This window comes from Ranitomeya variabilis, chromosome 4 (genome assembly GCF_051348905.1).
Source record: "Ranitomeya variabilis isolate aRanVar5 chromosome 4, aRanVar5.hap1, whole genome shotgun sequence".
Lineage (NCBI taxonomy): Eukaryota > Metazoa > Chordata > Amphibia > Anura > Dendrobatidae > Ranitomeya > Ranitomeya variabilis.
The window spans coordinates 24,040,750-24,170,150 of record NC_135235.1 but is presented as its reverse complement, the minus strand read 5'-3'; the positions used below and the strand labels follow the sequence as shown (position 1 = coordinate 24,170,150).

General features: G+C 42.5%; 2 protein-coding genes across 2 annotated transcripts; both read right to left on the bottom strand.

Moving 5' to 3' along the window:
- Nucleotides 1-17,362: 17,362 nt before the first annotated feature.
- On the bottom strand, nucleotides 17,363-45,732 carry LOC143769517 (transient receptor potential cation channel subfamily V member 6-like). Its single transcript, XM_077258143.1, has 15 exons — nucleotides 45,479-45,732; nucleotides 44,069-44,166; nucleotides 38,706-38,828; nucleotides 37,962-38,102; nucleotides 35,761-35,859; nucleotides 27,602-27,765; nucleotides 27,347-27,493; nucleotides 26,042-26,257; nucleotides 24,786-24,872; nucleotides 24,254-24,330; nucleotides 22,784-22,949; nucleotides 20,173-20,239; nucleotides 18,844-19,112; nucleotides 18,052-18,152; nucleotides 17,363-17,612 (listed from the first exon to the last, which is right to left on the bottom strand). The coding sequence occupies exons 1-15, from the start codon at nucleotides 45,568-45,570 to the stop codon at nucleotides 17,513-17,515; spliced, it is 1,947 nt and encodes a 648-aa protein (XP_077114258.1). The 5' UTR covers nucleotides 45,571-45,732; the 3' UTR covers nucleotides 17,363-17,512.
- Nucleotides 45,733-71,552: 25,820 nt separating this feature from the next.
- On the bottom strand, nucleotides 71,553-100,389 carry LOC143768341 (transient receptor potential cation channel subfamily V member 6-like). The gene is made up of 15 exons (XM_077257023.1): nucleotides 99,848-100,389; nucleotides 81,924-82,021; nucleotides 81,646-81,768; nucleotides 80,945-81,085; nucleotides 80,700-80,798; nucleotides 80,279-80,454; nucleotides 78,909-79,055; nucleotides 78,619-78,831; nucleotides 78,433-78,519; nucleotides 77,234-77,310; nucleotides 76,980-77,145; nucleotides 76,404-76,470; nucleotides 75,177-75,445; nucleotides 74,831-74,937; nucleotides 71,553-73,211 (listed from the first exon to the last, which is right to left on the bottom strand). Exons 1-15 carry the CDS (start codon nucleotides 99,976-99,978, stop codon nucleotides 72,917-72,919), a joined length of 2,196 nt encoding a protein of 731 aa, XP_077113138.1. The 5' UTR covers nucleotides 99,979-100,389; the 3' UTR covers nucleotides 71,553-72,916.
- Nucleotides 100,390-129,401: the final 29,012 nt, after the last annotated feature.

Genomic DNA, 129,401 nt, shown 5'->3' with positions numbered 1-129,401 from the left:
ATAAACAATCAAAAATTTATCCAGATACTTCCGGAAAATGTCATGCATGAAGGACTGAAAAACTGAAGGTGCATTAGAGAGCCCAAATGGCATCACCAAGTACTCAAAATGACCTTCGGGCGTATTGAATGCGGTTTTCCATTCATCGCCCTGCCTAATGCGCATAAGGTTGTACGCACCACGAAGGTCTATCTTGGTGAACCACTTGGCACCTTTAATCCGGGCAAACAAATCTGACAACAACGGCAAAGGATACTGAAATTTGACAGTGATCTTATTTAAAAGCCGATAGTCAATACAAGGCCTCAAAGATCCGTCCTTTTTGGCCACAAAAAAGAATCCCGCACCAAGAGGGGAAGAAGAAGGACGGATATGCCCCTTCTCAAGAGACTCCTTGATATATGATCGCATCGCGGTATGTTCAGGTACCGACAGATTAAACAGTCTCCCCTTAGGAAACTTACTGCCAGGGATCAAATCTATTGCACAGTCACATTCCCTATGAGGAGGCAGTGCACTGGACTTAGACTCGCTGAAGACATCCTGATAATCAGACAAATACGCCGGAACTTCCGAAGGCGTAGAAGAAGCAATAGACAAGGGCAGGAAATCTCCATGAATTCCATGGCAGCCCCAACTTGACACTGATATAGTCTTCCAGTCCAAGACTGGATTATGGGTCTGTAACCATGGCAAACCCAAAACAACCAAATCATGCATTTTATGCAGAACAAGAAAACGTATTACCTCCCGATGTTCGGGAGTCATGCACATGGTAACCTGTGTCCAAAACTGCGGTTTATTTTTTGCCAATGGCGTAGAATCAATACCCCTAAGAGGAATAGGATTTTCCAATGGCTCAAGAACAAATCCGCAGCGCTTGGCAAATGACAGATCCATAAGGCTCAGGGCCGCACCTGAGTCCACAAACGCCATGACAGGATACGATGACAGTGAGCAAATCAAAGTTACAGATAGAATAAATTTAGGTTGCAAATTACCAATGACGACCGGACTAACGACCTTAGTAAGACGTTTAGAGCATGCTGAGATAACATGTGTAGAATCACCACAGTAGTAACACAAGCCATTCTGGCGTCTATGAATTTTCCGCTCATTTCTAGTCAGGATTCTATCACATTGCATTAATTCAGGTGCCTGTTCAGACAACACCATGAGGGAATTTGCGGTTTTGCGCTCCCGCAACCGCCGGTCGATTTGAATAGCCAGGGCCATAGAATCATTCAGACCTGTGGGAATGGGAAAACCCACCATCACATTCTTAATGGCTTCAGAAAGACCATTTCTAAAATTTGCAGCCAATGCACACTCGTTCCACTGGGTCAGCACGGACCATTTCCGAAATTTTTGGCAATACACTTCAGCCTCGTCCTGGCCCTGAGACATAGCCAGCAAGGCTTTTTCTGCCTGAATCTCAAGATTGGGTTCCTCATAAAGCAAACCGAGCGCCAGAAAAAACGCATCAATATCAGCCAATGCCGGATCTCCTGGCGCCAGCGAGAAAGCCCAATCCTGAGGGTCGCCCCGTAAAAAAGAAATAACAATTTTCACTTGCTGAGCGGAGTCTCCAGAGGAACAGGGTCTCAGGGACAAAAACAATTTACAATTATTCCTGAAATTTCTAAACTTAAATCGGTCTCCGGAAAACAGTTCAGGAATCGGTATCTTAGGTTCTGACATAGGATTTCTGGTAACATAATCTTGTATGCCCTGCACACGAGCAGCAAGCTGGTCCACACCTGTAATCAAGGTCTGGACATTCATGTCTGCAGCAATCACAAGCCACTCAGAGGTAAAGGGGAAAAGAAAAAAAAAAAATGAGAGAGAGAAAAAAAAAAACTCAGAACTTTCTTTCTTATAATCCCGCTTCTGCAATGCATTTAACATTTAATACTGGCCTGGCAAACTGTTATGACCCCAATGGCGAGGGTCTCAGAGATATCAGCAAGTCTGCGAAGTACAAAAATCCAGCTCATAGGGCAGTGGTAACTGGGTTGACCATATATCTACTCCTAACGCCAACACTAGAAGTAGCCGGGGAACATGCCTACGTTGGTCGCTAGATGTCTCGCGCCAGCCGGAGGACTAACTACCCCTAGAAGAGGAAAACAAAGACCTCTCTTGCCTCCAGAGAATAGACCCCAAAAGTTGGATACAAGCCCCCCACAAATAATAACGGTGAGGTAAGAGGAAATGACAAACACAGAGATGAACTAGGTTTAGCAAAGAGAGGCCCACTCACTAATAGCAGAATGTAGTAAGATAACTTATATGGTCAATAAAAACCCTAACAAAAATCCACACTGGAGATTCAAGAACCCCCGAACCGTCTAACGGCCCGGGGGGAGAACTCCAGCCTCCCTAGAGCTTCCAGCAAGGATAGGATACAGATTATGTACAAGCTGGACAAAAATGCAAAACCAAAACAATAGCAAAAAGCAAGAAAGCAGACTTAGCTTAATCAAGCAGGAACCAGGATCAGTAGACAAGAGCACTACAGATTAGCTCTGATATCAACGTTGCCAGGCATTGAACTGAAGGTCCAGGGAGCTAATATAGCAACACCCCTGACCTAACGACCCAGGTGAGCATACAAGGGATGATAGACATACCCAGAGTAAAAACACTAGTAGCCACCAGAGGGAGCCAAAAGGTAAATTCACAACACTAGCCACCGTGACAACCCCAGAGCAGAGACTCAGAGGCCCGGTACCGGGTACCCCTCGGCCCTGCGGCGGTGGGGGCTCTGCAATAGCTTCAATGCCTTCATCTTGCAGGAACTGCTGACACACTCCAGCCACATGAGGTCTGGCATTGTCCTGCCTTAGGAGGAACCCAGGGCCAACCGCACCATCATATGGTCTCACAAGAGGTCTGAGGATCTCATCTCGGTACCTAATGGCAGTCAGGCTACCTCTGGCGAGCACATGGAGGGCTGTGCAGCCCTCCAAAGAAATGCCACCCCATACAATTACTGACCCACTGCCAAATCAGTCATGCTGAAGGATGTTGCAGGCAGCAGATCGCTCTCCATGGCATCTCCAGACTCTGTCACATCTCTCACATGTGCTCAGTTTGAACCTGCTTTCATCTGTGAAGAGCACAGGGCGCCAGTGGCAAATTTGCAAATCCTGTTGTTCTGTGGCAAATGCCAGGCATCCTGCATGGTGTTGGGCTGTGAGCACAACCCCCATCTGTGGACTTTGGGCATTCAGACCATCCTCATGGAGTCGGTTTCTCACCATTTGTGCAGACACATACACATTTGTGGCCTGCTGGTGGTCATTTTGCAGGGCTCTGGCAGTGCTCCTCCTGTTCCTCTTTCCACAAAGGCGGAGGTAGAGGTCCTGCTGCTGGGTTGTTGCCCTCCTACGTCCCCCTCCACATCTCCTGGTATACTGGCCTGTCTCCTGGTAGCGCTTCCAGCCTCTGGACACTACGCTGAGATCATCTCCCATCAGCAGAGATCATCTCCCATCAGCAGAGATCATCTCCCATCAGCAGTAATCATCTCCCATCAGCAGAGATCTTCTCTCATCAGCAGTAATCATCTCCACCAACCCTTCCCTGTAGCCGCAGAAAATAGTTGCACAACACTTTTTTTGTTTTCTTACTTGTGCTCTTTAAATAATGTGTCCCTCAAAGATCACAAGGAGTCCATGGCCTGATAAAGGAACACATAATGTTCTCTCCATACCTCCTTCATGATGAGCCCTACATCTATCTGCCATCTAGCTGCCCCTTCCTACATGATGATGATCATCTCAGATGATCTCTGCTAATGGGAGATGATTACTGCTGATGGGAGATGATTACTGCTGATGGGAGATGATCTCCGCTGATGGGAGATGATCTCCGCTGATGGGAGATGATTTCTGCTAATGGGAGATGATTACTGCTGATGGGAGATTATCTCTGCTGATGGGAAATGATCTCTGCTGATGGGAGATGATCTCTGCTGATTGGGGATTTACAGGTTATTGAATTTCACACTTTTCCCTCTTTCTTCCTTTCTACACCTTGGATGTTTAGACACTAATAGACTTGAACTCAGCCCCGGTGAAGACCAGAAATGCTGGTTTAACCATTTGATGTTGAGAAATCACTAATCATCGGCAGATTTACTTTTATTGCCTCCAATTGGTAAACAGTATAATTTTGTAGGATTTTGTATTGAGTTTGGTTGGGTTTCTACATAACACACAGTAACAGCCCTTCAGCAAGAATCAGCCAGCAGAACATTCTCCAGCAGATCGGAGGGGTTCAGTCAGGACAGTGTATTAATCTTGTTGTCGGTCTGGTCTGACAGCTGGTTATCCCTCCATCTTCATCTATGTGCTGAGAAGAAGCTTCAGATTCCTGCACAGGTATTTAACCTCACAAGCACGGCTTGGTTGCATGCCATGATTCAACCAATTTAGTATATGTAGAGTTATTTTTACTCACAGGGTCACTTGGGACTTATTAAACTGCATAACCCCGGCTGTCTGCACCACTTTGTGGTTCCATCATATTTTAAAGAGGTTTGATGAGGGCAAACATTTACCTGATTGGACTATATGCCATCTATAGTTAGCAGCCGATGCTTATCTGACAAATCACCTCTGGCTCCAATGATGATTTTGGAGGTCCTGGTGGATATTCACATCCCTCCCCCCACAGATCTAGTGATTTCTCTGGAGGTCCTAGCTGATGTTTACTTCCCTGTAGGGATCATGTGGCGTCTAACCAAGTGACCACTGCAGCCAATCCCCAGCCTCACCAGTGATGCTGAGCCAGGGATTGGCTGGAGCAGTCATGTGGATAGATGCCATTGGAGCCATGAAACTGTTGCGATGGAGTATTTTTAAAGTACCATTCATTTTAGTAGAGGAGGACAAAATCATGTTGTATGGGCTGCGCTGTGGTAAATGAGGAGCCTTATACGTCAATTTTTGCAATCCCAGGGAATTCCTTTAAAATACTGTGGAGCCACAGAGAAAAATAGGCAGCAAGGGATATGCATTTTTATGAATCCTGGGTGACTCTGTGACCGAATGATAACTTTAAATTGTTAAACTGGTGTAACACCCCAGGGTCCTGGTTATTACAGTGGCATTGCTTTCCTCACAGGGAGAGTGATATCATGCTTGGAAGCGAGGAAGGATCCCTTTAACAGGTATTCAGAACATACAACACCGCTCTGACTCCAGGCCAGAAGGTGCAGCTCTACACCCAACTTCAGGGAGCTGTTCTCTCTGGTCAGGAGGAGGGGTCAGTTGCTAGGCAGTTGGGGAGAGACAGTTGGTGAGAGGAGAGCGAGGAGTGAGGAAGGAGGGGCCGTGCAGCCACATGAGGTGCTGCAGCTCCTGGGAAGAGCAAAGAGAGCAGAACAACTTGAAAGAGACTGAAAGGGAAGAGAAGCAAAAGGCGAAGTAAAAAGCTGGAGAGAGAAGCTGCTAGTGAGCTTCCTCCACGCTGAGCACAGTATACTGGTAGCTGGAAGACCGAGGTTGTGGGGGTAACTCTATGCCCCACGGCAGAAACCGGCAGACAGCTGGAATGCAAGTCACCTGTCTACTATAGACACCTGAAGACACAGTAACGCATAGAGCTCGGGTCATGATAGAGATCCAGTAAAAATGCTCGAGCCACCCGTCTTACAGGTTAGTGTCCCACCTAAAGGGGGACAGAGAGAACGTGAGGACCTTGTGTGAGGCCTAAGTCAGCAAGGGACTACAACAACACAGACCTAGAAGGAAGGCTTCCAACTTCACCTGGTTAGGGGGATTTCTGAGATGCTACCAAGCCGGCCGGACCACCACCAGCACCTGTGATCTGGTGCCCTGGACTGTGGCTGCCTTAAACCAAGTAAAGAAGTAAAGAGGCTGCAACCCTTTGTCCTCTGTTTCTTACTACACCATCTTCATCTACTACACCGGGAGCCCTCGGGACCCAGCTTCACCTGTGGGAAGACATACCATCCCAGCTGCCATAACATCACCCCAGTGGACCCCTTTAAGCAGCATCGGTCATCCCTGACCGAATACCACAGGTGGCGTCACAAGCTTTTATTATTTCACAAATACCTTTAAATACCTTCCCTTTAACATGGGCGCCCAGGGCCACGGACTGGGTCGCCGCTGCCGTGACACATTCCTTTAAGTACCGGACCCGGTACCGAGTACCCCAAGGCCCTGGCGGGCGTTCCAATGGCAGCAGGATGGAACAAATACGATTAAAATGCTCTTAGCTGTAATTTCAGAAAACACTTTAAGTAAAGAAGGTGATAAGTTGGAGATTAAATAACAACAACAGAAGAAAGGTTGGATTTGACTTCATGGCGGCTCAGTGGTTAGCACTGTTGCTTTGCAGCGCTGAAGTCCTGGTTTCAAATCCCAGCAAGGACAACATCTACAAGGCGTTTGTATGTTCTCCCCAGCTTTGTGTGGGTTTCCTTTGGCTTCTCCAGTTTCTTCTCACATGTCAAAGACATCCTGATAGGGAATGTCGATTGTGAGCTCCATTGGGGACAGTGGTAATGTCTGTAAAGTGCTGTGAAATTAATGGAGCTATATAAGTGAGTAAAATAAAAAATAAAAAATTGAGATAAAATCTTTAACTTTTATTGAATCATCATAAAATTATGGTAAAATGATGTAATAAACACCAACGCGTTTCTGGTGCATGACGTAAGGTGCTATGTACATCAGAAACGCATTGGTGCTTAGTACCTGGACACTTTATTGATGTTTACCACAATTTTATGATGCTTCAATAAATGTTCAAGATTTTAGCTCCGTGGCGGTCCATCCTGTCTTCCGTGCCATCCCTGGCAGACTATAGGCTTTTGTGGTGAGCCGGCTCTTCCTTTCTATTTGCGTTAAATAAAATTCCCACAGAATCTTCTTCTGTAGCAGATCCAGATCTCGAGTTTGCTCCTGTTCACACATGACTGACTCAGCACTCCAATGAAGCAGATACAGACTTTAATTCTTATGGAATCTCAACAAATAATTTATGTATGTGACGTTTCTATCACAATTCCGGACCTTCGTCAGACTCATGGATTTCTAGAAGCTCTATTTAGATAAATGGGACAATCTCAGAAATTTCAGATCTAGAAATATCTATTCCGCATGTGACTCAACCACAGGGAAGAAGTTCTAGTCTCTTTGTAGGACAGGCTCCTGTTGACACAAACTCAGTGTCAGTCAAGCACTTAGTTTAACCTGGTGTTTACTGTAAACCTTCTTTTATCGCTCCGGTAAAGTGCTTTTGCCTTCCAAGAAAACACATTCCAACTGTATGTTCATGGTTATATATAAAAAAATGACCTTTTCATAAAATTTCTCACTGAGCTGGTCAGTGGAGGCTTCCTTACAATAACTGTGTATCGCTCGTCAAAAGTTCATCAATGCACAACGCAAAGAAAAACACCATTTACTTATTTTAATTTGGAAAACTATTTGTTCAATGATATATATTTTTTTCCCCACAGAAAATTAATCAAGCGTAAAATTGATAAATAATTTTGAAGCAATTTCTACAAGTGGTTTGACTCATAGGGAAGATCACTATTAGTCAGAACTAACCTTTTTAGTACCATATTAAAATTAATTATTTCAATATCTGTCGGATCGTTAATCCTAATCAAAAAAAATCTTTTCACATAGGACTGAGTATAAAAAGTTTTCAGAGTTGACGTTGGGTATATGATGATATCCCGGTTAATACTTTCGCAACTCTCCAGTCCGTCGACAACTCGCTACTTCTCCGCTTCTCCCCTCTGCAGATTCCTTCTTTGGCATCCAATTCCCCAAAGGATCCAGTCAACACTGACATCCGTCCACTTGGTATTTAATGAGCTACATGATTCTCTGTAATTGTCTGTTTATGTCTTCTCTAAATTATAAAGTGCTGTCGAACTTGTCAGGGCTATAAAAATAAAAATTATCATCATCATCATGTAGGAAGGAGCACATAGGCGAAGGGTTCATCATGAAGGAGGAAATGGAGAGAACATCATTTGTTGCTTTCTCATTCCCTGGACTCCTTGTGATCTTTGAAGGACAAATTACTTAAACAACACACGTAAGAAAACAAAAAAAATATTGTGCAACTTTTTTCTGTGGCTATAGGGAAGGATTGGTGGAGATGATTACTGCTGATGGAGGATCCGCAGGTTATTGAATTTCACACTTTTCCCTCTTTTTTTTCTTTCTACACCTTGGATGTTTAGACACTAATAGACTTGAACTCAGCCCCGGTGAAGACCAGAAATGCTGGTTTAACCATTTGATGTTGAGAAAGCACTAGTCATCGGCAGATTTACTTTTATTGCCTCCAATTGGTAAACAGTATAATTTTGCAGGAATTTGTATTGAGGTTGGTTGGGTTTCTACATAACACACAGTAACAGCCCTCCAGCAAAAATCAGCCAGCAGAACATTCTCCAGCAGATCGGAGGGGTTCAGTCAGGACAGTGTATTAATCTTGTTGCCGGTCTGGTCTGACAGCGGGTTATCCCTCCATCTTCATTCCTGCACAGGTATTTAACCTACTACCTCACAAGCACCGTATGGTTGCATGCCATGATTCAGACAATTTAGCATATATAGAGGTGTTTTTACTCACAGGGTCACTCAGAATTTATAAAACTGCATAACCCCGGCTGTCTGCACCACTTTGTATTTCCACCATATTTTAAAGAGGTTTGAGGAGAGCAAACATTTACTTGAATGGAATATATGCCATAAAATAGTTAAAAAATGCGGACCTAAAAGGCTTTCCATAATCTGTCTCCCCTAGATATATCTCTGAGCAAATTTTCCTGTATCTTCCAACACGCAACGTACGGTCCTTCAAAGACCCCCTTCTCCCCTCCACACTCATACGTTCCTCACCCAATCACATCCAAAACGTCTCCTCTGTGCTCTGGAATTCTGTGCATCAAAATGTCCGATTATCCGCCACAATCAGAATCTTCAGATCTTCAAGAAAGCTTACAACCTGCAATAACCCCCTGCCACCTCATTACCACCAGAGCAGCCACCTCATCACCACCAGAGCTTCCTCAATCCCTCAACCTATTGTCTCCTTCCCTATTAGGCCGGGATCACACATACGTGAGATACGGCCGAGTCTCGCAGGTGAAAACCAAGCTCTGGCGCCGGCACTCCAGAACGGAGCGTGCAGCTTCATGTATTGCTGTGTGGCTGCACGCTCCGCTCCGGAGTGCCGGCGCCAGAGCTGGGTTTTCACCTGCGAGACTCGGCCGTATCTCACGTATGTGTGATCCTGGCCTTATCCTGTAGACTGTAAGCCCGCAAAGGCAGGACCCTCTCATTTCTATATCAGTCTGTCATGGTTATTTTTATATTTATAATTTTGCATAATACCTTCTCATGTACAGCACCATAGAAAAAATGGTGCTCTGAAAATAAATTATTTTATAAACTTAAAATAATTTTCAGCTCTGCCAAACTGTGTTATGATTGGTGGGGGTCCGATAATCAAGACCACCACTGAGGCTGAGAATAAAGAGGCAACACCACTAGTCTTCCACTGCAGACTCCACATCTATTTCCTGCGCAGATAATATACCAACAACCAGATGTGTAGGGAGCCACAACACAGCAGCTAAATCACCACCAATCAGAAAGAGATGTCCTATCGTAGAAGTATTCTGTCACTTTCTTAAGTAAGACCACATCATTTGTTCATTTGTCTACCCTTTGCCAACCTTAAGGAGCCCACACAATATTTCATAGTTTTTTTTTTTTTTTAAGGTTGAAGGTAGACTTAAAGGGAACCTGTCACCCCCAAAATCGAAGGTGAGCTAAGCTCACCGGCATCAGGGGATTATCTACAGCATTCTGTAATGCTATAGATAAGCCCCAGATGTATCCTGAAAGATGAGAAAAAAGAGGTTAGAATATACTCACCCACGGGCGGTCCCGGTTCTGTTCTGGTCCAATGGGCGTCACGGTCCAGTCCGGGGCCTCCCGTCTTCATAGGATGACGTTCTCCTCTTTCTTCACGCTGCGGCTCCGGCACAGGTGTACTTTGTCTGCCCTGTTGAGGGCAGAGCAAAGTACTGCAGTGTGCAGGAGCCAGGAAAGGTCAGAGAGGCCCGGCGCCTGCGCACTGCAGTACTTTGGTCTGCCCTCAACAGGGCAGACAAAGTACGCCAGAGCTGTAGCGTGAAGACAAGAAGAGGACGCCATCATAAGAAGATGGGAGGCCCCGGACCGGACCGCGACCCCCATCAGACCAGAACAGAACCGGGACCACCCCTGGGTGAGTATACAGTAATCTAACCTCTTTTTCTCATCTTTCAGGATACATCGGGGGCTTATCTACAGCATTACAAAATGCATTACAGAATGCTGTAGACAAGCCCCTGATGCCGGTGGCCTTAGCTCACCCTCGATTTTGAGGGTGACAGGTTCCCTTTAAGTCCATTGAGTTCAAACAATAGACTAACATGTTGATCCAGTGGAAGGCAAAACCTCACAGGACAGACATTAATAACTCCATATTAGGGGAAAAAGTTCTTGTCTCGACTCTGTTGTTGGGTGTCTCAGGTACTCCTTCCTTGTCCCTAATCCTACAGAGGCCTAGCCCGCCCTGTTCCCCATATTTCTTCTGACGGTGAAGATGAAACACACTATGGATCCTAAAAGTGGGTGGCAAGGCGGGATGCTACGGGATTGACGAAAGTCATAATCTTTTAAAGACCAATGAACCTGGGCCCCGTTTCCAACAAGGAACCTCCAAAATAATGCTCTTTGAGGACAACCATACCAAGTCACCAACACACAGGTCTGGACCCACCAAACTTCTCTGATCAACCACACACTTATATTTGGACCCCATCTTCCTCATATTATGACAACAATTATTTACTGCAAATTCTGCTAAAGGTAAGTAGGTAACCCAATTCTCCAGATTCTCAGATGCAAAACACCTAAGATTTTTGAAACACAAGCAAATCTTTATTTAAAACAGAAAAAACAAAACAAACAAAAAAAATAAATCGGTAACATTAGGTAAAAAGTGCGGGAAAATATTTGTGTTGCTACTAAAGTATTTTCAGCACTTTGGCTAGGATAGTGGTGGTGTATAATGAACGTGGGGCACGTGTTTGATGAGGGGAAGGGTGGGGAAAGCTCAGAGGAGTGGCATGCTTGTAAATATTTTTTTCTATCCTTATGTGTGCACATTGTGGCTAGCCAATCAGACTTGAGTAAAATAGCCCTGTCTCAAGGGTGCAGAGTCGATGGAATATAGGGATAGGTCTTTACAGTGCATGTGGTTTGAGGACCTGGACCTGGATGAACTTAGAGTCAATCAAGTTAAACCCCACCCCACTATCCAGAAAGACAGAAATAAATAACCACCTTATTATCGCCCAGATGGATTTCAGGCAGAAAAAAATTGTGTCCTACCTATGGAGGAGATATGTACACCCAGGTTACTAACCTCCCCATAACCCAGACTCCTTTGTTTTCCTGCAGCTGTTTACAGTGAGATAATGAAGGACATGTGTCCACGAAATGGCCCTTTTTACCACAGTAAAAACATGCTCCCCTTTGCGTTGAACAACAGACTGCTTTCCAGAACGAGTTGCCCCACCCAACTGCATAGGTTCCTCAGATGACTCAGACCAAGTTTCCCTTGGCCTCGGCCCTCTCGCACATTGGGGGTGTCTCTATGTCTCTGGCTTAGACCCGGGATCACACACAGCGAGATACGGCCGAGTCTCGCAGGTTAAAACTAAGCTCTGGCACCGGCACTCCAGAGCGGAGCGTGCGGCTGCATAGCAATATGCAGCGCCCCAGAGTCCTGGTCATTGCAGTAATGTTGTTCTTCCACCAGGGGGAACAGTAAAGGAGATCTTCTGTCCAGGTATCACAACCACACACAACACACTTCTCACTCCAGCCACCAGGGGGAGCAAAGGGTTCTATCTACTAGGCCACTCCTCACAGTTAGGTAAAACTGGGGGTTGGAGGGGAAAGTTAGGGAGTTCTTGGCTGGAGACCGAGATGGAAAGGTCTCCAGGCCGAGCTGTCTGGAGTGACCTCCAGCAGATCCAGACTGCGGTCTGAGGAGGACGAGGGTCCACGGAGCTGCGCCTGCCCCACGTGCGGCAGCATCCAAAGAAAGAGACGTTGAAAGGAAGTGTATTGCAGTGAGTGAGAAACGCAGTCATAGCAAAAAGAGAAGAAACCAGAAGGAGTCCTGTCCTGTGAGAGGCTGCCTCCTTCTGAAGCGCAGGAATACCGGTGGCCTGAATACCGAGGGAGTAAGGAACTCTATGCTTTACTTCAGAGACTGGCAGGACAGTTAATTCTATGTTGGCTGCCTGACCTTTATACACTGGAGACACGGTGGCAACTTGTGGGGGCCGTGGCATCTCTAGGGTCCCTGTAAAAATCCTCAGGCCACCAGTCATATGGGTTTTGTTCTATCTGACCACGGGGAACAATGAGAGGAGTAATAATAGTGAGGACTCTATTACAGCTTATGCAAGTGGGGATCTACTGTGTTACTGTGCGCATAGGAAGGCTATTGAATTCCACCTGGATAAGGGGACTCTGGATTTGCCTTCAGACCGGCCGGGCTCTGCCTACCCTGTGATCCGGTGCTCTGGACTGTGGACACTGAAGCCTTCAGTAAAGGTAAAGAGACTTCAACCTTGTGTCCTCGTTATTCACTGCGCCTTACATCATCCACCATCACCACCATCTACACTTCTGGGAAGCCCTGGGGATACACTTTGCCTGTGGGAAGGTATACCATCTTGCTGCCATAACATCACCCCAGAGGACCCCTAAGCAGCGTCGGTCAGCCTGACCGAATACCACAGGTGGCGTCACGAACACCTCCCCTTTAAAGACCTTTCCCAAAAACCATAAAAACGCTATTCCTTTTATTGGACGTCCCTCAAAGGGCCACGGATCAGGTCGGGCCACCGTGACATCCCCCGAACAAAAAGGACCCGGTGCCGAGTACCCCATTGCCCTTAACCTGGGGCACTCCAAATACATGGAGCTGCACGCTCCGCTCTGGAGTGCCGGTGCCAGAGCTTAGTTTTAACCTGCGGGACTCGGCCGTATCTCGCTGTAGTGTGACTCCGGCCTAAGACAGCGATTCACCTGGATAGCAAGAGACATGGCCGCTTCAAGGGAAACCAGAGTCTCATACATGGCTAAGGAATCCTTCACCCTTACTGATAGCTCTTGACAGAACTGGCTATGGAGCGTGGGTCTTTCCACTTAGTGTCAGTGGACCACCTCCAAAAATTGGAGCAATACTTCTCCACCGGCCAGTCTCACTGCTGAAGTTGACTTAGTGTGGACTCAGCCAGGGAGATGCAGTTGTGGTCACCCTATATATGACTCAGTGCCAGAAAAAATTCCTCCACCATCTGGAGCGACTGGGAGTCTGATGGGAGAGAGAATACCCATGCTTGTTGGTCACTCTGACGGAGAGAGATTATTATCCCCACCCGTTGCTCCTCAGTTCCTGAGTAACAAGGATGTAACCTGAAGTATAGCTTACAGGCCTCCCTGAAAATGACAAACTTGTGACTCCCCCAGAGAACCTGTCAGGCAAAGCGATCTTGGGCTCCACTAAGGGTTGCCTGGGAGTCACAGTCCCCAAACCTGATGTGTTAGGGTGCTGTAAAATGACAGTCAGTAGATCTGACACCTCCAGCTGAGCTGCTGCAGTTGCCCTGTCAGAACAGTGATAGGATCCATAATGGATCAAAAATTGGTTTTGGTCAGAACTAACGTCATGACTCTGTTGTCAGGTGTCACATACCTCGCCTTTAGTGTTGAGCGATACCTTCCGATACTCAAAGGTATCGGTATCGGATGGTATCGGTCGATATCCAAAAAATATCGGATATCGCCAATACCCGATACCAATGCAAGTCAATGGGACACAAGTATCGGAAGGTATCCTGGATGTTTCCCAGGGTCTGAAGGAGAGGAAACTCTCCTTCAGGCCCTGGGATCCATATTCATGTAAAAAATAAAGAATTAAAATAAAAAATATGGATATACTCACCCCTCCGGCGGCCCCTGGACCTTACCGATGTAACCGGCACCCTCCGTTCCTAAGAATGAGCAGTGAAGGACCTTAGATGACGTCGCGGCTTGTGATTGGTCGCGTGACCGCTCATGTGACCGCTCACGCGACCAATCACAAGCCGCGATGTCATCGCAGGTCCTAAACTCACTGCATTCTTAGGAACGGAGGCTGCCGGTTACATTGGTAAGGTCCAGGGGCCGCCGGACGGGTGAGTATATCCATATTTTTTATTCTTTATTTTTTACATGAATATGGATCCCAGAGCCTGAAGGAGAGTCTCCTCTCCTCCAGACCCTGGGAACCACACTGGGAACTTCCGATTCCGATATCACAAAAATATCGGAACTCTATCGGAATTCCGATACTTGCAGTATCGGAATGCTCAACACTACTCGCCTTAGCTCTTGAATCTGTCCTCAGTCTGTACCCTTCCCCCACTCAGGCTAGAGGGGAGTAGTAGTGTACCATAATACACCAACCAGACTAATAATGTAATACGAACAAGGATAAAAGAAAATACCAATCATACAAATATACACACAAACCACAGAGGTAAACAACTGGGAGTTGAGGATGGTGTTAAACCAACGTAGGAGAAGGGCATTATCGCACACTCAAAACTTAGCAACAGTCTCAGATAAATCCACCAAATGCCATCTCAAATAACCACCACCACCAATCAACAACCTCCAGCCATGCAGCATAAGCTACTCTGACAATGAGTGCTAGCCAGGACCTATTTATATAAGAAATGGGAGAGGCTGACAGTGCACCGCTGAGCCTTAATGCAGTAAATAATAATAATAATAATAATAATTTTATTTATATAGCGCCAACATATTCCGCAGCGCTTTACAACTTATAGAGGGGACTTATACAGACAATAGACATTACAGCATAACAGAAATCACAGTTCAAAACAGATACCAGTAGGAATGAGGGCCCTGCTGCTCGCAAGCTTACAATCTATGAGGAAAAGGGGAGACACGAGAGGTGGATGGTAACAACTGCTTTAGTTATTTGGACCAGCCATAGTGTAAGGCTCGGGTGTTCATGTAAAGCTGCATGAACCAGTTAACTGCCTAAGTGTGTAGCAGTACAGACACAGAGGCTATTAACTGCATAAAGTGTATGAGAACATGATGGAGGAACGTGATTATGTTGTTGTTTTTTTATTAATAGGCCACACAGGGATAATTAGGTTAATGCGTTGAGGCGGTAGGCCAATCTGAACAAATGAGTTTTTAAGGCACGCTTAAAACTGTGGGGATTGGGGATTAATTGTATTAACCTAGGTAGTGCATTCCAAAGAATCGGCGCCGCACGTGTAAAGTCTTGGAGACGGGAGTGGGAGGTTCTGATTATTGAGGATGCTAACCTGAGGTCATTAGCAGAGCGGAGGGCACGGGTAGGTTGGTAGACTGAGACCAGAGAGGAGATGTAGGGTGGTGCTGAGCCATGGAGTGCTTTGTGGATGAGGGTAGTAGTTTTGTACTGGATTCTGGATTGGATGGGTAGCCAGTGTAATGACTGGCACAAGGTAGAGGCATCGGTGTAACGGTTGGCGAGGAATATGATCCTGGCAGCAGCATTCAGGACAGATTGGAGCGGGGAGAGTCTGGTAAAAGGTAGGCCAATTAGTAGAGAGTTACAATAGTAAAGCTTCCAGGAGAAATTGACACACTACTTGTAATATGAAGGTGAAGTGCGGGAGTCGGAGAAATCAGACCCTGGGGTCTTCTGGCTCTCTGTGGCGGTAAACCCGTGACAGTCCTTCATGAAAGCAGTTTTCCCGTTTGTCACAATTTAGCAAACATCTACTCTATATGGGGACCTCTTGACTCTCTCTGATCGCATAAATGGGGGATTATGTGATCAGATATATTGATATTTAACACTCTGGATCCTGGTCTCAGCAGGAAAGTACTTTTTCTCATAATCATAGCTTATGCCTAAGAAATGCAAGTTGGGTTAATTGTGTTCCCTGTACAGTCACCTAAACTTGTATGAAAGAAGGTGTGAGTTTTATTTTGGAGTCAACTTTGGTTTTGGATTCTTCTGCGTTTTAGTTTTCAGTTTAGCCTCATCTCTGTTTGTGGACTCGGCGCCTCCACATGGATTGGTGAGGTGACCTGCAGTATCTGTTTGCCCAAAATTTCTCTGCTGATGCATACAAGAAAAGTGAATCAATTCTCTTTTTAACTCCTGATGAAGTATCTGAAAAAAAAACTACCAAGAAATGTTTCTTGGACAAAAAAAAAAAAAGTCAAATGTCTTAAAGGATTATTACCAATGTGAAACGTTGCCATCATCCTAAGAATTGGTGATAACTTGTGTATCAGTTGGGGTTTGATCCGATCCTGAAAATGCAGGTCTGAAATGCCTCATCAGAGCAGACGTCTGAGCTAACTTCGACAGTCCTGTAGAGATTGAATGGAGCAGTGGTGTACGTGTGGCCACCACTCTAGTCCACTGGGAAATTTCCGAGACCTGTTCTCAGGATCGATGGAGGCCTCAGCAGCCCTTTGGCCAGGTCATACATTTTAATTAAAGGAATTATTTCTTGAAAAAGTCTTCTAAAATAGATAAGTTATTAAATTAAAAGGGTTGTCCACTACTTTTACAACCCCTTTTAAAATCTAATAATGCCCCATAGACAATAAAAAAAAGTTATACTCAATTCACACTGTTGTCCTTCTAGCAATGCCAGCTCTGCTTCTTCCAGCACTCACTTGACTTTGTTATGTTGATGGGCTGCAGTGCTCATTTTCTTTGAAGCTGTAGCAGTTTCATCTGAAGGAAGCGCTGCAGCCCATCAGTATAACAATGTCCCACAAGTTCTGGCAGACCAAGCGCCAATGTAGCTAGAAAGGTGCCTGAGGTGAGTCTAAAGTTTTTAATTTTGTGGGCCCTACTACATTTAAGAAGAGTATATCCAAGTACTAAACAACCCGTTAAAGAACAGTGGGGTTCCCAATCTTGGTGACAATTAGGACCCTCAGTCTCTATTCTTGTCTTGAAAATGGAATTTCCCTTTTAATAGACTTGAATGGGGGTTTTGAATGAGTATATTAGTTTAATTCTAGGGTCCTCATTCAAGGCTATCTAGAGGAATGGCTCATCCTTAATTTCCAGTTTACTTTTAAACATGACATGAATTAACTATATTGAAAAAAAATTATTATTGCGGAGCACTTATATAAATTATTCTCGCAAAAGCCTTCATCAGGCCAAGAAAACAATGTACACTAGCTCAGATTATTATAAATTATTATTATAGATTAATCCAAAAAGATCACAGCTCGATGATCTCTTCTCCTAAAATATGACCATTTTGGTCAACCTTCCATCGACTTCAGTTCCATTATTGATATCTTGTGATTTCCTGCTCCAGATCCCTCTTTCATGATTTCTGAGTTTGGCTGTCCTCATCCGATTCATAATCACTAGTTGACCCGCTGACTTCATGTAGGTGGGATTGGTTCCACCTCCGCTCCTCCACCCTAGAGAGGACAAATAGTTCAGAAAATATTTTACAGGTCTAAATAAAACATTTTAAAAGTAAATCTGTGCTCCGACACTTCACTATTGTCATACAAAAAAAAAAAAAAAAAAAAAATCTGTTTCATTTTATCAGTTTTTGAAAACATAGATCTAGAAATGGAAATGTTTGTTTTTGTTACTACCCACAATTTTTGGCATCTCCTGTTTTCCATATTTCACTTTCCAGCTCTACTGTATAGACTGGGGCAGAATAAGCAGAGTTCTCTTGTAAATATGATAAAGCTAAAAGTGAAACTGAAGAAGAATTTTACATCCGGTAAGATTTTGTATGAAGCTCCACTCTCACTTTCTAGGTTTTGATGGTGGAGGTTTTGGTATTTGACCTAAAAACAATGGACAGTGTTGATTCATTGGTCATCAGGAGTTTTTGTCCCATACCCAATATATCGTCTTTCTTCCAAGTCATTCTCACTGGATTGTGAGTCAAACCACAGACAGTTTGGAAATGTCTGCTCCATCTTTACTGTGACACCACTGATCTACAGGGAAAAAAAAAACAACAATATTCCTAAATTTTACAACAGGATACATCATCCAATATAATAGATCTAAAGTTAATTGATGTCAACGAGAAATCCAAGCATCAGACATAAGTAATCTGTGACTTATTTCTACTGTTGGTGTTGCTTAGACTAAGATAATCTTGTACACAGGATCTGATAATAGGTGGGGGACGGGTACAGCAAGTCTGTGACCTGGAGTCTACACCATCGATTTCTCTCGATGGCCACTTGATCATCCCATCCACTTGAGAAGAGTTGATTGTGTATATGACTGTTTGCAATGGTCTATGCCGTTACCTGTATAACGAGCCCCTCTTCTCCATGTTCTATCGATAACATTCAGGTCTGACCCATTTCCCAAAAATGTGAAAGTTTCAGTGATGCACAGCTTACATTGGCAACATTTTGTTCGATTTATTACCAAAAATCCAGCAGGATTGGATTTTAGATTCTGTAATATAATGGTCTTGTAACCACACTGACAAATATGAAAATTTTAGGAAATTTTGTAAAAAAATTGGGACATTTCTGTCATCGCTAAATTACCCTCGTTTGTCACTCAGCCAAAATTATATTTTCCCATTTTATACATTTGCAAAAGCAGTTTCTACCACTCACTTTATGCTATATAGTTGGTTGCCACTGCTTCCTTCTATCTACAGCTCACCTCTGCTTTCCATAACTCTTCCTTCCTCTTAGCCATTGCCGCTTGCGTGTCCCCCATCATTGCGATGAGCAGATTGAACATGAGAAGGAAGGCGATGACACAAAAGGAGCCATAAAGGGGGCTGTACATCTGCGGGGAATCGATGGTATAGTTGGCCGGTCCATTGAGGACATTGAGGAATAGACAGTAGGTGCTGATTAGGGACATCACATAGGGGAAGAAAGAACCAAAAGCTTGTGGATCTACTGTCTGGAAGGTGATATAAAGAGCTGGAAAGGAAAAAGAAAAAGGAAAAGTTCAGTAATTAAGAAACTTTTACCATTTTCATAAGAATGGAAAGGTGGCCAGGCATGCGTAGCTCTCGTCACTTTTGTAGGAGTTCAGACAATTGCCAAGCAAATGTGCCCACCATAGGTAAGGGTATTCCCATTCTCGAGCCTTTATGGCAAATTCACGACTGCATCCATCTCATACCACTGGGAATGAAGAGGTGGCTGCGCATCGCTCTTTACTTTTGTGTGTTTTGAAAAATTGTGCTTGACATTTGTGCTTGACATTTTTGAATTCCCATGGAAGCCATGAAAAAGCAGTAAGTGATGGCGACTGGGATTTCTTGTAAAAAATAAACAAACAATAAAAAAAAAAAAAAAATTATATTCCATAAATGCTTGTGATGAGAATAGACCTTAAAAGGGATTTTAGAGACCATCACATTATTAAATTACAAGCAGGGAGGGTCTAACACAGGAAATCCCGGATTAAAGAAGGTGCGGCTCTTCATTGAGCACTGCATCCCTTTTTTGCTTTTTTTCATAGTGGCCATTCCGATACTGCAACTCTATCCAACTCACCAATAGTAAAAAAAAAAAAAAAAAAAAAAAGTGGAGTGGACGTGGCGCTTGGTCGTGAGCCACAGCCTATTTAGTCTGCTTTATCGACAGTGGTGTGGAGAGCTGGAATCTAATTTTGATGTCCTATTCGAAGGATAGTGCTGAAAACTCTTCCCCACTGGACACCACCTTTCTGCTTGGCTTGTGTGATCATTGCCTATTCTCAGGAAAGTCATGTCTGGCCACAGTAGGGGAAAGACAACATTACAAGAAAGTGCTGATTTTTACTAGAATGGGGGCCACTGCTACAGACCGGTCTGATGCATAGATCGTTGTGCCAAGGTGGGACCTACATTGACGACGTCCATATGTTGTAATGTATATGGGCTGGGGATGTCATTAAGAGATAATGCCTTCAACTTTTGTTTTTTACAGGGTCGTATTAAGGATTAGAAGTGATATAAACCTGTACAAAAAGCAGATGATCAACATGGCTTACCCGAACTGTAACCGCAAACCACCACAGCCATGAGCCAGCAGAACTTCAAGAGATCACTGGCGGCCAACTGTATTACAGAAGAAAGAAGACTTAATATATAGTAATCATGTGCAATATTTGGGATCCTCTTTATTGGGGGTCTCGTTGGTCCACAGCCAGATTTTTTTCTCTGATTAATGGTTTCATTGATTGCAATCTTTGTACCGGTGGCCATTCTTTCCTAACGATTTTGTGGAGAGCTTCAGCTTGTACATATCAGCTCGCCTGAGCAGACAGAGCTTCAGTGCAAGGCAACAGAGACAGGACTTGGATTTCAGACTCACTGCTCATGAAGTTAGCAGCAAATCTGAAAAACCTAGAGCAAAGCGTTACATTAAAAAAAAGAAAAAAAAGTGCCAAATTTATAAATGGCAGATGGAAACTAATTCCTAGAACTTTATAAAAGCCCAATCTAAGGGCAAGACTATTAAAAAATAAATTAAAGAGAATTGTTAAAAAAAAGTAATGCCAATGTAAAAAAAATTATTTGTTTTGAAAACTGGTAAATTTTTCACTTTTTTTTTTTTTTAAAGAGAGGTTTCCTAGTTTTTGAAATGTCCTGTCTCCCAGTCTGGGTATTACTCACCCTCCCCAGGTCCAGTGCTGAGTCTCCACTGCTGCTCTTGGTGGCTGTTATTGTCTGCAGTGTTGACATCCCTTAGACAGAGCTACAGCCAATCACAGATCAGTGGCTCATGCTATCAGCTCAGGCAGAAGTCACTGATTGGCTGGACCTAGCAAGGTTGAGTAAGTCCCATGTTTTATTGTTAATAAACTGCAGGGGGGAAAGGGGGAAACCCCTGCAAGCATTGATTATTTTGCATTTATCATTTTTTTTCTAGCACTGCAATTCCAGAGCCATAACTTTTTAATCTATCCTTAAAACACCTATATGGGGGGGGTGTAGAAACTTTTTTTTAATCTGGGATGGGTCATATTTTTATAATGGTTCCCTTTTGGAGTATGCAGTATTTATCCTCAGGGTAGGAGTTGACCATGCATTGGCTAATCGGGGGGGCACCTGTTCAGCTCATTGGCACCCCACAATACCAATATACAGGGTGGGCCATTTATATGGATACACCTAAATAAAATGGGAATGGTTGGCGAAATCAGCTTCCTGTTTGTGGCACATTAGTATATGGGAGGGGGAAAACTTTTCAAGATGGGTGGTGACCATGGCGGCCATTTTGAAGTTGGCCATTTTGGATCCAACTTCATGTTTTCCAATGGGAAGAGGGTCATGTGACACAAACTTATTGAGAATTTCACAACAAAAACAATGGTGTGCTTGGTTTTAATGTAACTTTATTCTTTCATGAGTTAATTACAAGTTTATCTGTTTATAGCCATTGACATGTCGCAGAGGTTAACACGCGAGGAGCGGATAGAAATTGTGTTGATGTCTGGTGAACGCAGTACCCGGGTCATTGCAGCAGATTTCAGTGCAAGACACCCTACGCAAGAAAACGGTCACCACTTCCTTGTTATTTAGGAGTATCCATATAAATGGCCCACCCAAAAAAGTTTGCCTCATCACTGAGCATAATGTTCTGTGTAAACTGAGGGTCCTGTTCCAATTTTTGCTTTGCCCATTCTGCAAATTCAGCATGGTGATCTGGGTCATGGTCGTTGAGATGCTGCAGCAGCTGGATTTTGTAAGGTGCCATTTGTGAGTAGCTAATATGCGCTGAAGGGATGTTCGACTGATGCCAGATCAGAGCGCTGAATGTGCAGAATGGGCAAAACAAAAATTGAAACTTTTTTGGGTGGGCCATTTATATGGATACACCTAAATAACATGGGAATGGTGACCGTTTTCTTGTGTAGGGTGTCTTGCATTGAAATCCGCTCCTCACTTGTTAACCTCTGCGACATGTCAATGGCTGTAAACAAAGAAACTTGTAAATAACTCATGAAAGAATAAAGTTATGTTAAAAACAAGCACACCATTGTTTTTCTTGTGAAATTCTCAATAAGTTTGATGTGTCACATGACCCTCTTCCCATTGGAAAAAATAAAGTTGGATCCAAAATGGCCGACTTCAAAATGGCTGCCATGGTCACCACTAGTGATGAGAGAGTGTACTCATTGCTCGGCTTTTCCTGAGCATGCTCGGGTGGTCTCCAAGTATTTATGGCTGCTCAGAAATTTAGTTTTCATCGCGGCAGCTGAATGATTTACAGCTGCTAGCCAGCTTGATTACATGTGGGGATTCCCTAGCAACCAGGCAACCCCCACATGTACTCAGGCTGGATAGTAGCTGTAAATCATTCAGCTGTGGTGATGAAAACTAAATCTCCAAACACTAACAAATACTCGGAGGTCACCCGAGCAACGAGTACTCGCTCACCACTAGTCACCACCCATTTGGAAAAGTTTTCCCCCTCCCATATACTAATGTGCCACAAACAGGAAGTTGGTATGACCAACCATTCCCATTTTATTTTGGTGTATGTACAATTGACACCCACTGAGAACGGTGCCGTGATCCCCGTGCCATACAAGTCAGGTAAATTCCATATTGCCATTTTTTTTTCTTTTTTATATCACAATGCCCTTATATTCTTACTTTTCGTATAATGATGGTGAAAGGTCCCAGCATCTGGAAACTACGGGCGAAGTACATGACGTAACACCAGCCCAGGACCAACGCCGCCGACATGGGAAACACTTCTCCTTCTGTATCAGTCAAGCGCAAAACGAAGATGGCCAAGATCAGACAAGAAAAGCAAATTCTGTAAATATAGGAAGATTGACATTATTCAACCATTTCAATCACAGGACAGGATAAAGCTACATGTGTCACCAGATAAGCGGAGCTGTGAAGCCAAGCCAGCCTTCGATACCGAGAAGGGGGCTGGTTTAGCTATTGAAATGAGCAGTCAGCCAGCCCCATTTTACACAGCTCTGGTCACAAACTGTCCTATGTCAGGTAATGAAACTGGAAGAAGCCTTCTGTTGATCTGAGGCCGGAGATTACAGATGAGGATTGGGGCACATCTCAGACACGAACCATATTAGTAAATTGCCAAGTTTAATAAGTTGTGCTCATTTAGCAACATTCTTTTTTGTTGGATGATGCTTTTAAAATATTAAAATGCTAATTTCTGGGTCCCGATTATGAATTTAATAGTAAGCATACAGTTCACTTCTTAGCTCCCCCTAGTGGTGGCAACAACCAGCCAGAATTTTCTTTTTTTTTTTACTATTTATTTTTAGAGCACCATTTGATTCCATGGTGCTGTGCATGGGGTTACATAAACAAATTACAGTCAAGAAACTAAAAAGGGCAGGACAGAGGTCCCTGCCGTTGTGGGCTTACATTCTACAGGATAATGGGGAAGGAGACAGTAGGTTGAGAGGGTTGCAGCAGCTCCGGTGGTGGTGAGGAGGCAACTGAGCCATTGCAGGCTGTAGCTTTCTTGAAAAGATTGGTTTTCAGGTTCCATCTGAAAGTTCCGAATGTTGCGGATAATTGGACGTTTTGGAGGCACAGAATTCTAGAGGACGGGGGACACTCAGGAGAAGTTTTGGAGGCAAATCGGGTGAGGAACGTATAAATGTAGGAGAAAAGGGGGTCTTGGGAGGACCAAAGATTATGGAGGAGACAGATTATGGACCGCTTTGTAGGTCAGCGTCAGTAGTTTGAACTGGATCTGGAGGTAGCGGAGGCGGGAGATGATGAAGGCATGCACTAACATTTTTGTAGATTGACGGTTGATGAAAGGACGAATTCTGGAAATATTTTTGAGTTGGAGACCACAAGAGCTTGGTTGTGCAGTGTGAAGGACAAGGCAGAGTCGAGGGTTACTCTGAGGCATGGGACGTTCAGCACAGAGCAAGGCATGATGTAATTTATAGTGATAGATCGGGTAGGGGAGTTGCATAATCACTATATGGCCAAGGGGCAAAAAACAGGATATGCAGCTTTGCAAAAGAGAACTCTAAACCTCTAAAGATTTATGGACCTAGAATTAAATATTTGAAATATGTCTCTGATAGAGCATGCGCTCAGGGTTTTAGGACGCAAAATTCTTACCTGATCACGTTGAATGGATCCCTCCAGAACATAGGGCTGATGAAGTGCTTTACACCTATTCTGTAGGTCTGTGAAATCTGGAAAAAAAAAAAAAGATTTTTATAAGAATTCTGGACCAAATAATTAAAGGAGTGGGCTTACATGCCCACCAGCAGGCGAGAAGACCCTCCTGTTGGCCAGAGCTAAGATATGAACTTAGTCATAACAGGAATGATCAGGTCATTTCCAAAGGGTGAAACTGGTCAAAAGTGTTTGGAGAAAATATGTTGTACACACCCATGCCCTCTTTTGCAGGCCATGTCCCATTTCACACCCTTGGCTCCCTCCCTCTGAATGTGCATCAGGACACTGGGACTCATTTAGAAACATTCAGAAAGTAAAGCCAGCTTTCAGCGGCGTCTGAGAGAAATGACAACGGGATTGGGAGGTCTCCCTTTTTTCCCCAAGAGCATCCTGGATGTCCTTGGAGAATTGGCAAATATGGTCAACCCTTAATGATTTAGCAAATGTTACATGGTAAAGGTTTCTTTACCTCACTCAGCAAAAGTATAAAAGCCCCAGCGACCGAAATGACTTCACCAACGAGTCTTAAATGATCGGCACGAGTCAAGTAAGCTTCCTAGTGAGGAAAGAAATAGCTGAAGGTTAAGAAAGCAAATTTATAGGTTGTTATAAATCCACAAGTTATGACAAGGTGATTCCCAAAGTAGCTAATAGAAAAAAAACAAATGAAAGATGATTGATTAGATGCAGTTCTTAATTTGGGACCGAGTAGGTCAACATACCATGTCATTGGTATTCCTTGGTTCTTGTAACTTCTTATTACATCTTTGTTCCCTACCATTTGCTGTAAATACAGTCAACCGACACCAAACATTCCAACTTTTCTAAATGGTTTTGAGGGACAATAGTTTGTGCAGCAGAGTTTTTTGGCCTTGACTTCATCAACACTCAGATGCTGGACTTGTTATCATGGTGATGTGTCCATAAGGGGGAAGCACAGCATTGTGCAAGGTTTGTGCACCATCCTGGTCACTTGTGAACTCTTCCAGAAGCGTGAATGGTCTCCTCTCTTTAAGAGGGCCTCCTAGACATTCATGGGGAGTTTACATGCATGCCCATCACTCTTTTCAACCAGCCAATTGGTTATAGTAAGTCTCTCATGCAGTGAAAGTTCTTCCGCAAGAAGAACACTCATTATAACACACAGTTTTAGTAGACTGCTGCTTACTTCTCATCTCTGACACAAATATTACACTAGTCCTCCATATTTTTTCCTCAACGCGACGTTCCATTGCCCTTCTAGGAGTTCTTTATGCTTTATGGGTCTAGGTGTTGTCATCCAATGAGTGTAATGTGCTTTACAGACTGACAAAGGTTTTGATTAAGTCATGTTAGTACTTTGATTTTTTATCATCTCAACATTTGGAAGGTTTTTTTTACATTTCCTTTTACAACTTTTTACCAAACATTGGTCAACATTAACAACCATCTCTTGCTTGACTTGCCGATCTGTACATGAGAAACAGAGTAGAACAAGAGTTAGGATCTTGTCACGTGACGTCCATTGTAAGGCACTTAGCAGTTGGAGTAGATATATGTAAATGGCTGTCATGATGAGTGTCAGGTGTCCATGCTCTGCTCTAATGCATCACAAGGTTGGAAGATGGTGAGGACTTGGTGTAACTATGTGGGATAACATCACCATTTTTCTAAAACTAGGTTACTACAAATTTCCCGAATCATTATTTTTAAGTGAAAGCTAAAAGAATTAGAAACGTGTCCCACCTTCAGGGGTTTCTGAACATATAGAGTGATGTCTCTGGGGTCTGTGTCATTTCCACGTTCTGCCAACTTAAGTGGACGGAAGGCACAACACAGTGAGACACAGATCATATAAGAAATATAGCCTGCTGCAAGGAACCAAATGTATGGGCGTCCTGTAGATTTCCATTTCTTTTGCAGTAGCTCCTTAACTGGAGAAATGTTCAGTATTTTATGAGCCTAGATGATAAAATACAGAAAGATAGTCAGAATTATATTCCTGTACATAGGGGCAGTATTATAGTAGTTATACTCTTGTACATAGGAGCAGTATTATAGTAGTTATATTCTTGTACATAGGAGCAGTATTATAATAGTTATATTCTTGTACATAGGAGCAGTATTATAGTAGTTATATTCTTGTACATAGGGGCAGTATTATAGTAGTTATATTCTTGTACATAGGGGCAGTATTATAGTAGTTATATTCTTGTACATAGGGGCAGTATTATAGTAGTTATATTCTTGTACATAGAGGCAGTATTATAGTAGTTATATTCTTGTACATAGGAGCAGTATTATAGTAGTTATATTCTTGTACATAGGGGCAGTATTATAGTAGTTATATTCTTGTACATAGGGGCAGTATTATAGTAGTTATATTCTTGTACATAGGGGCAGTATTATAGTAGTTATATTCTTGTACATAGGGGGCAGTATTATAGTATATTCTTGTACATAGGAGCAGTATTATACTAGTTATATTCTTATACATAGGGGGCAGCATTATAGTAGTTATCTATATAAGAGGCATCGTGATCACTCGCTAATCCCGCCCCCTGCACAGTATCTCTGCCCCCACACATCACCACATATAATCCCGCCCCCCACACCATATTACCACACATAATCCCGCCCCCCACATTACCATACGAGGCTCCATCCCCACACATTACCATACGAGTCTCTGTCCCCACACATTACCACACAAATCCAGTTTGCTTTTGATTTTACACTGTGAATAAAATGTATTAGTATTATTCTGATTTTTAATTATTTATTAACTTCATTTTAAGTTAATTTACCACCTGCATAAGCGCTATTGAATGTTGTCATTATTTACTTTAGTTTAATCACTAGCAGCGTTAATTAGATAGCAATGAGCGTGCCGAGCGTTAGCTGGCTGGAAACAGCTAGTATTCTTATATATGGGGTATTATAGACACATGCACTTGTATGCTGCATATAAAGAATATGGAATTCAGCAAGGTTTCTGCGTTTCATGGCAAAAAAAAAAAATGAAGGATCATTACTAGTATTGATACGTACCTCGCTCTTGCTGGATGTTGCAATTAGCTCAAGCACTGACTGCTGACCTTCCCAGGAATCAAGTTCCAATATGTCGTACATCATGGTGCAGACAGGACCAAAAGTCCACTGGAGTTTTCTTTTCTTCTGAATCAAGTGCTGGAACATCTGTCATGAGATGATATTTAGAAGAATCAGATGTCTTACAGGCCTCTGAAAACATATTCTCAGTTACAATCAATCATGCATTATGATGGAAACAAGAAATTCCCTTACAGTCACATTTCCTTCTACGATGGCCAACCTCAGTGGTGTAAGTCCTCGAGCATTGGGAATGTCAATGAGAGTTTTCCCACTATCCTGCGACATGAAGAAGTCAAACATCTGGCATGAATGACTTTGGTTGGGTTGAAGAACAAGGATGTGTAGAACTGTGTTACCTGAAAGGAGCATAAAAGCTATAGATATACCATTGTGTAGTTTAGAGGTCAGAGGTATTACATGTTTTCTTCCAGCCTTTTCACACCCCATCTGGTAATTAAGCTAAAAATCATAGTACAGTATACAGGATCTATATAGTGACATTCATATATGGGCCATCTTGGTATTTGAAAATCTCAGAAGTACGTTACCCGCTTCTGCCCATCACCTCTGTGCATGCGCGATAAACCTTCAGCACTACTATACCTACTGTGCCCTTATTTCTTATCATATTGTAATGAATGCTCTGTTTGAGGAGCCAAATCTCTAAGCTTAAATTATGTAAAACATTTATCTGCCATGTAATAAGGTGTCCCTGTTTATAATGCAGCCAAGATATTGAAGGGACATACACAGATGCTTCTAAATAGATAATCTTCCAGAGGACATAGCTGCAGGTAAAGGGTTAATCTTCTAGAGGAGGACATAGCTGCTAGTAAAAGGATAATGTTCTACAGGAAGTTAGTTATACATGCTTGTAAAATGCTAGTCTGAATTTTTAAACTAGGAAGAGAAGGCAATAATCAAATTAACATTTGTTGTTGCAATTACTAGCCTCCTTCTTCCCTTGCTGCTCCATAATAACAGGAATATCAGCAATTGCTTCTTTTGGATTTCATCCATTATGAGATAAGAGAACAGTGCGGATCTCCATGTATTTTCTTGTCTCCCCAACAAAGTGCTATTTTTTGGGTCAACAGCAAAGTCTCACATAACTGTCAAACTAGTGAGATCATGGAAACCCCATCTTAACCCCTTCATGACCCAGCCTATTTTGGCCTTAATGACCTTGCCGTTTTTTGCAATTCTGACCAGTGTCCCTTTATGAGGTAATAACTCAGGAACGCTTCAACGGATCCTAGCGATTCTGAGATTGTTTTTTCGTGACATATTGGGCTTCATGTTAGTGGTAAATTTAGGTCGATAATTTCTGAGTTTATTTGTGAAAAAAACGGAAATTTGGCAAAAAATTTGAAAATTTCGCAATTTTCACATTTTGAATTTTTATTCTGTTAAACCAGAGAGTTATGTGACACAAAATAGTTAATAAATAACGTTTCCCACATGTCTACTTTACATCAGCACAATTTTGGAAACATTTTTTTTTTTTGCTAGGAAGTTAAGGGTTAAAATTTGACCAGTGATTTCTTATTTTTACAACAAAATTTACAAAACCATTTTTTTTAGGGACCACCTCACATTTGAAGTCATTTTGAGGGTTCTATATGGCTGAAAATACCCAAAAGTGACACCATTCTAAAAACTGCACCCCTCAAGGTGCTCAAAACCACATTCAAGAAGTTTATTAACCCTTCAGGTGTTTCACAGCAGCAGAAGCAACATGGAAGTAAAAAATGAACATTTAACTTTTTAGTCACAAAAATGATCTTTTAGCAACAATTTTTTTATTTTCCCAGCGGTAAAAGGAGAAACTGGACCACGGACGTTGTTGTCCAATTTGTCCTGAGTACGCTGATACCTCATATGTGGGGGTAAACCACTGTTTGGGCGCACGGCAGGGCTCGGAAGGGAAGGAGCGCCATTTGACTTTTTGAATGAAAAATTGGCTCCAATCTTTAGCCCACCCCATGTCACGTTTGGAGAGCCCCCGTGTGCCTAAACATTGGAGCTCCCCCACAAGTGACCCCATTTTGGAAACTAGACCCCCCAAGGAACTTATCTAGAAGCATAGTGAGCACTTTAAACCCCCAGGTGCTTCACAAATTGATCCGTAAAAATGAAAAAGTACTTTTTTTTCACAAAAAAATTATTTTAGCCTCAATTTTTTCATTTTCACATGGGCAACAGGATAAAATGGATCCTAAATTTTGTTGGGCAATTTCTCCTGAGTACACCAATACCTCATATGTGGGGGTAAACCACTGTTTGGGCACATGGTAAGGCTCGGAAGGGAAGGAGCGCCATTTGACTTTTTGAATGAAAAATTATCTCCATCGTTAGCGGACACCATGTCGCGTTTGGAGAGCCCCTGTGTGCCTAAACATTGGAGCTCCCCTACAAGTGACCCCATTTTGGAAACTAGACCCCCCAAGGAACTTATCTAGATCCATAGTGAGCACTTATAACCTCCAGGTGCTTCACAGAAGTTTATAACGCAGAGCCGTGAAAATAAAAAAATAATTTTTCTTTCCTCAAAAATGATTTTTAGCCCAGAATTTTTTATTTTCCCAAGGGTAATAGGAGAAATTGGATCCCAAATGTTGTTGTCCAGTTTGTCCTGAGTACGATGATACCCCATATGTGGGGGTAAACCACTGTTTGGGCGCACGGCAGGGCTCGGAAGGGAAGGCACGCCATTTGGCTTTTTGAATGGAAAATTAGCTGCAATCATTAGCGGACACCATGTCGCGTTTGGAGAGCCCCTGTGTGCCTAAACATTGGAGCTCCCGCACAAGTGACCCCATTTTGGAAACTAGACCTCCCAAGGAACTAATCTAGATGTGTGGTGAGCACTTTGAACCCCCAAGTGCTTCACAGAAGTTTATAACGCAGAGCCGTGAAAATAATAAATGTGTTTCCTTTCCTCAAAAATATTTTTTTAGCCCAGAATTTTTTATTTTTGCAAGAGTAACAGGAGAAATTGGACCCCAAAAGTTGTTGTCCAGTTTCTTCTGAGTACGCTGATACCCCATATGTGGGGGTAAACCACTGTTTTGGCACACGTCGGGGTTCGGAAGGGAAGTAGTGACGTTTTGAAATGCAGACTTTGATGGAATGCTCTGCGGGCATCATGTTGCGTTTGCAGAGCCCCTGATGTGCCTAAACAGTAGGAACTCCCCACAAGTGACTCCATTTTGGAAACTAGACCCCCAAGGGAACTTATCTAGATGTGTGGTGAGCACTTTGAACCCCCAAGTGCTTCACAGAAGTTTATAATGCAGAGCCGTGAAAATAATAAATGTGTTTCCTTTCCTCAAAAATATTTTTTTAGCCCAGAATTTTTTATTTTTGCAAGAGTAACAGGAGAAATTGGACCCCAAAAGTTGTTGTCCAGTTTCTTCTGAGTACGCTGATACCCCATATGTGGGGGTAAACCACTGTTTGGGCACATGCCGGGGCTCGGAAGGGAAGTAGTGACGTTTTGGAATGCAGACTTTGATGGAATGGTCTGCGGGCATCATGTTACGTTTGCAGAGCCCCTGATATGCCTAAACAGTAGAAACCCCCCACAAGTGACCCCATTTTGGAAACTAGACCCCCCAAGGAACTTATCTAGATGTGTGGTGAGCACTTTCAACCCCCAAGTGCTTCACAGAAGTTTACAACGCAGAGCCGTGAAAATAAAAAATCATTTTTCTTTCCTCAAAAAAGATGTTTTAGCAAGCAATTTTTTATTTTCACAAGGGTAACAGGAGAATTTGGACCCCAATATTTGTTGCCCAGTTTGTTGTGAGTACGCTGATACCCCATATGTGGGGGTAAACCACTGTTTGGGCGCACGTCAGGGCTCGGAAGGGAAGTAGTGACATTTGAAATGCAGACTTTGATGGAATGGTCTGCGGGCGTCACAGTGCATTTGCAGAGCCCCTGATGTGCCTAAACAGTAGAAACACCCCACAAGTGACCCCATTTTGGAAACTAGACCCCCCAAGGAACTTATCTAGATGTGTGGTGAGCACTTTCAACCCCCAAGTGCTTCACAGAAGTTTACAACGCAGAGCCGTGAAAATAAAAAATAATTGTTCTTTCCTCAAAAATTATGTTTTAGCAAGTAATTTTTTATTTTTGCAAGGGTAACAGGAGAAATTGGACCCCAACAGTTGTTGCCCAGTTTGTCCTGAGTACGCTGGTACCCCAAATGTGGGGGTAAACCACTGTTTGGGCGCACGTCGGGGCTTGGAAGGGCGGGAGCACCATTTGACTTTTTGAACGCAAGATTGGCTGGAATCAATGGTGGCGCCATGTTGCGTTTGGAGACCCCTGATGTGCCTAAACAGTGGAAACCCCTCAATTCTAACTTCAACACTAACCCCAACACACCCCTAATCCTAATCCCAACTGTAGCCATAACCCTAATCACAACCCTAACCCCAACACATCCCTAACCACAACCCTAACCGCAACAGACCCGTAACCCTAATTCCAACCCTAATCCTAACCCTAATCCCAACCCTAACCACAACTGTAACCCCAACACACCCCTAACCCTATCCGTAACCCTAACCACAAGCCTAATCTTAACCCTATTTCAAACCCTAGCCCTAATTCCAACCCTAACTCTAATTCCAACCCTAACCCTAAGGCTATGTGCCCACGTTGCGGATTCGTGTGAGATTTTTCCGCACGATTTTTGAAAAATCTGCAGGTAAAAGGCACTGCGTTTTACCTGCGGATTTACAGCAGATTTCCAGTGTTTTTTTGTGCGGATTTCACCTGCGGATTCCTATTGAGGAACAGGTGTAAAACGCTGCGGAATCCGCACAAAGAATTGACATGCTGCGGAAAATACAACGCAGCGTTTCTGCACGGAATTTTCCGCACCATGGGCACAGCGGATTTGGTTTTCCTTAGGTGTACATGGTACTGTAAACCTGATGGAAAACTGCTTCAAATTCGCAGCGGCCAATCCGCTGCGGATCCGCGGCCAATCCGCTGCGGATCCGCTGCCAATCCGCTGCGGATCCGCTGCCAATCCGCTGCGGATCCGCTGCGGATCCGTTGCCGATCCGCTGCGGATCCGCTGCGGATCCGCTGCGGATCCGCTGCGGATCCGCGGCCGATCCGCTGCCAATCCGCTGCCGATCCGCTGCCGATCCGCGGCCGATCCGCTGCGGGTCCGCTGCCAATCCGCTGCGGATCCGCGGCCAATCCGCTGCCAATCCGCTGCCGATCCGCGGCCGATCCGCTGCGGGTCCGCTGCCAATCCGCTGCGGATCCGCGGCCAATCCGCTGCCAATCCGCTGCCGATCCGCTGCCGATCCGCGGCCGATCCGCTGCGGGTCCGCTGCCAATCCGCTGCGGATCCGCGGCCAATCCGCTGCCAATCCGCTGCCGATCCGCTGCCGATCCGCGGCCGATCCGCTGCGGATCCGCTCTGTGTGCACATGCCATAACCCTACCCCTAACCCTACCCGTAACCCTAACCCTACCCCTAACCCTACCCCTAGTTCTAACCCTAACCCTAGTGGAAAAAAAAAAAAAAAAAAAATTCTTTATTTTATTATTGTCCCTATGGGGGTGATAAAGGGGGGGGGGGGGGGGGGGTTATTTATTATTTTTTTTATTTTGATCGCTGTGATAGAACCTACCACAGCGATCAAAATGTACCTGTAAGGAATCTGCCGACTGGCAGATTCGGCGGGCGCACTGAGCATGCGCCCGCCATTTTCCAAGATGGCGGCGCCCAGGGAGGAGACGGCCGGACACCGGGAGGATCGGTAAGTATGAAGGGGTGGTGGGGGGGTGGATCGGAGCACAGGGGGGGTGATCGGAGCACAGGGGGGGGGGATCTGAGCAAGGAGGGAGCGGACAGCAGGACGGGGGAGCCGGCAGGCGGACGGAGGGGACCGGAGGACTAACGGAGCACTGGGGGGGCGATCGGTGGGTGTGGGGGGGGGCACTTTAGTATTTCCAGCCATGGCCGATGTTATTGCAGCATCGGCCATGGCTGGATTGTAATATTTCACCAGTTTTTTAGGTGAAATATTACAAATCGCTCTGATTGGCTGTTGAAAGTGAAACTGCCAATCAGAGCGATCGTAGCCACGGGGGGGTGAAGCCACCCCCCCTGGGCTGAAGCACCACTCCCCCTCTCCCTGCAGATCGGGTAAAATAGGAGTTAACCCCTTCACCCGATCTGCAGGGACGCGATCATTCCATGACGCATACGCTGCGTCATAGGTCGTTTTGGCACCGACTTTCATGACGCAGCGTATGCGTCAAAGGTCGTTAAGGGGTTAAACCTCCTTTTCATAAAGGACCACAGTTTTCATAGCCGATAGATTTCAGTGTAAAAAAAATATCTGGCAAGTTGGATTTTTTTGGAAGTGACTCTACTTGCCAAGAAAAGCTGCCTTGAGTATATGGTCGCCTTAATACTTGTTGTCACGATATGGTATGAAATATCATATAAGTTTAGTTCTCTTGCTAGCATGCTGTGGGCTAAGCCCCCCTTCTTGGAGTGATTCTGCAACAGCTTGTAGCTGCAAATTCCTGACTTTCAGCTCACAAGCCCTCATCCCCCTCGCCAAGGTATTTACGACCGGCATTTCCTGTAGTGGAAAGTGACCAGCTTTAACTGGATTAGAAACTTCCAGAATCCATGAAAGTCCTGTGTTCTGTTTTTGTAAGATATTAGGCCAACCATTTAAGATAGGAACACGAAAATATGTATTCTTAATCTCCATCGGAGCATCTATCCAGCACTCTAAAACATGAGCTTCTAACTCCATCAGGTAAAGAAGTAGGGATTTCTCTGTAAATATACATCCCAAATAGGACATATTTGATCTCACTAGAATGCCAGCAATAATACGAGATGAATGCTGGGCGTGGTATGATTATGACATGCTCTGTAGCGAGGTTACGGGCATCAGATATATGTAATGCACAGTTAGTAAAACTGAAGAGGTAGGAGGGTTTGGAAAAGCCAGCCCTTTCTGTGATGTCACAGGCTGTAGGTTTTAAATTTCAACCAGGCTTCCAGGAGTCAGTTTCCAGTTTTTACCTGAGCAGTCTGTCTGCTGTCTATCCAGACCTACTGATGCATTTTGACGTATAGGAACGCCACTAGCCTGGTTGCCTGGAATACTCTGAACACATGTAAGTGTTATTTCTCATGTTATTCCCTTTTTTTTTTATAATTACCTTGTACATATTTGCAATTGTCTCTTTTGTAACATCTTTGTAATATTTTTTATATAAACACTGCCTGAAAATCATTTATGGGGTAGAATATTTAATACTAGTTTGTTCTTCCTGCCCTAAACCATACCCTGTCTCTGAAGGGAATTACGCTACTGTTTTGGGTTAGCTTCGGACCCGTTTAACCGAAGCTGGTGGCGGCACTACCGTGTGCAGGCCTTTGGGTGGCATTGTAGCGACTGCGGCTTGATAATTATTGTTCCTGCCTGAGCGGGAGTAGCTATCATGTCGCTGCAGCGTGCCCAATAGCCAGTACATAGCAGGCAGCCGTTCTGGCAACTAATTACCCTAGGTGCAGTACCTAATCTGACCTGAGTGTAAGGGGGGCGCCAGAGAGCTGCAAGTGTTAAGTGGAACTGTAAGCGGGATACATAAGCCCCTGCAGTTCGTGGTATATTGAAGAGCAGTGGGATACCTGGAATAAACCCCTGCTGTAAACTAAGGTCAATAGTCTCGTGTGTGTCTTTTTATCACATTGTGGAGTGGAGGGATAACGAAGATAAGCCCCCTGCACATGTGATAGCCATCTGTTGGCCTAAAGTCACCCCGATCCGTGACGTAGGGGTGACGGTCATGGTGTGGATCCCTGACATATTGGTGGAAGCGGTCAGGGGTTCCTGACACTTGTGCATGCTGATTTTCAACGAAAGACCACCTTCAGATGAGTATTAGAACCAGTAATGTCCTGAATGAGACAAAGGAGTCAAGAATATCTCGCTGAGAAGAAAAGACTATAAACACAAGGGAGAACATTCTAGAGATCATAGAATACTTTCCAACTTTCCCGGAATGCCTGGAAGAGTTTTGTTAGAAGTGGAGACAGTGTAATTCAGATATTTACCAAACATAACAATAAGACTGCCTGGAATTCAATGCTACCAAAAAAGTGGTTTTCTCAAGAAAGGTTGCGTGGAAAGGATGTAATCCACAAAGATATGCACTTCCAGAATAGCTTGGTTGCCTTGCTCTTAAGTTAGTCTATAGCAGCCAAACCAAAGAATTGGGTATCAGTAATGACCTCCATCTTTCTTATCTTTGAAGCTGTAGGTAAAGGTCCAAAATATACATACCCCAAGAGTCCTTGACCTGAAGGTTGGCTCCATGATCTAAAAGCATCTTCACAATCTCAATGTTCCCTACACACGCTGCAAAGGTCAGTATGTGCTCTCCTAAAAGACATTAGACAATTTTGAATCCATGTGATAGGACGGGAGGAGAAAACCAATACAGGGGGTGAAATAAGTATTGAACACGACACCAATTTTCTAAGTAAATCTATTTCAAAGATGCAATTGACAAAGTTCTCACAAGATGTTGGTAACAACCCATTCAATCTACACAGGCAAAGACACCAAACAATTGATATTCATAAATTAGGTCACACGTAATAATGAGAAATGACACAGGGAAAAAGTATTGAACAAAGAAATAGGTGCAAAAAGACATGGAAAGTCATCACAAAAGTGGAAATATTTCAGTAATTAGAAAGCAATCCTGCCACTTAGTGAAAAATAATATCAGTTGGTTAAACTAATGGCCTATAAAAAGGTGTCTCAATAGCAAAGATTGACAAGAAAACATCTCGATGGGAAAAACCAGTGACCTGTCTACAGACCTTCAGAACCTTATTGTTGCAAAACATACTGATTGTTATGGAAGAGTTTCTAAACCACTGAAGTTTCTCTGAGCACTTTTGGGGTCATAATCTGGAAGTGGAAAGAACATAATTTCACCATAAACTAGTCTCAACCAGGTGCTCCATGCAAGATTTCAGACAGAGGAGTTGTCCAAGAGCCGAAGACCACCTGTGGAGAGTTACAGATTAACCCGGAATCAGCAGGTACAAAGTTTCAAAGAAAACTAAGTAATGCACTCAACTTCCGTGGTCTGCATGCACACTTACCACATAAGACACCATTGCTGATCAAAAGCATGTCCAACATTTATAGAAGCCTGTGACACACTGAGGATATAGTCAGTCAGAAGAAACCAAAATTGAGCTCCTTGGTTGCCATAATTCACACTGTTTGGAGGCCAAAAGGCACTGCATGTAACCCCAAAAACACCACACCACCAGTGAAATTTTAGAGGTGAGAACATCATGGTGTGGGGCTGTTTTTCAGCATATGGCACTGGCAAACTTCAGGTGATTAAAGGAAGGATGAATGGACAAAATGTACATAAAAATCTGCTGCCATCTACCCGGATGATGATTAAATGAGAGTGGACATTTCAGCAAGACAATGAACAAACAGACGAGGAAACTCAATTGGTTTCAGAGAAACAAAATAAATCTGCTAGAATGGCCCAGCCAATCACCGGACCCGAATCCAAAAGAAAATGAATGGAAGGATCTAAAGCTCAGAGTTCATAGAAGGAGCTCACGGAAGCTTCAGAATGTGAACAGTGCTTGCGTGGAAAAATGGACCAAAAATCATACCTGAGCAATGCCTGCAACTAGTTTCTCCATAGAGGAGGACTATTTGAAGCGGTCCTCTCCAAAGTCTTTTGTACGAAGTATTAAAATTTCAGTAAGTGTGTCCAATACGTTAACCCTGTGTCATTTTCATTATTACACATACCTTTTTTTCTGGACATGCATGATGATTTCTTTAGCCGGTGTGGATTGGTAGGGTTGTTACCAACATCTGCTGAGAATTTCATGTGAATAGTACCTTAAGCATATTTCCTTAGAAAATTGGTGATGTGTTCAATACCCATTTCATGTGCTGTAAATCATGTGCTGAAAATCATTAATCGCTAAGTACAGTTTAAGCCATTCCAGTGCTGCATTACGTTTTGGTGTCACGGATGGGAAGTGGTTCCTCATATAGGAGGCGAGCAGATGAAAACTGTTGGAATGACCAGAATCAATCAATAACTTTGAAGATACTTAACCCTTCAAATATGGTGGTAAACCGCAGCCAATTTGCAATTAAATGGTTTACTAGGAGTTTGCCACTTCATTACTCATATGTACGGTCATTTTCATTCATTTCTGACAATTGCTAAGAAGCTGCTGAATTTTACAAAACAATAAAGGAGTTAAGTCAGTGACGATGAGATCAAGATATAAAGTTACAAAACAAGGTGTTACATATACAGTGATTGCAAGGTGTTTTCTGGTGCCAGTGACCACAAACAGACCAAAAAGTACTCTACAAACAGATAAAGATTGTGTCAATTTATAGTATTGTACAACGATCTACTGAAATCATAAGACACAAGTATGTAAAAACCCTCCTTAATTTCCTCATGTTCCATCACTCACCAAAGTAAAAGAGATTCTTATTACCAAGTGCAAAAAATGATCCTGTAGCTCGAGGTGAAGAGACATCAGCTCCTCTGCGAATCAGAGCCATAATCAGGTTCATGTTCTGATTGACAGCAGCTATATGTAATGCCGTCTGACCTGGAAAAGACACAGGTGACAATCAGGAGATTACAGATTTACCAGCAAAGATAGTATTATAATAGTTATATTCTTGTACATAGGGGCAGTATTATAGTAGTTATATTCTTGTACATAGGGGCAGTATTATAGTAGTTATATTCTTGTACATAGGAGCAGTATTAAAGTAGTTATATTCTTGTACATAGGGGCAGTATTATAGTAGTTATATTCTTGTACATAGGGGCAGTATTATAGTAGTTATATTCTTGTACATAGGAGCAGTATTATAGTAGTTATATTCTTGTACATAGGGGCAGTATTATAGTAGTTATATTCTTGTACATATGGGGCAGTATTATAGTAGTTATATTCTTGTACATGACAAACTCAGTCATAATTTGTGTGGGCGCCTTTGAATATGCATGGGATGGCAATATGTATAAGACCATGCTTACAAAACATTTTTGCCATATTTTATGGAAGGTATAGATAATTTAAAAGTGTAAGTAAAGTTGAATGAAGTTTTTTCTCATATTTGCCATTGTGTTGCTGTAGACTTTATGAATTAAACTATGAACAATTACAGTAAGAATCATCATACGTGAGCCACGCAGAATCTACCTCGATAGAAGTCTGAGGTCATGGACTGGTTAATTAGCTGAGGAGCTTCATCCAGTAGAATCTCTGCAGCTTCCAGGTTTTCATACTGGATCGCCAAGTGCAATGCCGTCTCCCCCACCGCTCCTGTGTGTATAGTGGTAGGGGGCAAAATAAGTCAAATAAAGGAACAATCTAATTAATATCTCATTTATATGAATATGTCTCGTTGTAATCTAGATTATCCCTAATCAATACAATTCTGTTTAGAATCTTGAGCCACATTGTTCGTAGAAGGGGCAAAATGCAGATGTACGGGAGAGGTATGGGGCTAATGGTTTGGGCGCTGATGGTCCTTGTGTGGTATCTGGACGACTTGAGACTGCCTTTGTGATGGTTAGGCCTGGGCTTAATTTTCATAGGACTAACTTTTGATCTGGAGGCCAGACTGACTTGTCGGTCGGCTTGAGACTGGGGTAACTGACAAGGATCCAGGAACCTGTGGAGAAGCTGCAAAGTGGGTCGCCTGCTGTGATTTTGGGGGATCTTTAAGCCAGAGGCGTTGTTGTCTGGCCTAGCAAGGCACTAGGTATCAGACAGTAGTTGCAACTTTAGAAACTTTAGTGCAAAAATTGCAATATTTAAATTTTTTATTTTTACTACACGTTGTGATATGGGAGAAAATAAATAATTTAACACAAAAACCTGATAGAAACAAAGTAGTTTCTGAGGATAGCTACTCCTTTAGGATCAACATTCTTGAATTCACCAGGACTATTACCCAAACTGGACCCAAGGAATACAGTGTTTATGCAAACTCTGCTACATAGGTGTTCTCAACATAAAGTGGCCAGATATTTATGGATTATGGGGGCTTAAATGTCCCATATTTGGCCTTTGGAAGGTTTGTAAGGTTCAGTCCTGTGGTGAAGTGGTGAAGAGGACTGAAAGGGAGTAACTGAGGGCTTCGCTCGAGAGCGTATTCCTAAGCAACAAAAAAAAGGGGGACTTAAAATTCCTACGAAACATTGAGAAAAGTATAAGCAGAACAGAGATGTTTAGCTGCCCAGGCCTCCAGACAAATGCACCAACAGGATGCAGTGGACCAACCTAGCAAAGGTGCAAAAAAAGCCGATGAGACAACCACTCATGACCTGCCAATCCATGGAGGGGGTGGTTGCTTGACATTAATGCACAAAAAAAGCCTGTCTGTGGCGCTGTTCACACAAGGGCGATGCAGAGCCCTTGCAGCCTATTGGTCACGCCCCTACTATTAGATTAGTCGGGCTGTTGAGTGCTATCTAGAACGCTCGAGAGCGAGAGAAATTTTGATGCTCTAAAGTTCGGGTCCCCATTGCTTTCAATCAGGCTCCGGATCAAGTTCTGCACAGTTCTGATACCCGAACTTCGGACTAAGGTTTGGATCAGGTACCAGAACCCGAACGTCTACAGCTGCACTCATCCCTAGTAAAGGGCAAAAAGAATGTGCTGAAATCGCATAACAACATCATGTGATCGCTAATGGCAGATGCTATTTGGGGCTTTGACTTTTTGCTCTAGAAATGGTGAAGGAAATCAACTGATAATTGATTGGATCAACTCTGTCACTTCTACAGCTGAAATGAGGCTGCTTTCACGTATCAGTTTTTTGCCGTCAGGCACAATCCGGTGAATTTTTTTAAAAACAGATCCGGCAAAAGTTTCCGCCGAGTCAGTTTTTTTCTTATAGACTTGTATTAGCATCGGATTGCGACGGATGGTCTCATGTTTAACCCCTTCATGACCCAGCCTATTTTGGCTTTAATGACCTTGCCGTTTTTTGCAATTCTGACCAGTGTCCCTTTATGAGGTAATAACTCAGGAACGCTTCAACGGATCCTAGCGATTCTGAGATTGTTTTTTCGTGACATATTGGGCTTCATGTTAGTGGTAAATTTAGGTCAATAATTTCTGAGTTTATTTGTGAAAAAAATGGAAATTTGGCAAAAATTTTGAAAATTTCGCAATTTTCACATTTTGAATTTTTATTCTGTTAAACCAGAGTTATGTGACACAAAATAGTTAATAAATAACATTTCCCACATGTCTACTTTACATCAGCACAATTTTGGAAACAAATTTTTTTTTTTGCTAGGAAGTTATAAGGGTTAAAATTTGACCAGTGATTTCTCATTTTTACAACAAAATTTACAAAACCATTTTTTTTAGGGACCACCTCACATTTGAAGTCAGTTTGAGGGTTCTATATGGCTGAAAATACCCAAAAGTGACACCATTCTAAAAACTGCACCCCTCAAGGTGCTCAAAACCACATTCAAGAAGTTTATTAACCCTTCAGGTGTTTCACAGCAGCAGAAGCAACATGGAAGGAAAAAATGAACATTTAACTTTTTAGTCACAAAAATGATTTTTAGCAACAATTTTTTTATTTTCCCAAGGGTAAAAGGAGAAACTGGACCACGAACGATGTTGTCCAATTTGTCCTGAGTACGCTGATACCTCATATGTTGGGGTAAACCACTGTTTGGGCGCACGTCAGGGCTCGGAAGGGAAGTAGTGACATTTGAAATGCAGACTTTGATGGAATGGTCTGCGGGCGTCAAGTTGCATTTGCAGAGCCCCTGATGTGCCTAAACAGTAGAAACCCTCCACAAGTGACCCCATTTTGGAAACTAGACCCCCAAGGGAACTTATCTAGATGTGTGATGAGCACGTTCAACCCCCAAGTGCTTCACAGAAGTTTACAACGCAGAGCCGTGAAAATAAAAAATAATTGTTCTTTCCTCAAAAATTATGTCTTAGCAAGTAATTTTTTATTTTTGCAAGGGTAACAGGAGAAATTGGACCCCAACAGTTGTTGCCCAGTTTGTCCTGAGTACGCTGGTACCCCAAATGTGGGGGTAAACCACTGTTTGGGCGCACGTCGGGGCTTGGAAGGGAGGGAGCACCATTTGACTTTTTGAATGCAATATTGGCTGGAATCAATGGTGGCGCCATGTTGCGTTTGGAGACCCCTGATGTGCCTAAACAGTGGAAACCCCTCAATTCTAACTTCAACACTAACCCCAACACACCCCTAACCACAACCCTAACCCCAACACACCCGTAACCCTAATTCCAACCCTAATCCTAACCCTAATCCCAACCCTAACCCTAATCCCAACCCTAACCACAACTGTAACCCCAACACACCCCTAACCCTATCCGTAACCCTAACCACAAGCCTAATCTTAACCCTATTTCCAACCCTAACTCTAATTCCAACCCTAACCCTAAGGGTATGTGCCCACGTAGCGGATTCGTGTGAGATTTTTCCGCACGACTTTTGAAAAATCTGCAAGTAAAAGGCACTGCGTTTTACCTGCGGATTTACAGCAGATTTCCAGTGTTTTTTGTGCGGATTTCACCTGCGGATTCCTATTGAGGAACAGGTGTAAAACGCTGCGGAATCCGCACAAAGAATTGACATGCTGTGGAAAATACAACGCAGCGTTTCTGCACGGAATTTTCCGCACCATGGGCACAGCGGATTTGGTTTTCCATAGGTGTACACGGTACTGTAAACCTGATGGAAAACTGCTACGAATTCGCAGCGGCCAATCCGCTGCGGATCCGCGGCCAATCCGCTGCGGATCCGCGGCCAAATCCGCACATGCCATAACCCTAACCCTACCCCTAACCCTAACCCTACCTGTAACCCTAACCCTACCCCTAACCCTAACCCTAGTTCTAACCCTAACCCTAGTTCTAACCCTAACCCTAGTTCTAACCCTAACCCTAGTTCTAACCCTAACCCTAGTGGAAAAAGAAAAAAAAAAAATATTTTCTTTATTTTATTATTGTCCCTACCTAAGGGGGTGATAAAGGGGGGGGGGTTATTTATTATTTTTTTTATTTTGATCGCTGTGATAGAACCTACCACAGCGATCAAAATGTACTTGTAAGGAATCTGCCGGCTGGCAGATTCGGCGGGCGTACTGAGCATGCGCCCGCCATTTTGGAAGATGGCGGCGCCCAGCGAGGAGACGTACGGACACCGGGAGGATCGGTAAGTATGAAGGGGTGGTGGGGGGGTGGATTGGAGCACAGGGGGGGTGATCGGACCACAGGGGGGGTGAATCGAAACAAGGAGGGAGCGGACAGGAGGACGGGGGAGCCGGCAGGCGGACGGAGGGGACCGGACCCCATAACGGAGGACTGGGGGGGCGATCGGTGGGTGTGGGGGGGGTCACTTCAGTATTTCCAGCCATGGCCGATGATATTGCAGCATCGGCCATGGCTGGATTGTAATATTTCACCAGTTTTTTAGGTGAAATATTACAAATCGCTCTGATTGGCAGTTTCACTTTCAACAGCCAATCAGAGCGATCGTAGCCACGTGGGGGTGAAGCCACCCCCCCTGGGCTGAAGTACCACTCCCCCTGTCTCTGCAGATCGGGTAAAATGGGAGTTAGCCCCTTCACCCGATCTGCAGGGACGCGATCATTCCATGACGCCACATAGGCGTCATGGGTCGGATTGGCACGGGTTTTCATGACGCCTACGTGGCGTCATGGGTCGGGAAGGGGTTAATCAGTTTTTCATCGGATCCATCGAAAATTGTTTTTCCGGAGGCCGGAGAAAACAGACATACGACATTTCTTGTGTCCGTTGGAAATACGGACAGCGACGAATCCGGCGTTTGGTAGAAAGGAATCCTATGGTGCCGGATCCCTCAAACGAAGGATTCCGGCCACGGATTCCGTTTTTCTAAACTGAGCATGCTTTTTCTATTCTGGTCTCTCTCTCCCTCTCGATCAGCTAGTCAGATCAGACGAAAAAACAGATCCGTCGCATCAGTTTCACAATTAGCTACAGATCCGTTTTTTTCAAAATTTGCCGGATTGAGCCTGATGGAAAAAAACTGATGTGTGAAAGTAGCCTAATAGAGTGCCATTTTGCTGGACTCCTGTGAATTGAATTCTAAAAAAAAAAAATTATTTGTGAAAGTGGAAATCAATTTGTTTAGTTATGAATTTATTTGCTGTTCATTTTTTAAGCCTAAAAATTACCCTTTTAATCATTTGTTTGCTTCTATTTATTGCCCAGGCACTGGGCAGAATCAGTCTCCTCCCTCCCCCCGGAGGTTGACCATATGTCCTCTTATTACGTCCTCATTCCACCCAACTGGGTGGCTCCACATGTCCCAGTTGCAACGGTATCCTAGGCTAAATAGCATCTGCACCATTCAGTAATATTAACCATGACACCAGCGCCTCCCGCAGGATGAATACGGTGACACCAGGTGACAAAAGCAAGTCCGGGTAGGGATGTAACACTAGTAAATACAATGTATCACATAGGCCACATACACATTTCCATTCTTACTTCATCCCTTGGTCCCTCACCTCTCTGGAATGGATCACAACTCTCATCTTCTAGAAGTTCCTTTAGTCGTTGAATGTCATTTTCCTTTGCAGCTCGAAGAAGAGGAAGGTCCAGAATCCTTAATAAAAAGGATGGAGCAGAATTATTTCACCACGGACTATAAAATTATCCGACCACCCACCCAGATGACTGTCACACAGCCGCGACACATGCAGCTGCGGGTCCGAACAGCTGATTATTGGAGCGCTCCAGGAAACCGGGTTCCCACTGCAGCTTCTTTGATTAGCGCTATAGCTTGCTGAATAAGGAGGGAGTCGAAAATATTCGCTCTCGTCAGGATAGCTGGCGGTCTGCTGATGACCCCCGTGCCTGTCAGGACATTCATCCTTCGAATGCCGGCCTGTGGCTGACGTTCATACCTTCCGATTTCTGCCATACTGCCAATGCCCTGCTATGTGTAGCAAAAGCAACTGGACAATCGCGGCTTCAAATCCCCTAAGGGGACTATTAGATTCAGTAATAAGTGAGAAAAAAAAAGCAAAAAAAAACCCCCACAAAAGTTCAAGTCACCCCTTTTTTGCTCCATTCAAAATAAAACAATTAAAAAGGTAAAAAATACCCACATTTGGTATCTCTGTGTTCAGAAGTGTGTCCTATCAAAATATAAATTAATCTGATCGCTAAACAGGGTAACAAAAATAAAAAAAAATAAAATCAAAGCACCGGAATTACATTGTTGTTTTTTTCTGCTGCAACATTGCAATAAAATCCATTAAAAAGGTGGACCTCATCAACCCCAAAATGGTACCAATAAAAACATCAGCTCAGGGTGCAAAAAATAAGCCCTCACCCATCCCCAGGTTCTGAAAAATTAAAAAAAACACTACAGGTCTTGGAACATGGTGACATAAGCAAAACATGTTATTACAAACTTTCAATTTTTTTTACCATTTAAAAACGAAACAAAAAACAACAACAACTAGGAATCATATTGCCAAGTCAGTTTTACCATATATTGAACATGATAAATTTTAAAAAAAATTGCGCAACTGCCTTTTTTTGTTTTTGCAATTTCAACTCACTTGGAATGTTTTTTTTCCTGTTTTCCAGTACACTATATGATAAAATAAATGGGGTCATTCAAAAGTACGACACGTCCCGCAAAAAACAATCCCTCACACGGCCATATTGATGGAAAAATAATAAAAAAAGTTATGGCTCTGGGAAGCAGGGGAAGAAAAATTGGAAACTGAAAATCGCAAGGTTGTGAGGGGTTAAAGGGGTCTTCAGTGTTTTCTTGGTGTTGTTCCGCCTCGTGGACCCTCGGCGGCAGTTGAGTTGCCCGCTCCCATTCATGGTCTACACAAGCATAAGGGCTCGTCCACGCGTCCCAGATAAAATCCCATAAAGTAGCCCCACACGTCTCGTACCGTTTCCTCTGGATCAGGTCCATCTTTTCCTCCTCCGCTGGCTGGTATTTTGCAGCCCAGGTGCTGAGCCTTTCTTTGAATGGATTAAACATGTTGCTGCCTCGGTCGGTGGTCCCAGGTCTGGTGTTGGGGGGTCACATCATCGGTGCAGGCCCTTTAAACTCAGATATTGTGAGGAGCCGTCAGGTGCTCAGCGTCTCACCTGAGTCTTCCCCATTCCAATCCCCCATCCTCACCAGACCTGTTCCTCCTCCAAGTTAACCTGTTCAGTGCTGGATCTGTGTATCAGAGGCCGGACATACAGCAGTAATGTGGGCGGTCACCATCAGGGAGCATAAAGGTAAAAATAAAAAGATTCAGATTTTTCTTTTTTTTGTCTTCTGGCAAGTTTTTAAAACTTGTATTCAGACACCGCCTGCTCCTGAAAATGTCAGAAGCCAACTTTACAATTGTCCTTACAGCTTTCGCACGTCATCCCCGCTTTAGGATCCTTGTGTAGCAAATCTGTAAACTAATTTTTAACCCCCCCTTCAAAAGCCAGAATTTTTTTTGTGTCAATTTTTCCATGAGAGCTAGTTTTTGTTTGTTTTTTTTTGCAGGAGTTGTGGTTTTGAACGACGTCAATCATTTGACCATAAAATATCCTGAAAAACGGGAAAAAAGATTCCAAAGTAGGATGAAATGGAAAAAAAAAAAACAAAAAAGGGAAATTCAGAATTTTTTTTTTTTTTTACAGCCTTCATGTTGCAGTAGATCTGAGGGTCAGTGTGATTATAGATAAGTATTAGTGATGCACAAACATGTCCGAGCGTGCTCGGGTGGTCGAAAAATGTCTTCGCGTCCTCGCTTCTGTATTTTTTTTTTAATTTAAGCGGCGAAAAAATAATTTTGAAGTTAAAAAAAAAATAATTGGTTTGTGTCTCCATTTTCTCAGGGTATGTGTCCATGTTCAGGATTGCTTCAGGCTTTGGTCAGGATTTTATGCAGGTAAAATCCTGACCAAAACTGCACCTGAGGTCACTGGCAGGTCACCTGCGGTGTTCCTGCGTGTTTTGCTCATTGTAGCAACATGCTGCGTTTTGAAAAAAGCACCGCATGTGTGTTTTCGCGGCAAAAACGCATGCGTTTTTTAACGCATAGTGGAGTCGGGATTTCATTAAATCCCCTCCACTATGCTGTAACATCTGGACGCTGCGGCTCAGCGCTGCGTCAAAAACGCAGCGTTTCCTGAACGTGGACACATACCCTTAGGGCTTGTTCACACTATCCTTTTTTTCCTGCGGATTTTTCAGGTCCTGGTTTTGAAAAACCGCAGTGCAAAACCGCGGTGGTTTTCACTGTGGTTTTTTGTGCGGTTTCTACTGCGGATTCCACTGCGGGTTTCCAGCTGCACTTTCCTATTGGTGCAGGTGGAAACCCGCTGCGGAATCCGCAGAAAGAATTGACATGCTACTTCTTTTTTTCCGCAGAAAATCAGCGCGGATTTTCTAGCGGAAAAAAGCAAAGTGGGCACAGCGGATTTTGTTTTCCATAGGGTAACATTCAGGGCCGGTTTTAGACAATGTGGGGCCCTAGGCAAAAGTTTAAAATGAGGCCCCCAATGCTCACATACTGCACCATGACTCTCAAACATTTTGGTTGTATTGACATGAGCTGAGTTCAGGCCGTTCAATGCGTGTGATCTACAATATTGAAGTCGTTTGGCTCTTGTTTCTCGGCCTCTTTACACCGGCTAATGAAGAACGATGGGGACAGAACACTAGTAGATGAATCTGTCCCCATACAGTTTCATGTCATAAGCAGCAGGGCTGGCGAGTTGGAGTCAGTGTCCATTTTGGTGGAGTTGGTATCAAATGGACAGACTCTGTCTCCTTAAATATATTATATAATACATTGGGTGCAGGATGTGCTGTAATATAATTTTTTCATAACAATGTGGGAATGTTATGAAATGTCCTATATATGAGCATTTTGCTCATTTGTTGCACGATTGCCAACATGTTATATATATATAGGAAAACAGCACAAAAATTAAAGAAAAAAACGTGCTTTAATGCCTGAACGGCGTGGCAACGTTTCGGATATAGTATACTATATATAGGATACTATATCCGAAACGTTGCCACGCCATTCAGGCATTAAAGCACGTTTTTTTCTTTAATTTTTGTGCTGTTTTCCTTTTTTTTATCTTTATTACTGGAGGCCAACTGAACTTTGGTTGGGAAAGCGCTGCACGACAACTGCGGTAATATGTGATGCTGTTCCAATTTTGACATATATATATATATATATATATATATATATATATATATATATAAACTCTCGTCTGTTCTTCAGCCAGTATTTAAAAATGTGCATGACACACAAACACACACCACACTCACACGCTATCACTGTGTGTCTATACCCAGCCATATACATATACTAACATATATTCAAGTTAGAGTAATGCAAAAAATGTGTGTATATATATATATATATATATATATATATATATATATATATATATATATATATATATATAAACACACACACATACACGGCACATGCTTATACACTCACACATGGCACGCACTTATACACACATACACATACATGGCACGCACTTATACACATACATGGCATGCATTTATTCACACACATACATACAAACATGGCACACATTTATGCATACATACATGACATGCACGTATATACACACACACGGCACGCACTTATATACACACACACACGGCACGCACTTATATACACACACACACACGGCACGCACTTACAGTATATACACACACACGGCACGCACTTATATACACACACACGGCACGCACTTATATACACACACACACGGCACGCACTTACAGTATAAACACACACACGGCACGCACTTACAGTATATACACACACACGGCACGCACTTACAGTATATACACACACATGGCACGCACTTATATACACACACGGCATGCACTTATATACACACACACGGCACGCACTTATATACACACACACGGCACGCACTTATATACACACACGGCACGCACTTATATACACACACATGGCACGCACTTATATACACACACATGGCACGCACTTACAGTATATACACACACATGGCACGCACTTATATACACACACACGGCACGCACTTATATACACACACATGGCACGCACTTATATACACACACATGGCACGCACTTATATACACACACACGGCACGCACTTATATACACACACACGGCACGCACTTATATACACACACACGGCACGCACTTATATACACACACGGCACGCACTTATATACACACACATGGCACGCACTTATATACACACACACGGCACGCACTTATATACACACACACGGCACGCACTTATATACACACACACGGCACGCACTTATATACACACACACGGCACGCACTTATATACACACACACGGCACGCACTTATATACACACACGGCACGCACTTATATACACACACACGGCACGCACTTATATACACACACACGGCACGCACTTATATACACACACACGGCACGCACTTATATACACACACATGGCACGCACTTATATACACACACACGGCACGCACTTATATACACACACATGGCACGCACTTATATACACACACATGGCACGCACTTATATACACACACACGGCACGCACTTATATACACACACACGGCACGCACTTATATACACACACACGGCACGCACTTATATACACACACACGGCACGCACTTATATACACACACACGGCACGCACTTATATACACACACATGGCACGCACTTATATACACACACATGGCACGCACTTATATACACACACACGGTACGCACTTATATACACACACACGGCACGCACTTATATACACACACACGGCACGCACTTATATACACACACATGGCACGCACTTATATACACACACACGGCACGCACTTATATACACACACGGCACGCACTTATATACACACACATGGCACGCACTTATATACACACACATGGCACGCACTTATATACACACACACGGCACGCACTTATATACACACACACGGCACGCACTTATATACACACACACGGCACGCACTTATATAAACACACACGGCACGCACTTATATACACACACACGGCACGCACTTATATACACACACGGCACGCACTTATATACACACACACGGCACGCACTTATATACACACACTTATATACACACACATGGCACGCACTTATATACACACACATGGCACGCACTTATATACACACACTTATATACACACACACGGCACGCACTTATATACACACACACGGCACGCACTTATATACACACACGGCACGCACTTATATACACACACACGGCACGCACTTATATACACACACGGCACGCACTTATATACACACACACGGCACGCACTTATATACACACACTTATATACACACACACGGCACGCACTTATATACACACACGGCACACACTTATATACACACACGGCACGCACTTATATACACACATACACCTACACACACACACACACACAGAGATGCTGCACAACAAATGCTCATTTGATACATGTGATTCACATAAACACACACACAGCTCACAGACAGCACACACTATACACTGCACACACCTCAGACACATGCTTTATGCTGGAGGGAATGAGATGTTCCACACTATCAGCTGCAGCTCCTCCTGCTCCCAGCAGCACTGTCCCAGCAGACACCTCCCTGCCCTCTCCTCTGCTGGGACTGCCGACAAGAGCAGGAGGAGCTGACAGCAGGACAGGAGCCACCATCACCAGGAGCAGCACACACAGTGGGACGGTGCTCTTCTACTTACCTCACAGCTCAGGTTGGTAGCTGCCATCTCTAGCTCCCCCTCAGAGGCCCCGTGCAGGAGGGCAGGAGCACTGGCCAATGAGCACTTCTATCACTCTGATGGGGGAGGTGCTCCTGTGCTTCATTGCACGCTCCTTTTTCACTGCAGAAACATCCAGACAGTCCCAGAGTACATGGCCTGTGGTGACATCACGGTCACATTGCAGGTCACCTGATTGTGATGTCACTACAGGTCCTTAACCAGTCTCTACATCGGAAGCTTCACTGATAATGCTATTATCAGTGAAGCGTGTGCTGTAGATGCTGGGGGCCCCCAAGGGAGTGGGGGCCCCAGGCAGCTGCCTAGTCTGCCTGGCCCTAACGCCGGCCCTGGTAACATTGTACTGTACCCTGCATGGAAAACGTCTGCGGATCCGCAGCTGCAAATCCGCTGCGGATCCGCAGCAAAAACCGCAGCGTGTGAACATAGCCTAAGAGCCGTAACATATTTTTTTTATTCATTGATGGAGCCGTCTGAGGGCTTAGACTATTATTTTATTTATACCATTTTGGGGATCATTTGGGAGCATTTTTTACAGAAGAGTGATGACTAGTGATGAGCGAATAGTGAAACATTCAGATTCGGGAAAATCGGCACGAATAATTTCTGATATCCGCATATTCGTACCGAATAACGAATTCAACGCAAGTCAATGGGAAAGCCGAATATTTTTCTGCTGGACCCAACAAACAGGTCTGGGGGCCTGAGAAAAAAGCTGAAATGGATGGGAAAGAGCTAAATGGGAAGAGGACGCCGGCCTGCCTTTCTGACTCACATATGGTAACTGGGAATGTTGTCAGACTATTGCGCCAATTTTACAGATTTATAAGAAGACCCACCAAACCCAAATTTTTTTTTAATGGGAAAAATACTAAGAAACATTTTTTCTTCATAGTTACATGTATATAACGCAAAATAAAAATAAAATAAAAAATATATATACCCCCCCTTTAGCATATGTTCACACAGAGCGTTTTTTACTTTAAGAGCTCTCACTCCTACATTTGGGAGGACCCTCCCTTATGCCAAATAATTAGCCAGATAGTGGAATACATATTCCCCATCCCTTTACAATGCCAGCTATAACATGCACATTTGAATTTTGGGCTTAGCCTGCCGCCACCACCACCACCACCACCACGTCCACCGCCATGTCATTATGTGGCCCTCTCTTCACATTTTCAGAGGGCCACCAGCTGCTGTGAAACCTGCGTTTTGTGAGCTCCACCGTTCATTTTGGCCACCGGATCCCAATGGAACCACTGTCATGGTGGGTGAAGCCGCTGTAAAGTGAATATAATACAGGAATTGGGGGAACTCTATGATCAATGTCAGGAAATTTGATTCTACCAGACACCAAAAGCATAAGAATTAAATTCTGAATCCAGTGTAACAAGCGAGGGCCTGTATTGTGGTCAGTCTGTCAGGCCTATGTACAAGCCTCGTCTTACTTGGAAGCAGCCTCCTCAAGGGAAAGAGACAGGAGTGCCATTGACCAATCTGCACAAGACCAAGCACTTCTGGAAACTACCCAACTAGGCAGAAGGTATCTTTTGCATGGTTTTGAGCAACAATGGAGTAATTACAGGCTATGTCCCAGAGAGTGACGAGGTCTGTGGAGTGTATTACTTAGGTGACAGGCAGTGCTACAGAGCTCAGGTAAAGGCCTTAGCTTAGCAATGACCATGATCCAATATCTGTAAGGCTGCGGCCTGAATAGTGGAGCGTATTAACCCAGTCTCTTAGACGTGCTTAAAATATATAGAAACTGGCCAATACCACACCACCATCTTTTTAGGACCCAAATTTAGAAAATTTAAGGGAAGCAACAGTTAAATAAGAGACAAAAATCTAATTTAGGAGCCTGGAAAATAAGCATTGGTCTTTGTCCAGCACCAAACAATCTAAAGTGGTAGTGAACATGTATGCCCTATCTAACAATTTGTGAACAGACATACAGGTCCTTCTCAAAAAATTAGCATATAGTGTTAAATTTCATTATTTACCATAATGTAATGATTACAATTAAACTTTCATATATTATAGATTCATTATCCACCAACTGAAATTTGTCAGGTCTTTTATTGTTTTAATACTGATGATTTTGGCCTACAACTCCTGATAACCCAAAAAACCTGTCTCAATAAATTAGCATATTTCACCCGTCCAATCAAATAAAAGTGTTTTTTAATAACAAACAAAAAAAACATCAAATAATAATGTTCAGTTATGCACTCAATACTTGGTCGGGAATCCTTTGGCAGAAATGACTGCTTCAATGCGGCGTGGCATGGAGGCAATCAGCCTGTGACACTGCTGAGATGTTATGGAGGCCCAGGATGCTTCAATAGCGGCCTTAAGCTCATCCAGAGTGTTGGGTCTTGCGTCTCTCAACTTTCTCTTCACAATATCCCACAGATTCTCTATGGGGTTCAGGTCAGGAGAGTTGGCAGGCCAATTGAGCACAGTAATACCATGGTCAGTAAACCATTTACCAGTGGTTTTGGCACTGTGAGCAGGTGCCAGGAAGCATGAAGTGCTCCAAAATCTCCTGATAGCTAGCTGCATTGACCCTGCCCTTGATGAAACACAGTGGACCAACACCAGCAGCTGACATGGCACCCCACACCATCACTGACTGTGGGTACTTGACACTGGACTTCAGGCATTTTGGCATTTCCTTCTCCCCAGTCTTCCTCCAGACTCTGGCACCTTGATTTCCGAATGACATGCAAAATTTGCTTTCATCAGAAAAAAGTACTTGGGACCACTTAGCAACAGTCCAGTGCTGCTTCTCTGTAGCCCAGGTCAGGCGCTTCTGCCGCTGTTTATGGTTCAAAAGTGGCTTTACCTGGGGAATGCGGCACCTGTAGCCCATTTCCTGCACACGCCTGTGCACGGTGGCTCTGGATGTTTCCACACCAGACTCAGTCCACTGCTTCCTCAGGTTCCCCAAGGTCTGGAATCGGTCCTTCTCCACAATCTTCCTCAGGGTCCGGTCACCTCTTCTCGTTGTACAGCGTTTTCTGCCACATTGTTTCCTTCCAACAGACTTACCATTGAGGTGCCTTGATACAGCACTCTGGGAACAGCCTATTTGTTGAGAAATTTATTTCTGGGTCTTACCCTCTTGCTTGAGGGTGTCAATGATGGCCTTCTTGACATCTGTCAGGTCGCTAGTCTTACCCATGATGGGGGTTTTGAGTAATGAACCAGGCAGGGAGTTTTTAAAAGCCTCAGGTATCTTTTGCATGTGTTTAGAGTTAATTAGTTGATTCAGAAGATTAGGGTAATAGGTCGTTTAGAGAACCTTTTCTTGATATGCTAATTTATTGAGACAGGTTTTTTGGGTTATCAGGAGTTGTAGGCCAAAATCATCAGTATTAAAACAATAAAAGACCTGACAAATTTCAGTTGGTGGATAATGAATCTATAATATATGAAAGTTTAATTGTAATCATTACATTATGGTAAATAATGAAATTTAACACTATATGCTAATTTTTTGAGAAGGACCTGTATATGCTGACAAGGGACAACTGAACGCTGCGCTGGGACAACGAACTGGACGTGCTTGCCGACTGTTGTGTCTGTGCAACTGCGGGTTGTGGGCAGGAGGCGTCAGCGCCTGCTTCATGGACAGCAGATTGGAAAGGATGTAACACAGGGCCAGTGGTTTAACCCCGAGACACAATTTTGTACCCAGGCCTTTCATCCACCTACTGGAGTGCTTGGCTGCCATGAGCTTTGTCATGATCTAACCTCCGTCCTGGTCAGGTCAGGGTTAATGTGAGTTGCCTCTTTCTGGTTCTGGGGTGGCTATGTAATGCTGGTGGTTCCTGGGTCTGGTGTCGGTGATACTTCCGTATTCCGGTTAGTGGTTGCTGACCCAGGTTACTCATCTGTAATCGTTGTGCCTCTGTGCATGTGAGCTTCGTTGTGTATGACTCGGTTTTGCCCCCTGACTTCTGCTTTCTGCTCAGGACTAGTGTTGAGCGATACCGTCCGATACTTGAAAGTATCGGTATCGGAAAGTATCGGCCGATACCGGCAAAGTATCGGATCCAATCCGATACCGATACCCGATACCAATACAAGTCAATGGGACTCAAGTATCGGACGGTATTCCTGATGGTTCCCAGGGTCTGAAGGAGAGGAAACTCTCCTTCAGGCCCTGGGATCCATATTAACCCCTTCACCCCCAAGGGTGGTTTGCACGTTAATGACCGGGCCAATTTTTACAATTCTGACCACTGTCCCTTTATGAGGTTATAACTCTGGAACGCTTTGACGGATCTTGGCGATTCTGACATTGTTTTCTCGTGACATATTGTACTTCATGTTAGTGGTAAAATTTCTTCGATATAACTTGCGTTTATTTGTGAAAAAAACGAATATTTGGCGAAAATTTTGAAAATTTCGCAATTTTCCAACTTTGAATTTTTATGCCCTTAAATCACAGACATATGTCACACAAAATACTTAATAAATAACATTTCCCACATGTCTACTTTACATCAGCACAATTTTGGAACCCAAATTTTTTTTTGTGACGGAGTTATAAGGGTTAAAAGTTGACCAGCAATTTCTCATTTTTACAACACCATTTTTTTTTAGGGACCACATCTCATTTGAAGTCATTTTGACGGGTCTATATGATAGAAAATACCCAAGTGTGACACCATTCTAAAAACTGCACCCCTCAAGGTACTCAAACCCACTTTCAAGAAGTTTATTAACCCTTCAGGTGTTTCACAGGAATTTTTGGAATGTTTAAATAAAAATGAACATTTAACTTTTTTTCACACAAAATTTATTTCAGCTCCAATTTGTTTTATTTTACCAAGGGTAACAGGAGAAAATAGACCCCAAAAGTTGTTGTACAATTTGTCCTGAGTACGCTGATACCCCATATGTGGGGGTAAACCACAGTTTGGGCGCATGGCAGAGCTTGGAAGCAAAGGAGCGCCATTTGACTTTTCAATGCAAAATTGACTGGAATTGAGATGGGACGCCATGTTGCATTTGGAGAGCCCCTGATGTGCCTAAACGTTGAAACCCCTAACAAGTGACACCATTTTGGAAAGTAGACCCCCTAAGGAACTTATCTAGATGTGTGGTGAGCACTTTGACCCAACAAGTGCTTTACAGAAGTTTATAATGCAGAGCCGTAAAAATAAAAAATCATATTTTTTCACAAAAATGATCTTTTCACCCCCAATTTTTTATTTTCCCAAGGGTGAGAGAAGAAATTGGACACCAAAAATTGTTGTGCAATTTGTCCTGAGTACGCTGATACCCCATATGTGGGTGTAAACCATTGTTTGGGCGCAGGGCAGAGCTCGGAAGGGAAGGAGCGCCATTTGACTTTTCAATGCAAAATTGACTGGAATTGAGATGGGACGCCATGTTGCATTTAGAGAGCCCTTGATGTGCCTAAACATTGAAACCCCTAACAAGTGACACCATTTTGGAAAGTAGACCCCCTAAGGAACTTATCTAGATGTGTGGTGAGCACTTTGACCCAACAAGTGCTTTACAGAAGTTTATAATGCAGAGCCGTAAAAATAAAAAATCATATTTTTTCACAAAAATTATCTTTTCACCCCCAATTTTTTATTTTCCCAAGGGTAAGAGAAGAAATTGGACCCCAAAAATTGTTGTGCAATTTGTCCTGAGTACACTGATACCCCATATGTGGGTGTAAACCATTGTTTGGGCGCAGGGCAGAGCTCAGAAGGGAAGGAGCGCCATTTGACTTTTCAATGCAAAATTGACTGGAATTGAGATGGGACGCCATGTTGCGTTTGGAGAGCCCCTAATGTGCCTAAACATTGAAACCCCCCACGAGTGACACCATTTTGGAAAGTAGACCCCTTAAGGAACTTATCTAGATGTGTGTTGAGCACTTTGACCCAAGAAGTGCTTCACAGAACTTTATAATGCAGAGCCGTAAAAATAAAAAATCATATTTTTTCACAAAAATGATCTTTTCACCCCCATTTTTTTATTTCCCCAAGGGTAAGAGAAGAAATTAGACCACAAAAGTTGTTGTGCAATTTGTCCTGAGTACGACGATACCCCATATGTGGGTGTAAACCATTGTTTGGGCGCATAGCAGAGCTCAGAAGGGAAGAAGCGCTATTTTACTTTTCAATGCAAAATTGACTGGAATTAAGATGGGATGCCATGTTGCGTTTGGAGAGCCCCTGATGTGCCTAAACATTAAACCCCCCCACAAGTGACACCATTTTGGAAAGTAGACCCCCTAAGGAACTTATCTAGATGTGTTTTGAGAGCTTTGAACCCCCAAGTGTTTCACTACAGTTTATAACGCAGAGCCGTGAAAATAAAAATTATTTTTTTTTTCACAAAAATGATTTTTTAGCCCCCAGTTTTGTATTTTCACAAGGGTATCAGGATAAATTGGACCCCAAAAGTTGTTGTCCAATTTGTCTGGAGTACGCTGATACCCCATATGTGGGGGGGAACCACTGTTTGGGCGCATGACAGAGCTCAGAAGGGAAGGAGCGCCATTTGGAATGCAGACTTAAATGGATTGGTCTGCAGGCGTCACGTTGCATTTGCAGAGCCCCTGATGTACCCAAACAGTACAAACCCCCCACAAGTGACCCAATATTGGAAACTAGACCCCCCAAGGAACTTATCTAGATGTGTTGTGAGAACTTTGAACCCCCAAGTGTTTCACTACAGTTTATAACGCAGAGCCGTGAAAATAAAAATTATTATTTTTTTTCACAAAAATGATTTTTTAGCCCCCAGTTTTGTATTTTCACAAGGGTATCAGGATAAATTGGACCCTAAAAGTTGTTGTCCAATTTGTCCTGAGTACGCTGATACCCCCTATGTGGGGGGGAACCACTGTTTGGGCGCATGACAGAGCTCGGAAGGGAAGGAGCGCCATTTGGAAAGCAGACTTAAATGGATTGGTCTGCAGGCGTCACGTTGCATTTGCAGAGCCCCTTATGTACCCAAATAGTACAAACCCCCCACAAGTGACCCCATATTGGAAACTAGACCTCCCAAGGAACTTATCTAGATGTGTTGTGAGAACTTTGAACCCCCAAGTGTTTCACTAGTTTACAACGCAGAGCCGTGAAAATAAAACATATTTTTTTTCCCACAACAATGATTTTTAGCCCCCCAAATTTTTATTTTCCCAAGGATAACAAGAGAACTTGGACCCCAGAAGTTGTTGTTCAATTTGTCCCTAGTACGCTGATACCCCATATATTGGGGTAAACCCCTTTTTGGACGCACGGGAGAGCTCGGAAGGGAAGGAGCACTGTTTTACTTTTTCAACGCAGAATTGGCTGGAATTGAGATTGGACGCCATGTCGCGTTTGGAGAGCCCCTGATGTGCCTGAACAGTGGAAACTCCCCAATTCTACCTGAAACCCTAACCCTAACCTCACCCCTAACCGTTTACTGAACATTTTCTGACAGTCATAAATGCCACGTATATAAGTGCCACGTATATAAGTGCCACGTATTTAAGAGCCACGTATTTAAGAGCCACGTATTTAAGTGCCACGTATTTAAGTGCCACGTATTTCAGTGCCACGATATTTCAGTGCCACGTATTTCAGTGCCACGTATTTCAGTGCCACGTATTTCAGGCACTGAAAAATACGTGGCACGTAAATACTTCAGTGCCACGATATTTCAGTGCCACGATATTTCAGTGCCACGATATTTCAGTGCCACGTATTTCAGTGCCACGTATTTCAGGCACTGAAAAATACGTGGCACGTAAATACGTGGCACTGAAATACGTGGCACTGAAATACGTGGCACTTAAATACGTGGCACTTAAATACGTGGCACTTAAATACGTGGCACTTAAATACGTGGCACTTAAATACGTGGCCACTGAAATATCGTGGCACTTATATACGTATATACGTATATAAACGTATATTTCAGTGCCACGTATTTCAGTGCCACGTATTTCAGGTTAGGGGTAGGGTTAGGGGTAGGGTTAGGGTTTTTTGTTTTTTTCTTGTGTTTTTCTATAAAAACGCATGCGTTTTACTGCGTTTACATGCATTTTTTCACACATGTGGTTTTTTTAAAAAACGCATGCAGATAAAAACGCAAGTGTGAAACCAGACTAAAAGACGCTTTTTATAGCAAAAAAGTTTTTGCGTCTCCACATTTTGAGACCTATAATTTTTCCACATTTTGGTCCACAGAGTCATGTGAGGTCTTGTTTTTTGCGGGACGAGTTGACGTTTTTATTGGTAACATTTTCGGACACGTGACCATTTTTTATCACTTTTTATTCCGATTTTTGTGAGGCAGAATAACCAAAAACCAGCTATTCATGAATTTCTTTTGGGAGAGGCGTTTATACCGTTCTGCGCTTGGTAAAATTGATAAAGCAGTTTTATTCGTCGGGTCAGTACGATTACAGCGATACCTCATTTATATCATTTTTTTATGTTTTGACGCTTTTATACGATAAAAACTATTTTATAGAAAAAATAATTATTTTGGTATCGCTTTATTCTGAGGACTATAACTTTTTTATTTTTTTGCTGATGATGCTGTATGGCGGCTCGTTTTTTGCGGGACAAGATGACGTTTTCAGCGGTACCATGGTTATTTATATCCGTCTTTTTGATCGCGTGTTATTCCACTTTTTGTTCGGCGGTATGGTAATAAAGCGTTGTTTTTTGCCTCGTTTTTTTTTTTTTTTCTTACGGTGTTTACTGAAGGGGTTAACTAGTGGGCCAGTTTTATAGGTTGGGTCGTTACGGACGCGGCGATACTAAATATGTGTACTTTTATTGTTTTTGTTTGTTTTTTTTAGATAAAGAAATGTATTTATGGGAATAATATATATTTTTTTTATTATTATTTATTTAGGAATTTTTTTTTTTTTTTTTTACACATGTGGAAATTTTTTTTTTTTACTTTTTTACTTTGTCCCAGGGGGGGACATCACAGATCGCAGATCTGATAGTGTGTACAGCACTCTATCAGATCCGCGATCATACTTTCATCGGAGCAGGCTGCAGCTTTCATCTGCAGCCTGCTCCGACCCGGAAGTGCTCCCTGCAGGACCCGGATACAGCCCCTCGGCCATTTTGGATCCGGGGCCTGCAGGGAGAAGACGTTCGGTACGAGGTGAGTACATCACCTTGTACCGATCGTCTCAGGGCAGCACGCAGGGAGCCCCCTCCCTGCGCGATGCTTCCCTGTACCGCCGGTACACCGCGATCATGTTTGATCGCGGTGTGCCGGGGGTTAATGTGCCGGGGGCGGTCCGTGACCGCTCCTGGCACATAGTGCCGGATGTCAGCTGCGATATGCAGCCGACACCCGGCTGCGATCGGCCGCGCTCCCCCCGTGAGCGCGGCCGATCGCGTATGACGTACTATCCCGTCGGCGGTCATGGGGGCCCACCCCACCTCGACGGGATAGTACGTCTGATGTCAGGAAGGGGTTAATGTGTAAAAGAAAGAATTAAAATAAAAAATATTGCTATACTCACCTCTCCGACGCAGCCTGGACCTCACCGAGGGAACCGGCAGCGTTGTTTGCTTAAAATTCGCGCGTTTCCTTCCTTACGTGAAGTCCCGGCTTGTGATTGGTCGCGTGCCGCCCATGTGGCCGCGACGCGACCAATCACAGCAAGCCGTGACGTAATTTCAGGTCCTTCAGGATTTTAAAATTACGTTCCGGCTTTGTGATTGGTCGCGTCGCGGTCACATGGGCGACGCGACCAATCACAAGCCGTGACGTCACGGGAGGCAGGACAAGCGCGCATTTTAAAATTACGTCACGGCTTGTGATTGGTCGCGTCGCCCATGTGACCGCGACGCGACCAATCACAAAGCCGGAACGTAATTTTAAAATCCTGAAGGACCTGAAATTACGTCAAGGCTTGCTGTGATTGGTCGCGTCGCGGCCACATGGGCGGCACGCGACCAATCACAAGCCCGGGACTTCACGTAAGGAAGGAAACGCGCGAATTTTAAGCAAACAACGCTGCCGGTTCCCTCGGTGAGGTCCAGGCTGCGTCGGAGAGGTGAGTATAGCAATATTTTTTATTTTAATTCTTTATTTTACACATTAATGTTGTTTCGATACCGATACCCGATACCACAAAAATATCGGATCTCGGTATCGGAATTCCGATACAGCAAATATCGGCCGATACCCGATACTTGCGGTATCGGAATGCTCAACACTACTCAGGACTGATCTGTCCTTCCTGTTTCTCTGACTCCCTGGCTCATCTCGGTTTACTCTCCTGTCTTGTCCCTGGTACCTCGCTCTCGTCTTGCTTCTGACCTCGGCTCCCCTCTGATTTTGTTATTGTCCTGTGCTCCGCACTCTCGTGTGATTCTCCGTCCTCATGCACGGTGGCTCTGCCCCTCTGCGATCACGTGACTGTCTAGTGTCAGGTCCTGTGCTTACTGCGTGCCTTAGCATCAGGTCCTGTGTGCACAGCGTGCCCTGCTCCTTTCAATCCCGGCTCTCGGTCTCGTGCTCACTTTTTGCACCATCTGGTCTTTCCACAGTGGCACTATCTGTGTCATTACAGTGCTTCTGCATGCTGATGGTGCTTAGGTTGGCAGTGCTCTTGTGTCTTCTTAGCTTGGTTTGGCAGATGCTGCATATTACAGAAAAAAAAATTGCCATACAGTGGCCTTGGCCTGTTATCTAGCCAAGAGGAGGGGCTCTGTGGAAAGTTGACCGAGCTCTCCCTCTGGTCAAACCACTACCTCTTTTTGCCTGTTTTTGTGCTATGGATCCATCCCTCTCAGCACTGCAGTGCTCACTAGGCATGCCACGGTGCATAGTTGGATCAGTGGCCTTGTCATTAACCATGTCATCTTCCAATTCATCAGTCTGATCCTCCTTCTGAGTTGTGATTTTAGGCTGACCTGATGGCAACTGTGCATCATGATTATCCTCCACCTCTTCAGACATGAATTGACCTTCCCGATCGTGGCTTTCTCCTGGCCGTGGGTGCTCAAATGTTTGGGCATCACTACACTCCACCTCCTCATGAACTTCTTTAATGGTGCATGTTGAAAAGCCTGAAAAATTACAAGGAAACGTAAACAGTTCCTCAGAGTGGCCAGCGTTGGGGTCAAATGCCTCCAGGGACTCTTGATGGTGGTAGGAAGAAGGACCAGGTTGAGGATTCAGAGGTCCAGCCTCTTGGCTACTGAGGATGGACCATGTGACAGAATTGGTGGTGCTGCTTGTCAACACACTGGAGCCTTCGTCTGCCATCCAACCTAGAAACATCCTTGCACTTTTCTGGGTTCGTCAATGGTGTAGCGCGCTTACCAAATTTTGACAGGAAGATAGAATGAGATGCAGTCACCTTCTGATCTGTCACACAGCCTGAGCGGGCACCACCACATTCACCTCCCTTAACATCACCCTTTCACATATTGAATGTGTTGTGCTTATGAAAAAAAAATCCTCGCTTTTTTAATTTTTTAACAAGTACTCTCAAAGAGGTGTTATGTACAAATTAAATATATCTAGCAATGTGTGGCTATTTTTTTTTCAGATATCAACTTAATTACACATGGCAACAGCAGACTCATGAAAATTATAGGTAAACAGTCACGTTTGTGTATCTCAGCAGGCTTTGCGCCAGTCGCACAACTGCTAGATAAAGATACACTATTTATTAAACCAATGGAAAATTAGTATTTTTTATAACACCTTGCTGACACTTGTAAATTGTGACTAAATAAACATATATGCTATTTAACCAATAGAAATTTTTTGGGATATTTTAGATAGCCTTTATGAGACACGCCAACAGCAGACTCAGGGAAATGTTGTGTTCCATGAATGGGAACAACCTGTTATGTATTCTCTATGTTATGCATTGCATTCTGCTGTTCCTGCCCTTTGAAGTTTGTCCCTTCTTCTCTCCTGTAGTTGGTTAGCTTTTGCTCCTTCCTCCTTTCTCATCATCAGTTTGCTGTAGCCATTTCTGGATGTACATGTGTACTTCTGTTTGGATTGCTCTTTCCACCTGCTGCATTGTGCTTAAATACAAGATTTCAGAGAAAATGAACTCTGTTTCTCCTGGACTCTTATTACAAGTCAGTGTGGCCGAGTTGGAACTATCTGAGAACGCATCACATGTGAGTACAACAATCACACGGTTATCTAAGGGATTGATGACTAAGGATTTAGAGACTCATACTGCCTTGAAGAGTCAGAATAGAAATTGCTAGTAGATAGTGACGTTTCCGTAGCTCAGCAGTTTAGCGCCAGTTGCACAATTGCTAGATAAATATTAGCTTTTTAAGCAATAGGCGAGGAATATTATTTAGCAATTAGCTTTTATAAAGCATGTTACTATATGCTGGCACTGAGGAATATTATTTAGCTGTAAGAACATATATTTTGTATGCTGCTACACAGGAATATTATGTAACTCCAAAAAAATGGTTTTGTACATGTTGGTACTACTAATATTATTTGCCTATAAAAAGAGCTGATTCGTATATTATGGTAGTGGATGAAACCCTCCCTATTTTCTCCCTAATCCCACAGTCTGTTCCTAAACTATACAGCACACAATGCAAAATCAGAGATCTCCAGCATGTACTTGCAATGATGATGTGAAGTGATAATACCCAGGTACCTGCCTTTCACTCTCTCTATTATTAAATCTCTCCCTACACTATCTCCACCTAACAAAGAACTAATCTTCACCCTCAGTAGCTCTTAAAAGAGTAGCTTTCCTTACGTTGTTTCTGGCTGCAATGTGCGCAACATGGCGCCGGCAGGGATTCAATATCCCCTATGATGCTGTAAGGCCGGCCAATCACAGTACTGCCAAACCAAAGATGGCGCCAACATTACTGTGATTGGCAAGCCAGCCCAGAATGTTCATTGGCTGCAAATAAATCGCCAAACGTGCTGGGCGGGTCACTCTAACATACCAAGGCGAATACCAAATTACTTGCCAAGTAACGAATAGCCCAGAGGGCGTACTATTCGTGCGAGTAACGAATAGTGCCGAATGTATTCGGTCATCACTAGTGATGACCTGAAAAATCCAAATTCTGCAGTTTTGATTTTTCTTTTTGTCAAAACACCATTTTTTTTAACCGGGTTCATTAATTTTATACTTTGATAGATCAGGCTATTTTGTACACACTGATAGAGAATTTGTTTATTAATATATTTTTTATATATGCATATTTTTAATGGGGGAAAAGGGGAGTGACTATTAGATTTCATTTTTTTTTACTTTTTGTTCTTATTTCATTTTTTGACCCTCTGCAGCATATGGAGAAAAACTCGGTACTATATCAGAGATATTTGCTTCCGTCTCCACTTTTGAGCCACTTCACCCTCTCCACTGCCTCCTTAGCTCACCAACCACTCAAAAAAACAAATAAAAAAACAAAAAAGTCAATTCAGTCTTGCTTAAAACAAGAGGCACTATTTGCAAAGTGAAGCATAATTTTACACCTCCCACTACCCTCTATGGAGGAAACAGAGAGATCATGCAGAGCTTTCTAGTAAGTATTTTATTTCACCCCAGAACTGGATTCACATTTACTCTGCTCAATACTGCTGTATAATATCCTGCATGTTGCCGCCACTTGGAATGATGAGCAGGATCCCATGGCTGTGGGTGCTGCATATTGGAGACATCATAGTGAACTGAGAAACAACTGAAAACTAGAGATTAGAGCCTGCAGAGGGGAAAACTGGTGAAAAATGCAGGATACAATTCTTATAATGGCCAGAAATAGTGTAATTTCTCATATACACACAGTATGGTTTATTCTGAAAAGTCACCTGTTCTTTAACCCCTTAACGACTGCCGATACGCCTTTTAACGGTTGCAGTTAAAGGGAACCTGTCACCTGATTTTGGCGGGACCTTTTTTCGGTCCGATGGGCAGTGTTTTCGGGTGATTTATTCACCCCTTCCTTTCCCGCTGGCTGCACGCTGGCCACAATATTGGCTTGAAGTTGATTCGCTGTCCTCCATAGAACACGCCTGCGCAAGGCAATCTTGCCTTGCGCACGTGCAGTATGCTTTGCCCAACTGCGGGCAAAGCCGAAAAGCATTATTGCGCATGCGCCGGCGCATTATGTCCCAAGAGTATTTTGCTGTGTTCTGGGACATAGTGCGCCGGCGCATGCACATTAATGCTTTTCGGCTTTGCCTGCAGTTGGGCAAAGCATACTGCGCGTGCGCAAGGCAAGATTGCCTTGCGCAGGCGAGTTCTACGGAGGACAGAGAATGAACTTCAATCCAATATTGCGGCCAGCGTGCAGCCAGCGGGAAAGGAAGGGGTGAATAAAACACCCGAAAACAATGCCCATCGGACCGAAAAATGGTCCCGCCAAATTCAGGTGACAGGTGCCCTTTAAGAGTACTTATTCCTCAACGCTGCTTTTTAATGGCGCTGAGAAATAAGAGTATAGTGCCCCCAGTGTCAGAAAATCTCCAGGGTCTTGGCTACTGGGGTGTAACTGAGACCACAGACAACATGATTCGGGTTGTTTTTTACCGTCCCCAGTCTTGTGATCGCCGTTATTCACTGAATAACGGCAATATAAAAAAAAAGTCAGATTTTCCATTCATTTCTCTCTCCTCTGATATGATCTAGCATACCAAAGGAGAGGGAGAAATGGGGTTCCCTGAATCCCCCCCATTCCTCTGCCATCCTCGAACCCTCCGGCTCTGTCCCCAGGCCCTCCATGTCATTTCCCGGAAGAAAATGGTTGGCGCATGCGCAGTGCGCCCGCCAAGATCTGCCGGTCAGCACCCGGCAACAGTAGGAGATTTTTTTCCTCTTGGTTCATTTTGATCACTGTGATAGACCCTATCACAGTGATCAAAATAAAAAATATAGTAAATCAAACCCCCCCTTTATCACACCCCTTAGGTAAAAATAATACAATTAAAAAAATGTATTTTTTTTTTCATTCTTTGCAGTTAGGGTTAGGACTAAGGTTGGGGTTGGGGCTAGGGTTAGGGGTGTGTTGGGGTTAGGGTTGGAGTTAGAATTGGGTGGGTTCCACTGTTTAGGCACATCAGGGGGTCTCCAAAATGCGACATGGCGCCACCATTGATTCCAGCCAATTTTGCGCTCTAAAAGTCAAACGGTGCTCCCTCCCTTCTGAGCCCCAACGTGCACCCAAAAAGTGGATTTTCCCCACATACGGGGTATCGGCGTACTCAAGAGAAATTGCATAACAAATGTTGTGGTCCATTTTCTCCTGATACCCTTGTGAAAATAAATAAAGTTTGGGTCCAAAATAAATTTTGTGTGAAAAAAGTAAAATGGTCATTTTTTTTCCTTCCACATTACAAAAATTCCTGTAAAGCACCTGAAGGGTTAATAAACTTCTTGAATGTGGTTTTGAGCGCCTTGAGGGGGGTGCAGTTTTTAGAAAATACCCGAAAGTGACACCGTTCTATCATATAGGTCACTCAAAGTCTCTTCAATTGTGAGGTGGTCCTTAAAAAAAATTGTTTTGTAAATTTTGTTCGAAAAAATGAGAAATTGCTGGTCAACTTTTAACCCTTATAACTCCCTAACAAAAAAAAAAATAGGCTTCCAAAATTGTGCTGATGTAAAGTAGACATGTGGGAAATGTTATTTATTAACTATTTTGTGTGACATCTCTGTGATTTAAGGGTACAAACATTTAATTTTGAAAACTGCAAAATTTTACAAAATTTTGCCAAATTTCCGTTTTTTTTTAAAAAAAATAAACGCAAGTCATATCAAAGAAATGTTACCGCTAACATGAAGTACAATATGTCACGAAAAAACAGTCTCAGAATCACCGGGATCCGTTGAAGCTCCAGAGTTATAACCTCATATAAGGACAGTGGTCAGAATTATACAAATGGGCCCAGTCACTAATGGGTTAAGTCCCACCCCTGAGGACCTCCCCCCAAAAAATGCAAATGTGAAGCATCTCTGCAATGAGAATTGGTGCAGATTTCGCGGCTCATGAAAATCTGCAGGGCATACGTACTTTAGGCTTATTTTCTTAAAGCCACGGAACCCCAGTGAACACAACGGGTGTTATAAGGTCTGATCCCTATCGATCATATTAACAATGTGGCCTAATAATTATCACATTGGATTATATTTAAAATCATCATACGGGGATGGTGGAGGGGTTAAAACTTCTGTAAGTCATTTTGTTCCATATGAAAAAAATATTTTTTAGTAGAACAGAACACATATCACCACGTTTCCATAATTAAAGGGGTTGTCCTGTCAGAATATATCATCAATATCAGATTAGTTGGGATCTGACACCCCCCACCTATCAGAATGTTACAAGCTCCAGCTGGATGTGCGCACATGTAACAATGTTGCACTGTGCAGCGCCATTCCATCTGTAGTGGCCACTGTTGGTAATGCATTCAAAATGAATAGTAGCTGCCCTGCAATACCCGCAGCGGCCACTACACAGTGAATGGCAGCTGATCAAGGGGAGCATCTAATAAGTAATTGATATATTCTGACAGGATGATCCCTTTAAATAAATAAGATGCTGTCCAATATCATAGAATTGGAAACTCCCACTCTGAGCATTACTGGGGAGAAAGTCATTCCATGTGATCTCACAAGGATACAAATTTGCACTCCTGGTAATGGCCACCAGAGGGCACTGCTCAGTAGCAGTTTATATACATTCAGAATAACCTGAGCGATCACTGACAAACTCTGGAAAACTGCCGAAATAGCAATTCCATAATATAATCAGATAGGGATAGACACCGTCACGACAGAAACCTCATTATGTCGCGACTTTAACGAATTGTTGCAAAACTGTTGCAGTTTTATTGTGATCGCAGGATAAGTAACAAGACTAACTCAGCCGTACAAATGTGGCATTTAATTATCTGATTCCCCATAGGCGTCAGTGCAGAAGAGATGCTTGGAATAAATTTTGCAACACTTGGAAATCTACAGGTTAGAGACAACTGTGCAAACCCAACCTGCACTGCAGGCCGCTACGTGTGCCGCCATATGGTGCCCCCTGCTGTTGGGGCATAACAGGAGGTATATTTTGTAACAAATGGTCAACCGCCGGCTGGAGACCATTGTCAAAGTGCTTTATGGCCAGACATGGGGTCCCTATGGTTTGGTACTATGTGCCGCCATAGGGTGCAGCAGGCTGTCAGGGCATGCTGGGTGTTGTAGTTGTCAAACAGATTGGTTTTGATCATGGGGTACTCTGTCAACCCCACTCAAGTCATTTATGGTTAGAGATGGGGGCTCTAATGTAATACGGAGCTGTTGTGCCGCCATATGGGGCACAATTCTATTATCCATCATGGAATGCTGCACTGTTCCACATGGAGGGTGGAGGACCCCTGTAAGCCCCCATTTATTGAGGTATGTCCCCCTCTAATTGGGGCGGAATGTGACCATATCCCCGTCATACACAAGGTGCAGACATTTCTCCGTGCAGATCATCTTCTGAGCAGTAATGGATTACATAAAACAGACTCGTTAGTGATGTAACAGACGGAGGATAATTACCATCAGCACTAATGACAGATGTGCCTGATAATCAGATGTAAATTAGGGAAGAAGCAAGAGCTCCCGATGCCAATCTCACAGGTTATTCTGGTCCCGGGTGGAGCACCTGCTGTGGGAGTGGAGATGTTGACATGCAGGATTTACACGTTGGACCTCGGGGGGCAAAAGATCCACTTGGACCTGGTAGTGGGGAATCTGCGGGAGAGTCACCCTGTTATGGGGGGTTGTCAGAAGGGGGTACTGTTATTGGGGGAGTTGTGGATCTGTGGCAGAGGCACCCTGTTATGGGGGGAGAGGAGGGGAATCTCTGGCAGAAGCACCCTGTTATGGGGGGGGCAGGGCCAGTTTTAGACAAAGTGGGGCCCTGGGCAAAAGTTTAAAGTGGGGCCCCAAATGCTGACATATTGCACTATCATACAAACAATTCTGTTCTATTTACGTGCGCTGAGTTCAGGCTGTTAAACGAGCGCGATTGACAATATTGAAGTCGTTCAACGCTTGTTTCCCGATCTCTTTACACCAGCTGAGGTAGAATGATGGGTACCGATAGTCCTCAATACAGTATAATGGAGGTCCATATAGTACATATAGTGTAATGCAGCCTCCCTCACAGTGTATAATGCAGCCCCCTCACAGAGTATAATGGAACCCCCCCTCAGAGCATAATGCAGCCCTTCTCGGAGCATAATGTAGTCCCATCAGAGTATAATGCAGCCCCCCCACACAGTATAATACAGATCCACACAGACAGTACAGTGCAGCCCCCTCAGAGTATAATGCCGGTCCACACACACACACAGTATAGTGCAGTCGCCCCACACACAGCACACAGTATAATGCAGCCCCCTACATACACAGTATAATGCAGCCACACACAGTATAATTCAGCCCCCCCAGACATTATAATGCAGTCCCCCCACATACAGTATAGTGCAGCCTCCACACGCAAAGTATAATGCTGCCCCCAACACACTATAATGCAGCCCCCCAAACAGTATAATGCAGCCCCCAGAGTATAAAGCAGCCACCTCAGAGTATAATGCAGCCCCACACAGTATAATGCAGCCTCCCCCCACACACAGTATAGTGCAGCACCCACCATACACAGTTTAATACAGTCCCCCCACACAAAGTATAATGCAGCAGACACAGACACTATAATGCATAATATATATATATATATATATATATATATATATATATACATACACACACACACACACACACACACACACACACACACACACACACACACACACACACACACACACACACACCTTACCTCTCCTTCTTTTCCCCCAGTGCTATGGCTTCTGCAAAGCATGTTATCTCCCCTGCTGGCACACTCTGAGTCAGAGGCAAAGGGAGAGTGATGGGAGAGAGAGCACCATCTGACACTCTCTCCTCCATCACTGCTTTTAACTATATCGGAATGTATGATGCTGATAAGTTGAATGTGGGGGAGGGAGCGGCACCGAGCCCCTTCTTCACGGGCCCCATAGCAGCCACATGGTGTGCTGCTATTAGCAGCATGCCACTGGCTGGGGGCCCCTGGAGGAGCGGGGACCCTAGGCAGCTGCCTGGTCTGCCTGCCCGTAATGCCGACCCTGATGAGGAGGGTTGTCAGAAGTACTGTGTTTGTTGTAGGTGGAGATCTGTGGCAGAGGTCCCCGGTGTTGGGAGATGGGGAATCTGTGGCAAAGGTACCCAGATATTGGGGTAGGGGAAGGGGTATCTGTGGCAGAGGCACACTGTTATAGAAGGGGCATGTGGCAGAGGCACCCTGTTATTGGGAGGGGAATCTGTGGCAGAGGCACCCTGTTATTGGGAGGGGAATCTGTGGCAGAGGCACCCTGTTATTGGGAGGGGAATCTGTGGCAGAGGCACCACATTTTGGAGGTGGGGAGGGATCTGTGGTAGAGGCACACATTTATGAGCCTTTTACAGCTAAAGTACACTGTTATGGGGAAATTGTGGTAGATCAACTGAATCATTTATTGACTGAATGAGGACAAGAACTTTATAGAAAATAAGGTTTTATTGACAAAAATAACATTTCACTGACAAGAAAAATTAAAGTGCAAAACCAAAAGTGTTCCGTGTCTTCTGGGCAGTGGTAATCTATTATTCTTCAGGTACTGGAGGGTTCAAACAGAGGATGATAGAAGAGTGGAGTGAATCGATTTGATCAGAATCAAAGTAGAGTTGAATTTTTAGGAATTTGTAAAACCCATTAATTCAAATAATTTGCAATTCATTTTGTGCAAATGAGACCAAAATGCTACTTTACACATTGCCTCAGCCAGGGAAAGATCACATGAGCTTGGATGCAACTGGTTGGGCTTCCCCATAATGCCTTGCAGCCATCACATCATAGGATACAGCACAGCCAATCATGAGGACTATCATAGCCAGTACAAAAGCAGAGGCAGGTGAATGGAGCTGCCATTTTCTGATGAATCTGAATAGTTTCAGGACGTCACAGCTTTAGCCATAGAGATAAAGAGAAAGCCATAAACACTGAAGAAACGGTACTAATAGTGTGTAACAGAGCTGTAGTGAGGAAGATTAGCAGGTGAATAAAATAGTATAGGGTTACATGCCTTTTCAGTACTTTAGAGACATTGAAAATTACATTTTTTTCTTTTAAATTAAATGAAGCTGGCAAATTTAGATTTCACAAGGTTCCATCATCTATAAGGAAGTACAAATATCAGAACTGCTGGGAAAAGGACAAAATATAGCAAAAATATGAGCCTAAGCATACGGCGGGTCATGCCACATTCCGCATGTGTAGTCATTGACCCAGCCAAGGTCGAGCTACTCAGCGGAAAGACAACAAAAATCTGAGCCAAGTACAGGAGACAACCGTGTCCCGATACATAAGACGAGCCACATATAAATATTAGCTCTGTGTGGATTAATGTAATTATTCGCCAATGACTAACCTAGGATTAGATACATTAAGTGTCGAGGATTACATGTAAAAATAAGATAATAGAAGGCACGCTAGAATCGCTGCACCACAAGCAAGAACATTACACATTGCCCTGGGTGCAAATATTAAAAAATGCCATCCGATAGGGCTCGTGTAAGATACATTAGGAGAGGGGACAAAAGTCAGGTGGGTTCTTTCATCATCGACTCTTTTGGTCCAAACCTGCACCAGACCATTGCTGAACATGAGCACCACAACTGAAGCATGGAAGGATGATTGAACGGCAAACCATCTTTAGGTCTACGTAGCCACAGTCTTCCAAGAAGCATGGACATTTTTTGGAAGGAAACATGCACCAGGTCCCTCATGTCATAGCAGAGAAGAACCACCATTTACTGTTCCCTTAAAGTAGTGTTTCCCAAATGCAGTCCTCATGGTCCCTCAACAGATCAGGCTTCCCTTAGCACTGCACACGTGAGACAACCTGCAGCCAGTTCTGATGCCTTGATAATAATTCCAACAAATGTATAAACTAAGGAAATCCTAAAAAAACCTTGATCTATTTGGGGAGCCTTGAGGACAGGATTTCGGAATCACGGACTTAAAAAGTAAAGATTTTTTTCCCTTGAAATTTCCCCCATCCAAACTTAGAAGCATTCATTTGGAACCCAATTTTTAATTACATTTTTTTTTTTGCTGTTTTAGAATTTTTTTCAAGAAAAGCTCCCTAGTGTCTTGGGTATCTGAGGTTTCCTTCCAAAAATCCACAGGGGCCCTAGTGATTAATAGAATATACAAATAGGCGAGAAAAAATAGATTTGAGGATTTCCCCTAACTGGATAATCTAGATCTGGCAAAATCTAATGTTCCTAGCAATTATTGGAGGTAGAAGTCCATCCAAATGTTCTTTTGGCCATCAGCTTTTCCTCCCCCCCCATACACAATCTAAAATTGAGCATACATTTCCACCAATAAATATGGGCACCTTAAAAGGGGTAATTTAGCTAAATAAAAAAGGTGTTTTAAAATATATTGGAAATGCAAATGTATTAAAAACTTAGTAAAACATACTTTCATTATGATATCTGGCAAATTTTAGAGCTTGTGTGCTCCAATTTCAGATTTTAGAGACCTCTATGACTACTGACTTCGAGGACGTCTATAGTCACGAGATTCAATCCTGCTAATCCTGCTTTGCTCCCGTATGTGTGGAGTCTGAGTAGAGAGGCCCATAAGGTAACATAAGATACATCCAGTTCCTAAAACTGACAGGTTTGACCAATTTTAAAATAACGTAAATGGGCACCTTAAGAACCTTACAAAGGTTGTCCAGTCAAAAATAATCACAGAAGTGGGCCAACTGGGGTTGAAATCTGGACTTTCGAGCAACTAGATAGAATTTCCTACACATTTAAACATTTCCCTCTGGAAATTATGCAACAACAGTGTAAAGACAACGTTGACTCCTTCATCGGGAATGTCTTCTCGAAAGAGTTTATGTAAAGTGTTAATATGTTGGCATGTTGTCCTTATCAAGAGCCAAAGCCAAGTTCTTTCCATTATAACTCCATCCATGGATTACAGACGCAAAAACAATATTTGCTTAGATATGATGGCACGACTGGTAAGTCTCATCGTTCATGGCTTGGCTGTAGTCATTGATCCATTTGGGAGGCAATCAAAAGTCTTCTTTAAACAAAGTTAATATTGCAACTTATTGAATCAACAGCTGGATTAACCTTTTGTGATCTTAGTGGGGTAAGATCAGCCGTTCTACTTTAGTGAGACATTTTAGAGAAAGAATAGAGAAGCTATCATGAATAAAAAATAATCTCCAAGGTGTTCTTCAAGTAACGAGGGTCATCCGAGAATGGTCGGTCACAACTCATGTTGCGCAATACAGCTTCCTTGCTCTTCAGAAGCTATGTCTATTCCAACACGAATGAAAGATGCTCAGCTTAAACATTCTCCAAGGGATTTCCTTTTTTGAGAAGTTTAGATGGATCAGTTTTCCATGTTAAACCCAAGAGGATAAATCCCAAATCTTTTAGTCCGTTCAGAGTAGAAGAAATGTTCTCTCACACATCGTACACCTCTGCATCAATATCAAGTGCATAGTTGACTTTGCCTTGTAACTGGTCAATTGAAGCTCTTTTAAGAATGTTCCAACCTCTGCTTGAACTTCTCTCAGAAATGTTTCGGAGTATAACAGGGGTACTACAAATAGACACCCTCTTCGTTTTGAGCTCATCTTCAGGAAACTCTGTTACCAGACACTCCTCTTCGGCAGCTTCATTATTGTCCCCATTACTGTGGAAGGCATCTACGAAGCGCTTCACTTTACGCTTGTCTAAATCTCTGCGCTCCTCGACTCTGTTGAATAAAATGACAAATTCTAGGTTGGTAACAATCCAAAAATTGTCTTATGTCATTATCTATAAATGAAGATATGCTAAATACCTAAAACTTCTAACTAATTTTTTTTAGATTATGCTAAGAAACAAGACTTAGGTTTATATCTGTGGTAAAGGCTTCATTTGGTGCACTCATTAGAGTTTACATCATGTTTGATAAGATGAATGAAGGACTGTGGTGCTGGTTACTTGCATACTTTCTCAATGATAATCGACTCACTGCATTCTCTGCTCTGCTCCTCCCAGTGTCAGGCCATTGCACTGAGCAGCCTCTTTCAGCAAACCAAGAACTATTGCATTCCCTTGTTGCTGGAGAGTCGACACCTGGCTATAGGGAAGCGCAGCCAGACTCTGCAGGAATTTAACCCATTGTGCCCTGCAGAGCTTTGCTTCCCTGATCTATCCCCTGCCAGCTTTTTCTCTCAACACCTTGTCTGTATTTAGGTTACTGGTTTCAGTCCATCTCTAGAAATCTCTCAAGGTGAATGATTGTTTTGACTCTCCTGTTAACGACCCGGCTTGTTCTCTCATTTTGTCGGACCTCTCCACTCCTGACACCAACTTCATAATTTGATCCTGTGCTGCCCACCCTGACCTTGGACTGTCAGACCATGTCTGTCTTTGCCCTTGGCAATTTGTTTTGTGCCTCTGACCCTTAGGTCAGCTGCTGCAGGTTTGGGTACTGCCTTGGAGTGGCACCTGCAGAGAGGAGGCAGGGATTTCTTCCAGGCACCGCACGCCCCTGAGCCTGGAAGAAATCATCAGCATAATGAAATAAAAGTCTATTTCTCCACATCTAGACCGCAGCTGTGAAGCATACAGGTAAGACTAGATTAACAATTCTGTTACCTGTATGCCCATAGAAATAGCTGAAAGTATCCCAGGGGGTGACAGATTCCCTTTAAGAGATGTCTAGGGTCCAATAAGTAATTATTTTTTCTTTAAATTTTAGATCACCCTGGGCCTTTTTTTTTTTTATTTATTTTTTTAGCAGTGGACAACTTTTTAAGAGAAGGACACTCAAAGGAGGTCAAAAGCAAGCTCAGACTGGCCGGTAGGAGAACAGGAAAATCTCCTGATGGGCTTTTAAGCATGATTGGGCCTTCCATCCTATCCCATTATAGGAGAAGTGGTTGGCATAATATACTTTATTCACCAACAAACAAAGGCAAAATCTTATCCTTCATTTATCCAACTACTAAAATCTATTATGATATACCGTACATTTGTGAATGGAGTATTGTAATATTTGCATCTGAAAATTGGGCCCCAGAGGTGAAGGTATTGGCGGGCCTTAGGCACCCCAGTCTGACATTGTCAACGAGACACTCTTTTGGCCATTGTACAATGAATGGGAGCCAAAAAGTTTGTTAGACATATGGATCCAGGAACTTGTCTAGAGGGTAGTACAAACAAGTCAATGAAGAGTGGGGCAAAAGACGCCTTAGACACTTAATTCCAAAGTTCCATCAATGCCCCCTTACTGAAATCAGTACTCCATTATTGTGATCCTGCTGAACTTCCCAATGCCACATAGACCTTATAAATAACGGCAATAAATGGTTTTTCGCCACTTACCGGAGATACCAAGAGTCTCCTAACCCGTATTCTTTTCCACTAATACCAAGGCGAGGCCAAAGGGCCTTTGGCATCTTTCGCTCAAGCATTATAGTTGTGGCTACAACCTGCAAGATAAAAAAAAATCACTTAGTACAGTGCATTGATGATATTTTTGTCATAGGTATGGAGGAGTGCAGATGTAACTGTCGTAGCCAAGCCCTGGTGTCCTAGAGAGCCCAAAGGCCTCTATACCACATAGGACAACCCCAGAATTATGGAGGGTTACATTGTAGGTGGGGGCGAGTTACAGAATTTGTATTGGGGCTGGAGTCATCAAGGTAAGTCAATGCCGTTGTCAACCCACCTGAGCTCTCCACAATTCATCTCCTTCATGAGCGACGCGCCAGTGTGTGTCCCCCATCATGGCGATCAGAAGGTTCAACATTAGCAGAGCAGCAACTACTGCAAACGCCGAGTACATGACGCTGTACATGAACGGTTGGTCTATCGCGTAATTCGCCGGGCCATCGACGATGGTTAGGAAGAGTTCAAAAGTGCTGAATAGAGACATGGGGTAGGACATGAACTGACCCAGTTCTTCGGGGTCCTGGGTCTGAAATATTACAAAGAAAGCTGCAAAATAATAATAATAAAGAAAATTGTCAATTTACAGCTCTTTTCAATATCCACTAACAGCATTGATACCTTGTAGCTTTGAAACCACGAGCTCAGATTTAGATTGTGCTACGTTACCACGAAGTTTATAGGGCATGCGTTTTAACCATGCAAAAACAAAACAAAAAATTGTATCTATATATACATATATATATATATATATATATATATATATATATACACATACACATACATACACACACACACACACAGACACACACTTATAATCTTACATCTCACTATTTCCAGAATATCTCAAACTATAAAATCATGACAGGATAAAAAAGAAAAAAGAATTGCTGCTTTTTTTCTCACCAAGACTTAAAGGAATCAGAAATAAAATAAGAGGAAAGTGTCATATGAACCCCTAAATGATACCAATAAAAACCTCATCCTACAAAAACACAAGACGAGCAAATATAAAAAAAAAGTTATGGTTTTCAGGAAATGGCTAAATAAAAAAAATATATATTTTTAAAGTGTTTTCTGTGACTAAAAATAGTAAAAAACAGTGAAATGAACAAAGAAAAACAATAAAAAAACAAAAGAAACACATTACCACATTATGAACGCAATAAAAACAAATAAACAACAACAAATTGCAGTGTTGTTTGTTCCGCAAAAACGTTAATGTAAAAGTTAATAAAAGGTTTTCCATTGCATCTTAAAACCATACTAATAAATAATATAAACTGTCTGAAAAACCAATCCCCACACACAGTTATATAATCAGGAAAATAGAAAAAAAAATATGGATTTTCGAATGCACTAAGGAAAAAAATTGTGATGTCTTGATGGACAAAATTGCCCATGTATTTGAGGGGTTAATCAATTCAGAATTGCAGAGTTCGGCTTCCTATTCGCTGACAATAACTTGCATCCAATTCTTTAAGAAGCAAATAAAATAGAATCTCACCTGCACCAAACCCAAGGATAACCACAACCATTAGCCAACAGAAGCGCAGGAGGTCTCCAAATATCATCTGAAAAGTCAAAAGACCAGTATTCAGTATCGTAGATATCCACTGTACATGGGAGACAGATTTCAGTTTTTCGAAAGTCACTTGGAGTAAAAGGTTGAAGACCGTTCCTCTGCCGGAGTGAAATTTCCAAAATATGCACAGAAAAATTGGCCAGGAACTTGGCAAAACTTTGACAGGTGGTTTTGCAGGAAACCATCAGAATATTTCTGCCCCTAGGATGCTACTATTAGATAGACCTTCATGTTTCCCCCCGAGCTGTAGATTTCTTTAATAATGTCTGTTTTTTCCGCAAACAAGTATGGAAGAAGCTGAATTTCAACTACATAGATTATATTATTCTAGACTCAATATGGGGGGACACATTGCTCCAAGATTAGAAATCTGATCATCATCGTAGCAAATTTTTATAGATTCGGTCGTCTCTAAGTCTTGTTCTAGTTTATAGAATGAAAACGAAAATTGAATAATGTCAACGATGGTGAAAAGTGCATAAACGTCACCAGCTTTACCTTTTGTATCATGATGGTAAATGGTCCCAGCATCTGGAAACCACGCATGAAATACATGATGTAACACCAGCCCAGGACCAAAGCCACCGACATAGGAACCGCTTCTCCATCGCTGTTGGTCAACCTCATGACCAAAACGGCCATCACCATACAGGCAAAAGCAATTCTACATAATAGAGGTTATAGACATTAAAACGAGATCTTATAGGCCAAAAAGAAAACAAAAATCCCCAAATATTCTAGTATGTTCTTACATTATTATATGAAAGGGACCACCAAGAACAGTCTGCCCAAAGTATCTTGTGGCTCCAACCCTCAACAAGTCTGGAATCTAAAAACGGACAATAATTAAATTCATAAAGTAGAAAGTATCACAAAAGAAAAAGTAACATCTGATCGGCACAATGGGCAGGAGTAGACAAAGTGGAGAGTTGGCTTTGTTGAACTTTATGGGAGTCGATAAATGTTCAGCTGCTTCCATAACTAAGCATTATTTGTGTAAACGGACCACCAGGGATGTTACTAATAACTGTTTGTTTAAAATTCCATAAAACACCAAGGATATTACCATTACCCTTTTTATTTCGCTAGACCACCAAATAGGTCAATATTATTTACCATCTCTTTTTAGACCACCAGGAAAAATTACGGACCTCACCTAGTCCACCAGGAATATTATTAACTTTAATCTCTTTATTGCCCAAGACTAACAGGGATATTATTATCCATTTTTTCCATTTCCCTAGTCCTCCAGGGACGTTACTAATAACTTTTTTTAATTTCTTGGACCAGCAGGGATATTATTATTATTTTCCCTGGTGGTCTACATAAGTAAACTAGTTTGTAATAATATCATCCCTGCCGGGCAAGAGCATTGAAGGAGCCAGTCGTAACATCCCTGGTGAATTAGATGAATGAATGGGTCCATAATAAGATTCCTTGGTGGTCTAGCTTATGAAGTAAGAGAATATCAAACCATTCATTGGACTAGCCCAACAGGGTTGTTACTTATAATTCTTTTCTGCCCTAGACCATCAGGGAAAATATACTTAACATCTTCTAAGGACCAGGTGAATAAAATTAAATTCCTTTTTTGACCAAAGCCAGCAGACATGTTATCATTAAACAATTTGTCAATACTTAATATATTGATAGCCGATCCAAAGGATAGGTCATCAATGTCACGACTGAGGGTCCGAGACCCGATACCCCCACTAATCAGCCACTTTCAGCTCTGGCAGCACCCTAATACAAGCAGCATATGGAGCCAGAAATGACGAGCTCCGGACTCGATGCAGTGGCTGTTGCCAAGAATTGAAGCTACGCTCTTACTAAATTGAACAGGAGTGAACAAAGTGATCTCGGATGGGACAATCCATCCATCCAACCAATCTAACAATGGGGCTCTTAGGCCACAAACGTTAGTGCAATTTGGATTTTGAGGATTTCTTACCAAAAGCAGTAGTATAATGATTGCTCCCAAAACGCTAATGAGCTCTCCAACGAGACGGAGATTGTCCTGATAGGATACGTATGCTTCCTGGTAGGAATAAAAAGAATAGTCAAATAAAAAGAAAAAGCTTCAGTCAAATAAAAAAAACAAAAAGAGCAAACTTGTATCCATTATTTGGGCACGTACATAAAGAGGCCTTTGCTGGAAAATAGTTGCATCCCGAGAATCATTAGGTTTGTTCCAAATTTCCTTAAGAGGCCTGTAGATGCAACACATGGTGACGCAGATCATATAGAGGACGTAGACTGCGGCTAAAAACCAGAAGTACGGTCGACCACAGCTCCTCCACTTCAGGCTCACAAGTTCTTTCACTGGTGTAAGGTGAAGGATGTGACGGGCCTGAAACAAAATGTTGGTTTAGAGCAATGCTCATGTCATGTAAAAACATCCACAACCTGAAAGACAGAAGTTCTTACCGCTCTCTTTCTGGAAGACACTACCAGATCCAACACGGACTGATTTTCTCCCCATGAATCGATACCCGAAAGATCATACAAGACGGAACTCACCGGGCCAAAACTCCATTGGACTTTTTTCCGTTTTTTTAACAGATGCTGAAACATCTGAGAAATCAAGAAAAAAATTTGATTAGGGGCACGAGAAAGGAGTCTAATATTCAAAGACCGTACTCAAGAGAAAGGCTTTTGATAGACAAATCCTCCTGATGAATGTTCATGAAAATTGTACCTTACTACTAAAAACTTTGATAATCATAATTTTTTTGAAAATTTTGATATTTTACCATATCCCCTGCACTGCTCTTATACACGGTCCTCTAAGAGACCAACATGTGAGAACAACATAATACTTCGATCCATTTAGAAGAGATTTCATTTCTAAAGTTTTTGAACATTTTTATAAATGACACAAGCTGTCATAAATGGTAAAAACAAAAACCTGGACTGCTGGTGTGTGTTTTTTTTTTTTTTTTTAAAACAGCCTTTGCTTTGACTTCGAACCACAGCAACTTGATGGATGAATGATTTATAGGAGGATCGATCTTGTGCAAGCCTACATAGGCCCACCAGGGTCTTCTCTGCCATTATCTTGATTGTATCAAGCCACCAGGTTGCTGGTCTTCCTTTTCTCCTTCTTCTTCTGACCATTCTCCAGTGATTCCTCTCTTTGTATGATGTGTCCAAAGTAGGCAAGTCATAGCTTGATGATCCTTGCTCAGAGTGACATGTCCGGCTTGATCTGTTCCAAATTGATTTGTTGGTTCTTCTTGCCATCCATGGTATTGATAACATCCTTCTCCAGCACCACATTTTGAAGGCATCGATTCTTCTTCTGTCTTGTTTATTTATTGCATCCGCATATTACCTCAAAAAAATCTCTAATAAGAATTGGCCTGTTGTACCTTAACATGCCATCAAGATACGTAGGTTAGCACCATAACATTGTCTTGTGGTTTGACACTGTTGGGAGTTGGTTGTAGGCCTAAAAAGAGTTATATGTTCCCATTGCTTTACAACTCCTCTCCAGGAGCTAGTGTCATGTCAAAATTCCCAATGTACTCTTTGTTGCACTTGTCCTATTAGAGACTTTGTACGGTAAGTATTGTGCCCGTATATAAGTACCATAAGGCATATGCGCCTCTTTGAAGTTGTAACCATTATGACTATATGCCTCTCAGTGGGGAAAGTAAATCTAACTTGAGTATGCAACTTTTTTTTTTTCATTTACCGATTCTTCTGGGAAGGTCTCCTTTTTGGGCGCATGTCCACTGTCAACAGAAATTAAAAAAAAATTTCTCTGTTCAAGACATCCAAAAAGTTTCACTTACCACAATGTTTCCCTCGGCAGCTGAAAATTTGAAGGCAGTAAGACCCATGTAATTGCGGATCGTCTGAATGTTCACCTCGTTGTTTTCTGCATCATCGTAAGACAATATGAGATCGAACATCTGGCAGGAAAAGTTCTGGTTGGGTTGTAGGGCCAAGATATGGAGTATAGTGTTACCTACAATATACAAATACCATAATTAACTACCTTATTGTCAATTTTCATATTTCTATATGGAGTTGATTAGAGGACATGTTACACACCAAAGCCGAAACCATCCATTTCCAAATGCTGGAGCCAGTTATTTGCATGGACAGATATCCAATTGTCCCAGACCAAATATAGACAACAAATAACTTTTTTTTCTTTCATTCTGACCAATGTATGATGATGAATAATAAACTCTTAAAATTGGTCCTCACCGTAGGAATCTTGAGCCCGAACGCTGGCCCCATTCTCAATAAGTAGACGGACAATATCCTCGTTGCCAGTGCAAGCAGCAAAAGACAGAATATGTTCACCTAAAAGTAAGAAGAAATGAAGATTCCGATGATCAAAGATGAAGATGATCTAACCAAGTTCTAAAGGAAAAAAAAATATTTGAGAGCTTTTGTCGAAGTGCAATTAAGTCATATATATTTTACGTGATGCCAATAGTTGCACTAACCAAAGTAAAATAGATTTTCCTGGCTGTAAGAGAAGAAACTTCCGATGGCTCGAGGAGAACTGACATCAGCGCCTTTTTCAATCAGTAGTTTCACCAAATTCAAGTTTTGATTGACAGCTGCAATATGTAGTGCTGTTTGTCCTAAAAGAAGAGAAAACGTAAAAAAAAACAACAACATGTGAACTTTACTAGCAGCAATAATACAAATAATTTCATTGTTAGGACTCAAATTTCTTCAGTAGTCGTCCTTATATAAAGGTGTTGTCCAAGCAGATGAAAAGGAGATTGACACTTCTGGTGCGGACGCTCATGGAATGGAGAGGTGGCTCTCCATTCATTCATATTGAAGCTCAGAAATTCTAACGTGACACACGAAGAGTCCAAAAAAGGAGGAGATAGGAGGAACTGTTTGGTGAGGTCTGCAAAATGGACAGCCATTTTCTTCATTGTTCCATCTACGCTTTCTGGAATCCACCCCCCTTCAATAACATGCAATGCGGTCATGCAATAAAAGTTCATACAATGCTAATATATGGAGTCAATGAGTAAAAAAGGTTTTTTATAAATAATTATTTTTACGGTTCCTTTAATTTAATAGGGAAAATAGAAAATAAAATGTGGTGTAGATCCTCAAATCTCTGTTGATCGAATTGAGCATTATGGTCACAAAATATCACCGCAGTACAATACCAGTTCCTCACCTTCATACAGGGTAGAGGTGAAGGATTGATTGATGAGGTCTGGTGCGGCATCTAGAATTGTTTCTGCAGCTTCCAGGTTATCATATGTAACAGCCACATGAAGTATGGTCTCTCCTACGGCTCCTAAAACACAAACTAGTGAGATTGCGGGTAAAAGCCACCAAAGGCTCAGATTACATAAGACTTTAAATGGAGCATTTTCATAACTTTGGCCTTGGCACTATGTCTTCTATGAAACCCCACTCTTTTGCCATGCTCAAACAATTCTTCCCACTTACCTCTTATATTCGGGTCTGTTGATGTGCACTCTAAAAGTTTTTTGAGAGCCCCAATATCATTGTCTTTGGCAGCACTGAGTAAAGGACACTCTCTGATCCTGTAAAAGACAAGACACAGGCATAAAACAAAACAAAAACAGAAAACAATAAAAATAGTTTAGTAACTTACACTCTGAAAAGAAGAGAAAACATTCTAGAAACTATTACTGCCTGAACACAAAAATTCAAGATTCGGAATTGAATATTGGTTCAGGAGCCTCCAAAGTGGAGGTTTTTAGCTGGTGTTAAATTTGTGTTGATAGTTGTCCAATTAAAGTGTCCACCACTGTTTGATACATGTAATCATGGTACTGGTCAGTGAAGTAGCTGCAGCTAGAATTTAGTTTTTAGGCAGCATTTTTTTTTACCATTAGCTGGAGACCACCAGATAAATTTTGTCAAGTAGGTTTCAAATTTCATTTTATGTTCAGCTTTCACTTGTCAACATGACAAAAAAATGTTACTCGGGGTGGATCTAGCCTTGGTATTCAAGATCAAAGCATATTGTCACACAGTTTCACATGGGGTATGACTAGGGCCCATAGCGGTGCCAGTTCAACATATATACAAAAAAAATAGAATGATTATTCTTCCCTTATTGTTACATGCAAAACATTTTGATTATAAAATAGAATCTATAGCCAGTTTTCTAAAGGAATGGGAATATTAAGTCCCATTGAGCTGAAACTGTATTGAAGTGATTCAGAGGTATATATTTTAAACAGCAGTGAATGTTATTACATGATTTTTCCCTTTCTTCTCAGCACTTACATATTCAGTTGTGAAATGGTTTCTGGCATGGATCCAGATATATGATTTAGTAGTGGAAGTGGAATCGTAGTAGCATGCTCTGGGGATTTACCCTAGTGCATGGCAGCATAGAGGATTTTCCAGGTTTATAATTCAACATTTGTGCCCTTTGAACATGTTAATGCTTTTTGTCAACATTTATGACAAGGAAGTATTTTGATACTGTATCAAATTATATATTTTAGCATGATGAGATGTAGCAGTAGGAGGTGGGATCTTCAAAAAGTTTGTGAAACCACTAACATTCGTTAAAATTTCCTAATTTAAATTGTTCATTTTTATTTCATTTTAGAAAATCAATATTTTTTTTTTTTTTTTACCTCAACCCATTTTCAATTTAGAAATGCCCCTTTGAGGTAAAAACTGAATGCCCAGAAAAAGAGTTTAATCAGTTTAGTTTCTTACCATTGTTCCCATTCACATTTTTGGTTTTTTTCTTCACACATGCAGCTTTATTGTGTTCTAAAAAAATTTCTCATTTGAATATTCACTTTTATCTTCAATAAGGCCTAATTTTTTATATTATTTTTATATATTGGACATTTTTTTCTCCATCAAGGGTGGTTCTAGAAACATCATATTATCCACAGTTACATGGAAAATTCAGTCTCTTGGCTGAACTGCAAAGCTGTCCGTGTCTGGAAAGACCCCGCAGCTCCTGCACCCTTCCAGAGATTCAAGATGGTACTATGTTCGTACTTCCAAAATGACCAACGCTTGTTTTGTGTTTTGCGGTGTACAAGGAAGGTAAAGATGGTAATAAAGCATCTCTGCCTCCTCTGTGAGGAGTCTGGCTGTGTCTGACTGCCTGCTTGAAGCTCCTGTGTGATCTTATAGAAATGTATGAGGACTTCCTCAACATTTTAAGTCATTGGGCGACCCGCAAGCAGTTAAGCAAGTTATCACACAGAAAAAAAACTAACCACTATCTGTGGACTAAGTGATCAATCTCAGAAAGTGGCCAATATCTACGAGACTGAAGAAGGTAGCCAGGCACTGAACTCAGACATTAAGGGACATTCGCTCTATAAAAAATGTCACCATAAAAAAGAAGCTTAAAAACAAACGGTCGCACAGTGATCACCCATCCTGACAATTTGTACTAAAGAGTTTTTGTTTTGTTTTTCTTCATCTTCTACTCAACGATTACCAATCTTCAAAATATAGTAATTATCTTCTACAGGAACATTTCACATCCAGAGGTTTACATTATGGAATGGAAGAAGTGACATAACCCCACATGATACTACTACTATTGTGATGGTAGGTCTTCTACAAGACAGCCATGATGGTCTAGTATTCGTCAAAATGGACACTTACTTCTAGGGTTGCCACCTCCAATAGGTGGCATTAGAAAGACAACCTCCTTTCTCCTCGAGGAGAGCTCATTTGCATACCTGCCCCCCCCCCCAGAGAGCATTGCATGATCTACAAGTCTCCATACTGGATGTCGGCTGTTGGTTTTTCCTTTTTGGGAAAAATAAAGAGCATCCTTAACGCAAACGTAGTATTCTCGTCTTCTGGCCGAAACCACCTCCAGCCATAAGTTTCTCTTAAACATCTACCAGTCTAAACTGGGGAAAAAAAAGTTCTTCAAGATGGGCAAAGTTTTACAAGTTCTTAACTAAGTCACATCACTCCTCGCAAAGCCGTGAACAGTGATTGAACCATACATCTGCTTTGACACTGGAATGGACAATTTGGAGCAAAATGTGTTAAATTTTGACCAAAAATGGGGAAAGATTCCGGCACAACCATCCAGGGATAAAATGGATTCTTTATTCAAACGTAGTTAAAGCATTAAAAGGCGACGCCTCGTGCCTGACGCGTTTCAGGTGTATACACACCCTTAGTCATAGGATAACACCTGAAACGCGTCAGGTACGAGGCCTCACCTTTCCCCATTTTTTGCCTATCTTCCTGTGATCACCAGTGGAAACGGCACCCTCAGGAGGAACTCTGGGCCACATTTCCAGCTACACATTCTCAGCGCAGTAAGCTCCGTCATCCCTCTCCCTGCATCTCACCATGTTACATTTTGATGCAAATTGTAGGAGCACTCAACAGTAAATCTGCCCCATTGTTTCATCAGTAATGGTGTTTGTCGAAGTGGTTCATGAGTATATGGTCAAAATGCTGCACTCTGTGTGTCCTTGTGCCACATTGTTCCCGATCTCAAGAATGTTCCAACATTTGTTTCCATGTTTAGAGATAGGAAATGCAGGTTCGTCAGCGATTTTACAGTAATGAGATCCTTTTACTATTATTTTGGTGGCTAATTTCAGTAACACAAAAGCGTCAATGACAAAAGGCATCAACAGCGCAAGATTTAATTAAAAACTAAAATACAACAGTTATTAATGTCTACAAATCACAGGAGAGTAAACAGCAAGACAGACAAGATGTTCTCAGCTATAGGTAGTGAGGAAACATTCATTAATGTAGGTCATCACGTCACAGGAAATATGGAAACTTTCATAGTAGTTATATTCTTGCACATAGGGGCAGTATTATAGTGGTTATATTCTTGTACATAGGAGCAGTATTATAGTAGTTATATTCTTGTACATAGGAGCAGTATTATAGTAGTTATATTCTTGTACATAGGGGCAGTATTATAGTAGTTATATTCTTCTACATAGGGGCAGTATTATAGTAGTTATATTCTTGTACATAGGAGCAGTATTATAGTAGTTATATTCTTGTACATAGGGGCAGTATTATAGTGGTTATATTCTTGTACATAGGAGCAGTATTATAGTAGTTATATTCTTGTACATAGGGGCAGTATTATAGTAGTTATATTCCTGTACATAGGAGCAGTATTATAGTGGTTATATTCTTGTACATAGGAGCAGTATTATAGTAGTTATATTCCTGTACATAGGAGCAGTATTATAGTGGTTATATTCTTGTACATAGGAGCAGTATTATAGTAGTTATATTCTTGTACATAGGGGCAGTATTATAGTAGTTATATTCCTGTACATAGGAGCAGTATTATAGTGGTTATATTCTTGTACATAGGAGCAGTATTATAGTAGTTATATTCCTGTACATAGGAGCAGTATTATAGTGGTTATATTCTTGTACATAAGAGCAGTATTATAGTAGTTATATTCTTGTACATAGGGGGCAGTATTATAGTAGTTATACTCTTGTACATAGGGGGCAGTATTATAGTAGTTATATTCTTGTACATAGGAGCAGTATTATAGTAGTTATATTCTTGTATATAGTGGGCAGTATTATAGTAGTTATATTCTTGTACATAGGAGGCAGTATTATAGTAGTTATATTCTTGTATATAGGGGCAGTATTATAGTAGTTATATTCTTGTACATAGGGGGCAGTATTATAGTAGTTATATTCTTGTACGTAGGGAGCAGTATTATAGTAGTTATATTCTTGTACATAGGGGCAGTATTATAGTAGTTATATTCTTGTACATAGGGGCAATATTATAGTAGTTATATTCCTGTACATAGGGGCAGTATTATAGTAGTTATATTCTTGTACATAGGGGCAGTATTATAGTAGTTATATTCTTGTACATAGGGGGCAGTATTATAGTAGTTATATTCTTCTACATAGGGGCAGTATTATAGTAGTTATATTCTTGTACATAAGAGCAGTATTATAGTAGTTATATTCTTGTACATAGGGGGCAGTATTATAGTAGTTATACTCTTGTACATAGGGGGCAGTATTATAGTAGTTATATTCTTGTACATAGGAGCAGTATTATAGTAGTTATATTCTTGTATATAGTGGGCAGTATTATAGTAGTTATATTCTTGTACATAGGAGGCAGTATTATAGTAGTTATATTCTTGTATATAGGGGCAGTATTATAGTAGTTATATTCTTGTACATAGGGAGCAGTATTATAGTAGTTATATTCTTGTACGTAGGGAGCAGTATTATAGTAGTTATATTCTTGTACATAGGGGCAGTATTATAGTAGTTATATTCTTGTACATAGGGGCAATATTATAGTAGTTATATTCCTGTACATAGGGGCAGTATTATAGTAGTTATATTCTTGTACATAGGGGCAGTATTATAGTAGTTATATTCTTGTACATAGGGGGCAGTATTATAGTAGTTATATTCTTGTACGTAGGGAGCAGTATTATAGTAGTTATATTCTTGTACATAGGGGCAGTATTATAGTAGTTATATTCTTGTACATAGGGGCAGTATTATAGTAGTTATATTCTTGTACATAGGAGCAGTATTATAGTAGTTATATTCTTGTACATATGATTAGTATTATAGCAGTTATATTGTTGTACATAGGGGCAGCATTATAGCAGTTATATTCTTGTACATAGGAGCAGTATTATACTAGTTATATTCTTGTACATAGGATTAGTATTATAGCAGTTATATTGTTGTACATAGGGGCAGTATTATAGTAGTTATATTCTTGTACATAGGGGCAGTATTATAGTAGTTATATTCTTGTACATTGGGGCAGTATTATAGTAGTTATATTCTTGTACATTGGGGCAGTATTATAGTAGTTATATTCTTGTACATAGGGGCAGTACTATAGTAGTGTCAGGACTCTGAACATTTTTTACCTTTTGTGCATTACTGCCCTTTTCCAACATGGCGTCTTTGATCTCATGTGCACTTGTCTTCCTGCTATAAAACTCCACCCCAGCCTTCAGTCTGTGCTAGAGTATTCTGCCTTGCATCCAGCTCCTGACCTCTGATTACTCCCTGGCTATACACCTGCTCCTGTGAACCTGTGTGGCGATCCTGCTACTCTGCTCTGAGTTCCTGCTGCATACACAAGTTTCCAGTAATCCTCCTTCATCTGCTGCTCGTGTTAACTTATCTGCATTTGCTGGACATGTAAGCTGCTGCTTCTGCTGCAATAACCTGAGACTATTAACCAGGCCTCCCTGGTTGAGCTAAGATATGATTTGAACTGCCTTATAAGCATATCTATCTGTGTCTGGACTAAGACAAGGATTTATTCGTGTCAAGTTTCCTCAAGAATAACTGTGCTTCATAGACTTTCTGCTTGATTGCTTGTTTCTCTGAAGTTTCCTATAGACTGCTAAGCTGCGTTTATTACCAAGTGTTGTGGACTTGAGTTTCTCAATGCACCTGTTTGAATCACCGTGTGGCAATATAGACTTTACCACTTATAAAACTGTGTCCTGTAGTTGTCTTGTTTCACGTAAAGAGTCTCCGGAGTTATCCCCAATAATTATTTATTACAAGTAGTTATATTCTTGTATATAGGAGCAGTACTATAGTAGTTATATTCTTGTACATAGGAACAGTATTATAGTAATTATATTCTTGTATATAGGAGCAGTATTATAGTAGTTATATTCTTGTACATAGGGGCAGTATTATAGTAGTTATATTCTTGTACATAGGGGCAGTATTATAGTAGTTATATTCTTGTATATAGGAGCAGTATTATAGTAGTTATATTCTTGTACATAGGAGCAGTATTATAGTAGTTATATTCCTGTACATAGGGGCAGTATTATAGTAGTTATATTCTCGTATATAGGAGGCAGTATTATAGTAGTTATATTCTTGTACATAGGAGCAGTATTATAGTAGTTATATTCTTGTACATAGGGGGCAGTATTATAGTAGTTATATTCTTGTACATAGGAGCAGTATTATAGTAGTTATATTCTTGTACATAGGAGCAGTATTATAGTAGTTATATTCTTGTACATAGTGGCAGTATTATAGTAGTTATATTCTTGTACATAGGGGCAGTATTATAGTAGTTATATTCTTGTGCATAGGAGCAGTATTATAGTAGTTATATTCTTGTATATAGGAGCAGTATTATAGTAGTTATATTCTTGTACATAGGGGCAGTATTATAGTAGTTATATTCTTGTACATAGGAGCAGTATTATAGTAGTTATATTCTTGTACATAGGAGCAGTATTATAGTAGTTATATTCTTGTACATAGGGGCAGTATTATAGTAGTTATATTCTTGTACATAGGGGCAGTATTATAGTAGTTATATTCTTGTACATAGGGGCAGTATTATAGTAGTTATATTCTTGTACATAGGGGCAGTATTATAGTAGTTATATTCTTGTACATAGAGGCAGTATTATAGTAGTTATATTCTTGTACATAGGAGCAGTATTATAGTAGTTATATTCTTGTACATAGGAGCAGTATTATAGTAGTTATATTCTTGTACATAGGAGCAGTATTATAGTAGTTATATTCTTGTACATAGAGGCAGTATTATAGTAGTTATATTCTTGTACATAGGAGCAGTATTATAGTAGTTATATTCTTGTACATAGGGGCAGTATTATAGTAGTTATATTCTTGTACATAGGAGCAGTATTATAGTAGTTATATTCTTGTACATAGGGGCAGTATTATAGTAGTTATATTCTTGTACATAGGGGCAGTATTATAGTAGTTATATTCTTGTACATAGGGGCAGTATTATAGTAGTTATATTCTTGTACATAGGGGCAGTATTATAGTAGTTATATTCTTGTACATAGAGGCAGTATTATAGTAGTTATATTCTTGTACATAGGAGCAGTATTATAGTAGTTATATTCTTGTACATAGGAGCAGTATTATAGTAGTTATATTCTTGTATATAGGAGGCAGTGTTATTTTTGTATAAAGAGGCAGAATTAATATATTTTTGAACACAGCAGGAGCATTGCATAATTTTTTTTCAATTTATATTTTAATATTTATACAGTCTTGTATTAATAATTACATTATTTTATGAAGCAGAAACGTATATGAAGAGATTTGCTACCTAAAAGTTGTAAATTTTCTTATCCCTTCCTACCTGGGCGTGCAAGATTCATATTCTCATTGAGGTCATTAAGGTAATTAAGGCTTTTAATAGAAACATAAAAAGTGATAATTTGCAGGCTATAGTCGTAGATTACATCCATCTAACAGCCAAGTAAAAAAACCACCTTTATGTAACGAACAAAGCAATCTAATTTATGAAAGAGAAATACAGCTTGTGGCCAAGCAATAGTGTCACAGGGTTACCGCGACAGAGAGGAGCCAGAAGACAGCAGCGTCTGATTGCTCCTACTCCTTTGCTGAATAGAAGCATTTCACCTTCTTTTTAAATGTTGTTAATTTATTTTGGCAGTACAGGGGTTAATCAGTCATGTAGGGAGCTATGGGAGTTATGGTTCTCAGCTGAGCACTGTTATCCACTCCTATCCCTATAAGATCTGGATCCTGACTGACACACATTGTCAGAGCTAGCTTATGCTGCATGGCTGGGAGGATAGACGGTGGTTACATGAGAAGTCGTTTGGTGGTTTTATCTGTGACTGTTGCGTGGGTTTATAAGTAAGTGTGATAATTCCCATCCCTCCTCTTATTATGGTTTTTCCCTGTCCTCCATTCCAAGGTGCATTCCTCTGTTATATGTGAGTGAATATTTGTATGCCTTGTATTTTCTGTTTCCCCTGTTCATGTTACCTTGTTAGTATGGTTGGTGTACTACAGTGCACTGCTACTCTCTTCTTACCTGGGTCGGGGAAGGGTACAGACAGATGGTGGATATAGTAAATAAGGCAAGGTAAGTGGCCCCGGCATCTTCACCTTCAGAAGTAACCCGAGGAGCAGGGCGAGCTAGGGCGCCCCCTAGTGTTAGGGAAAGAGAAGGAGTCCCTGGTCCCGGGTCACTTGACAACAGAGTCATGACAAATGGTTATAATAATCACCCAAAATGCTTCTGGCTGATGAAAACCTCACGGAGTTGGTTTTCCACTATGTTTTATAATTGCTTCCTCTAATATAGGTGTGAGAAGGGCCATTTGGAATTCTATAATAGCGTTCGGGACCCGTGTAAAAATATTAACTTAAAAATTAACAAACTATATTGATTCAAAGATTTAAATAAATTGCAGCTCTCCACACTACACAGTATAGTGCAGCTCCCCCCACAGTATAGTTCAGGTGCAGCTCCCTAATGCACAGTATAGTGCAGCTCCCCCCACACAGTACAGTTTAGCTCTACCAACGCACAGTACAGTGCAGCTCCCCAACGCACAGTACAGTTTAGCTCCCCCCATACACATTATAGTGCAGCTCCCCCAACACACAGCTCCCCAATACACCGTATAGTGCAGACACACATACACACACTCTCTATAGTAAAGCCCCTGCACTCTCACACACACACAATAATGCATACACACACAAAACTCACCCCTCCTGCTTCAGGTTCTGCTTCAGTCTCATCGGCTCCACTGCTGGTACAGCAGCGTGGTGCACGATGAAGTGACGTCATCGTGCGCCCGATGAATCACAAGCAGAGGGGGAGTGATGGGAGAGGGAGCGTCACATGGTGCTCTCTCCTCCATCACTGCTTTCAACTATATTGGCGTCTATGATGCCGATAAGTTGAATGAGCCATGGGGGCAGTGCCGGGCCACAGAGCGGACGTCCGCGTGCACCTCTGCAGTCTTGAAGGGCCCGCGGCCAATAACGGGCATAGTGGCTGTGGCTTGTGAGGTCTGTGTGTCTCTCCCAGTAATATAGGCTGGATGTGAGGTCTGTGTGTCTCTCCCTGTAATATAGGCTGGATGTGAGGTCTGTGTGTCTCTCCCAGTAATATAGGTTGGAAATGAGGTCTGTGTATTTCTCCCAGTAATATGGGCTGGATGTGAGGTCTGTGTGTCTCTCCCAGTAATATAGGCTGGATGTGAGGTCTGTGTGTCTCTCCCAGTAATATAGGCTGGATGTGAGGTCTGTGTGTCTCTCCCTGTAATATAGGCTGGATGTGAGGTCTGTGTGTCTCTCCCTGTAATATAGGCTGGATGTGAGGTCTGTGTGTCTCTCCCAGTAATATAGGTTGGAAATGAGGTCTGTGTATTTCTCCCAGTAATATGGGCTGGATGTGAGGTCTGTGTGTCTCTCCCAGTAATATAGGCTGGATGTGAGGTCTGTGTGTCTCTCCCAGTAATATAGGCTGGATGTGAGGTCTGTGTGTCTCTCCCAGTAATATAGGTTGCAAATGAGGTCTGTGTATTTCTCCCAGTAATATAGGCTGGATATGAGGCCTTTGTATATTCAGGGTGCAGCCGTCTTCCTTAGCTCATATTTTACCCCCTAGATTTTCTCCTATTCATTTCTTTTCATGCATTTTCCTCCATATCTACAACCTGTTTTTCCCATCCTCCTTGAGGCTGTAGATACCGCTCTCTCTTCACTGTTGCCTTCAGTACAACCCGCTCCCTTTCTCTACTGTGACCTCTAACACTGAGAGAAGAGAGTACAATTTTCTATGAAGGTGAACACAGAAGATTTAAGCATGTACGCCATGTTCCATTTTAAGTAATGAAGAAATCCACAATTTCTCGTATTTGCCCAGTGCATGTCTTATTAATAGTGGTTTATGAAACCCCAACTATACCCTGGAGCTAATGAGACAGTAACCTCCCATTTCATTTCACTGAGCCCATGGTGAGATTTTTGGAGGAAAGTAGCTTTTTTTATACCAAGTAAGAAACACAACCATTGCCAAAATGATGGTGAGAGTGAAATGTGGGATCCGTTTAGCTTCCCTTTCTGTCCTCATTTCCTGCTTTATGTAACACAATTTTGAATTATGCATGTCCTCCATTCTACCAGGAATAGCTCAAGCTTTGCACCAAGATGTTCTGCAGAGTAAGATGTCTGAAGATAAGTTGTCCTAATAATAGTGACATTATGCATTACTCCTGGAGATGGACTGTGAGATACACAATGCTAATGGCGAGAGCGGTCTGAAAACCAGGGTTCCACCATCTTGCCCCTCCAGTCATCTGTCAAAGGAAGATGGAAGCTTCGTTCACCATTATTGGGTTTGTCAGAAGGGTCTTTTTGATTGAGAGAATCAGGTTGTCCTCATTTAGTCTCTCTGAGTTCTGCGATTTACCATTTCTAAAGACTCTCGCAAAGGATGTGGAAACCTTCAAGGACATGTCTCTTTACTCAAGTCATTTTCACCTTTAGGTTTCATTAAAAAATTGCACAGTTTGTTTTTTTACATACTGTTTGTTTCTTTTCACATATATTGGCTGCAGAATGAGTTAATTGAGAATTTGCCAGTAAGCTTGTTCTAACAGAGTTTATAACTAGGGATGAGAGAACACAAACTGAAAAAGTTTTGGGGTTCCTACTAGACACCTAGTGTCTGGTGCTGAACTCCGAACACTGACTTCTCCCGGAAGTCCATTTTAGGTTTTTTTTTTTTGGATGTGGAGGAGAGATAAGGAGACACAGAGAGGCAGCGAGACGAGCTCCTGCTACTCTCGCCAACCAAGAGAAGCCTCTAAGACAGCCTGGCAGTGTTGGAAGCATTCAGCACCAGATGGACGCTGCCCATAAACCAAAAGAAGACCAAAGTCATGGTGTTTCAGAGAAGGAACCAGAACAAACCCCCACTCCCTCCGTCACATTAAATGACTCCACGCTGGAGAAGAAGACCAGCAGCTATACCTACCTCGGTCTGGAGCTAAGCCAAACCGAGAGCGTCAAGCAAGCAGCAGAAGCCCTGAGAAGAAAAGCGTGCAGAACCTTCTCCGCCATCAGAAGACAGCTGTACCACCAGAAACCACCGGTGAGAATCTGGCTTCAGATATTAGACAGTGTCATCACAGCGAGGTATGGGGTCCAGCGACCTACCCAGACTAGACAGTGGGATCTCAGCCCAACCGAGGTCTTCCACCAAGAGTTCCCCTCCAGGTCCATCATAGCACCACAAATATAGCCTGTCTGGAAGATCTGGGCCGATTCCCCATATGGCTCACTATAAGCAAAAGCCCAAATAAAACGGGGACCTCAGAGAGTTGCAATATGCTATAAAGGGATGGAAGAGTGAATTAGAGACTGATCAGAAAGTCAGCATCTACCGGTCACTGCGGAGGGACTGCACCTGGTCCTATATCTGGAGAGGTTATGCCTCCCCAAAGACAGCCAGACCGAGTCTGTACAGTGCCCACAGCCTAGAGGTGGAAGCAGGGTGGCACCGACAGACATACCAGCCGCGGGAGAACAGACCGTGCCAGCAGGGGGCGATGGAGGAAGAGGCGCACAACAAATACTTAGCTGTGAGGGCCTCACACTCCCAGAGACTCACCACTCACATCCCCGACTTCCCATCCATGGGCGAGGAGAGGAAACTCTGCATCCTACTGGGGGATGAGTGGGGTGAAAGGAGAGAGAGGAGAATAGGAGAGGGAGGAAGACCTATTTAATGCAGTAGAGGAATGGCATTTGGTCACTCAACAGTTAATTCTCGCTATAGTTTTGCATCTTGCAACATTCACTGTGGTTCTTAATCACTTTTTAGGCAGCAGCTCATTGTAAAAGGCATTATGCAATCAATAGTCTAGCGCACATTAATGACCCGGCTCATCTGATCCTCATCCAGATACATTATGTAAATTATACCATTAAAGAAGGAGTCTGGGCTGGTTTCTAACCTTCAGAGAAAAAAAAGCTAAGTACAGTTATTTCTAATATTATTTATAGAAAGAACTCAGTATTTGGCGTTTTTTTTAAAGCACATTAATAGTGGCTGGACGTGTCTTGTTCTTTTATAGAACCTAAATGCCCAGTATAGTTACAGGATGAAGGCGCTCCCGACTGAGAACGTGGAACAACCCCTTTAAATAACTGGATTACCCCCATAAAGCAGAATACGAAGGCAGGAACAGGCGAATTCCAGGAGTCATTCAGGCTTATAAAAATCGATAACACTGACTTTATAACTTTCAACCCTACTGGCCCATATAAAAAGACAAGAGCGCATGGACTCTGTCCAGATTAGAAAAAAGTGTGACATTGAGGTCAATCACTAACGAGCGCAATCCGGACCCGGACTCTTCTTCTTAAGTCACTTTTTTTTTTTCATTCATAGCTGGGGGAGGGGGAGATTTTCGCCAAATTCTTCAAAATGGCGCACGCAGGTCCAAGAATTTAGCAAGAAACAAAAATGCTTTTTATGATGTCTTTTATGTCCAAGCATCTTTTAGAGTAAGTAGTCGGACGATCTGTTAAAATGTCACATACAACCCTAACATTGGCACAAAAATTCACTCCAAAAAGGAGAGTTGCCGCAAATTCTTAGCAAACGACTGAACGTTCAGTAATGTAAGTGAGGGCGCCCCTTCATGCCGCCGAGCGCCCCTTTATGCCGCCGAGGGCCCCTGCGTGCCGCCGAGTGCACTGGGTTTGCACTAAGCGTTGTCCTTCGGTCCCCTCGGCCGCTCCGCTTCCCACACTCATACAGGTAATTGCTTCCACTCCTGAAACACTTTCACTTCTTTTTAAAACTTCCGAGCTTATCTTTACAACCATCAAAGTGGCCAAAGGCGATCAGCTGATCCCGCAGCGCGCCAGCCAGGTAGCGCAGGGTTATTATGGCTCCTGCCGACTCCGGGTGACCTGGTTTTGTCACCTAGAACATTAAATTGTAATCAGAAAATGCATTTTCTTTCTATCCAGAAATGATGGCTAGTGACTGGAGAGGAGCAACTGGAGAGAAGGAGCCATGGGGAGGAGGACAGGGAAGAGGCAAAGGAGCAGCCACAAGGGAGGAGAGGGAAGGAGCAGCCACCAGGGAGGAAAAGCAGTCAGAGGGGAGGAGGAGAGGGAAGAAGCAATCACTAGGGAGAAGTAGTTAAGGGGGGAGGAGAGGGAAGAAGCAGCTATGAGGGAGGTGAAGCGGTCAGAGGGGAGGAGGAGAGGGAAGGAGGAGTCACTAGGGAGGAGAAGCAGTCAGGGGAGAGGAGGAGAGGGAAGGAGCAGCCACAAGAAAAGAGAAGCAGTCAGGGGGAAAGAGGAGAGGGAAGGTGCAGCTATGAGGGAGGAGAAACAGTCAGAGGGCAGGAAGAGAGGGAGGAGAAGTCACTAGGGAGGAGAAGCAGACAGAGAAGAGGAGAGGGAAGGAGCAATCACTAGGGAGGAGAAGCAGTCAGAGGGGAGGAGAAGCAGTCAGAGAGGAGGTGCAGCCACAAGAAAGGAGAAGCAGTCATTGGGGAGGAGGAAAGGGAAGGTACAGCTATGAGGGATGAGAAGCAGTCCGAGGGGAGGAGGAGAGGGAAGGAGCAGTCACTAGGGAGAAGCAGTCAGAGGAAAGGAGGAGAGGGAAGGAGCAGTCACTGGGGAGGAGAAGCAGTCAGAGGGGAGGAACAGCCAAGTGGGAGGAGAAGCAGTCAGAAGGGAGGAGGAGAGGGAAGAACAGTGACAAGAGAGGAGAAGCAGTCAAGGGGAAGAGGAGAGGGAACAGGCAGCTATGAGGGAGGAGAAGCAGTCAGGGGGAGCAGGAGAGGTAAGGAGCAGTCAAGGAGGGGGAGTAGAAAAAGAAGAGGTAGAACAGTTAAAATGGAGGCATAAAGGAGGATGAAAGTTTTCAAGAGAGAAAAAGAGAAGACACTCAGAGGGGAAAGGTGGAGGAGAAGAGGAGCACCAGTCAGGAGAAAGGTGGACAAGGATGCCCCTTAGTTACTGAGAATTCCACATTTGATTGGATGTCAGCAGGATTTCACCTCCCAAACTATTATGTGCATGTAGCTACTGCAAAGACAAGTCCAGCCATATCTGTACATGGGCCATCAGATCCATGATATGCAAATCAGAAAGAACTGAAGCCTCTGTCACTCCAACTCTTTTCCCTTCCCAGCGCCGTCTCCTCCTGCTTGACTGATTCCTCTTTTCAGCTTGTGGAAGCTCCTTGCAGCCTCTGTCACTCCAGCTCTACTCCTCGCCTAGCCCAGCCTCCTCCTGTTTGACTGACAGCCTCTATGCTGGGTGACGTCAGGCAAAAGAGGAATCAGTCAAGCAGGAGGAGGCGGGACTGGGCGGAGAAAAGAGCTGGAGTGACAGAGGCTTCAGTTCTTCATCCTGATTTGCATATCATGGATCTGATGGCCCATGTACAGATATGGCTGGACTTGTCTTTGCAGTAGCTACATGCACATAATAGTTTGGGAGATGAAATCCTGCTGACAGATTCCCTTTAACCCTCTGCATCCTGATGTTCCCGTCTTTCGCGCCTTCATCGTCTCGCTCTCATCACCGGAGCTCTAATTGGGCTGGTGGCATGGAGACGCTGCTAAATAATCCACGCTGCCAACACTCCGGGCTTATAAGCCGTTTCCTACATGTTTATTAGGCTCAGTAAACAGAAAAGAAGAAGAACCTACAAGCTCAGGAATCTTACTCCCCGCGTCCTGCGCTGGAGACATTTTCTGCTTATTAGAAAGTTACATAACCGGCAATTCCCAAGTATAAATGTTATTAGAACTGCTGCTGATCTAAAAGTCTGTAATAGACTGATCCTGCATGATAAAAACAAATGATTCATGTCATAAACAGCGCCCCACCAGCCCGCTGGTTGTGTGTGGTATTGCAGTTCTGCCACCGACTCCAGTGTATCTGAGCTTTATTACCCATCACCGCTGATTGTTTCTGGAACATTCTTAATTTTAGCCAGGAATTGCCAAGTTACTGTAGATGGGGATGGTCTTTTGTCACTGTGGGGCCGCAGAGTTCATGATAATGATGAGAAACTGATCCCCGAAGACCCCGAATACCCAAACAGTTTCTGCCAGAATTCTGGGGCACAGCTGTGTAAAACATCACAGTTACCTATATTAGCGCCATTTTTCGTTTTTACAGGTGGCGGTTTACACCAATCCTGACCAGCGCCAGAAACTTTCTGAAAAGTGAGCGGAACTTAATGAGGCACGGATGGCAAATTCATCATGATTTATGGCACAAAAGTGTCAGAACTTACTACAGACCTGACGGACACGCGCGTCTTAAGGCGGCGCGCTAAAGTCTTGACGAATCAGGGGGCTAAAAAGTATTAGAAGTTAATTTAAAGGGGTTCTCCTGTATTTATAAAGGATATTCTGGCTCCACTGATTGCTGCGCAGAGACGGTCACATCTACAGAAACCTGCCGGGACGCAAGAGCCAGAAAACGGACAATTATCGGCAGCAGCTCAGGGGTTAACACCGTCCCCTCTCTGCTCTGCGTTCCTATATAGATATTGGAAGACTACAACTCCCAGCATACCCCTAAGTCTCAGTTTTGCAACAGTTGTATATTGGAAGTCTCTAATGTGCAGATGACACCACATGATGGCACCGGAAAGATTTGTTCAATAGTGTCCAGTGTAGACAGACTGACGAAAATGCGCTGATACATTGTAGCAAACTATCAGGACCGGTTCTGTTCACAGGGAATGGGCTGAATTTCAGTAAACTTTAATTGTACGGACAAAGAATTTTTATTTTTTTTCTTTCTTCAACAAACCGCGTCAGGAAGCTTTACATCTTTGGAGGAGTTCTTTTTTGTTTCTTGAAGCAGACTCAGAGTTTTTCCAGAGCTGTTGGGGATTTTTTTCCACCAAAATCATTTTTTTAGTTTTTTGATTGGACGGCCCTTAATTTGGGTTGAATCCCATAAGGATCCAACGTCAAAGTAGCGAACTGTTCCATCTTTTTTTTTTTTAAACCGCGGAAGAAAAAAAAACAGTTTCAAAAGTCCGAACGTATAAACAGTAAAGTGGATTTACAATAGAAATAAAATGGAAGAGTCTTTATTGTTCGGGGAGGATTTGACCTTCACAAACTTAATTAAACTTTGCCCAAAATGCAAAAAAAAACTTCCAATGATTTCAACAAGAGCAAAGGAAAGTTACTAAAAAGAATCACAAAGTGAAGAATTGGAGCCAAAACTTATCAGAAAGTTGTGAAACTTTTCCTTATACATCATTTAATGACAATCTCATGAAGAGACAGGTTCTCCTGCCTAGCAGATCCGCAGCGCTCCGTCCGGGCAGATCGGACGTGCTGCAGAGTTTTCACACAGTAGGAAGGTTTTCAGATTTTCAGCTGCAGAATTTGCACTGAAGGATCACAGGAGCAGCATGTGGAGGAGAATCCATCTTCAGGTCTTTGTGGAGGACATCAGGTCACCGGGGACATCCATTCACGCACCAGACTCATTTTTATACAGAACCTCCAGAAAGTCATTTTTGGAGCAGAAAATAATTGTTTGCGAACTCTGCGCTCAGAAACCACAACTCTCCGCAGATGATGAACGCACCGCCATATTGTGCACGGGGGGGGGACTGTATAGATCCGTGCACATCTGATAGAAATACTACAGATTTTTCGTGTGGATTTGTCCTAAGTAACTCGGATACTGCGCCGGCCATGTGGACTTTGAAGATATTGATCTTCTTCAGTATCCAGATCACACAGCATTCACAACTACAAGGCGACAGAAAATCTGCGGGGAAAATTGGGAACTTTTTTTTTTTTGTGCAATAGTCACAGTAGAGTTTCTGTACATTTTTGCATTATGGAGGGTGAAATCTCTGGCGACGTTCACACTATAGATTGATGCAGATTTCAGGTCAGTTTATGCTGCAGATTTTCTCTGCATCACATGAAGGAGTTTTCTGGAAATCTTTACATCACGGCTACCGTAATTTGGAGAGGATTTTGGGGGGCAGAGGATTTTCTTATTCCTCCAGTGGAACAATACTCTCTGGGTGAATTCACACATTATTGCTACTTCATCTAATTGAGGATTGCACAAATCCTTCACTTGCGGCAAAGACGTCTCCATTCAAACACATGAAATGCATTTTTCTGTCTCTGACTGCTGGGAAACTACAAGTCCCAGCATTTTCTGACTGCCCAAATTTCTGTAAATCGTGCCTCTTTCCTTTATGTGAATCTTCTGCCTGTACTGACTTATGTGCATGTTGGCGATACTGACATCCTGCAAATATATTTGCAACTTGTGGATCACTTTCCGCTAAAGCACTACAACTCCCAGCAGGCTGACATTTGTCAATTGTCATTAGTCTTAAAATCACATCATGTTGCAGACGACACTTTTACTGCAGTTCACTGACCCTTCTATCGACCTGTTCCCTCCAGCCAAACTGTTTCCAATCAGCATCTAAAATCAGATTGCAAGCTCTTCAGCCCAGACGAGCAGAACTGAACCTTTCCTTTAAGAACCAGACAACTCCCATCATCCCGCAGTTTCCTACTCACCGCTTCTGCTGCAACATGTGGATGACGTCCAGCTCCAGCCCCTCCGGCGCTCGACTCTGGATCTGACTCTTAATCCCATTCCATACATTAGTGGTGATCCCGGCCGTCTTGTCGCAGTAGAAGAGCCCCATTCCTAAATCGGGGCGATCACCCTAAAATTTAAAAAATCTGCACCTTTTCCTGACTTCCTCACAAGCTAGGATGGCAAAAAAGTCTCAGATTTGCTTATATCATCCTCCTAGCACCTGGGTCGCTCATTCGCTGGGAATCTCGGATTATTCTAGACGAAGTTTAACTTCAAGGAGAAAAAAAAAGTAAAACTCCTGAAAAAGTTAAAATTTTGAAAAAGTGGAATTAAAAAAAAGTTTGATATAAAAGCTGGAATGAAAACTACTTCTAAAAAAGAAGGTTCTCAAAGTTCTAGAATTTTCGGGAATTGGCTACAAATTTTGCTGCAATGTTAAAAGTTTCAAAACACAAAACCAAGTTTCCTGCGAGTTCCTGGAGGAGCTCGGGCTCCTTGGAGAGCAGTGGCGAAGGCTGGATCCAGGGCTCAATTAAGAACTATCTCCTCATGCTGTAATTAGCAAGTGGGCAGAGACTGGGAGGGTTCTCCTCTACCTGTGGCTGAGAGCGAGGATCCCTCACCTACCGGGACTATGAAAGAGATAGCAAACCCCACAGAGTTTATGGAGAGATGGGGGCTGGGGTGAGGAGGGGGGGGGTGTCATTTTTTAATTTGTTCTGGTCGATGGGACCGACACGATGAAAAGTCAGGCAGGTTGTAGCAGAGCTGGGTTACACTGGGTCATGGTATGATGATGGCGTAGACTGTAAATTGTGATAATACAACATTGGGGCAAAAAAACAATCTCAGCTCTGCTACATTTACGTATCAGATACTGTAAGATTAAATCATCATTCAATTTCTGACAAGGATGTCTGGCGTTAGAGGGTAAGGACTGGTGTATCCATACAAATCGGTCCAAGATCTGACGCCGGTGCACGGACTGGATACCGGTCTCCCGAGTGTGACGTTAGAGGGGCCGCTGAAGTTGCACTGACTCCTCTCCTAACTATAGAATAGGACACGTGTGGCTCCTGCCATGAGAAACATGACAGTGGCGTCTATAACCTCCCGATGAAGTAGTCAGGGGGCATCGGATAACCCCTTTAAGTAGGACAAAGCATACCTAATTAAAATATATTAAAGGGGTTGTCCGGGACTTTAACATTGATGCTCTATCCTTAGGTTAGGCGATCAATGTCTGATCGGTGGGGGTCTGACACCCGTCACCCCGCTGATCAGCTGTTATCGGTGTGTATTGGCAGCTGCCAGGTATTGCACATCCATCCCCCTATTCAAATCAATAAGGGGCGAATGTGCAGGACCCGGCCGCTGCCACCGTTCCATAGACAGAGCTGTGCAGTGTCGTAACTGAGCAGTATTGGCCGACATCGATAACAGCTGATAGGTGGGATGATAAACAGGACATTGTCACTTCTGCTACTGGAGAGGTCCACCGGAGTGATGGCGCTGCAGCTGTAGGGAAAAAAGAAGGAATTGTTCCGTTACTTGAGTGCATGCAACAGGACTGGATGATGGACCGGTCATTGTCACTTCTGCTACTGGTGAGGTCCACTGGAGCGATGGCGCTGCAGCTATGGGAACATTGTAGGCTGCATAACATTCCCCATTTTTTGCTCACTTTTGAAAAATCACAGAAAATCCATAAGAAATGACAGATTAGTACATTAAATGGGTTGCCCGGGACTTTAACACTGATAGCCTATCCTTAGAATAGGTCATCAATGTCTGATCGGTGGGGGTGTGACACCCAGCGCTCCCGCTGATCAGCTGTTAGCAGTGTCGGAGCTGTGCAGCGCCATAACTGAGCAGTTTCTGCCAACATCGATAACAGCTGATAGGTGAGGGTGCCGCACCCCCAACGCTCAGCCCAGGGATAGGCCATCAATGTGAAAGTCCTGAATGTACTAATCTGTCATCTCTTAAAGGCTTTTCTATGGTTTTTCAAAAGTGAGCAAAAAATAGGGAATGTTATGCACTGAAAAACAGAACAATTACTTCCCTCTTTTTTGCCCACAGCTGCAGCGCCATCGCTCCGGTGGACCTCTCCAGCAGCAGAAGTGACAGTGTCCAGTCCATCATCCAGTCCTGTTCCATGCACTCATGAAATAGAATAATTACTTCCCTCTTTTTTCCCCCCAGCTGCAGCGCCATCGCTCCAGTGGACCTCTCCAGTAGCAGAGTGACAGTGTCCTGTCCATCATCCATCCCTGTTCCATGCACTCAAGAAATAGAACAATTACTTCCCTATTTTTTCCCACAGCTGCAGCACCATCGCTCTGGTGGACCTCTTCAGTAGCAGAAGTGACAGTGTCCTGTCCATCATCGAGTCCTGTTCCATGCACTCAAGAAATAGAATAATTACTTCCCTCTTTTTTCCCACAGCTGCAGCGCCATCACTCTGGTGGACCTCTTCAGTAGCAGAAGTGACAGTGTCCTGTCCATCATCGAGTCCTGTTCCATGCACTCAAGAAATAGAATAATTACTTCCCTCTTTTTTCCCACAGCTGCAGCGCCATCGCTCTGGTGGACCTCTCCAGTAGCAGAAGTGACAGTGTCCTGTCCATCATCGAGTCCTGTTCCATGCACTCAAGAAATAGAACAATTACTTCCCTCTTTTTTGCCACAGCTGCAGCACCATCGCTCCGGTGGACCTCTCCAGTAGCAGAAGTGACAGTGTCCTGTCCATCATCGAGTCCTGTTCCATGCACTCAAGAAATAGAACAATTACTTCCCTATTTTTTCCCGCAGCTGCAGCGCCATCGCTCCGGTGGACCTCTTCAGTAACAGAAGTGACAATGTCCGGTCAATCATCCAGTCCTGTTCCTATTCATTCTGACTGGCTGACGTCATCACTGCGACTTTGATGCAGGACTCTAGGGGGGAGGTGATGCCTATTTCTGTATTTATAATATTCAGTATTCTTTGCCCCTTTTTGGAGACACGCGTGAAGTCTACTCTATTAATTCGCTGCTCGCTGAAATTTCATTTACTAAAGTTTCATTAACTCTGAACCAATTCCAAGATTGTTGTGTAAGGTGTGACTTCAGGGAACGCCCTCGGCACACGTCTGTCGTGCCCTAAAAACTGGATGGTATCTTGCATTACGCTTCCACGTTTGACTTCGTAACATTTTTGCTCTTCTGTTACATTAGGGATGTCCGGTTCTGGGGGAAGGACGCTGGTTCCCCTGTAATTTCCTTTACCATCTAAAAAACTATTACACTCACAAATAAACCAGTGAAAGGCAGTGTTCACACCACATCTTCTGAACTTTGGAATATTTTTTCCTGAAACGTCTTTTTTGCGATTGTTTTCATCATCAACTTTTCCCGTTTTTGTGACATCTTGTGTACTGTCGCTTTCCACTTTTGTGTTTTTTTTAATGAAGGAACAACTAGGAAAAAACATGGAAAAACAGTCCAGAAAATGTCCGGTTGTCTTTTGAGCTGTCCCACTGACTGATATCTGATATTGCAAAGTACAGAACATCTTCTAATTGGAAAGTGCCAGAAGAATGGACGTCACTTCTTTAATTCACTTGACGTTTTTTTAGAAACCTGAAGTGATTAAAACACATTGAAAAGCCTGAAGGTGTGAACAGTGAGTAGTTTTTCCATAGAAATTAATATGTTCATTCTTTCGAGCATTTCTGATAGGTGTTTCAGTTGATTTCTTCAGTCAAATCCACCTGAAAAATCCGCCGTATGCCTAAACCCAAAGGGCTAAAAGCCATTATCATGCTGCTCTCACCCCCCACAAGTGACAGTGTACATATACCAGCCTAATATGTCCAGGAACTGCACCAATTCTCCTGCTCTGGAACGTGCCATCCTCACCTTTTGAATTTATCAGCATTCTTCCAGCACCATAGGTACTGGAAATTCCTTTCCATCATTTTCCAGGATAAACTGCTCCTTTCATTGTCAAGTAGCTTATCTGCCTTGAATCGAAATCCCACCTTTCTGTATTGAATACATACAAGTTAACATATGCAAGAACAGAGGTAGAGAGATAGAGACCTGGCCTCTGCTTTCTGTAGAGTGATAAAACCGGCCCCACCTCCTGTAGAGAAACATAGTTTTATCCCTACCATTGCTAAAGAGATAGACCCACCCCCACTTCCTGTAGAGATGTAGACTTGCCACCCACTTTCTGTGGAGAGATAAACACCTGCTCCTACTTCCTGTAAAGAGATAAAAGTCCACCCCTACATCTTGTAGCGATATAGAACAGATGCCACATCCTGCAGAGATAATGACCTGCCCCTACTTCCTGTAGAGAGATACAGACCCCCCTACTTCCTGTAGAGAGATACAGACCCCCCTACTTCCTGTAGAGAGATACAGACCCCCCTACTTCCTGTAAAGAGATAAAAGTCCACCCCTACATCTTGTAGCGATATAGAACAGATGCCACATCCTGCAGAGATAATGACCCGCCCCTACTTCCTGTAGAGACATACAGACCCCCCCTACATCCTGTAAAGAGATAAAAACCCGCCCCTACTTCCTGTAGGGAGATATAGGCCCACATCCCACTTCCTATAAAGCGATAAAGACCCTCCCCAATTCATTGAGAGATATAAACACACTGCTATCTCCAGTAGAGAAGAAAAGACCATACCTCACTTCTTTGAGAGAGGTATAGACACACCCCCACTTCCTGTAGAGATACAGACACCCCCACTTCCTGTAGAGATATATAGACACATCCCCACTTCCTGTACAGTGGCAAAGACACCTCCCACTTCCTGTAGAGATATATAGACACCCCCCACTTCCTGCAGAGAGGCAAAGACTCCCCCCACTTCCTGTAGAGATGTATAGACACCTCCCAGTTCCTATAGAGAGGCAAAGACACCCCCACTTCCTGTAGAGATATATAGACACCCCCACTTCCTGTAGAGATATATAGACACCCTCCACTTCCTGTAGAGAGGCAAAGACACCTCCCACTTCCTGTAGAGATATATAGACACCCCCAATTCCTGTAGAGAGGCAAAGACACCCCCACTTCCTGTAGAGAGGCAAAGACACCCCCACTTCCTGTAGAGAGGCAAAGACACCCCCCACTTCCTGTAGAGAGGCAAAGACACCTGCCACTTCCTGAAGAGAGGCAAAGACACCCCCACTTCCTGTAGAGATATATAGACACCCCCACTTTCTGTAGAGATATATACACCCCCACTTTCTGTAGAGATATATAGACACCTCCCACTTTCTGTAGAGATATATAGACACCTCCCACTTCCTGTAGATCCATCTGCTCTTTTTCGATACTTTCCAAAGGGGAAATGTTTAAGTACAATGTGTCAACTAATAGGAATGTGGATGAAAAATCAATCCTGGAGAGAACCCTGTGAACACAAGGAGAATAACTATGGGGAACTATAATCATTCATGGGCCCTGGAGCCCTAGGGGGCACAAAACACCTCATACAGGTAAAGAGCCAAAAGATAGGAATCTGTGAACGATTTAGCATTGTGCCTTGATAGTACAGTAACTGGTGATCCAGGGGGGCTCTATTGTGACATGTGCACACTGACACTACACATATTTCAATGTTCCTGTGGACAGGTAGCACACAACATACCTGCATGTTACCATTATCCCAGTATTGTATTTAGTTTTGACCCCCCATTAATGGCTCTGGGTCATAGATTGGGGGTCTCAAGTGGAAGACCACCATCTTTGACTTCAGGGTATATGGAGAGGGGGTTTACTGATGGCATGATATTTTCAGCACGCTCTTTTAATAATGCTTAAAGAATTCTTCTGTGTGTCTCCCAAAAGATCAGCCATTCCACCAGTGGCGAAACTCGAAGCCCATGGACCTCAATGCAAAAGCTGCAAGGGAGCCCCTCCAATTATTGCAAGTCTTTAATAGTATTGGTCTTTTAATATAGGATAAATGGAGTTTTGGGGCCCCCTAGGCTTTAGGACCCGGGTGTGATCGCAACCCCTGCACCTATTGCAGCTGCGCCCCTATATTCCGCCACTCTCCTCCAGCCAGCCTGCAGAGCGGCTTCACGTCTGGCTGTTGGTCAACTGCCTGCAGCAGAAGCTCCCTCATCTCCAATAGATCACAGAATGTCTGCCGTCTCTGCACCGCAGCTGCTCACAATGGAAGGACCTGGAGGAAAACAATCCCTGCATTCTACAAGACTGTCACCACCCAACCTAAAGACACCTGAACAGGTGAAAAGTTCCCTTTTATAGGCACAGGATTCGGTTATAAAGTCAGTGGAAAGTGTTTGATTTACAAGACACAACATTGTCTTAGATTACCACCATAATAGTTTTATTAAAAGATAATATCATAAAACCAACCAAGAAATCAACATCCTGCATGTTATCATATCCTGTGTCCGACTGGCAGTCACTGCAGCTGAAATAAATAAGATATAATATTGGCATATCTGGTAATGATATACTTACTGCCAGCATTCCTGATGGTCTAGTGAAAAAGTTACTGACATTATCCCTGGTGGTCTAGAGAGATTAAACAGCTATTGAAAACAACCCTGGTGGTCTAGTGGAAGTGAAAAAGTTACTGACAGCATACCTGCATTGTGTGCAGCTGTGCTCCTCCAGACAGGCTCCTCGGCTGCATACATTAACCACACGTTGTATAAGCACACAGGGATGGGCACTTACAAGTCATTAAGAACTGAAGATGATGATGAATAAACAGATAAGAAAACAAAAGTATCCTCCATGTGGAGAACACCCTGCTCCTGTCTGCTGTCATCTAATGCTACAATATTTATCTCAACTTTATATAAATATATCTGTTACTATGAAACAGAGACACTTCGGAAGGGAAGCTGGAGAAACAGTGACAAAATGCTCAAACCCGTTGCACATCTCCTTTTGGGGCTTCAGTTCCCATATAGCAGCTGTGCATCAGTCTGGGGGCACCAACATGTCTTTGGGGCAAGGACGGAAGCTGGAGCAAACCCACCCAACATCAGGAAGAATAAAACTCCTTGCTGCAAAGTAACAGTGCTAACAACTGAGACACCGTTTATTAGGTGGAATATAACTACTAAAGTACTACCCTATGTACACGAATATAACTACTATAATACTACCCCTATGTACACGAATATAACTGCTATAATACTGCTCCTATGTACAAGAATATAACTACTATAATACTGCCCCCTATAGACAACAATATAACTACTATAATACTGCTCCTATATACAAGAATATACCTACTATAATACTGCCCCTATGTACAAGAATATAACTACTATAATACTGCCCCTATGTACAAGAATATAACTACTATAATACTACCCCTATGTACAAGAATATAACTACTATAATACTGCCCCTATGTACAAGAATATACCTACTATAATACTGCCCCTATGTACAAGAATATAACTACTATAATACTGCCCCTATGTACAAGAATATAACTACTATAATACTGCTCCTATGTACAAGGATATAACTACTATAATACTGCCCCTATGTACAAGAATATAACTACTATAATACTGCTCCTATGTACAAGAATATAACTACTATAATACTGCCCCTATGTACAAGAATATAACTACTATAATACTGCTCCTATATATATGAATATAACTACTATAATACTGCTCCTATGTACAAGAATATAACTACTATAATACTGCCCCTATGTACAAGAATATAACTACTATAATACTGCTCCTATATATAAGAATATAACTACTATAATACTGCCCCTATGTACAAGAATATAACTACTATAATACTGCCCCTATGTACAAGAATATAACTACTATAATACTGCTCCTATGTACAAGAATATAACTACTATAATACTGCCCCTACGTACAAGAATATAACTACTATAATACTGCCCTTATGTACAAGAATATAACTACTATAATGCTGCCCCTATGTACATGAATATAACTACTATGATACTGCCCCTATGTACAAGAATATAACTACTATGATACTGCCCCCTATGTACAAGAATATAACTACTATAATACTGCTCCATGTACAAGAATATAACTACTATAATACTGCTCCTATGTACAAGAAAATAACTACTATAATACTGCCCCATGTACAAGAATATAACTACTATAATACTGCTCCTATGTACAAGAATATAATTACTATAATACTGCCCTTATGTACAAGAATATAACTACTATAATACTGCCCCTACATACAAGAATATAACTAATATAATACTGCCCCTATGTACAAGAATATAACTACTATAATACTGCTCCTATGTACAAGAATATAACTACTATAATACTGCTCCTATGTACAAGAATATAACTACTATAATACAGCCCCTATGTACAAGAATATAACTACTATAATACTGCTATGTACAAGAATATAACTACTATAATACTGCCTCTATGTACAAGAATATAACTACTATAATACAGCCCCTATGTACAAGAATATAACTACTATAATACTGCCTCTATGTACAAGAATATATCTACTATAATACTGCTCCTATGTACAGGAATATAACTACTATAATACTGCCCCTATGTACAATAATATAGCTACTATAATACTGCCCCTATGTACAAGAATATAACTAGTATAATACTGCTCCTATGTACAAGAATATAACTACTGCAATACTGCCCCATTTCTACAAGTATATCACTACTATAATACTGCTCCTATGTACAAGAATATAACTACTATAATACTGCCCCATTTCTACAAGAATATAACTACTATAATACTGCCCCTATGTACAAGAATATAACTACTATAATACTGCCCCTCTATAAAAGAATATAACTACTATAATACTGCTCCTATGTACAAGAATATAACTACTATAATACTGCCCCTATGTTCAGGAATATAACTACTATAATACTGCTCCTATGTACAAGAATATAATTACTATAATACTGCTCCTATGTACAAGAATATAACTACTATAATACTGCCCCTATGTACAAGAATATAACTACTATAATACTGCCCCATTTCTACAAGAATATAACTACTATAATACTGCCCCTATGTACAAGAATATAACTAGTATAATACTGCTCCTATGTACAAGAATATAACTACTGCAATACTGCCCCATTTCTACAAGTATATCACTACTATAATACTGCTCCTATGTACAAGAATATAACTACTATAATACTGCCCCATTTCTACAAGAATATAACTACTATAATATTGCTCCTATGTACAAGAATATAACTACTATAATACTGCCCCTCTATAAAAGAATATAACTACTATAATACTGCTCCTATGTACAAGAATATAACTACTATAATACTGCCCCTATGTTCAGGAATGTAACTACTATAATACTGCTCCTATGTACAAGAATATAATTACTATAATCCTGCTCCTGTGTACAGGAATATAACTACTATAATACTGCTCCTATGTACAAGAATATAACTACTATAATACTGCTCCTATGTACAAGAATATAACCACTATAATACTGCTCCTATGTACAAGAATATAACTACTATAATACTGCCCCTATGTACAAGAATATAACTACTATAATACTGCTCCTATGTACAAGAATATAATTACTATAATACTGCCCCTATGTACAGGAATATAACTACTATAATACTGCCCCCTATGTACAAGAATATAACTACTATAATACTGTCCATATGTACAATAATATAACTACTATAATACTGCCCCCTATAATACAAATTGCTGTGACGGCACAGACCATAATCGATTAGTGTTGATATACATGGGACCTACTGTATATGACGCAGGATGTATGACCCCGTTTATGATTATTCGTCATATATTGATATCCACATAAGGTATTGTGTATAGCTTCCATATTTGAGAGCAAAAAATGACAAAATGTTATATATACCTGAACTCCTCCTACCTGCACTTTTTTCCACACAATTTGGCCTTTAACATCTGATAGTAACAGTAGACAAAGTGGGTGCTATGTGTTTGGCACCTTACTTGTTCACTATTGAACCTGTACACAACTTCTTCCTTTTTCCCTCTGGACACTGGTTTACAACTGTCTGGGTGTGCGCCCCTTGTTTTTATTATTGTTTTTGTATATTATCACGCATTGTTCTGTTGTCCTATTACCACCTGAATATTAATAAAATATATATATATTTTGCATTGACTTAATGGTTGGATTTGTTCCTTGTTTTCTCCTGAAAATATCTGAGGTATGTCTCCAAACTTCGGTTTAGGCATTCAGACTGACCATTAATTTGAGGATGGAATTCTGAGGAAAAGGGTAGATGCATCCCTAAACGGGAACAAAACGTCCTCCAAAATTTGGACAGAAATTGGGTCCTCTGATCTGACACCGCATCGGAGGGAACCCCGTGAAGCTTCATGATCTCAGGACAAATACCTGAGCCAGTGTCTCGGCATTAAGGAGAGAAGGTAAAGCAAGAAGTGTGTCATTTTACTAAAACTACCCACCACAATTAAGATAACGATTATACCAGAGGATGAAGAAAGATCCATAATGAAATCCATGGATAAATTAGTCCATTGATGGTCAGGAATGCTTAATGGTAAAAGAACCCCAGACGGAGGAGTATGCGGGGTCTTGGAACGCGCACAAACACAACAGGAAAACACAAAATCAACTACAGCCTTGCACAACCTTGGCCACCAAAAACTGTGAGAAAGGAGGTTCAAGGTCACTTTATTATCTGGGTGACGAGCCAGAGCCGAGTTATGACATGCATCCAAAATTTTAAGACGCATATGTACATGTACAAACAATTCCATAGAAAGAGCAGCAGAGACATCCTCCTGAGCCTTCAGTACCTTACCCTCAAGTTCAGAACACACTGCGGAGATGACCACCCCATCTTGTAAAGTAGGGACAGCAACATCAGTACTCCTACCCCCAGGAAAATTCAGAGACAAAGCATCTGCTTTGACGTTCTTAATACCAGGACGGTAAGCGGCCACAAAATTAAACCTGCTGAAAAACAGAGACCATCTAGCTTGCCTGGGATTCAGATGTTTAGCAGATTCAAGGTACATCATGTGTTTGTGATCAGTGATGACTTTGACTTCATCCGGGTGAACAACCCCCTCCAAAAAAATGACGCCACTCCTAACAAGCCAACTTAAGGGCCAAAAGTTCCCTATTGCCCACATCTAAGTTTTTGTTGGCCGACGACAACTTTTTAGAGAAGGCACATGGATGCCCTTTACCAAGGGACAACCCCTGGGACAATACAGCCCCAACCCCCACCTCAGAATCATCAACCTCTACATTAAATGGTTGAGATGCTTCGGATTGGATGAGTACTGGCGCAGTGGAAAAACATCTCTTCAGAGAAGAAAATGCCTGCCGAGCGCAGTCGGACCATCTAAAGAAGTCCGTACCTTTCCTAGTCATCTCAGTAAGGGGTTTGACAATAAATGAGAAGTTTCGTATAAATTTCCGATAATAATTTGCAAACCCTAAAAAGCATTGTATTGCCTTCGATTCCAGGACCGCTTGAACCTTCTCTGGATCCATGTGGAAACCTGCGTCTGACACTAAGAAACCTAAGAACTGAACCTCTTGTACAACGAATACACACTTCTCCAACTTGGCATACAGTTTGTTATCCTGTAGAACCTGTATCACCTGGCTGACGTACCAGATGAGACTTGAGATCTGGTGAGTAGATCAAAAGATTGTCAAGATACACTACTACAAATCTACCCATGAGGTGACGGAAGATGTCATTAATGAAATGTTGGAGCACGGCGAGATCATTAGTCAAACCAAAATGCGTGATTTTCATATTGCCCTTCCGAAGTGTTAAAAGCCATCTTCCACTCACCCCCCCCCCCCCTCATGATGGGAAGGCAGTTGTTGGCACCCCTTTTCATAGAACATCTCCTCAAAATCAGACAGAAAAGATGGAATGTTTTTAGTGGAGACATCAGAGATAAAATACCAAGGCAATTATTTGTGCAAAAATCATTCCACTTAATTATCTATCTGGACTGCTCGTCTATGACCGGATTATGCATAATCAGCCAGGGAAGGCCCAACACAATAGGAGTAGGGAGGCCTTCCAGAAGGTAACAAGAAAGGAGCTCCCTGTGAAGAGCCCCTACACGAAGGTTCAGCCTATGCGCTATTTGCGTAAAGCTTACTGAACAAGAGGTGCAGAGTCTATCGCAAACATGGGGATGGAGTCCTCCAAATTACTACAGGAAAGATCATGGATCTGGGTGACCTGAGCATCCGCCATATTAGCTCCAACCCCACTATCCAGTAGGACAGATATTGTCTCAGTTTCTGTACCTATAACCACTTCTGCAGGTTGGATAAACTGAGACACATCTGCGGAGGAGATATATATACGCCCAGGTTGTAGTCCTCCATAGAACCTGGGGTCAAAGGTTTTCAGATGGTTTATGATGTTTAGGTAAAGATGGACAAACCCCAATGAAATGACCATTTTTGCCACAGTAAAAGCAGATGTGGCACCCCAGGGATCCCGTTGCCACAGTGGCATTGCCTCCCTCACAGGGGGTGATGTAATTCCTGGAAGCACAAAGGGATCCCCCTTGGCAGGTAACACTTGCATGCAACACTTTCCTGACTCCAGACCAGAAGGGGGAGCTGCCCTATAAGTTCTGGCTTGGAGGCGGGGTTGAGTAGTCAGTGAGAGACAGTGAAGGAAGAGGAGGCAAGTGAGGAGAGCCTGGGAGTGGAGCTGTGACTGAGCTCACCCCAGGACTGAGCGTAAAAGACCGGACACCGGAGTCTGTGGTTGTGTGGGGACTGCAGGCCCGGCAACTGAATTGGGAGGACAGGAGATTGCAGGTCTCCTGGCCACAACTGACACCCGGAGGCACAGCAGCAAACTAGAGCCCGGAGTCACCATGAGAGAGTGACACCTGGAAAAGGCTCGAGCTGCCTGCCATGCGGGTAGTGTTCCAGTTAAAGGACAGACTCGGAGAGGGACTTGAATAAGGCATCAAGGACCTATGGAGCAGCGCCGAGGGAAGGCCTCCAAATCCACCTGGCTAGATGGATCCTGAAATGCTTCCAGGCTGGCCAGACCTCCAAGATCCCCTGTCAGCAGTGCCCCGAACTGCATCTGCAATTAAAGGTAAATAAACTACAGTTACTGTGTTCTCCACATTCAGGCACCCAACATCCACAACCCCTCATAGACTGTCTTGGTGGCCCTGGGGCCCCCACTCCACCTGTGGGGAGCAGAACCATCCCAGCTGCATCAACATCGGCCTCAGCAGTCTCCTTAAGCAGCGTCGGGCATTTATAGCCGAATATCACAGGTGGTGTCACAAACATTTCCCTTTATCCCCTACAAACTTTATTTCCATCATCCATTCCTTTTAATTGTGCTCCCAGGGCCACGGAACGTGTCACCGCTGCCGTGACCACCCCTTTAAGAACCATCCGAGCCGGTTCCTAGCGAGTGTTGCACACACAAGACCCATAGCGTGGGGAAGCCAGGTTCTTCAGATCACACAGGGAGAACTTCAATTTTGGGAAGTACCACAGTGGGTGGGGTCAATACAGGTCTATTTCCGAGTCATCTATCCATACGTATTGCAATAGACATGGTGGCCTCCATTGATGCTGGAGTTTCGCACTGCACTAATGCATCTTTTAACGGTACAGACAAGCCCTGACAAAACTGACCCATAAGGGCAGGATCATCACACTGTGTGTCAGTGGCCCATTTACAGAAGTCGGAACAAAATTTCACTCACAGTCACACTCACAGTCACAGAGGACCACAGATGAAGCCTGAAATAGAGCTTGCAGGCTTCCCGGAATGCAACAAATTTATCCTGTCCCCCCCCCCCGAAAACCTATCCGGGAGCACCACTTTAGGTTCCAGTTCAGCTATCTTTTGTGACCAAATTTTAGACCGTAGGACAGACATCTCTAAAGACAGACCCTGCAGCTGTCTCACAAGGTTAGAGAAGTGATCCATATCAAGATCCAAATAATGTGGGGCCAGTGAAAATGTCATGCTGTGACTGTATGTAATTATAGAAAGGGGCACTGAGCAGTCCCTAGGACTGGGGCCCTAACTATTCCTGCTCCCAAAGGTACTGCTAAAGGTGAGGAGGCTTGGGCCACCAGCCTTAAGGTACCTTCACACGAAACGACTTTGTAATGATATCGCTAGCGATCCGTGACGTTGCAGCGTCCTGGCTAGCGATATCGTTTAGTTTGACAGGCAGCAGCGATCAGGATCCTGCTGTGATGTCACTGGTCGCTGAATAAAGTTCAGAACTTTATTTGGTCGTCCGATCGCCGTGTATCGTTGTGTTTGACAGCAAAAGCAACGATACCAGCAATATTTTACACTGGTAACCAGGGTAAACATCGGGTTACTAAGCGCAGGGCCGTGCTTAGTAACCTGATGTTTACCCTGGTTACCAGTGTAAAATGTAAAAAAAACAAACAGTACATACTCACCTTCGCATCCCCCGCCGTCTGCTTTCCACACTGACTGAGCGCCGGCCGTAAAGTGAAAGCACAGCACAGCGGTGACGTCACCGCTGTGCCCTGCTACTGCCGGCGCTCAGTCAGTCAGTCAGTGCAGGAAGCGGACGCCGGGGGACGCGAATGTAAGTATGTACTGTTTGTTTTTTTTACATTTTACGCTGGTAACCAGGGTAAACATCGGGTTACTAAGCGCGGCCCTGCGCTTAGCAACCCGATGTTTACCCTGGTTACCCGGGGACCTCGGCATCGTTGGTCGCTGGAGAGTGGTCTGTGTGACAGCTCTCCAGCGATCAAACAGCGACGCTGCAGCGATCGGCATCGTTGTCGCTATCGCTGCAGCGTCGTTTCGTGTGAAGGTACCTTAAGGCCATGTGCACACGTTCAGGATTTTTCGCGGTTTTTTCGCGTTTTTTCGCTATAAAAACGTGATAAAAACGCAAAAAAAACGCATACATATGCCTCCCATTATTTTCAGTGTATTCCGCATTTTTTGTGCAAATGTAGCCTTTTTTTCCGCGAAAAAATCGCATCGCGGAAAAAAAAGCAACATGTTCATTAAAATGCGGAATTGCAGGGGATTCCGCACACCTAGGAGTCCATTGATCTGCTTACTTCCCGCACGGGGCTGTGCACACCATGCGGGAAGTAAGCAGATTATGTGCAGTTGGTACCCAGGGTGGAGGAGAGGAGACTCTCCTCCACGCACTGGGCACCATATAATTGGTCAAAAAATAAGAATTAAAATAAAAAATAGTGATATACTCACCCTCGATGTCTTCCCGCCTCTCAGCTGCACGCTGCCGTTCGGTTCCTGTAGCTGATGTGCGGTGAAGGACCCTGCCGATGACGTCACTGTCCTGTGATTGGTCGAGACCGGTCATGTGACCGCTCACGTGACCGTGACGTCATGGAAGGTCCTGCGCGCACACACCATCTATACGGAACGGACGCCGGTGAGGAGATCTGATGTCTGCGGGTGAGTATAAGCATTTTTTTTTATTTTTTTTATTATTTTTAAACATTCAATCTTTTACTATAGATGCTGCAAAAGCAGCATCTATAGTAAAAAGTTGGTCACACTTGTCAAACAGTATGTTTGACAAGTGTGACCAACCTGTCAGTCAGTTTTCCAAGCGATGCTACAGATCGCTTGGAAAACTTTAGCATTCTGCAAGCTAATTACGCTTGCAGAATGCTAAAAAAACGCGAAAAAAACGGAAAAAAAACGCAAAAAAAAAATGCGGATTTCTTGCAGAAAATTTCCGGTTTTCTTCAGGAAATTTCTGCAAGAAATCCGGACGTGTGCACATACCCTTACTGTTCTCCTGTTATCCCCTAAGCTCTCCCCTCCCCCTACTCCCAGGGGGCCTGGGACAGATATGCTAGTGAATAAACACGTAAGACAAACAAGGATAGCAGAAAGCAACAAAAATACAAAACACGAACCAAATGTAGAGAGGTAAATATGGAAGGAAAGGAATGTACCAAACAAATGGGGATAGGACAATTAGGAAAACATACACCCAAAAACAGCATGCAACAATCTTCAGTAGCAACAACAATCTCCAACTCAGCACAGCGTCTCCAAGAAACTAGGAAGTAAAACTTTCACTGGCAAGGAAGAGAAGGTCTGACCAGATTTTATAGGGAGAGGAAATGACCAGGAACTGCTGTGAGATGGAGCTGCAAGATTCTAACCAGCATAGAAAGGGTTGTTAACCTCTTCAGCACCAAAGGAAATGAAATCCATTTAATATGAAACACAAACACACAGGCAAAATGAAAGATCTGTGATTTACAATACGTAGTGATCTTCTAACCTCAGATCTCCCAGGAGGACGTGACCCACTTGTGACACTGACAGTCTGCGAATACTCTCTGGTGACATTTGGCCTCTGCACTTTTATGGATTTATAAGCATGAACTTTTAACTATTGTAACTAAGTTGTAAAGTAGAAATATATTGCAAAAAGTGACACTTTATACTTCTATAGGAAAGTTTATAAAAGTTTAAAAAGCAGTGTTGCACGTGTTTTATCTTCCTGCCAGAAATGTGCATTTAATAATTTAAAGATTAACTGCATTAAAAAAAATATTTATAAGATATTGCTTCTGCCTAATACTGATCATTATTAGAGAGACAAATCCCAAGATCTGATCTCTTATTCAATCCTTGGGGTAAAACGATGTTTGGACTTCCAATGTCAGTGCGCATCAGATAGACACAACTCAGCGAGCAGGATATGCAGAGACTCTTTGTTTTCCTACTCGTCGGGATATTTTTTTTTACAATGCACACTGACAGTGCGCTCTCTTGCTAGCTGGTCACGTCTCATCTTACGAGGGAGCGCACTGTCACTGTGAATTAAATACAATATTGCACAGTGACAAGATCCTATGGAGCATACATTGGAACTGACAACTGATGCATGCCCAGTACAACAGCGACTAGCCCAGCCCTTAAAACGGAAGTCTCCAATGATACTTTATTTCAGGGTGCAGACAGAGGCTGCTGCAATGACCCAGCATGCACTCGGGATTCTCAAACGAAAAGTCATCAAAATGGAAATATGTAAAAAAAAAAAAAATCAGTTAGATTAGAGAAGAAACGGTAGGGATTTTTTAATTAAAGTAAAATAGAAAAATGATTAGATTATTATAATAAATAGACAGACATTTAGGATTAAATCAATTTTGACCATCCCTTTAAGCTGTTAGTGCTGGTTCTGGCCAAACAATTACTGTTTCCAGTTTCTCTCCTTTCATACAGTCTCCACTAGATGGCACACTTACGATTCTCTTGTTCCCATTTCACTGTTTCCAGTTCAGTAGGTGAAATAAAAATATCTGGATAAATCTGGAAGTTTCTGCGGTCGTGTAAGTCGCGGCTGACATTATCTTTACAGCAATGAATGCCATATTATTATATAAGTGAAGGAAAGTTCTGGGCTGTGAGTTATATGGAAGTGATAAGACCAAACATCTGATGTAGAAACTTTCAACATAAGTCATAAATATTTAACATTCGACTTTCTATCAAAATGGACTTTATGGGTTCAAAGAGGTAACTGGTATTATTGTGGAATTCCAATCAAATGAATCTATTCCCCTCCCCCCCCCCATCGATCCCCACAATTAAACCCCTTAGACGCTGCGTCAATAGTGACAGTATCATCTAAGCGGTCAGACAGGTGAAGGCGGCTCCGTCTATCCTGGGTCGCCGGGTCTTGTTTGATATATTTATCACTTTTTATTATAATGTTACAAAAAATCTCAGTCTTGCTCTTTTTTTTTTTTACTTTTATTGCACATATTAATTCATTTCATATTTGATAGATCGGATTTTCCAGATGCGGTAATACTGAATTTTTTAAATTTTTTTTTAAATCAATTTAATTTTAGCAGTGGTGTGAATTTAACCCCTTCATGACCTTGGGATTTTCCGTGTTTCCGTGTTCGTTTTTCGCTCCCCTCCTTCCCAGAGCCATAACTTTTTTGTTTTTCCGTCAATATGGCCATGTGAGGGCTTATTTTTTGCGGGACAAGTTGTACTTTTGAACGATACCATTGGTTTTACCATGATGTGTACTAAAAGACAGGAAAAAAAATTCCAAGTGTGATGAAATTGCAAAAAAAGTGCAGTCCCTCACTTGTTTTTTGCTTGGCTTTTTTGCTAGGTTCACTAAATGCTAAAACTGACCTGCCATTATGATTCTCCAGGTCAGTACGAGTTCATAGACACCTAACATGACTAGGTTATTTTTTATCTAAGTGGTGAAAAAAAATTCCAAACTTTGTTAAAAAAAAAAATTGTGCCATTTTCCGATACTCGTAGCGTCTCCATTTTTCATGATCTGGGGTCGGTTGAGGGCTTATTTTTTGCGTGCCGAGCTGACATTTTTAATGATACCATTTCGGTGCAGATACGTTCTTTTGATCGCCCGTTATTGCATTTTAATGCAATGTCGCAGCGACCAAAAAAACGTAATTCTGGCGTTTCAAATTTTTTTCTCATTACGCCATTTAGCGATCAGGTTAATCCTTTTTTTTATTGATAGATCAGGCGATCCTGAACGCGGCAATACCAAATATGTGTATATTTGATTTTATTTTTATTGTTTTATTTTGAATGGGGCGAAAGGGGGGGGATTTAAACTTTTATATTTTTTTTATTTATTTCATGTTTTTTTTAACATTTTCTTTTTACTTTTGCCATGTTCAATATCCTCCATGGGAGGCTAGAAGCAGACACAGCGCGATCGGCTCTGCTACATAGCAGCGATCATCAGATCGCTCCTATGTAGCTTAATTACAGGCTTGCTATGAGCGCCGACCACAGGGGGGCGCTCACAGCAGGCCGACATCAGTAACCATAGAGGTATCAAGGAGCTCTATGGTTACTGTCCTGACGCATCGCCGACCCCCGATCATGTGACGGGGGTCGGCGATGTGCTCATTTCCGGCTGCGCGTCCGGAAGCGTCGGTTAAATGCCGCTGTCTGCATTTGACAGCGGCATTTAATTAGTTAATAGCGGCGGGTGGATCGCGATTCCACCCGCCGCTATTACGGGCACATGTCAGCTGTTCAAAACAGCTGATATGTCGCGACTTTGATGTGGGCTCACCGCGGAGACCACATCAAAGCGGGGGATCTGACCTCGGACGTCCTATCCCATCCGAGGTCAGAAAGGGGTTAAAGTTTTTATATTTTGTTATTTTTAAGATTTGTTTTAAAACTTTTTTGTATTTTTTTTACATAGATTTTTTTGAGGGGGGTTTACTTTGGGGCCTAGAATTAGTAATCGATTGATTTCTTGTTCTTTATACTGCCATGCAATAAAATATAGACAAAATGATGTTCTCCTACGAAGACCAGACGGGCCGGGCATCACGTGAGGATAAAGACCGCAGCCATTGGGGCCTCCAGCTTTAGGCACACGGCGACTGCAATTTGCAAAATTTTTTGCAGGAATGACTGTTTTTTATTCATTCTCATCGAAAAAAGTGGAATAAAAAACAATAAAAAAAATCACTTGCATCCTAAAATGAAACCAACTCATCTAAGGAGCCACAGACGGCTCAATCCATGGAAATTTTTATTAAAAAAAAAGTTATAATTCTCAGAATGTGAGACACAAAAGTAAAAGACTTAAAAAAAATGGGTTTTATTGCCCAAAAGTAGGGGAAAAAATAATTACATTAATTAATCAAAAATAAATGAAATTAAACTGTATAAACTTGGTATTTTTATAACTGTTCTGGCCTATAGAAAAGTTAACGTCACTTTTGCTGAAAAAAAAAATCGCAATCTTACTATTTAAATGCTACTTTGCTCTTGCGGAATCCTAAAGAATAGAAATTAATCGATTTGAGAAACTTGAAATTTGCAGATTTGTTCAAATTTAACCAGGAAAAACGATTCAGACAAATAGTCTTTAAAGTATAATGAAATATAGGTAAAAATAATAATAATAAAAATATCCTCCGCAGTCCCTCCCTTGTGCCGCTGCGCTGCCCTGCTCCGGTCCGGTCGCCTTTTTCGGTCACCGAGCCATTTTTGGCATCTTCCAGCGTCTGGCCATCTTTGGTGGCTCTTGTGCTGACTGAGCCGACAATGTCAGGGGGTCGCGTGGAGCCTCATGCATTGTTATGACTTGGAAGACCAGAATTGTGTAATACTTCATTTCTCCTGCGGAGGTGCTGCAGGGAGATTGAATTCGGCATCTCTGGCCGCAGCTGCTGCATCCCTGCCCTGCAGATCATTCTTAGCCACTGATTGTCAGTCTCGGCAATAATTGGAGTCCTGTCTGATGTATTTTCTAGCAGATGGAGCGCGTTGTTGGTTGTTGTGACACATGGATTATCCTGGTATTTGCTGTCAGATTTGCTAAGATCTTCCCCACTTTATAATGACTGACGCCCCTGATCCCTGCGTGATTCTCACTTTTTCACTTTCACTCACAGCAACGACTGATTCACTCTACATTGACAACTTTCTCTCACCACCGAGAAGAACTCTCTCCATCTGATGTAGGCCATCTCTGCACCTTCCACACGGCTGGCACCGATCCTGTTTGGCAGAGAAGGGAATCTTCTTTCATCACCTCAATGTAACAACCTCATTAACCCCAGCCTGGCCCTGTGCCCGGACGGTGAACGCAATGACCTCAGGACGGTGGTGCATTTCCATATCTGTCCACTAGGGGGAAATAACTGCACTGCAGCCTCATGGATTAGTCGTCTCATAACCGGCTAAATGTATCAAATCATCGAGGACAACAAAAATGTTCAGATTTTTTTGGTCGTAGATAAAATTGCTTAACATGATAGATAAATCACCAACCTAACCTCTTACAATGATGTGGTTGTTATAACACCTGGTCCTTTGTGCAGCTCCTCCCTGGTCCTCCATACAGCTCCTCAACTGGTCCTCCATGCAGCTCCTCTCCTGGTCCTCCATGCCGCTCCTCACCTGGTCCTCTGTGCCGCTCTTTACCTGGTCCTCCATACAGCTCCTCACCTGGTCCTCCATACAGCTCCTCACCTGGTCCTCCATGCAGCTCCTCCCTGGTCCTCCATGCAGCTCCTCTCCTGGTCCTCCATGCAGCTCCTCCCTGGTCCTCCATGCAGCTCCTAGTCTGGTCCTCCATGCAGCTCCTCTCCTGGTCCTCCGTGCCACTCCTCACCTGGTCCTCTGAGCATCTCCTCGCCTGGTCCTCCATGCATCTCCTCACCTGGTCCTCCATGCATCTCCTCACCTGGTCCTCCATGCAGATCCTCACCTGGTCCTCCATGCCGCTCCTCACCTGGTCCTCCATATAGCTCCTCAACTGGTCCTCCGAGCAGCTCCTTGCCTGGTTCTCTATGTAGCTCCTCACCTGGTCCTCCATGCAGATCCTCACCTGGTCTTCCGTGCAGATCCTCACCTGGTCCTCTGAGCATCTCCTCACCTGGTCCACCATGCAGCTCCTCACCTGGTCTTCCGTGCAGATCCTCACCTGGTCTTCCGTGCAGATCCTCACCTGGCCCTCCGTGCAGCTCCTCTCCATTTACATAGTTACATAGTTACATAGTTACATAGTTATTAAGGTTGAAGGAAGACTGTAAGTCCATCTAGTTCAACCCATAGCCTAACCTAACATGCCCTAACATGTTGATCCAGAGGAAGGCAAAAAAAAAACCATGTGGCAAAGAGTAAGCTCCACCATGGGGAAAAAATTCCTTCCCGACTCCATTTAAATTAATTTGCTTATCTCAAAGTACCACTTATAAGTAGTTCTCCTATAAGTCAATTCACCCACAAAATATTTGGGGTAACAATTTACATCTGATTGTTTGCTATGTGACAAACCTTTGGAAGTCATAAAAACGATTTTTTTTGTTTTGTACATGTTTTAGTTTGGTTAAGAAAGATTTATAACAAATGGAGAAAATAGGAAGATGGAAAACAGAGATTCTAAACGTGCTCACGTCTGTGCGTCCATAAGTAACATCCATGTAATCATGAGTGAACACTTACAAGTGGCTCTGAATGTCCAGGACAAATCACTGAGATCATTTTTGGGATGATAGCAGATTTTTATTTTGGTTTTGAGACCAAATCTTTCACCCAACGTTTACAAAATGTATCAGCTTTGTCATCTCAGAGATGCTTTTTTATTGGAAGCCACAAATCTCTCTTAGTTCAGGAAACCATTCTTGCAGTTTCGGGACACAGTTTTGAATTTTCAACCAAAAATGAAACAAAATAAGGAGAATTCTAAATTCCTAATAGCGTGTTGACTTCTTCTACTGCACACGCCAGCAGCTGCAGAACCTCTTTGAGGGAAGTAAAGTAGAACCTAATGACAAATGCTGCTGACAAGGATTCATTAAATGGTCTGAGACATTTCTTTAAAAACAAAAGGGTCTTCAAGAAAACTATTCACTATTGACCGACGTGAAATTCCTTCTGAAGTAGGGAGAAGGGGGTAGGAATAGGGGAGAATATAGCAGCCGTGGCACCTGGGAAGATAATGTGTGCAAAACTGTAAAGCGCTGAGGAATATGTCAGATTATTATTGTTATTATTATTATACGAGACAAGCGCAGAAGATGAGTGAAAAGAGTTGGGACAATATGCTAATTATATTAAAAAAATAGCATAAAATTCCTATAGTGCAGCATCTGATGATTCAGGAGACACAGAAAGTCCAGTGCTTGTTACTAGATAAGAATGTTTGTAAATAAAAATGGCTACATTTGTATCTAGCCGGATCAATCAGTCTACGAAACCAATCACAAACTAGAAAAGTGGTGCCCAATAGTCTGATAGTAAATAGCAACTACAGATAGGACTGTACATCCTCGAGGTCAGCACCAGCTCCGGTGTCTGTGCTCGGGCTGCAGCCAATCACTGTGGCAGCCACCTGCAGTCAAGCTTATTGATTGGCTGCAGCTGTGATTTGTGCTGTAAACATCACTGGACTCATGGAGGTGGAATACTATCAATATATTTATTTTTTTAACTAAGTTCGGATTGTTGGAGCAGCACTTTTCTAAAAGTAGAAATCTCCTTCAAAAGAAGTTGGGAGGTTGACCAGTTGCTGATCACTGGGTATCCCACCACTCCAGATCTAGTCACTAAATCCTCCACAAACTCTGCTAATACAGACAAATCTTCACTCCAAAATCTCTTCCGCCATGATACCATCAGTGCAAGAAAGACATTCAGTCCGGAGAGCAGATAGAGGATTGTTCCAGACTGGATACATGTATAGGAAAGCCTAACGCAAAGTCATGATATGCGGCGCTCTACGATGTCATAGTGTTGATGTCATGTCAGCAGTGGAGGCACCAAAGACCGGACGGGACCTATGAAGAACTCCAAGGACCTGCTGTGACTGAAGACTGGACCGGACTGTAAGGATCGGGCTGGGAGATTTGTGTTCTAGGTGAGAGCCATGGAGCGGTAAGGATAATGTTTTGTTTGTTTTTTTTAACCTGAACCTGACCCTTCCGAATCCGACCCTCCAGCAGTTATTTTCTTGGATCTGCTAAAAGGGAATTGCAAAATCTTGAAAATTCAAATTTGAGACAAATTTGAATTGATTTGCTCATCTGTACTCATAATGTCATCTCTGACAAAAATCCCTAATTTGATTTTTCTTGTACCCCAGTGTTCCTTTGCTACAGGAAACCACATCTACACTTTGGCTTCTTAGTTGCAGTGTGGAGTTTGGGTATCTTAATTTGCAGCATATTTTTGTCCATCTTGGTTTCCCTCCAGGGAAGGGTGTGGAGAAAACTATTTAAGAGGCAGTTTGCTGGCGCACCTCCATATTATAGCTACTGGGTTGGCAATGTCTTCTCCATAAACCCGTTGACTTCTTGAGAGTCACATGTTAATGAGGCTACGAGCGGCTGGAAAACTACAGCTCTCACTGTCAACTCCAAAACATCCATGAATACAGTGGTTGTGGAAGTCTCAGCTGCGGCTAGGTGCAGAATGAGGGCTTTTTAGGAAATGTAAAAAGATGGAAAAAGTTCTTCCAAAGATTTTCAAGAAAAATAAGTAAATCATTAAGATTTAATTCTAAGTCTTAGTGATTTAGAAGCAGGAGAAATATTAGACAGCAGCTGGGTGACAACCTTTATATGACCAGTAATGACTTCCAGTTTGGTTGTCAACCAGTTTTCCAAATAGATATAAAGTTCTAGGTCATATGAGAACGCCAAGTCTTCAAACCAAATCTCCCTTCTATTAACGGGGTTCTTCCAATGTTACTGATCCCTGAGGATCAGACTAACCAGTGGCTCACTGATCCTGAGAACATGCCCCATGAGTATGGAGTAGTGACCCTTCAATAGAAGAAAAAGTGAAGAAGAGGCAAGTGACGGGAAATGTTCTCCATTGAAAGCGACCACTGTAAGGATAGCTTCAAACATTCGAGCTTTATGGTCTACGTCCGCTCGAGATTTCAGGACCTTCCGTGGTCTCCAGAACCAAACTCAATAGTTTGATTTGTGCCTATGTAGCTGTTGGGTTCAGGTCAGGAATGTTGCATGTTGAATCTGCAACAAGGAAACCGGTCCGGAGATTGGGATCTGTACATGTAAAGTCTCTACAGTGTTGAGTCAATGAGCTGCGGGAAAGCTAAGTATAAATGTAATGTTGGATAACTTGCTGGATGAATGAGTTATGACTGTACAAGGTTATTTAAGCAACCCTAACACATATGTTACATCTATTATATCCCAGCTCCTCCTGAGATGACCTGACAGTGTCGGAGATTTGTGTGGATGGTATTTAATCTCATCACGTAATCTCCTATTTAGCAGAGGTGTGGTCACCACAACCTGCTGAGCACTTTCCTAATGGAGAATCATTTCTTAGAAACGCAAAATACATTAGAGGAAGTCGTTATTTGGACATTTCACATTGACAAGGAAAAATAGGCTAAGGGCAGCCGATGACTGGTGGTGAGAGGTCAATCCCAAGGGAATATGTTTGGGTCAAATTGTATTTGACTTGAATCTTACAAAAATTCACAATCATCAGAAAGCAGATTTTTTGTAATGAGCTTCCAAGTGGACTGAGTAAAATTTGTGACTCGTAAAGGGCCATGATAAGACTTGGTAGGGTTCTGTGCATGCGCAAGTAAGGACATGGGACAGATAAGAAGATGCAATTGTATCTAGTCTACACGATGCTCTGTGAGCTGAGAACATCAGCTACTCAAGTCTCTACAATGTATCAGTCAGAATACAGGCATTTCAGCTCACAGAGCATTGTCTAGACTCAATTCTCGTTAGCCAATTCATGGAGATCCAAAGGCGTCACCAGTGAACAAATATTACGGCACAAAGCCCAATAAATGGCCACTAAACACTGGGACAGAAGAAACATGCTCCATTCCATAAACTGCTTTCATTAAGTCACTGCCAGAGCCGGAAACAGCTGATCGGGACTTTGCCAGGTGATGGATCCCTACCGATCCCTATCGATCTGATACTGATGACCTTGTCATTGGAGATTAAAACGCCTTCAATAGAGAGATTCTAGTGATAAGAATGTGGCCCCTAACCTGTCCAGCCTTGCGCCATGTTTCCCTGAATGTTCAGATTTGCCTAAATCTATGAAATTTTGGGAAATTCTAAACAAATCAAATTGCTCATCTCTTTACATAAAACCAGAAGCGATAATTAATGGTTAATTAGTATCTACAGATGCTTCAAAGACTGAGGATGCATTTACCCTGGATGATTATTACGAATGAGTGATTTGTTTTCCCAATTTGCCAATCACCCGCCGAGCGAGCAAAATGTTAATTCAGTGAAATAATTTTTAAGCGTGCTCAAAAATTATCGTTCTGAGCAGCGCATTGTCCTATGTGAATGTGCTGCCGAGAATCTTGCTCTATGTGGAAGAACGATCTATGAATGATGGTTCTGTGCTCATCAGCAGTGCGGTTGTCCTGGCTAAGCGGGATAATAAACAATCACACACCATAGGCTGCAATTTACAGCCAGTGTAAACAAGCCTTAAGACCTCAAAAGTATAAAGAGACCCTTAAAATTGAATCTACTGCTATAATAGTGAAAGTGCCCCCCCTCCCCCGACCCTCCAGACTTTAGTCTTTTTCAAGAAGTAAAAGAAATACAACAACAAGTCCGTAATGATGAGGTTTCAAACCATGCGAGGCTCGTCTTTCTTTCATGGTGGTTCCATAGCTTTAATTGTCCGAGAATGAACCTTGATTGTGTCCTTTAGGGTGACAGCGGGGACAAGGTATTGTCGGCTTATTTCCTCTTATTAGGCTCTGAGATTCTCTTGTGTCTTCTTTCTGAAGGACTTCTATAACACTTCTGGTGAATCAGGACAAGTTGTCTTTTTCTTTTCCCATAACAGCAAAGTTGTACAATCGGGTTAGATAAAAATTAATTTGTTTCATAATTGTAATTATCAATTTTGGTTTTGGCTTTTATACGAAGTCATGTGACAAGGCTCGTTAGAGAGTCGATATTGACTGTTAGGATCGCTACTTCCTATAGGTGGCGCTGGAGTTCTAGTCCTCTTCCTCTTTGAAGAGACAATTGGATTAATTATCATTAAAATCATAATCTTAAAAATATGTTTATTCACCTTATTATTATTATATTAGAAAATAATCAAAATCTCAATAATAAATCTAAAATATATGTTTCTTTATTATTATTATTATTATTATCAGTAATAATAATATTAATAACAGTGAAGAAGAAAAATAAGAAAATCTATTTTAGAATAAGAATTAAGATTTTGATTTCAATCATTTTATTATTATTATTATTATTATTATTATTATTATTATTATTATTAATAATAATACTAATAACAATAATACAATAACCAAAATGGAAATATTAAGTACAAATTTATTTCTTTTAAATGTTTTCCACTAATAACAATAATAATAATAATTAATATTATTATTATTAAAATCAAAATATTTTAATTCTAAATTAAAAATCCTTTTTTTAACTGCTACTATTACTAAAAATAATAAATGTATTATTATTAATATTAATATTAAATAATTGAAAAAAAAATATTAATTCAAAATCTAAAATACATTTTTTTATATTTTCAACTACTGCTAATAAAAACAACACAATAATAATAATAATACAACTATTATTATTATTCAATCATTGAAATCAAAATCCTAATTCTAAATCTAAAATACATGTTTTTATATTTTCTTCTACTACTAATAAAAACTACAATAATAATAATAATAATAAATTATTATTATTATTATTATTATTATTAAAATCAAAACCTTAATTCTAAATCTAAAATAAATTTTCTTATTTTCTGTCTTTATTCTTATCATTAATACTACTAATAATAACAACAATAATAGTTAATAATAATAATATTATGAAGAAAAAAACATTTATTTTAGATTTATTATTGAGACTTTGATTGTTTTATTAATTCCCACAATTGTTAATAATATTATCATATATAGTGGAATAAGATATATTTCTTTTGCCTTGGCCTCTGCACTATTTCATAAGCCACTTTTAACCCCCTGATGCCATTGTTTTGTATTGTTTCCCCTTTTGCAGTCCTGCATATATAACTTTTCCAGCTTCTGGTCCAGGTGAATTTTATGCTGTGATACATTATTGTGTCATTTATTCTCAGCTTCAGTTTCTGAGCCAGTGTCAGTCGGGGCCTGGGGTGCGGATACAGCCGCAGCGCCAATGCCGCCACCGTGACTGAAACCGCATGCTGCCGGGGAGAATACAGTTCCTTTTTTCCCCGGCAATGTGCAGCCGCCAGACAGTTGAATAACACTATTACCCTGCGGATTAAGCTATTAACCTGCCTTCTTTGTTACATAGCATCTGCTGTTCCAGGTGATATTTCAGAAGAAGCATGTACATGAATAGCAATACTATCTCTGGCCATTATATGTCTTGTTTCCTGCATTTTTCATCAGTTTTCCCCTCTGCAGGCTCTCTGTCTAATTTTCAGTTGTCTCTGAGCTGGTAGCTGCTATGATGTCTCCTATTCACAGAACACACTGACATGAGGTATTCCTGCTCTCCTGTCTTTATATAGCATGTAAAGAAGCAGCAGCATGGAGGACATTGTATCAGTAATGATCAGTGTAGATGTGAATCCAGCATTGACATGAAATACTTTTTCTATAAGGTACAGCTTGATCTGCCTGTGCCTGCCTGATCCCTCTCCTCACCCTTCTGCCCTCCTGCCTTCTCCACCAACTTTTTTAGTAGTTGTAATCTGATCCATCAGTGATCTAGCAATACCTCTTTCTTTAATCTAGATGGACTGAGCTGTTTTTTTTTTTTCAGAGTGGATGGAGAGTTCTCAACGGAGGGAGTGGAGAAGTGGTTAATGACTTGAGAAAGAAGTAGACTGCTATTATGTCTCCTATTCACAGCACACACAGACATGAGGTATTCCTGCTCTCCTGTTTTTATATAGCATGTAAAGAAGCAGCAGCATGGAGGACATTATTTAGCAGTTGTGAGCAGTGTAGATGTGAATCCAACATTGACGTGAAATACTTTTTCTACAAGGTGCAGCTCTATCTGCCTGTGTCTGCCTGATCCCTCTCCTCACCTTTCTGCCCTCCTGCCTTCTCCATCAACTTTTTTAGTAGCTGTAATCTGATCCACCAGTGATCTAGCAATACCTCTTTCTTTAATCTAGATGGACTGAGCTTTTTTTTCAGAGTGGATGGAGAGTTCTCAACGGAGAGAGTGGAGAAGTGGTTAATGACTTGAGAAAGAAGTACACTGCTATGATGTCTCCTATTCACAGCACACACAGACATGATGTATTCCTGCTCTCCTGACTTTATATAGCATGTAAAGAAGCAGCAGCATGGATGACATTATATCAGTAATGATTAGGGTAGATGTGAATCCAGCATTGACTTGAAATACTTTTTCTATAAGGTGCAGCTTGATCTGCCTGTGCCTGCTTGATCCATCTCCTCACCCTTCTGCCCTGCTGCCTTCTCCATCGACTTTATGAGTAGCTGTAATCTGATCCATCAGTGATCTAGCAATACCTTTTTCTTTAATCTAGATGGACTGAGCTGGGATAGTGAGTTCTCGAGGGTGAGAGTGGAGAAGTGGCTCATGACTTGAGAAAGAAGTAGACTGATATGATGTCTCCTATTAAGAGCAGACATAGACATGAGGTATTCCTGCTCTCCTGTCTTTATATAGCATGTAAAGAAGCAGCAGCATGGATGACATTATATCAGTAATGATCAGTGTAGATGTGAATCCAGCATTGACATGAAATACTTTTTCTATAAGGTGCAGCTTGATCTGCCTGTGCCTGCCTGATCCATCTCCTCACTCTTCTGCCCTGCTGCCTTCTCCATCGACTTTATGAGTGGCTGTAATCTGATCCCTCAGTGATCTAGCAATACCTTTTTCTTTAATCCAGATGGACTGAGCTGGGA

Bases quoted from the DNA above. Each gene is read 5' to 3' on its own strand.
- LOC143768341 (XM_077257023.1), bottom strand. From the start codon at position 99,978: ATGGGGCTCTTCTACTGCGACAAGACGGCCGGGATCACCACTAATGTA. The intron at 81,086-81,645 runs GTGAGGAACTGG...CTCTTCTTTTAG, and splicing joins CACCTCTACCCTGTATGAAG to GACAAACAGCACTACATATT. The intron at 76,471-76,979 runs GTAAAGCTGGTG...TTGACTTTTCAG, and splicing joins TTACCATCATGATACAAAAG to ATGATATTTGGAGACCTCCT.
- LOC143769517 (XM_077258143.1), bottom strand. From the start codon at position 45,570: ATGTTTAATCCATTCAAAGAAAGGCTCAGCACCTGGGCTGCAAAATAC. The intron at 38,829-44,068 runs GTGAGGGACCAA...CTATACACACAG, and splicing joins TTGTGATCCATTCCAGAGAG to GAGCGGTGGGGGAGACGGCA. The intron at 24,873-26,041 runs GTGGGACACGTT...TTTCCTCACTAG, and splicing joins ATGTTCAGAAACCCCTGAAG to GAAGCTTACTTGACTCGTGC.